Genomic DNA, 144,179 nt, shown 5'->3' on the forward strand with positions numbered 1-144,179 from the left:
TTCATAAAAATTTTTCACTGAACACTTGTGAATGGTGTTGTGGCCTGATACTGAACATATTCTTTGGAAGGTTGGTCTAAGGAATTAAAATTCTGTAAATTATGAGAGAAATACTTCCGAGTGAGAAGGGATGCATGTGGTAGCAGCCTTCAGTTTTTGTATTTCCATTCAGGCAATTGTTTTCATTTGATCCCTTCCACCCTTTGATCCTTTTTCTTTTCAGTAGACTCTGTGGTAAGGATGAAGAGAAAAATGTCATGTACTACCCTAGAAGAGCTATTTATTCTACTGTAGATAACTACAGCAGAGGCTGATAAAGGTGTGTTGATAATAAGACATATTATTAGGTTCTCTTGGTAGCAAATAAAAACTAAATCAAGTTAGATGTATAAAACCCAAGGACAGAAATACAGCCAGGCTCAGGAAAGGTCTCAGAAGCAGCTATATCATTTCCAGTAATGTAATCACCTAACTGCTTTTCAACAAAGGGCATCTTCTTAAGCATACATTCAGAATCGAGTCTAGAGATTTAAAATGAACTCTGCTGCTGGCTGGAAAAAAATGTATATACAGATATATACACACAGAGACATGCATACATATATATGTATGATACAAAGAAAAGAAGACATACATAAGTGGAAGTTTAGTTATTGCAACATGCATGCTAGGCACTGCTGACCATGGGAAGTCACCCCCATGTTAATGGGCAAGCCAGCTTTAACACTCATTTTTCCATAATCACTGTTGCCAAGAGTGAACTTGTCAAAGAGATTCTCTACCATTCAGACGCCCAAGTCATCCTCTCAACCCTCAATCTTGCTATTCGTGTGTGTGTGGATAGTGCTCAGTCATGTCTGACTCTTTGCAACTCCATGGACCCATTAGACTCCTCTGTCCATGGAACTTTCCAGGCAAGAATACTGGAGTGGGTTGCCATTTCCTTTTCCAGGGCTTACTAGTCATTCTTAAGCAATAATATTTGTTTACTTTAATGAATATAAACAATTCAGATGAAACTGAAGACTCCCTTTATTTTAACCCCTGCCCAATCCCATTCCCTTTGGTTCTTCACCAGAGGCAACTGCAATCATGATTTTCAGGCTATGCTTCTATACTTTTACTATGCATATGCACCCACATTCACCAGGGCCCTACCTCACCCCCACCCCATCCCACCCCACCCCAGTCTACCCCATATACCCACATTATTTATAAGGGGAAGACTGATTATGTGTTTTCCAAGGGCCTATGTAAGGCCTTCCCTCTGTGGAGGTCCTAAGCTGCACACAGATGGGGCATGGGTGGATGGAGAGGCTCCTGGATAACTGTTTAAAATTTAAAAGGAGAGATTTGCACACACGAATCAGAGACCTTTTTTATGCATCAATAACTTTATTTGAAGAACCAATAACTTTATTTGAAGACCTGGTAAAACTGGAAGAACAAAAGGTCCAGTTCAAGCTCAGTCCTCCTTGTCACCATCACCTAGGGTGAGCTTGTCAAAGAGGTATTCTGCCATGCTGACTTCTGGCGCCCCCCCCGCCCCTTATGCAGGTTGCTGACATGGTCCCCCAGCTCCTTAATGAACTCGACCTGCTGGTCAAGGTGGCAGGTCTTCAGGAAGTGGCACAGGTAAGGGTCATTCTTGTCAGTGGCCAGCTGGTGCAGGTAGAGCAGGCTCTGGTTGACGCTCTTCTCTAGGTGCAGGGCGCACTACATGGCCTGAAATCCACTCTCCCAGTTAGTGCGGTCAGGCTTTCTGAGATCTCGGAGACAGAAGCGGCCCCCATGACGGTTCTGCAGGTGCATCAGGCTCTCGATCTGCTCCTTATGCTTGTGAGAGCAGTGCAGGAAGAAGTGGGAGAAGCGCTTCAAGTAGTAGAAGGCCATGGACAGGTACACATAGGAGGCATAGATCTGCAGGTTGACTTGACCGTTGATGCCGGCCTCACAGTCTGGGTGGTAGTTCTGGCGCTCCTGCAAGGGAGCGGGCATCATCGCTGGTGGCTTGTGTGCGGTGGGCGCAAAGGCCACAGTGAAAGCGGAGGGGAAGCTGCAGCCACGGGTCTGGCAGCGGCAGGTACAGAGGCAGCCGCCACCTCAGAGCATTCCCAGAGGGTGTGGAGACGGGATCTTCGAGGAGTTCCCAGGGTGGGCTCTGGGGTTAGGCAGTGGGCTCCACCATGGGACTGGAAGGAGAGTCCGTTTTTGAGGGGTCGGAAGCCGGAGAGAATCCGTTGGGGTCAGAGAAGGGCGCGAGCGCAGTGTTCCAGGTTCCATCCAGGCCTGGGTGAGGCAGGGAGACTACGCTGAGCATCTGGCTTGTATAATTTTAAAATGTTATTCACGAATATAAGTGCAACCAGTTGAAGTTAATCAGGTGCATGATTTCTGTGCACACTTATTTGAATAGGGCTCTAATGTGACTGTTTCATTAAACAGTGCTCTTTGGTATCATGGTTATATTTACTATTACAGAGCTGTTTTTGAAGGCAGCTCTCCTCAGTGACTTCAACACCCGTACTAATGACACTTCTGATAGGTTCTTCATGGGGTTCCTGGACCTCATTAACCCCAGTGATCTCCACTTTTCTGTTTCTGGGCAAGTTCACACTTGTCTGACAGCGGAGCGCCACCTCCAGAGTCTCAGTGAATCTTTGCACCTCTGCAGCTTTCACTCTTTTTGAACTTCATGTTGGCTCCCTTTGTTCTCTCTCATCTCCTAATCTTTCAGCACAGTCCTAGGAACCCAGCCCTTTCACCTGACTTACCAATTTCCTTCCTCTTGGGTAAGTGCAAACTTCTCTTTTCTCTGTCAGAAAGCAAAAGACTTAGACGCATTCTTAGAGAAAGCACATGTGGATATATTCATCCCCTCCAGCCTCGTTTGTCCTTTCACTGCCATTCAGCAAGCATTTTTTTAACCCCTCAATTATGCTGTATGGAATGAGCCACAGTGGTAGGAAATACCATTGATCTCAAATTGTCTTTCATTCATTCCTTCAACAAATATTTATTGATTACCTAATGTGGTCCCTGGCACTAATCTGGGATTTGGGCATATATTAGTAACAGAGTCTGTTCCTATGGGATTTGTATTCCAGTGAAGCAAACCAAAACAAAACAAACTACTGTTTTTCTTTCTTTATTGTCTCAAGTAAATACATATAAGATATTATGCATGTATATTAAATTAAAAGGTCAATATATTTTCTTAGAAGTTATGGATATTATAGTAGGAGACATAGACCCATTTAGGTATTTGTAATTAATTTATCTGTGCATCACATTAATTCAACAGCCATTTATATATTCCAATTATGTGTCAGACACTGTTTGACTCTGGAGATACAAAGAAGAATCAAACATGATCTCTGTTCTCAAGGTACAAGATCAAGTGATGGACTGTTTTAAGTGCTCTCAGATGGCTTTAGTTTGGATAATAAGGCTATTTTCACTTAAGGTTTTATTACGATGGCTTTGATTAACTTACCTATTGAGAGGATCTCTATTTCTCTTAGAAAGCTCATGCTATCCTATAATCGTTTATGAAGGAAGCAAAGGATCAAATATCCAATGTCACACTGCAAACCTATTTAAGCAGTTATAGAGGCATTTAATTGTTGAGTCTGTAAAGAAATAGAATAATAACAATGTCTTTTTGATAAGTTGATTTTAATGTTAGAATCATACATTAAACATGGAAGAGAACTACATGATCAATTTCTCAGTGAAATTGTACTCTTATGTTTGTTTATCATGAGCTCCTTATTGCAAAATTCAGTCTTAAAATGAAGAAAGTAAAGAAAACAACTAGGCCATTCAGGTATTACTTAAGTCAAATCCCTTATGATTATGCAGTGGAAGTGACAAGTAGATTCAAGGGATTAGATCTGATAGAGTGCTTGAAGAACTATGGATGGAGGTTTATAACATTGTACAGAAGGTGGTCACCAAAGCCATCCTCAGAAAAAGAAATGCAAGAAGGCAAAATGGTGGTCTGAGGAGGCCTTAAAATAGCTGAGAAAAGAAGAGAAGTGAAAGGCAAAGGAGAAAAGGAAAGATATATACCCTTCTGAATGCAGAGTTCCAAAGAATAACAAGGAGAGATAAGAAAGTGAACAATGCAAAGAAATAGAGGAAAACAATAGAATGGGAAAGACTAGAGATCTCTTCAAGAAAATTAGAGATACCAGATAATTTCATGTGTACATGGCTTGAACTACTTTATAAAATAGAGCTGCCTCTGTTAGATTATAATATTCAGGAAATAGTCAATCTGAACTGGAGCCATGGATCAGATGATAAAATATGCATACACTATTTGCACTGAGTGATAGGAACACCACTTGTATTTTTTCTGGAAATTTCTATTTAAGAAAATAAAAGGTATTTTCTAGAAATGTGAAAAAAAATATTAGCCTGATATTGTTTATTCTTAACCTTTTTGGTAATTTGAATAAGTGATTTGTTTTCCCTTAATCTTAAGCCTTTTATTTTAAAAAGATTATCTTGGACTATATCCTCTTGCAGATACTGTGGTCAAATGATTATACGCCCAAGGATTGCAACTCTTTGCTATGAATCAAAATCATCTGAAGAAATTCTCAATTTCTCAGCAGGTCCAGGGTTAAACCCTGGCATATGTACAATTGACCCTTGAATAACTTTAGAGTTATGAGTGTGAACCCCAACACAGCCTAAAATTCAGGTATGATTTTACAGTCAGCCTTTTGTACCTATGGTTCCACATCTTCATATTCAGTCAACCCCAGATTGAGTAGTACTGTATGATAAGTGAATCCATACCCATGTGTTCAATGATCAGCTGTACTTTTAAGAAATGCCACAAGTGATTCTGATACTCAGCCAGGATATAGATTAGTGATTCTATGCTATTTGTTTCAAAGGACAAAAATGGAAATCTCTAGGTCTATATATTTATTGTAACTTATCTAAATTTCATACCTCCTAAAAAAGATGTCATTGGGTGCTCAGTTCAGTTCAGTCTCTCAGTCGTGCCCGACTCTTTGCGACCCCATGGACCGCAGCACTCCAGGCCTCCCTGTCCATCACCAACCCCCAGAGTTTACTCAAACTCATGTCCGTTGAGTCAGTGATGCCATCCAACCATCTCATCCTCTGTCATCCCCTTCTCCTCCTACCTTCAGTCTTTCCCTGCATCAGGGTCTTTTCAAATGAGTCAGCTCTTCACGTCAGGTGACCAAAGTATTGGAGTTTCAGCTTCAACATCAGTCCTTCCAATGAACACTCAAGACTGCTTTCCTTTAGGATGGACTGGTTGGATCTCCTTGCAGTCCAAGGGACTCTCAAGAGTCTTCTCCAACACCACAGTTCAAAAGCATCAATTCTTCAGTGCTCAGCCTTCTTCACAGTCCAACTCTCACATCCATACATGACTAATGGAAAAACCATAGCCTTGACTAGACGTACCTTTGTTGGCAAAGTAATATCTCTGCTTTCTAATATGCTTTCTAGGTTGGTCATAACTTTTCTTCCAAGGAGTAAGCGTCTTTTAGTTTCATGGCTGCAGTCACCATCTGCAGTGATTTTGGAGCCCAAAAAACTAAAGTCTGACACTGTTTCCACTGTTTCCCCATCTATTTCCCATGAAGTGATGGGACTGGATGCCATGATCTTCGTTTTCTGAATTTTGAGCTTTAAACCAACTTTTTCACTCTCCTCTTTCACTTTCATCAAGAGGCTTTTTAGTTCCTCTTCACTTTCTGCCATAAAAGTGGTGTCATCTGCATATCTGAGGTTATTGATATTCCTTCTGGCAATCTTGATTCCAGCTTGTGCTTCTTCCAGCCCAGCATTTCTCATGATGTACTCTGCATATAAGTTAAATAAGCATGGTCCATCTTGGGTGGCCCTACACGGCATGGCTCATAGTTTCATTGAAATAGACAAAGCTGTGGTCCATGTGATTAGATTGGTTAGTTTTCTTAGTTACCAGAAGCACATACCTGGTGTCTAAACCTCATTCACATTCACTTAGAGGTCATTATGAGAAACTGGAACGTTTGCTGAGAAGGTTCCAGGACAGTAAGTTTTAGGACAGTAAGTGTAATGCAGGGCCCTCACCATGAGAGTGGGTAGATATCACACACATCCATTTTGTTTCTTGATAGGCAACTCCAATTGGGAAATGGAAATATAAAATTGAAATTCTAATTTCTATTTCTAAATAAATGGCTCTGGGAATGATGACTTGATATCTCTCCAGCACATCTATTAAAGTCATGAGAAAGTCCAAGGCTACCAAGTAGCGTATATTCTTCACCTCCCTCTACCTATGTATTCATCTCGCCAGCAGCAGAATTATTCCTTTATTTTCTAAACTATATAGGCCAATTTTGGTCAATAATACATTTTTTGGTCAAAATAAGTCTGTGCCTGCATCTGAAAATAAGATGATGGTTCCTCTCACCAAAGCCTGCTGACATTTCCCAGAATTCAGACATTTAAGCATAAGAAAGAAAAAAATAATAATAAGGCATACATGCTACAAAGCATTTTATTAATAAATTCCAGGATTGTTAAATAAATATATAATGAGCACCGTGCTTAATATGTAGCATTTTTCCCCCAATAGAGATGATCAACATTATCCACATCATTGTTTGATTTTTGAATGAGCATCTTATTGCAATGCATTCTCTTCAGGTTCAATAGAGGACTTATCAAGTTTCTCTCCAGTACTAAAATACATGATACAATTTTATAAATTGAAACTGCAATATTCCCAAATAATAGTGGGCATGAGACAATATCAAAAATATTGCATATATTTTTATTTAAATGTGTTCCCACAACTACTCTCAAGTATCAATTTTCATGACACCTCCAATGAATTTGATAAGGTGTCTATTTTATTCCCTGGCAGATTCAACATAATACAAAGCCATTGTTTTCTCAATATGAAAAATATTCTATCACTTTAATAGATGATTATATTCAGTTCAGTTCAGTTCAGTTCAGTCGTTCAGTCATGTCTGACTCTTTGTGGCCCCATGGACTGCAGCATGCCAGGCCTCCCTGTCCATCACCAACTCCCAGTGTTTACTCAAACTCATGTCTGTTGAGTCGGTGATGCCATCCAACCATCTGTGGAGATACCCCACGTCCAAAGTCAGAGAAATCCCAGTAAGACGGTAGGCACTGGAGCAGCTGTGAGGAGACACCCCGCATCTATGGGCAAAGGAGAAGCCCCAGCAAGACCGTAGGAGGGGCAAATTCACATTTAGAATCAAACCCCATTCCTGCCAGAGACGCTCAGAGGGCTCAAACAAACCTTGTGTGCACCAGGACCCAGGGACTCCACAGAGACTGAGACAGAACTGTGTTTGAGCATCTCCTGTGGAGGTATGGTTCGGCAGTGGTCTGCCACAGGGCCAGGGACTCAGGGTGTGGGTATGGCATAAATCCTCTTGGAGGAGGTCACCATTAACCCCACCATAGAGCTGTCAGAACTTACACAGAACTGGGAAATAGACTTCTGGAGGGCACACAGAATCTTGTGCATCAAGACCCAGGAGAAAGGAACAGTGATCCCACAGGAGACTGTCCGGGACTTGCCTGTGGGTGTCCAGGAGTCGGCGAAGGTCGGTGGTGGCCTGCTGCAGGGTTGGGGGCATGGACTATAGCAGTACATACATGAGATCTTTTGAAGGAGGTCACCATTATCTTCATTACCTCCACCATAGTTTAAAGAAAGAAAAAGTGAAGTCGCTCAGTTGTGTCCAACTCTTTGCGATCTCATGGACTGTAGTTTACCAAGCTTCTCTGTCCACGGAATTTTCCAAGCAAGAGTACTGGAGTGGGTTGCCATTTCCTTCTCCAGGGGATCTTCCTGACCCAGGGATTGAACCCAGGTTTCCTGCATTGCAGGCAGATGCTTTACCCTCTGAGCCACCAGAGAAGCCCACCATAGTTTAAAGTGAAGTCGCGCAGTCGTGTCTGACTCTTTGTGACCCCATGGACTGTAGTCTGTAGAATGTAACCAGGCTCCTCCTTCCATGGGATTTTCCAGGTAAGAACACTGGAGTGGGTTGCAATCAGTTCAGTTAAGTTCAGTTCAGTCACTCAGTCGTGTCCGACTCTTTGTGGCCCCATGAATCGCAGCATGCCAGGCCTCCCTGTCCATCACCAACTCCCGGAGTTCACTCAGACTCCCGTCCATCAAGTCAGTGATGCTATCTAGCCATCTCATCCTCTGTCGTCCCCTTCTTCTCCTGCCCCCAATCGCTCCCAGCATCAAAGTCTTCCAATGAGTCAACTCTTCGCATGAGGTGGCCAAAGTACTGGAGTTTCAGCTTTAGCATTATTCCTTCCAAAGAAATACTAGGGTTGATCTCCTTTAGAATGGACTGGTTGGATCTCAGTCCAAGGGACTCTCAAGAGTCTTCTCCAACACCACAGTTCAAAAACATCAATTCTTCGGTGCTCAGCCTTCTTCACAGTCCAACTTTTGCATCCATACATGACCACTGGAAAAACCATAGCCTTGATTAGTCGGAAAAGTAATGTATCTGCTTTTGAATATACTATCTAGGTTGGTCATAACTTTTCTTCCAAGGAGTAAGCGTCTTTTAGTTTCATGGCTGCAGTCACCATCTGCAGTGATTTTGGAGCCCAAAAAACTAAAGTCTGACACTGTTTCCACTGTTTCCCCATCTATTTCCCATGAAGTGATGGGACTGGATGCCATGATCTTCGTTTTCTGAATGTTGAGTTTAAGCCAACTTTTTCACTCTCCTCTTTCACTTTCATCAAGAGGCTTTTTAGTTCCTCTTCACTTTCTGCCATAAGAGTGGTGTCATCTGCATATCTGCGGTTATTGATATTTCTCCTGGCAATCTTGATTCCAGCTTGTGTTTCTTCCAGTCCAGCGTTTCTCATGATGTACTCTGCATAGAAGTTAAATAAGCAGGGTGACAATATACAGACTTGATGTACTCCTTTTCCTATGTGGAAACAGTCTGTTGTTCCATGTCCAGTTCTAACTGTTGCTTCCTGGCCTGCATACAGATTTCTAAAGAGGCAGATCAGGTGGTCTGGTATTCTCATCTGTTTCAGAATTTTCCACAGTTTATTGTGATCCACACAGTCAAAGGTTTTGCATAGCCAATACAGCAGAAATAGATGTTTTTCTGGAACTCTCTTGCTTTTTCCATGATCCAGCGGAGGTTGGCAATTTGATCTCTGGTTCCTCTGCCTTTTCTCCACCTTGAACATCAGAAAGTTCATGGTTCACATATTGTTGAAGCCTGGCTTGGAGAATTTTGAGCATTACTTTACTAGTGTGTGAGATGAGTGCAATTGTGTGGTAGTTTCAGCATTCTTTGGCATTGCCTTTCTTTGGGATTGGAATGAAAACTGACCTTTTCCAGTCCTGTGGCCACTGCTGAGTTTTTCAAATTTGCTGGCATATTGAGTGCAACACTTTCACAACATCATCTTTCAGGATTTGAAAGAGCTCAACTGGAATTCCATCACTTCCACTAGCTTTGCTCGTAGTGATGCTTTCTAAGACCTACTTCACTTCACATTCCAGGATGTCTGGCTCTAGGTGAGTGATCACACCATCATGATTATCTTGGTCATGAAGATCTTTTTTGTACAGTTCTTCTGTGTATTCTTGCCACCTCTTCTTAATATCTTCTGCTTCTGTTAGGTCCATACCATTTCTGTCCTTTATCGAGCCCATCTTTGCATGAAATGTTCCCTTGGTACATCTAATTTTCTTGAAGATATTTCTAGCCTTTCCATTATGTTGTTTTCCTCTATTTGTTTGCACTGATCACTGAGGAAGGCTTTCTTATCTCTTCTTGCTATTCTTTGGAACTCTGCATTCAGATGCTTATATCTTTCCTTTTCTCCTTTGCTTTTCGCTTCTCTTCTTTTCACAGCTATTTGTAAGGCCTCCGCAGACAGCCATTTTACTTTCTTGCATTTCTTTTTTATGGGGATAGTCTTTGTCCCTGTCTCCTATACAATGTCATGAACCTCATTCCATAGTTCATCAGGCACTCTATCTATCAGATCTAGGCCCTTAAATCTATTCCTCACTTCCACTGTATAATCATAAGGGATTTGATTTAGGTCATGCTTCCCTGGTGGCTCAGAGGTTAAAGCGTCTGCCTCCAATGCAGGAGACCCCGGTTTGATCCCTGGGTTGGGAAGATCCCCTGGAGAAGGAAATGGCAACCCACTTCAGTATTCTTGCCTGGAGAATCGCATGGACTGAGGAGCCTGGTGGGTGCAGTTCACGGGTTCACAAAGAGTCGGACACGACTGAGTGACTTTACTTACTTACTTACTTACTTACTTTTGAATGGTCTAGCAGTTTTCCCTGCTTTCTTCAATTTGAGTTTGAATTTGGTAATAAGGAATTCATGATCTGAGCCACAGTCAGCTCCTGGTCTTGTTTTTGTTGACTGTATAGAGCTTCTCCATCTTTTGCTGCAAAGAATATAATCAATCTGATTTCGGTGTTGACCATCGGCTGATGTCCATGTGTAGAGTCTTCTCTTGTGTTGTTGGAAGACGGTGTTTGCTATGACCAGTGCATTTTCTTGGCAGAACTCTATTAGTCTTTGCCCTGCTTCATTCTGCATTCCAAGGCCAAATTTTCCTGTTACTCCCAGTGTTTCTTGACTTCCTACTTTTGCATTCCAGTCCCCTATAATGAAAAGGACATCTTTTTTGGGTGTTAGTTCTACAAGGTCTTGTAGGTCTTCATAGAATCATTCAACTTCAGCTTCTTCAGTGTTACTGGTTGGGGTATAGACTTGGATTACTGTGATATTGACTGGTTTGCCTTGGAAACGAAGAGAGATCCTTCTGTTGTTTTTGAGATTGCACCCAACCAAGTACTGCATTTCGGACTCTTTTGCTGACCATGATGGCTACTCCATTTCTTCTGAGGGCTTCCTGCCCACAGTAGTAGATGTAATGGTCATCTGAGTTAAAATCACCCATTCCAGTCCATTTTAGTTCGCTGATTCCTAGAATGTCGACGTTCACTCTTGCCATCTCTTGTTTGACCACTTCCAGTTTGCCTTGATTCATGGACCTAACATTCCAGGTTGCTATGCAATATTGCTCTTTTTACAGCATCGGACCTTGATTCTATCACCAGTCACATCCACAGCTGGGCATTGTTTTTGCTTTGGCTCCATCCCTTCATTCTTTCTGGAGTTATTTCTCCACTGACCTCCAGTAGCATATTGGGCACCTACTGACCTAGGGAGTACCTCTTTCAGTATCCTACCTTTTTGCCTTTTCATACTGTTCATGGGGTTCTCAAAGCAAGAATACTGAAGTGGTTTGCCATTCCCTTCTCCAGTGGACCACATTCTGCCCCAGGTAAATAGCAAGGAGGGAACATAGCTCCACCTATCAACCGAAAATTGGACTAAAGATTTACTGAGCATGGCCCCATCAGAACAAGACCCAGTATCCCCCCTCAGTCAGTCTATCCCATCAGGAAGCTTTCATAAGCCTCTTATCCTTCTCCATCGGGGGCAGACAGACTGAAAACCACAATCACAGAAAACTAACCAATCTAATCACATGGACCACAGCTTTGTCTAACTCAATGAAACTATGAGCCATGCCATGTAGGGCCACCCAAGACAGACGAGTCATGGTGGACAGTTATGACAAAACGTGGTCCACTGGAGAAGGGAATGGCACACCACTTCAGTAGTCTTGCCTTGAGAACCCCATGAACAGTATGAAAAGGCAAAAAGATAGGACACTGAAGATGAACTCCCAGGTCGGTAGGTACCCAATATGCTACTGGAGATGATTATATTAGGTTGGAAAATAACAAGGTGATTAAAATGAGCTTCTCAGAAAGAATATTTCAGTCTGGTCCATCTTGCTAACCACAGCTTTTACTTGTCTACTGTTTGGCAGCTTAATTCAAGTTAACAAACCTCTATTATTAATAAATGAGTTTGTGTTAGGAAATCAAAGTTAAATAAGACATGTACTTGTCCAGTTAAACTAAATATATTAGCATTTTGCCAATTTTCCAAGAGCAAAATGCAAGTATAATGTGAGATTATTTTAATAACCAGTTAAACTAAGACTATAGCTAGGGAGTGTTTTTGCTTATTAGTCTCCATTTTATCTTTATAAAAAGGCATGCTACCCAGATGTTCAACAAACTCACAAATGGGAATGCAGCAATTCTTAATAAGTATGAGGAATAATGCATCTCTTCTTCCTCTCAGAATGATGGACTTTAAACGAATCTAAAGCATCATCATAATGACAATCATCTGGTTAAATTATGCTGTTGAAATAATATGTTAAGGAACTTCTTCTTAATAATGAGGAATGTTACCTGATAGAGAGAATTTGAGGAAGAGCAATAATACAAAATTATTAACAGATTAAATTTTAGCAAATAAGGTCACTCATTTGTTTACATATTTTACACTGCTGTTGCCTTAAAACAGAGGAGTACCTGAAGGTATGTTTTACTAGTGTGGATCACTTTGGAGTCTTCTAAGGACTGGTTTTAAAACATCTTTCCAGAGCTAATTAAAAAGAAAAAAAAACAGTAATTTTCACTGTAGATTTGAATCTGTGAGTGGTCTACAGGTAAAGGTAATCTTTAAAAAAAAATTTAGGGCAGCCTTAATGGCAGGTTTGTTTTATATAAGAAAAAAATACACATACTTGCTGAAAGCTTTTATAGCATCAGTAGCTTGCATCTGCTAATAAAAACAGCCTACACTTCCTGAGAGCTCATCATATATTAGGCATCAGGTTAAGATATTTACATGAATTACCTCTTTTCTGTCTCATAACAACATGATGCAATGCTATTATTACCTGCATTTTACAGATAATCACAGGGAACCCAAAGACATGCATTAATTGCGTGATGCCCCACAGCTTAATAAGTGACAGAACTTTAAACACAAGGACCTGTGCATTTAAACATTAGTCTATATGGTAATGAGTAAAAGAGTTTACAAGCCCTTAGAATTATGATAATGTGACAAAATCTGCTGTGAGAATGTAGGAGGGGAGAGATCCTACAAACCTGGTTTAACAGTAATCTCACTTCAGTAAAGCACATCTATAACAAGATCAATCAGTTAAGTATCAGTAACACGAATTGACATGGTCTCAAAAGTCAAAGAGATTTCTGAAATTATTCTAATAATGACAACAAATATGATGACAGAGCATTCTGCTTTGTATTCATGTGACTGCACAGGTACAAAAGATGAACCATAGCTTGACTGGGCAGAATGCAGCTTCTGGGATCTTTTGAAGAAAATCATTAGAGACAGGAGATAAAAATAGAAACATGAAATGTAAATAGGAAGAATTTTAAATGGCTAGTCGAGTGAGCACATATAACCAATCAATATAATGTTTAATAAGAAATAAAATTACATGAATGAGCATTGATTTTCCAACCCAACATTCTGTGATTAGTAACAATGTATGATTTCTTTGTTGCTACCAATCTGAACTTCATATTTTAAGTAAAACTATCCAATCCCTTTTACTTCTCTAGAGGCCTCTAATAAAGTTCTAGGATATAGAATCTGTTTTTCTATATTCTCCCAAAGTTTGCTTTTTTTGTTTCTAAATGTAGAAAGTGTGGGAGTGGCAGGCCCCAGTAGTCATTGTCATCCAATGAATTAGAAAAGGATGAATTTATTATAGAACATATTCACACATTTAAGTGTTTTCTCTAAGAATTCACCTAAATCTTTTTGTTTTCTGTTATAGAAAGCAGAAGCTTAAACTGAAAAGAAGGAAATTGGCAAGCCGGGTTAAGGAGGTAAGGAGATTACTGAAACTGTCCATTTTGGCACCCAGATAGGGCAAAAAGAATGTGTTCCTAGGATTGTGCTTAAAGATTAAGAGACTATAGACAATAAAGAAAGTAAAGAACAAAATGAAAAAAGAAGGAAAGATGGAGAGCTGGAAAGACTAAGACTTTGAAACGGCATTCTGCTGTCAGAGAAGTATGAACTGAATCATGAGCAGAAGGAGAAAGTAGAATTCACTGCAATAATAATGGTCTAGGAACTGAATGAGGAGATTATCAGAAGTATCATTAGCATCAACATAGTCTCTTCCCTGTATACCTAGGTGATTTGCTTTGTTTTATGGATTCCACACGTGCAGTATGCCAAGACCTTTAAATAATATAAAACAAAATCTACATTTCCATAACACCTTAAATATAATATCCCATGGTAGTCAGTTTTTCTTATTTTCACTTCACATAGAGCCCTTCTTATTATAACTACAAAATTCATTCAGACATTTCCCCTCTTATGCCAAAACATCTTAAGACTATGAAAGATAAAGAGGTCAAGGTGTTAGGTGTTAAGGTGTTAAGACATTTTAGAATTGGAAGATTTGACTATGATCATGTCCCTTAGGTTTAAGAAAAGCCAGTCTGAAGTGTGTTTGTTAAAAACACACAGAATTTAGCTGATTTGAGGCCTAAGGGCAGTCAGAAAGAACAAAGGGGACATAAAATATATATTCAGGTTATTTAAAATATATATACAAGAGTTCAGGGATTGGGCCTCACTTGCCTTCATATGGCTGCCATGAAGTCATTTGGAGAACAAATATATACATTTGTCTTGGGTGGTTAAGTTCATTAAGCTATGGAAGGTCAGGTGTCAGTATGGGAAATAATTGAACTTCCATGGTCAAGCAACAGCAATTCAGTGGCTCTGAAAGGTGAAAGGGAAATGACATGTATGTGTGCCAGTAGGGATCTAGTGCCACATGCTCAAAGCTAGCTATGTCAACATATCTTTCCCTAGCTGTACAAAATACTCTACTACTGCTGATTTTTCTTTTTTTTTTTAAAGGCACGTAAAATTCTGTATTGGTTGAAGTTTAAAAAATCCATTGATGCTTATCAAACTATGAGTTGTTTTATGTCCTAAAGTTATAAAATGAGCAAGTTTATATTTTTGCTCCTACTTTATAATAATATATTTGCTATCTCATTTTTGTTGGAAGAGACTAATATATTTAATATAAAATAAATTAGAATCTAAAGTGCTTAATGGGACCTGAAATTATTAGAGTTTGAAGAATGGGGTGATATTTGTGAAATTACAGCTATTTATCACTGGACTTCATGTTCAAAAATATCTCTTCTGATGGTGATTATAATTTTTGTGTGTGGATGTGATTGAGAAGCAAATATGTGATCAGAATTTTAAGGTGATCATTTAACTTTTTTTATCAACATATTATTTCCAAAGTTCTATTAGCAAGTGTCCTTAACTAGAGAATTAATTAGATATTTCTAAAATATCTCATATTTTTTTAATTTATTGTTTAGAAAGGAATGATTGAAAGACCCAAGGAATTCTCAAATCTAGATAGTGAATAAATCAAAAGTAAATGTAAAATCTCCTTTCCTCCAGCCAAGTTCTTGAATATAAAGTTGACAAATGTTTCCTTAAAGCAGCAAAATATCAGGCTGATCAAATCACTACTGCTCTATGAGTTGGAGTGTTTTTCTTTTAAGGGTGTTTCAGTGTGACCTTTTGGATCTTCTCATACTCTCCACCTTTATAGTTCCAGTTTGGTCTGTTGAGGTGTAACTCTACCTATGTTTCACTTCTATCATATATGTGTTGCTAATAGTGAAAATGATTGCTAAAACAAACTCAACTAAAACCAAAGTGAATTAAATTCTTGTTGCCTTAAATACCAGTCCTAAAATGAAAACTTACTCTAATCTCTCAGGTTTACTATACCCAAAAGATTTTTTTTTTACTGTCTGACTAACACCGACATGTAGGCCCTGCCTTAGTTTTAGAAAGATTTGAGCCTTTTAAAAGAAGGAATCCATAATTGCTATCTATATTCAAGTTAATCTGTCTGCCCCTATAGATCTATTTTATGCCCCAGTTCTAGTAGCTTGACTTCTTGAGATCAACTCTCACCTTATGATTCATGATTCAGAGTCCTATTGGACTCTGTTATTAGCCATGATAGGACTGGGATTCTAATTCTCTCATGCCTGCATCCTTGCCTCTTGAGATGTGATTCCAAACTTCAAACCCCATGTTTTAGGTCTGGCTTCCTGTTTCCAAATTCTTAACATGTCTGCTTACCACATACCTCAATATATCACTTCCTTGTAGGCCCCTCTTTTCTCTGCCCTGTATACTAGGTAGCTCCTCAGGCTGACCAGTTGCCTTTCAGTTTCTCTCAAGATAACTGAATATCCTGTCTGAATGGACTTCTTCACCTGATCAGCAATTTTTTTCTCTAGTAAGTACATCTAGTTCCAAGTCTAAGCTCTCTAGGACTGGCCCCATGTCTTGTAACCAAAACTTCTGTGGTGAGCCATTCAACAGAGAAAATTGAATTTTTCCATATACTAGGAATTTGTTCAGAACTTTCCACAAATCTTTTATTCTCTCAGAAACTTACAAGATTCCTATCTCCAACATTCACTAGACATAAGAGCTATAAAGATTTAGATAAAATATGCATGTTCTTCAAAAAATATCTCATTTTACCCCATGTAAAATATATCAGAAAAGATACAGTAACATTTCTGCTTAATCTATTACAACATCACTATTTAAATGAGTTATCACAAGCTTGTCATGTAAAAGATATTAATTTAAACACTACAAAAGAAAATGAGCAATTCCATTAACATGACATTCAAATGAGTAGATGAACTACAGAGACCAAAAAAAAAAACCATCAGAACTGCAGAGAAGAAAAAGTATGACCTTGTTCTTGCTTCTTTTAACATCAATAGATTTTTTTTAATGGTGTTAAGTTGAACATATTCATATATTCAACTTGTGCCTGAAAATATTTCATCTAGAAAAATGAAGCCTTTTTTCACATTAAATCCCTTAACCTGTGTCAGCTTCACTTATAATCTAGCCTGATGAAGACATATTACTTCCTTAAATACACCTCATGTTATCTACTCAAAGTTTATCCATTAACATCATTTGATATAAGACTTGGGAAGTAAACACATAATAATGTGGTTAAGATGCACATTTCTATTTCTGAAACAGTAGTTTTTATAATGATGCAAAGAAAATAGTAGCAAGCAAAACATAAATCTTCAACAGAAGCCACCCAATTTCTAAGAATGCACTCAAAATCAATAACTCTTTTTGAGAGGCACTAGATCAAGGATTTTAAGAATGTGAGTCAGACAGAAATGGGTAAAAAAAAAATGGTTCTACATTATATTTGCTGTATGACCTTTGATAAGTGTTTCCTCCATTTCACCATCTGTCTACATAACCCTATTTTTAAAATATTAAATGAGTTAATTTATATAAACTGCTTAGCAGCGCCTAGCATGCAGAATATATTTAATGAATAATAGCTAATATTGCTATCATCTTATTATCACTAATTACTAAATTCCTATAGCTTTTTACCTTTATTTTCATTTACCTTATTCTGAAATGCCTTTGATGACATTCACTTATAACACTTTTATCACAGACTATATGTGTGGGAATTTTTAATATTTCATCGGGCTGTGGTATTTTGCTTTTTTAAAAGGGTGTGTTGAGATATGTAGAAAAGACAAATGAGAACATTAAAAAGGTGCATTTTAAGTAGTTTGTTTCTTGACAATACATTCAAAGCACAGGAAAATCTATTCTTTCATATGCATTCTTTTGAAACTGCTTGCCCAGAGAGACTGCAGGATCATCCATCATTTCCTACTGTTTCTACATCCATCACATCTTTTTCCTCTGCTTTCCATATAACCTCTTTAGCTTTTCTGATTGTAGCAGCAAGCAGAACTAATCATGAATAAATTCAGATTTGGGACAAAGGAGAAGCACAGTGACCAAATTTGACCTTGGGTCTCTGCAGCTCATGGCCCTCAGGGTATTCTTATGTATCAAGAGAAAGAGCTTATTACATCCCAGCTGTGTACAGGCTAGGGTGAACATTAGAGAGAGCAAGTTAAATGGGCATGATCTGCTAGCTCTGACAGGCATCTTTAGGTGTTGATTATGTAGCATTTATCAAATGTCTCCTTTGCTGTCTCTGTCAAAACAAACCAAGGGTTCTGCTTTGAAAAACCTTGTGTCTTAATAAGATCAAAAAGAAAATAGCCAGAGTAGATATATACAGGAGACACTGGAGATATATATATATATCTATATATATATGTATATATATATATATATATATATATATCCAGTGTATATATATATATATATATATCCAGTGTATATATATATATATGTATATGTGTGTGTATATATATATATATATATATATATATATACAGTATATATATCTATATACTGTAAGGAAAGTAAACTAATAGAACATGATGCTCTTTCTCTGATGTAATACTATGGCACTGGTATCGCTGAGTTAAAATGTTGACAGTAGAGAGAAATTCATGATAATATGGTGGTAGAAACTATTGCAAAAACATCCCCATTTCACCTTTTATACAGAAGTCCCCTTTTTAGATTTCATTTTCTCTGCAAGTCAGAAAACGTGCATTAAACATATGTAATATTTCCAGAATTGTGCTCTTTGGGAGTGAGGTTCAAAATAAAGTAGAATTCCTCTTCAAAAATCTAGGAATTCTTCACCCGTAGGGACAGGAGACATATGTACTTAAAACAACCAGCAAACAGTCTTAATAAAATATTAAATTCTACATGTTATCAAACAGACAACAGGGAAAGAATGAGGCTGGAAAAGAAATTAGAGAAAACACAAATAGCTTAAAAATTATGGATTCAATTAAATTGTAACTGAAGTTTTAGTGTCAAATTTAAAACATTGTTTATATAGAGTTGTTATCTTTATTCTTAATTTTTTCTTTAAACTAAAGAATTATGAGATAATACTCAAGATTCACAAATGTTATTTAAATCCAAAAAACAAAGTCCATTCCTTCATAAAGTAATGAAAAAGAAAAGAAAAAAGGGGGGATGGCTTTTGCATAGATTGATGCACTGTCTTATTCTAGGTGACAAAATTATAAAGGCAGTGATTTATTGGTGATCTCTGGAAAAACTCCAAAATTAAGGCTCAGACAGAGGAAGGGAATCCAGAAGACAAGCCAGAGGCAGAGTGTTTGCAATGGTCAGAGGAGAGACAGGAATATAGAGGCCCAAGATACTAATTTTCTATTGCTTTTTTGGAAATGTTGTCATTGTTGTAAGAGCACTTAACAGAAGATTTACCCTTTTGATAAAACTTTAAGCATTCAAATACTGTGTAACAAACTACAACAAATTCAGCAGCTTAAAACAACATCCATTTATCCCATCACAGTTATATTGGTCAGAAGTCCAGTCAGGGACAAGATCTCACAGCCAAAAATCAAAGTGTCAGCCAGCTTTATCTATTATCTGGAGACTCTGGGGAAGAATCTGTGTACAAACCTATTCAAGTTGGCAAAATTCAGTTCTCTATAACGGTAGGCCTGAGGTTCTCATCTTCTTGCTCACCATCATCCAGAGGCCAACTTAAGGGTGACCACATTCTTTCACACATGCTCCCCAAATGTCCACAGATTAAGCTTTGGTGAGTTGATTCCTTCTCACACTTTGAATCTCTCTGACTTCCTTTTCTTCAACCAGATGGATAAAACTCTATTTTGAAGGGCCCACATGAATAATTTACATATTTTAAGGTCAACTGACTTGAGACTTTAATTATATATGTAAGATTCCTTCACAACAATTCCTAGATTGTTGTTTGATTGAAGAGTCAAAGGAGAGGAATCTAGGGATGGAGACATCTTTAGAATTTTGCCTACCACATCAGTAAACAAAGAAAAAAGATTGTAAGCACAGATGGGGGTAGGGGATTAAGAGAAACAAACTACTAGTTATAAAATAAGCTACAAGGATATATTGTACAACATGGGGAATATAGCCAATATTCATAAAAACTAGATGAATATAACTTTGAAAAATTATGAATCACTATATTATACACCAGTAATTTATATAGTATTATACTTCAATTTTAAAAAAGAAAAAATAACAAATGGATAAACAAAGTATAAGTAGCTGTGGCAGGTTAAAGAAGGTCAAGTACTAAGAAAAAAGACACTGTATTGTTAATCTGGTGGATCATGTTCACTTTTGAGTGAGCTAATCTGGCAGAGTGATGAGGTTGAATAGACTATCAGAAGAGTGATGAAATTATAAGGAAATGAAGATTGAATAGGTGGTTAAAAGCATAGACACTAAATATAGCATAGTAAAGAAGAAATACAAATTGATTCCTAGATACATTTAAAATAACATTGAAGAACCACAAAGATGAATAGAAAAATTTTTAAAGCACTTACAAAAGACAGATTACCTGACAGAAATGAGAATTAAACTAATAAAAACAAAACAAATTAAAAACTCAATAGCAATAATGAAAGCTAAATAGAGGAATATTATTTTCAAAGTGGTGAAGAAAAAAGCTATCAACCTTATAGTGTGTGCCTTGCAAAGTTGTCTTTCAACAAGGAAAACGAAAATATATTAACATATATGAAAAGAGATTTTACCATAAATAATCCTGCATTGAAGGAACTTCTAAAGGATCTGATGAAAATGCTTAACACTGAGGAAAATGAAAGATTAAAATGTAGGCATGTCTAACAAGTACTTTCCATATAAAATAAGAATAATAACAAAATAGCAACAAAAAGTCTAATATGTGTAGCTCAAAAAAGGGCAGATACTTAACACAATAAGACATTGTCAAAACTGGGATGATAAAAGTTAAAGAGTTAAGGTTTTTGCATTGGTCAGTAGGTGTTTGAATCATTAACTTTAGACTGTGTTAAATATTCAGGATAAAATATCCACTATAATCAGTAAAAGAAAACTGCTGTAATATTCTTTCAAAACTAACAGAAGGAAAAATAGGTGAAAGAAACCAAACATAGCTCAATCAATCCCCACATAAACAAACCAAAAAAAAAAAAAAAACAAGAAAGGAGAAAAAAAGCACCTCAGAGAAAATGAAACAAATACAAAAGGAAAAGTAAATTTATAGAAAGAAATCCAGGCAGTACCCGTATTTATTATCCTTGCTGTCATGTATAAATAAAATCTATATGGCTAAAAGCCCACACACTGCACATGCTTGTAGTATTTATTGAGGAAACCCCATGGAAATAGAAGCAATAACACGTGTGCAAGTACTCTGTTGCCCACTGAATTCTTAGGCAATGAAGAATATTCACATTAGCCCACAGACTCTGGAAGAAGATCCTCAACACGTGAGCTATGCATTTTTAAAGCATCATTAATCCATGGGAAGCATTAGTACCTCCCATGGTTAGATCAGCAACCAGGCTACAATAGCAATTTGACAAGGTAGAATCTTGACTCCAGCCCTGCCTTGAAATCTCAGCATTCATGGCAGGTGGGTAGCATTATCTGTCCCTTCTACTTCAAGCCATGTGGGTACAGCCATGCAATATATCAATACAGCAGCAAGATTTGAAGTGTTCTCTTCATATGATCAGGAGCTGAGGTTCAAACCTTATTATGTGCCAGAAATGATCTTCTTAGTCAGCAGGCCATAATTCTTCTCCACAGAGCTTTAAAGAAATATGTGAACTCAACTTTTGTTTCAGGGGAACAACCTGCAGGAGACCAGTCTGGGGAAAGCTAACCTTAACCTTTCAAGAACATATGAAGTAAACTTATTAATTAAGATGTACATTTTCAGGTTAAACAAAAATATCAAATTTCAGCTATATTCTTTTTATAATACATGCACCTAAAACCCAAAGCTAAGTGAAGTCGCTCAGTCGGGTCCAACTCTTTGTGACCCCATGGACTGTAGCCTTCCAGGCTCCTCCATCCATGGGATTCTCCAGGCAAGAATACTGGAGTGGGTTGCCATTTCCTTCTCCAGGGGATCTTCCCGACCCAGGGATTGAACCCAGGTCTCCTGCATTGCAGGCAGACGCTTTAACCTCTGAGCCACCAGGGAATACCTAAAGCTAAGTAAAGATTAAAATTAAAGTAGTTAATAAATATATATCAGTTAAACACTAATGAAATTACAGTTGAGACAGTTATACTAATATCAGAAAAAATAAACCTAAACAGTATGGATTTAGTGGTCCACTGGAAAAGGGAATGGCAAACCACTTCAGTATTCCTGCCTTGAGAACCCTATGAACAGTATGAAAAGGCAAAATGATAGGATACTGAAAGAGGAACTCCTGGGTCGGTAGGTGCCCAATGTGCTACTGGAGATCAGTGGAGAAATAACTCCAGAAAGAATGAAGGGATAGAGTCAATGCAAAAACAATACCCAGTTGTGGATGTGACTAGTGGCTAGAAGCAAGGTCCAGTGCTGTAAAGAGAAATATTGTATAGGAACCAAGAATGTCAGGTCCATGAATCAAGGCATGTTGGAAGTGGTCAATCAGGAGATGGCAAGAGTGAATGTTGACATGCTAGGAATCAGCTAACTAAAATGGACTGGAATGGGTGAATTTAACTCAGATGACCATTATATCTACTACTGTGGGCAGGAATCCCTTAGAAGAAATGGAGTAGCCATCATGGTCAACAAAGAGTCCAAAATGCAGTACTTGGATGCAATCTCAAAAATGACAGAATGATCTCTGTTCGTTTCCAAGGCAAACCATTCAATATCACAATAAACTAAATCTATGCCCCGACCAGTAATGCTGAAGAAGCTGAAGCTGAAGGGTTCTATGAAGACCTATAAGATCTTCTAGAATTAACACCCCCAAAAAAATGTCCTTTTCACTACAGGGAACTGGAATGCAAAAGTAGGAAGTCAAGAAACACCTGGAATAACAGGCAAATTTGGCTTGGAGAACAGAATGAAGCAGGGCGAAGGCTGATAGAGTTCTGCCAAGAGAATGCACTGGTCATAGCAAACACCCTCTTCCAACAACACAGGAGAAGACTCTACAAATGGACATAACCAGATGGTCAACACCAAAATCAGATTGATTATACTCTTTGCAGCCAAAGATGGAGGAGCTCTATACAGTCAGCAAAAACAAGACCAGGAGCTGACCGTGGCTCAGATTATGAACTCCTTATTGCCAAATTCAGACTGAAATTAAAGAAAGTAGGGAATACCGCTAGACCAATCAGGTATGACCAAAATCAAATTCCTAACAATTATACAGTGGAAGAGACAAATAGATTTAAGGGACTAGATCTGATAGAGTGCCTGATGAACTATGGAGGGAGGTTAATGACATTGTACAGGAGACAGGGAGCAAGACCATCCCCATAAAAAAGAAATCCAAAAAGCAAAATGGCTGTCTGAGGAGGCCTTACAAATAGCTGTGAAAAGAAGAGAAGTGAAAAGCAAAGGAGAAAAGAAAAGATATAAGCATCTGAATGCAGAGTTCCAAAGAATAGCAAGAAGAGACAAGAAAGCCTTCCTCAGTGATCAGTGCAAACAAATAGAGGAAAACAACACAATGGAAAGGCTAGAGATCTCTTCAAGAAAATTAGAGATACCAAGGGAACATTTCATGCAAAGGTGGCTCGATAAAGGACAGAAATGGTATGGACCTAACAGAAGCAGAAGATATTAAGAAGAGGTGGCAAGAATACACAGAAGAACTGTACAAAAAAGATCTTCACGACCAAGATAATCACGATGGTGTGATCACTCACCTAGAGCCAGACATCCTGGAATGTGAAGTGAAGTAGGCCTTAGAAAGCATCACTACGAGCAAAGCTAGTGGAGGTGATGGAAGTCCAGTGGAGCTCTTTCAAATCCTAAAAGATGATGCTATGAAGGTGCTACACTCAATATGCCAGCAAATTTGGAGAACTCAACAGTGGCCACAGGACTGGAAAAGGTCAGTTTTCATTCCAATCCCAAAGAAAGGCAATGCCAAAGAATGCTCAAACTACCACACAATTGCACTCATCTCACACACTAAAGTAATGCTCAAAGTTCTCCAAACCAGGCTTCAGCAATATATGAACCGTGAACATTCTGATGTTCAAGCTGGTTTTAGAAAAGGCAGAGGAACCAGAGATCAAATTGCCAACATCTGCTGGATCATGGAAAAAGCAAGGGAGTTCCAGAAAAACATCTATTTCTGCTGTATTGACTATGCCAAAGCCTTTGACTGTGTGGATCACAATAAACTGTGGAAAGAGATGGGAATACCACCAGACCACCTAACCAGCCTCTTGAGAAACCTATATGCAGATCAGGAAGCAACAGTTAGAACTGGTCATGGAACAACAGACTGGTTCCAAATAGGAAAAGGAGTACGTTAAGTCTGTATATTGTCACCCCGCTTATTTAACTTATATGCAAAGTACATCATGAGAAACGCTGGGCTGGAAGAAGCACAAGCTGGAATCAAGATTGCCGGGAGAAATATCAATAACCTCAGATATGCAGATGACACCACCCTTATGGCAGAAATTGAAAAGGAACTAAAAAGCCTCTTGATGAAAGTGAAAGAGGAAAGTGAAAAAGTTGGCTTAAAGCTCAACATTCAGAAAACTAAGATCGTGGCATCTGGTCCCATCACTTCATGGGAAATAGATGGGGAAACAGTGGAAACAGTGTCAGACTTTATTTTGGGGGGGCTCCAAAATCACTGCAGATGGTGATTGCAACCCTGAAATTAAAAGACGCTTACTCCTTGGAAGAAAAGTTATGACCAACCTAGATAGCATAATTCAAAAGCAGAGACATTACTTTGTCCACAAAGGTCTGTCTAGTCAAGGTTATGGTTTTTCCAGTAGTCATGTATGGATGTGAGAGTTGGACTATAAAGAAAGGTGAGCACTGAAGTATTGATGTTTTTTAACTACGGTGTTAGAGAAGACTCTTGAGAGTCCCGTGGACTGCAAGGTGATCCAACCAGTCCATGCTAAAGGAGATCAGACCTGAGTGTTCACTGGAAGGACTGATGTTGAAGCTAAAACTCCAATACTTTGGTGCCTGATGTGAAGAGCTGACTCACTTGAAAAGACCCTGATGCTGGGAAAGATTGAGGGCAGGAAGAGAAGGGGACGACAGAGGATGAGATGGCTGGATGGCATCACCATCTCAATGGACATGGGTTTGGGTGGACTCCGGAGTCGGTGATGGACAGGAAGGCCTGGTGTATTGCAGTTCATGGGGTCGCAAAGAATCGGACACGACTGAGCAACTGAACTGAACTGAAATACATATTTATATGAAGAAAAGCATCAGTTCTCTAACAAGATGCTGGGCTCTGCTGTGCCTAGTCACTCAGTCATGTCCAACTCTGTGTGACTCCATGGACTGTAGCCTACCAGGCTCTTCTGTCCATGGGATTCTCCAGGCAAGAATACTGGAGTGGGTTGCCTTGCCCTCCTCCAGGGGAACATCCCACCCCAGGGGTCGATCTCAGGTCTCCCACATTGCAGGTGGATTCTTTTCCAGTTGTGCTACCAGGGATGCCCCCTCCAAGAAGATAGTTAAATGCTAATTCCTGTACATGGTAATACATTATTACAATATGTAAAGTAAAAGTGTCCAGAACTACAGGTTGAAGTGGACAAACTCAACAACATAGAAGATTTCAACATAACTCTGTTCCCGGCAAGTCAAGCAGACAAAATAATAAGATACAGAAAATGTGAACTACAAAATGTGAACATACTTTACACAGTGGCCATAAGCAGAAATCTACGAGAAACAAATGGAGAATAACTTAGGCATATATTATACATTTAGAAAAATGGACACCTAATCCATAAAGCAAGACCCAGAAAATACCAAAGAAGCAGTATGATCCAAACTACCTTAAGTAACTCATTGATCAAAGGAGAAATAGTAGAGTTTTTTTTTTAATTGGAACTAACCAATAATAAAGTTCTGTATATTAAACACACTGTTGACCATGAAAATTTTTTAAAATATCAGATATCTAAAGGTTAAAATAAAATTGTACAAGCATTAAAATATGAGTGAATTCCTTTATTATCTATAAAATGATTTTTAATGCCTTACTGTGATCCAAAATTTAGAAGCAATAAGGAAAATTCTTGATAAATGTTATGACATTAAAAATGTTGCTGTTGAGTTGTTAAGTCATCTCTGACTCTCTGTGACCCCATGAACTGTAGTCCAGCAGGCTCTTCTGTTCATGGGGTTCTCCAGGCAGAACACTGCAATGGGTTGTCATTTCCTTCTCCTCCGAGGATTTTCCTTACCCAGGGATCAAACCCACGTCTCCTGCATTGCAGGCAAATTCTTTACCACTGAGCCTCCAGGGAAGCTCATTAAAAATGTGTATGGTATAAATAAAGAAGAAGGGGGAATTCCCTAGTAGTTCAGTGTTAGGACTCCATGTTTCCATTGCAAAGGGCACGGTGTCAGTTCCTGGTGGAGGAACTAAGATCCTGAAAGTTGTGTGGCATGGCAAAAAAATAAAATACAAAGAAGGAAGAAAGGAAAGAAGGAAGTGACAGAGGGAGGGATAAGAACAAATGACGAAGCTGGCTGAAATATTTTCATCTTGTATCACATATAGAGGGCAAACATTGTTATTATATAAAGAATCTCTAAAAAAGAAAAAGTCCCAACACCTTAAAGAAGAAAAAAAATAGGCAAGTGATATGGGAAGCAGTCCACAGAAAAAGAACCAACAATGGCCCTTAGTTATCTGAGGTGATCAGATGTATAATAGAAATACAACTTGTAACTGCACTGAGGTGTGATTTCTAACCTTGACAAAAACAGAAAACTTTGACAACATACTCCGTTGTTAAGGTTGTGAGAAACAATCACTTTTGTACATTGCTAGTGAAACTCCAGAAAGAAAGAAGGGATGGAACCGAAGCAAAAACAATACCCAGCTGTGGATGTGACCGGTGATAGAAACAAAGTCCAATGCTGTAAAGAGCAGTATTGCATAGGAAGCTGGAATGTCAGATCCATGAATCAAGGCAAATTGGAAGTGATCAAACAAGAGATGGCAAGAGTGAACGTCGACATTCTAGGAATCAGCAAACTAAAATGGACTGGAATGGGTGAATTTAACTCAGATGACCATTATATCTACTACTATGGGCAGGAAGCCCTCAGAAGAAATGGAGTAGCCATCATGGTCAGCAAAAGAGTCCGAAATATAGTACTTGGATGCAATCTCAAAAACGACAGAAGGATCTCTCTTCGTTTCCAAGGCAAACCAGTCAATATCACTGTAATCCAATTCTATGCCCCAACCAGTAACGCTGAAAAAGCTGAAGTTGAACGGTTCTATGAAGACCTATAAGACCTTGCAGAACTAACACCCAAAAAAGATGTCCTTTTCATTATAGGGGACTGGAATGCAACAGTAGGAAGTCAAGAAACACCTGGAATAACAGGCAAATTTGGCCTTGGAATGTGGAATGAAGCAGGGCAAAGACTAATAGAGTTCTGCCAAGAAAATGCACTGGTCATAGCAAACACCATCTTCCAACAACACAAGAGAAGACTCTGCACATGGACATCACCAGATGGTCAACACCGAAATCAGACTGATTATATTCTTTGCAGCCAAAGATGGAGAAGCTCTATACAGTCAGCAAAAACAAGACTGGGAGCTGACTGTGGCTCAGATCATGAATTCCTTATTGCCAAATTCAGACTTAAATTGAAGAAAGTAGGGAAAACCGCTAGACCATTTAGGTATGCCCTAAATCAAATCCCTAACAATTATACAGGGGAAGTGAGAAATAGATTTAAGGGCCTAGATCTGATAGAGTGCCTGATGAATTATGGAATGAGGTTCGTGACATTGTACAGGAGACAGGGATCAAGATCATCCCCATGGAAAAGAAATGCAAAAAAGCAAAATGCCTGTCTGGGGAGGCCTTACAAATAGCTGTGAAAAGAAGAGAAGTTAAAAGCAAAGGAGAAAAGGAAAGATATAAGCATCTGAATGCAGAGTTCCAGAGAATAGCAAGAAGAGATAAGAAAGCCTTCTTCAGCAATCAATGCAAAGAAATAGAGGAAAAGAACAGAATGGGAAAGACTAGAGATCTCTTCAAGAAAATTAGAGATACCAAGGGAACATTTCATGCAAAGATGGGCTCGATAAAGGACAGAAATGATAGGGACCTAACAGAAGCAAAAGATATTAAGAAGAGGTGGCAAGAATACACAGAAGAACTGTACAAAAAAGATCTTCACAACCCAGATAAACACGATGTTGTCATCACTCATCTAGAGTCAGACATCCTGGAATGTGAAGTCAAGTGGGCCTTAGAAAGCAGCACTACATACAAATCTAGTGGAGGTGATGGAATTCCAGAGGAGCTCTTTCAAATCCTGAAAGATGATGCTGTGAAAGTGCTGCACTCAATATGCCAGCAAATTGGGAAAACTCAGCAGTGGCCACAGGACTGGAAAAGGTCAGTTTTCATTCCAATCCCAAAGAAAGGCAATGCCAAAGAATGCTCAAACTACCACACAATTGCACTCATCTCACATGCTAGTAAAGTAATGCTCAAAATTCTCCAAGCCAGGCTTCAACAATTTGTGAACCGTGAACTTTCTGATGTTCAAGCTGGTTTTAGAAAAGGCAGAGGAACCAGAGGTCAAATTGCCAACATCCACTGGATCATGGAAAAAGCAAGAGAGTTCCAGAAAAACATCTATTTCTGCTTTATTGACTATGCCAAAGCCTTTGACTGTGTGGATCACAGTAAACTGTGGAAAATTCTGAGAGAGATGGGAACACCAGACCACCTGACCTGCCTCTTGAGAAATCTGTATGCAGGTCAGGAAGCAACAGTTAGAACTAGACATGGAACAACAGACTGGTTCCAAATAGGAAAAGGAGTGCGTCAAGGCTGTATATTGTCACCCTGCTTATTTAACTTATATGCAGAGTACATCATGAGAAACGTTGGACTGGAAGAAACACAAGCTGGAATTAAGATTGCCGGGAGAAATATCAATAACCTCAGATATGCAGATGACACCATCCTTATGGCAGAAAGTGAAGAGGAACTAAAAAGCCTCTTGATGAAAGTGAAAGAGGAGAGTGAAAAAGTTGGCTTAAAGTTCAACAATCAGCAAACGAAGATCATGGCATCCGGTCCCATCACTTCATGGGAAATAGATGGGGGAACAGTGGAAACAGTGTCAGACTTTATTTTGGGGGGCTCCAAAATCACTGCAGATGGTGATTGCAGCCATGAAATTAAAAGATGCTTACTCCTTGGAAGAAAAGTTATGACCAACCTAGGTAGCATATTCAAAATCAGAGACATTACTTTGCAGACTAAGGTCTGTCTAGTCAAGGCTATGGTTTTTCTGATAGTCATGTATGGATGTGAGAGTTGGACTGTGAAGAAGGCTGAGTGCTAAAGAATTGATGCTTTTGGACTGTGGTGTTGGAGAAGACTCTTGAGAGTCCCTTGGACTGCAAGGAGGTCCAACCAGTCCCTTCTGAAGGAGATCAACCCTGGGATTTCTTTGGAAGGAATGATGCTAGAGCTGAAACTCCAGTACTTTGGCCACCTCATGCGAACAGTTGACTCATTGGAAAAGACTCTGATGCTGGGAGGGATTGAGGGCAGGAAGAGAAGGGGACGACAGAGGATGAGATGGCTGGATGGCATCACTGACTCAATGGACGTGAATCTGAGTGAACTCCGGGAGTTGGTGATGGACAGGAAGGCCTGGCGTGCTGTGATTCATGGGGTCGCAAAGAGTCGGACACGACTGAGTGACAGAACTGAACTGAGTGAAAGTTGCTCAGTTCTGTCCAACTCTTTGCAACCCCATGAACCATATAGTACATGGAATTCTCCAGTCCAGAATACTAAAGTGAGTAGCTTTTCCTTCTCCAGAGGATCTTCCCAACCCAGGGATTGAACCAAGGTCTCCCACACTGCAGGTAGATTCTTTACCAACTGAGCTTCAGGGAAGCCCTCATACATTGCTAATGGAAAAGCAAAACCATACTGGCTCTAAGAATTTGAATTAGCAAAATTACACATGCATTTTCTCTGAGACCCAGAAATCCCACTTCTAGGATTCTATTTCCAAGATACACTCAGAAACATGCATAAAGCTACTTCTCCACTAATTGCAAAAGCAAAACAGTTGCAAAAAAAAGAAAAAGAATGAAAGAAATATCTTACACTTTTTTGGGAACCTTTTGGGTAACAAGTGTGGGAATTTATATGCACACTCATACACATGAACATACATGGTTGCTAATATTTTCCAAAAGACAATAGAAGGATAAACCAAAATAGTAAATTTGGGAAAGAAGACAAAAGAGAGGTAGTGGGAAGAACAAAGATAAAAACTAGGTATTTTTCAATGTGATTTGTGTGATTTGACCTTAGCACAGTCTTCATCTATTTATACATGTGAAAAATAACATTAAATAAAATAGAAAAAAGTGAAGCAATCCCTAACATAAAAAATAAATTGAAACTCATTAATTTGCCAACAAAGGTCCGTCTAGTCAAAGCTATGGTTTTTCCAGTAGTCATGTATGGCTGTGAGAATTGGACTATATAGAAAGCTGAGTGTTCAAGAATTGATACTTTTGAACTGTGGTGTTGGAGAAGACTCTTGAGAGTCCCTTGGACAGCAAGGACATCCAACCAGTCCATCCTAAAGGAAATCAATCTTGAATATTTATTGGAAGGACTGAACACTAAAGCTGAAACTCCAGTACTTTGGCCACCTGATGTGAAGAACTGACTCACTAGAAACGACCCTGATGCTGGGAGAGATTGATGGTGGGAGGAGAAGGGGATGACAGAGGATGAGATGGCTGGATGGCATCACCGACTCGATGGACATGAGTTTGAGCAAGCTCTGGGAGTTGGTGACGGACAGGGAAGCCTGGCATGCCGCAGTCCATGGGTTCACAAAGAGTTGTACATGACTGAGTGACTGAACTGACTGACTGACTGATTATTACTTTATATCAAATTTGTGGCCTAATGGCAAAGATATTTACCTCAAACATTTTAAAATAGAATGTTGACTTTATATACCTGCTGTTGCTAAGTCACTTCAGTCATGTCCGACTCTGTGTGATCCCATAGACGGCAGCCCACCACGCTCCCCCATCCCTGGGATTTATATACCTAAGCATATAAAAATGAAAATCACAGAATCTTAGGTTGCGCTATTGGGATCATTCTAAAACTCTTGTAAAGATATATACATACTCCACCATACGCACAGTAGAATAAACCATATATGCAATTACACTTATATCACTAAGAATCAAGATCTTCAGCATAAAAGACAACATCAAGGTACAAATCAAATGTGAAACAGAATCCTATAATGTCCATTTTTTTAATATAAATTTACTGATTTTAATTGGAGGCTAATTACTTTACAATATTGTATTGGTTTTTCCATACACCAACATGAATCCAGCACGGGTGTACATGTGTTCCCCTTCCTGAACCCCCATCCCACCTCCCTCCCCATACCATCCCTCTGGGTCATCCCAGTGCACCAGCCCCAAGCATCCTGTATCATGCATTGAACCTGGACTGGCGATTCATTTCATATATGATAGTATATGTGTTTCAATGCCATTTTCCCAAATCATCCCACCCTCTCCCTCTCCCACAGAGTCCAAAAGACTGTTCTATACATCTGTGTCTCTTTTGCTGTCTCGCATACATGGTTATCGTTACCATCATTCTAAATTCCATATATATGAGTTAGAATACTGTATTGGTGTTTTTCTTTCTGGCTTACTTCAGTCTGTATAATAGGCTCCAGTTTCATCACCTCATTAGGACTGATTCAAATGTATTCACTTTAATGTCTGAGTAATACTCCATTGTGTATATGTACTGCAGCTTTCTTATCTATTCATCTGCTGATGGGCATCTAGGTTGCTTCCATGTCCTGGCTATTATAAATAGTGCTGCAATGAACATTGGGGTACACATGTCTCTTTCAATTCTGGTTTCCTCAGTGTATATGCCCAGCAGTGGGATTGCTGGGTCGTATGGCAGTTCTATTTCCAGTTTTTTAAGGAATTGCCACACTGTTCTCCATAGTGGCTGTACTAGTTTGCATTCCCACCAACAGTGTAAGAGGGTTCCCTTTTCTCCACACCTTCTTCAGCATTTATTGCTTATAGAATTTTGGATAGCAGACATTCTGACTGGCAAGGGGGCTGGTCCTCTACTATAATGTCCATTTAAATGTGGAAAATTAGTAATATGAAATTAGAATATATAGATTTACTTACTTTTGTAGAAATGTTCTTTTCCATCAACTTTATATTTCCGTTTTCTGTTTAAGAGCTTGGGAGGGAGCAGCTTGAGACCAGTCAGTTATCATATTCAGCATGGAAACTCTGAATGGGCACAGAGGGCACTGCCTGCCCTCAGACTAATCTGCAACCTTGACTTTAGTAGTAGTAAACTCTGGAACTCGATAGGTCCATTCACCCTGAAGTTCCTCCTCAGTCACAGCCTTTCCAGCAGCAGCCCACTCTTTGTTTTCAATCTCCTTAGGATCTCTGTGGAAGTAGAGGTTAGGCACAACCTCCTGTGAGTTCACGCGAGGAAACGTGTTGTGCATGCTCAGAATCTCCGGGTCCAGCAGCCACTGCGTCTGCCGCAACTGAAGGTGCTCCCTTGTTGCTGAATGGGGAGGCAATGTCTACATAGCCTAGAGGAGAATCTGTGTTACACAGAACAATAGTAGACAAGTTAACTCAAGACGCCTCTGGGAGAGGCAGATGGTCAGTCCTCGGATCTGTAACCACGAGAAGTCGAGGCTCCTGGAACGCTGCCTGGATCTGGTTAGTGAAGTTTCCAACTGAAGTGGCCAGCAATAGAGGTGGCCTGAGTATTAGTACAGATTTCAGTGCGTCCCACTGGCCAGTATTCCTGAAGGAGATGATGCCAATATCAGATGGATTTTCAGTGGCAACCATGGCGTGAGCTGCTGGCAGAAACTTCTCCCAGGGTCTCTTCATACTTACGATGTAGATGCCACCACTTTCCTTTTTGTAGATATAATGTTCCATTTGAAAGTCAAGGTTGGTGCCACCTGAGTAGGTTCCTGTGGCAAGGAATTTAGGTACAGTCTCATCCTTCTTGTGCACTACCGCCAGGCAAGGACTTCAAACATTGTGAATGCTCGCCTTTCTGACAGAAACTGAAGATGATAACATTTGAACTCCTCTTTGAATAGTGTGGAAAGGTAGAATTTATTTTTCTCCTTGTAAGATAAACAAAATACATGTGTTTTTAGCTCTTCACTGAAATGGCCTAAAAGCTGTGACAATCCAGTAGAAAATGCAAACCTACTACCCAGATATAGTTTCCAAATATTATTTTTCACTTACAAAAATTACCAGGGTTTCTTAAAATATATCTGTTATCAGAAAGACTTTTGGACTGTGTGGGAGAGGGAGAGGGTGGGCTGATTTGGGAGAATGGCATTGAAACGTGTATACTATCATGTAAGAAACGAATTGCTGGTCTAGGTTTGATACAGGATACAGGATGCTTGATGCTGGGGATGACCCAGAGAGATGATTTGGGGAGGGTGGTGGGAGGGGGGTTCAGGGTTGGGAACTCATGTACACCTGTGGTGGATCCATGTCAATGTATGGCAAAACCAATATAGTATTGTAAAGTAAAAAAAATAAAATTTAAATTAAAAAAATCCCCGCCCAAAAAAAGAAATATTCAAGGTGAGCCTGATCATCTTGTCACTTCTGAAATCCTGTACCTAGACTTCCTCATAGACCATGAAAGGACACTTGAAGGGGCAACTTGAAGGGACTCTCATTAGCCAAACATAGGATCATTTGAGCTTCAAATAGAATGAATACTGAAATACAGCAAATCTAATGAGTTGGCCAAAAAATGTGTTCAGGCTTTTCCAAACGATGGTACGAAAAAACCCAAGTGAACTTTTTGGCCAACCCAACATTAAAATTGATAATTACACTTAATATCCTACTTATTCTTAATCCCTCATCTGTTGAGATCCTACTTAAGCAACCAGCTCATTATTCAAGGAAATTCATACATATGATAAAATAATCAATAGGGATTGCATAGCACTACTTATAAAATATTCACACTGAATCAATTGGACATCTAGATTAACTGTTATGTGAAATTTTGAAAAAGGGGGCATAAATGAAAATTTCAAAGTCAATATAAACAGAATAGTATATGAACAATAGGATAAACCAAATATAGAAGTTAGGAGATAATAAATGTAAGATCTGGAAATTTATGCAATTCAAGACAAATGCAAAATAAAGAGAATAAGCAAGACAAAAGTTGATTATTTTAACAAGATAACACAAAAATGTTGGCAAAATTAATCAAGAAGAACAGCAGTACATATAAACAATATGAGGGAAGAAAAAGGAGAAAAGACATAAGTAGAGATAATATTCAGATTACCTAGAGAGAACAAGACAAACTTTATGATAAGAACCTTGAATATTTAAACAAAATGTTCAATTTCCTAGAAACTGAGTTTCAATAATTGACTCAAAAACATTGTCTTTTAACAAATACATTGAATCAGTATTTTAAAAAGTAAAATAACAAATACCAGGCCTAAGGTTTTCAGGAAAATTCTGTCAATTACAAAGAGAAGATAAATATAATCTTAAAAGCACATTTCCAGAGAAGAGAAGGGAAAAAAATTAATTACTCCACAATTCACTTAATGATGCAAATATAACCTCAATAGTAAAATTTGACCATAGCAGGCTAACAAAAAGAAATTAGAGACAAAAGCACTTATTAACATAAAGATCTTAGATAAAATGTTAACATATTTATCCCAGCAGTATGTAAGAAGCATAATCTCGGACTCTTTTGTTGACTATGATAGCTACTCCATTTCTTCTAAGGGATTCTTGCTCACAGTAGTAGATATAATGGTCATCTGAGTTAAATTCACCCATTTCAGTCCATTTTTTAGTTTGCTGATTCCTAAAATGTCGATGTTCACTCTTGCCATCTCCTGTTAGACCACTTCCAATTTGCCCTGATTCATGGACCTAACATTCCAGGTTCCTATGCAATATTGCTCTTTACAGCATCAGACTTTACTTCCATCACCAGTCACATCCACAATTGGGTGTTATTTTTTCTTTGGCTCCATCTCTTCATTCTTTCTGGAGTTATTTCTCCACTGATCTCCAATAGCATATTGGGCACCTACCGACCTGGAGAGTTCATCTTTTAGTGTCCTATCGTTTTGCCTTTTCATACTGCTCATGGGATACTCAAGACAAGAATACTGAAGTGGTTTGACATTCCTTTCTCCAGTGGACGACGTTTTGTCAGAACTCTCCACCATGTCCTGTCTGTCTTGGGTGGCCCTACACGGCATGGCTCATAGTTTCATTGAGTTAGACAAGGCTGTGGTCCAAGTGATTAGATTGGTTAGTTTTCTGTGATTATGGTTTTCATTCTGTCTTCCCTCTGATGGAGGAGGATAAGAGGCTTCCTGATGGGAGAGACTGACTGAAGGGGATATTGGGTCTTGTTCTGATGGGCAGGGCCATGCTCAGTAAATCTTCAATCCAATTTTCTGTTGATGGACTCATTTGAAAAGACCCTGATGCTGAGAAAGATTGAAGGAGGGAGGAGAAAGGGATGACAGAGGATGAGATTGTTGGCTGGAATCACTGACTCAAAGGACATGAGTTTGAGTAAACTCCGGGAGTTGGTGTTGAACAGCGAGGCCTGGCGTGCTACAGTCCATGGGGTCACAAACAGTCAGAAACAACTGAGCAACTGAACTGAACTAAATAAGCATAATACAATGTGACCAGTGGGCTGTTTAAAACTTTTCAAGATCGAGTTGTGTTTGCCTAACAGTACTCTTAACTGTCATGTTGAGAAGAGACTGACATGTGAGAAGAGGCAGAAGGTGGGAAATAGTTAGGAGCAGTGTTGCCAGATAAAATTTTGATTGACTAAATCTGGCAACTCTAGCTAAGAGGTTATTGAAGTAATTGAAATGAGATATGTTGTTGGCTTGTACCAGGATGGTGGCAAGGCAGATGGTGAGCAGTGATCAGATTCTGGAAAAATTTTAATGTCAAGTTCAATAGGCTTTGATAGTCTGGATATGGATTATTTTCCATCTTTCTATCATCACTTGCCCAGCACTGTGCTAGGCCATTATCGTCCTTTACTGCTGTTCTGAAACAGCCTCCTAATTGCTCTGTTGCCCCAGTCCTGTCCTTCTACAGTTCCAATTTCAAATTTAAATACTATTTTGAAAAATAGAAATCTGATTATTCACTAAGTCCCTTCAATGACTAACTTTTGCCTTTTGGATAATGTCTGACTCCTAGAAATCAATAACTATCACTCCAAAAGGCTATCACTTCCACTATGCAACCTCTACCTTCTGTCTGGCTGAGTCCTATTCATTCTCCAGTTCTTAACCTAAATGCAGCGTTCTCAAGAAGACCATCACTCAGACAGGTTTTATTCCATTGCCACTGGTTCCTATACAATTCTGGTTTCTCCTACCTTCAGGATGAATGCTACCATTCATCAAACTACATTATAATCATTTATTTAACTGGATGTTTTATCAACTGTTTTGTAATTGGGAAAGGAGGGAATTATAAGTATTTTACTTATTATTGTATCCCTAAAACTTGAAGAATGTTTGACACAGAGTACATAGTAAATAAATATTTCAGATGAATTGTTAATAAATTAGCTAATTAAGTATTTGCATTTCATATTTGCACAAGGATTATTAAGATCTCCAAGAAAACAAATGTTATGCTTCATAACAGCACACCAAATGGTGTTCATTACTATATTTTCTAAAAATAACTTCATATAATGAATTTTTCTTTAACTTAAAGCATGAATTTATATATATGTCTTGCTGTTGCTAAGTTGTGTTTGATTCCTTACGACCCCATATACCGTAGTCCACCAAGTTCCTCTGTCCATGGAATTTCCCAGGCAAGACCCATGTCTCCAGCACTGGCAGGCAGATTCTTTACCACTGAGCCACCAGAGAAGCCCAAATATATATATATACACACACACACACATACATTTTATATATATATATATGTACATATATATATATATACACACACACATATCAGTTCAGTTCAGTTCAGTTCAGTCGCTCATTCGTGTATGACTCTTTGTGACCCCATGAATCACAGCACGCCAGTCCTCCCTGTCCATCACCAACTCCCAGAGTTCACTCAGATTCACATCCATCTAATCAGTGATGCCATCCAGCCATCTCATCCTCTGTCGTCACTTTCTCCTCCTACCCCCAATCCCTCCCAGCATCAGAGTCTTTTCCAATGAGTCAACTGTTCGCATGAGGTGGCTAAAGTACTGGAGTTTCAGCTTTAGCATCATTCCTTCCAAAGAAATCCCAGGGCTGATCTCCTTCAGAAGGGACTGGTTGGATCTCCTTGCAGTCCAAGGGACTCTCAAGAGTCTTCTCCAACACCACAGTTCAAAAGCATCAATTCTTCGGCACTCAGCTTTCTTCACAGTCCAGCTCTCACATCCATACATGACCACTGGAAAAACCATAGCCTTGACTGGATGGACCTTTGTTGGCAAAGTAATGTCTCTGCTTTTGAATATGCTATCTAGGTTGGTCATAACTTTTCTTCCAAGGAGTAAGCGTCTTTTTATTTCATGGCTGCAGTCACCGTCTGCAGTGATTTTGGAGCCCAAGAAAATTAATTCTGTCACTGTTTCCATTGTTTCCCCATCTATTTGCCATGAAGTGATGGAACCGGATGCCATGATTTTAGTTTTCTGAATGTTGAGCTTTAAGCCAACTTTTTCACTCTCCTCTTTCACTTTCATCAAGAGGCTCTTTAGTTCTTCTTCACTTTCTGCCACGAGTGTGGTGTCATCTGCCTATCTGAGGTTATTGATATTTTTCCCAGCTGTCTTTATTCCAGCTTGTGCTTCTTCCAGCCTGGCATTTCTCATGATGTACTCTGCATATAAGTTAAATAAGCAGGGTGACAATATACAGTCTTGATGTACTCCTTTCGTATTTGGAACCAGTCTGTTGTTCCATGCCCAGTTCTAACTGTTGCTTCTTGACCTGCATACGGATTTCTCAGGAGGCAGGTCAAGTGGTCTGGTATTCCCATCTCTTGAAGAATTTTCCTCAGTTTATTGTGATCCACACAGTCAAAGAATTTGGCATAGTCAATAAAGCAAAAGTAGATGTTTTTCTAGAACTCTCTTGCTTTTTCCATGATCCAGTGGATGTTGGCAATTTGATCTCTGGTTCCTCTGTCTTTTCTAAAACCAGCTTGAACATCTGGAAGTTCATGGTTCATGTACTGTTGAAGCCTGGCTTGGAGAATTTTGAGCATTACTTTGGTAGCATTTGAGATGAGTACAATTGTGCAGTAATTTAAACATGCTTTGGCATTGCCTTTCTTTGGATTGGAATGAAAACTGACCATTTCCAGCCCTGTGGCCACTGCTGAGTTTTCCAGATTTGCTGGCATATTGAGTGCACCACTTTGATAGCATCATCTTTTAGGAATTGATTGCTGATATCAATAAATTTTAGTTAATTGGTTAATTTTAATGATAAAGGAAAGTAATGTGTATAACATCCATTTACTGTTAAAAAATTATCTTTTTATGAAGAAAAAGTTGTACCTTTTCAATATTTGTTATTTTTAGGACAATTAAGACCCTACAGAAACAAATTAATTATAATTGGTATTTTCCCACCCTATGTAGGAAGGAAGAAAGAAATTTCAAATGGTTTTTGCAAGATGAATGAGCTAAATATCATATTCTTCATTGACTAAATTCTGAACTCTCTGAATGATGAAACTAAATATAATTAGATGATAATGTCTTACTTATCCACAATTTTGATTACAAATCAGATCAGTATACAATATTTAGTAGGCAGAAAACTATAGAGCATTGGACAAGTGAGAATTTTAAAAACTGGTTACTTTGGGAAAGGTCAGCAGCATATAGGATATCAAAATTTAAGAGAAAAGTCTCAAGTTTAACATTACTTAATCCTTATTATTAAAATAAAGGGATTAGGAGCTACAACTTGAAGTACCTTAAAGGGCACAACTGTATCCCATACCCCATTCAAGAAGTAATTAGTTGATATCCAGAACCTACAACTTTGATTGGTTTTCTTGACGTTTGGATTGCTTCCAATCTACGTACCAAGATGACCACAGCAGTGAACTTCTGAAGTCTGCTTGGTGAGACAGAATTACTCTGTTTCATTAGAACAACTTCCTTAAAGTAAAAAAGCGCCATCAAAAGTATATAAAGATTTTAAATATTTTAAACCAATACAGTATTTTAAAGTAAAATAAAGTTAAAATAAAAATTTAATTAAAGAAGATTTTAAATATTTTAATATAATTTGCAAAATTTCATTCAGAAAGTCTGTAATAATATATACCTTAAAAAGTAGTGTATGAGAGTAATTTTCCCATGTATATTTATATCCAAGACAACTGGGTGTCTCCCCAGTGTCTATTCTCTCATTCTTTACTAACAGAAAGCACATTTTATTCTAGATTTCAATGTGCCAAGACGGAAACTAAATTTCCTAGTGCCCCTGTATCCAAAAGTGAACAACAAGGTGAAGCATAGATTAGGTAAGTCTTCTGGATATCCTCTATCCTTAAGAAGACATGATGTTAGGGATATAGCAGCAATCTTGGAACCAGAGAACTTGATAACCAAAATCACTTGCTAACGATGATGATAATCTTGAGAATGAATCCTGTTTTATTTCCTCTTTGGATCCTATCTCCCAGTTATGCATTCTAGAAATGCGTTAAGTTCAAGCACCATACAACCTTTGGCCCACCTTTTTATCCTCAATGCCTAGCATACTGTCTTTCTGTAATAATGGTACTACAGAGAGCAATCACTAAATATTTGATGAATAAATTAATGAATATAATAATTCATATTTTTACTCGCTAGAATATATCTTCCAGTGTTTCTTGTGAAAGGACATGGTGGTTCACTTTCTCTGCCCTACATGCCACCTGTGTATATTGACAGACTATCTGGAATATAAATTTTTTTTTTACTTCTTTCTTCTCTCAATATATTGTAGATTTTACTCTATTTTCTTCTTCATTTATTATTGCAAATGTTCCAAAGTCTATTTTTTCTAATTCCCTGAAGTAAAATTTTCATTTTCTGCTTCCTTGATTATAGAATTATTAATTTTTCATGAAATGTCTCACAAATTCACTAGAATGAGATATTTTTCTTGGTAAACACTTCATCTTATAAGTCAAACCTTTCTTCAGTTGTGTGATATTTTACTAAATTAAATCTTATATTGCTTTTCTTTCACTATCTTTTGGTTTTGATCTCCTCCTTAGGAAGATAAACTTTCTCATTCTATCTTCCCCATGTCTTATCCTATAGTTTTAATTGCCATACTCTCTTTTCTGTTTTTTTGCATTCAGAGAAAGTATCCTTGATTTGCCTTCCATATGATGGATTCAGCTTCCCCACACCATCACTACAGTTCACTGTTTCTAAGACTGGATCTCAATCTGCAATATTAAACCCTTTGCATGTTTTCTTGTCTCACTGCACTCTATTCATTTCTTTCTGACTTTAAAATCAACTCAAATTTTGATTATGGGTTCTTGTATTTTCATCATAGACAAGAGCATATCAGTGTCTTAAAATTAATTTCACTTCATGTGGTACATTTTTATCCAAAAAAAAAGAATTTTCATTTCATTTTTGTGGTTGTTGCTGCAACTTGTGATATGCATGGAATAGAAGATATAAAACTTTGGTGTTATGTCAGTATCAAGTCTAAATCAGTGAATTCTCCTTTCTCATAATAATCTTGCTATTGAAATTATTTTCTTAATTTGCAAAACAAAGAGATAGCTAATTAGCCCATTCTATAGCTGGTACATAATATTTATTATTATTGTTAGTATTTTGTAATTATATCTGTTTTATGTAAGTTTTCCGGTCTAAAGGAAGGATATCCTGGTTTCACTACCTGGTTATATGCCCACTAGAAATTTTCTGGATATCGTCAGAAACTTTTCTTTCACTAGCAGAGATGGTAAATAAAGAACTATTATGTATTTTCCAAAGGACACCATTCTCACAGCTCTCTCAGCTCAGACAAGGCTAATTATGGAACGAGAAACATGGATTAGGCAGATTGGGAGGACAGATGATACAATCCTCCCTTTTTTTTCCAGTGGGAAAGTGAAGGTATTTAATAAACACATGAGTGAAAATTTTGTGGTCCCTTCTTCCAGCCGTATCTCTGTTGTCCACACCAACATTCTGCCTTTTGACCTCACTTACACTTCAGTAAATAGAAATACTTCTTTAAGCTTTGCAGACTGAAGATTCCTACTTTCCAATGCTGTTAAAAGTTTGAAACTTTTGGGAGGATTTTGATGTGTATTCCAATGGTCAAAACCAAATAGTAGTTATAATATAACTTGCCATCATAGCCTGAATATCCCTACATAATATCTACAATGTTCTTAAGGATAAAATTATTACCGGTTCCAAAGACTAACTGACCAAGACTCTTCTGGTACACAAATAAATGGAATGTTTAGATCATCTATCAGTATTCTAATTGTTTTGTACTTCCAATTAAATTTTAAGCTTCAATAATATATTGTGTTTATATTTATAGTCCAAAATATCCACTAGATGTTAACATATATTATAGATTAAAAATATATATTCATAGGCAATGTCAGATATTTTTGTTTCCTTTCTTCAACTGTACACTGAACAGTTTAGTTAGCATTTATGGGAAAATAAATATGTTTGATCAATCTGAATAGTTGGTAGTGAAGTAATACTACCTAATAACTTATTTTCACACTGGTAATTTTCTATTTGAATTCACTACATAAAAGGCAAAACCTTCCAGAAGTTAGAATTTAGTTTTTGCAGGTATTTAATTATTCTTGAATACTAACAACCTTTGATTGTATCTTTCTCAATAGGAGAAAATGTTGTCATTCTCCTACTAAAGTAGTCGCAGTACATGTCCTAAAATGAAACTATTATCGCTTGAATAATTAACATAAGTGTATGTAACAAGTCTTTGGGAATTATTTAATGTCACCCTTCATACTTGTTCACTGATTTAAAGTAGAAAAAGTATTTTTTGTTCCAACATATTTTGTTTTCTGAAGGGTTTTGGTAGAATAGGTACATGAATAATATTTTAACAACCTTTTCAGAGTTTTTAAAACAATTATTAGTTAAATATAGATTATATTTATTTTAATGTTTTTTTAATTTTTATTTTTACTTTATTTTACTTTACAATACTGTATTGGTTTTGCCATACATTGACATGAATCCACCACGGGTGTACATGCGATCCAAAACATGAACCCCCCTCCCACCTCCCTCCCCACAACATCCCTCTGGGTCATCCCCATGCACCAGCCCCAAGCATGCTGTATCCTGCATCGGACATAGGCTTGTGATTCGATTCTTACATGATAGTATACATGTTTCAATGCCATTCACCCAAATCATCCCATCCTCTCCCTCTCCCTCTGTGTCCAAAAGTCTGCTATACACATCTGTGTCTTTTTTGCTGTCTTGCATACAGGGTCGTCATTGCCATTTTTCTAAATTCCATATATATGTGTTAGTATACTGTATTGATGTTTTTCTTTCTGGCTTACTTCACTCTGTATAATCGGCTCCAGTTTCATCCATCTCAACAGAACTGATTCAAATGTGTTCTTTTTAATGGCTGAGTAATACTCTATTGTGTATATGTACCACAGCTTTCTTATCCATTCATCTGCTGATGGACATCTAGGTTGTTTCCATGTCCTGGCAATTATAAACAGTGCTGCGATGAACATTGGGGTACATGTGTCTCTTTCAATTCTGGTTTCCTCAGTGTGTATGCCCAGCAGTGGGATTATTTTAATGTATACTTTCTATGATTAATAACAGAATTTAAGAGAACCTATAAAATATATAAGGAAAATACTAAAATGGAAAGAAAAATCTTTATAAATTATTGAATTTATAAGAAGTAATGCAATAGTGACCTGGAGTAACAGTTTCTGTCATTTACTAGACATTAAATTTTGCTAAAGCAAAATAAGAGGAAAAAAATATATGAATTTTATTATCCAATAGAAGAAAAATTCAAGTGAAAGTTGCTTTGACCTGTTTTAAAATATTCTTATATTATCATAGTGTTAAATGAACTTAGAGAAGGTCCATTCACTTGTTCCCTTAATTTAATTCATTTAACATATATTTATTGAGCACTGACTATGCACCAGGCATATATAATAACTGGCAGGTTATAGCAGGAAAAAATTATAGACAGAAATCTCTGACTTTATGAAACTTATGCTTCAGTAAGAGAAAGAGAAAATTAACAATAAAAGGTAAGATATATAACATGTTATATGTTGATAATTGCTAAGAAGGAAAGTAAAAGGACTGTAGGTTGGGATGGGAGGAGTGTGATTATTCAAATTAAGATAGCAAATGACCTTATTCTCACCCACAAAAAATAACAAAATATCCTCTCACATCCATTTAATTTTGTCTGCAGACAAGGTCAGCATGTTTCTTATGAACAACTTTGAATTAGTTCATGAGCCTTAGCAAAAAATTGATGAGGACCTCAGAGTCCCATATTATAGAATATGGTATATATACTTTGTAAAAGAAATTTATAAGTACAAGTGTATTTAGTGATATACCCTGCCCAGAAGATAATTTCAGTATTGCTGTTGTAGGGGAAAAAAAAAATTCTGATTATGTGCAGCACCATTTCCAAGCGGCCTTCCAGGTTTGAGTCAGCTGCTAAATGCACATTGAAATAACTAAACAAATTGCCACACTGGCATCATTAGTGTTTGCCATATAACTTTCAAAAATATCTACCAACAACAATTTTGGTTTGGGCAGACTTACTATTATTCTGCCATTTCTGAAAGTAATTGGAACATAGGGTCAGTTATTTCTAGAGACAATTGCTGGTTCACAACATTAAAACCATTTAATCTGTGTTGAGATTACTTGCTTCCTTTTTCCCAACACAGAAGGATACATACCTAATTAATCTAAAGTCTGCACCAGAAAACTTAAATCTGTCAAACTAAAACGAGGATAAAATCTAGCCTTATTTTCTATTCTATGATGAAACTTTATATGATTCAGTTCAGTTCAGTCGCTCAGTCATGTCCGACTCTTTGCAACCCCATGAATCGCAGCACGCCAGGCCTCCCTGTCCATCACCAACTCCTGGAGTTCACTCAGACTCGCATCCATCTAGTCAGTGATGCCATTCAGCCATCTCATCCTCTGTCATCCCCTTCTTCTCCTGCCCCCAATCCCTCCTGGCATCAAAGTCTTTTCCAATGAGTCAACTCTTCGCATGAGGTGGCTAAAGTACTGGAGTTTCAGCTTTAGCACCATTCCTTCCAAAGAAATCCCAGGGCTGATCTCCTTCAGAATGGACTGGTTGGATCTCCTTGCAGTCCAAGGGACTCTCAAGAGCCTTCTCCAACACCACAGTTCAAAAACATCAATTCTTTGGCACTCAGCCTTCTTCACAGTCCAACTCTCACATCCATACATGACTACTGGAAAAAACATAGCCTTGACTAGACGGACCTTAGTCGGCAAAGTAATGTTTCTGCTTTTGAATATGCTATCTAGGTTGCTCATAACTATTCTTTCAAGGAGTAAACGTCTTTTAATTTCATGGCTGCAATCACCATCTGCAGTGATTTTGGAGACCAGAAAAATAAAGTCTGACACTGTTTCCACTGTTTCCCCATTTATTTCCCATGAAGTGATGAGTCCGGATACCATGATCTTCATTTTCTGAATGTTGAGCTTTAAGCCAACTTTTTCACTCTCCTCTTTCACTTTCATCAGGCTTTTTAGTTCCTCTTCACTTTCTGCCATAAGGGTGGTGTCATCTGCATTCTGAGGTTATTGATATTTCTTCCGGCAATCTTGATCCCAGCTTGTGTTTCTTCCAGTCCAGCGTTTCTCATGATGTACTCTGCATATAAGTTAAATAAGCAGGGTGACAATATACAGCCTTGATGTACTCCTTTTCCTATTTGGAACCAGTCTGTTGTTCCATGTCCAGTTCTCACTGTTGCTTCCTGACCTGCATTCAGATTTCTCAAGAGGCAGGTCAAGTGGTCTGGTATTCCCATCTCTTTCAGAATTTTCCACAGATTATTGTGATCCACACAGTCAAAGGCTTTGGCATAGCCAATACAGCAGAAATAGATGTTTTTCTGGAACTCTCTTGCTTTTTCCATGATCCAGTGGATGTTGGCAATTTGACCTCTGGTTCCTCTGCCTTTTCTAAAACCAGCTTGAACATCAGGAAGTTCACAGTTTGACCACTTCCAATTTGCCTTGATTCATGGACCTGACATTCCAGGTTCCTATGCAATATTGCTCTTTACAGCATCGGACCTTGCTTCTGTCACCAGTCACTTCCACAGCGGGGTATTGTTTTTCCTTTGGCTCCATCCCTTCATTCTTTCTGGAGTTATTTCTCCACTGACCTCCAGTAGCATATTGGGCACCTACTGACCTGGGGAGTATCTCTTTCAGTATCCTACCATTTTGCCTTTTCATACTGTTCATGGGATTCTCAAGGCAAGAATACTGAAGTGGTTTGCCATTGCCTTCTCCAGTGGACCACATTCTGTCAGCTCTCTCCACCATGACCCGCCTTATATGATTACCGGTATGAATTCTTATATTAAAATGCAGGCTTTTGTAAACATGAATAACTTATAAGGGTCAAATTATTAAATATGAAAAGTTTTAATTGACTTATACCATTCAGGTATGATCTAAATTAAATCCCTTATGACTATACAGTGGAACTGAGGAATAGATTTAAAGGACTAGATCTGATAGACAGAGTGCATGATGAACTATGGATGGAGGTTCGTGACATTGTATAGGAGACAAGGAGGAAGACCATCCCCAAGAAAAAGAAATGCAAAAAAGCAAAATGGCTGTCTGAGGAGGCCTTACAAATAGCTGTGAAAAGAAGAAAAGTGAAAAGCAAAAGAGAAAAGGAAAGATATAGCCATTTGAATGTAGAGTTCCAAATAATAGCAATGAGACATAAGAAAGCCTTCCTCAGCGATCAATGCAAAGAAATGGAGGAAAACAATATAATGGGAAAGACTAGAGATCTCTTCAAAAAAATTAGAGATACCAAGGGAACATTTCATGCAAAGATGGGCTCAATAAACGACAGAAATTGTATGGACCTAACAGAAGCAGAAGAGATTAAGAAGAGGTGACAAGAATACACAGAAGGACTGTACAAGAAATATCTTCACAACCCAGATAATCACAAAGGTGTGATCACTCATACTCACCTATAGCCAGACATCCTGGAATGTGAAGTCAGGTGGGCCTTAGGAAGTATCACTACAAACAAAGCTAGTGGAGGTGACGGAATTCCAGTTGAGCTATTTCAAATTCTAAAAGATGATGCTGTGAAAGTGCTACACTTCATATGTCAGCAAATTTGGAGAACTCAACAGTGGCCACAGGACTGGAAAAGGTCAGTTTTCATTCCAATGCCAAAGAAAGGCAATGCCAAAGAATGCTCAAACTACTGCACAATTGCACTCATATCACATGGTAGCAAAGTAATGCTCAAAATTCTCCAAGTCAGGCTTCAGCAATATGTGAACCATGAACTTCCAGATGTTCAACCTGGTTTTAGAAAAGGCAGAGTAACCAGAGATCAAATTGCCAACATCCACTGGATCATGGAAAAAGCAAGAGAGTTCCAGAAAGACATCTATTTCTGCTTTATTGACTATGCCAAAGCCTTTGACTGTGTGGATCACAATAATCTGTGGAAAATTCTGAAAGAGATGGGAACACCAGACCACCTGACCTGCCTCTTGAGAAATCTGTATGCAAGTCAGGAAGCAACAGTTAGAATTGGACATGGAACAACAGACTGTTTCCAAATAGGAAAAGGAGTACATCAAGTCTGTGTATTGTCACCCTGCTTATTTAACTTATATGCAGAGCACATCATGAGAAATGTTAGTCTGGAAGAAGCACAAGCTGGAATCAAGATTGCCAGAAGGAATATCAATAACCTCAGAATGCAGATGACACCACCCTTATGGCAGAAAGTGAAGAGGAACTAAAAAGCATCTTGATGAAAGTGAAAGAGGAGAGTGAAAAAGTTGGCTTAAAGCTCAACATTCAGAAAACTAAGATCATGGCATCTGGTCCCATCACTTCATGGGAAATAGATGGGGAAACAGTGGAAACAGTGTCAGACTTTATTTTTCTGGGCTCCAAAATCACTGCAGATGGTGATTGCAGCCATGAAATTAAAAGACGTTAACTCCTTGGAAGAAAAGTTATGAACAACCTAGACAGCATATTAAAAAAAAACAGAGATATTACTTTGTCAACAAAGATCCATCTAGTCAAGGCTATGGTTTTTCCAGTGGTCTTGTATGGATGTGAATGTTGGACTATAAAGAAAGCTGAGTGATGAAGAATTGATGCTTTTGAACTGTGATATTGGAAAAGACTCTTGAGAGTTCCCTGGACTGCAAGGAGGTCCAACCAGTCCATTCTATGGAGATCAGTCCTGGATGTTCATGGAGGGCCTAAAGTTGAAGCTGAAACTCCAATACTTTGGCCACCTGATGTGAAGAACTGACTCATTTGAAAAGATCTTGAATTGGGAAAGATTGAGGGCAGGAGGAGAAGGGGATGACAGGATGAAATGGTTAGATGACATCACTGACACAATGGACATGTATTTATGTGGATTCCGGGAGTCAGTGATGGACAGGGAGGCCTGGCATGCTGTGGTTCATGGGGTCGCAAAGAGTCAGACACGATTGAGCGACTGAACTGAACTGAACTGAAATGACTTACAGAAACATAAAATAAACATATCTCAGAGATTTTATTCATTAATTGAAATGGAAACTACTAAGATGGTAAAATGGCTATAAAAGCATTTGATGAAACAGAGTTTTATGAAGTCTATCAAGAAAACCATCTAAAAAATTTTAGAGTAGGATTGTTAGATCAGCTATAAAACTCACTGTTGTCCTATGAATCAATTAAGCCATAATCATCAGGGTTATCTTTTCTATCAAATAGAATTTAGATATTAGCAAGCAACTTTATATTGTCTGAGTTCTGATAAAGTAGTAAATAGCAAAGTCAAACATAGGTACATTCCCCTAGAGAATTATATAACCCTGGGGGAAGTTATTAAACAATGTCTCAACATAATATTGAAAAGACATGTTAACCACCTTTTCCTCCATTTTTCCAGTTTTAATTATTTTCTTAACAATTTCTTTGTCTTAGTTCAAGCTGGTGACCGGGTGGCTTAAACAACAAACATTTATTTCTCACAGTTTTGGAGGTTGTGGAGTGCAAGAGCAGGGTGCCAAGCATGGTCAGATTCTGGTGAGGACTTCATGGTTTGCAGATGGCCATCTTCTTGCTGTGTCCTCATATGGCAGAGAGAAAAAGATCATCTGTCTCATGTCTCTTCTTATAAAGGCAGTAATCCCATTCATTAAGGTTCTACCTTCATGACCTAATTATATTCCAAAGGCTTCATCTCCAAATAGCATCACACTGGGGATTGGGAGTTCAACTTTTGAATTTGGGGGGAACCCAAATTTTAGTTCATAGCATTCTATGTTTTGGTCATAAATAAGTTTCAAATACTGATCAGCAAAAAAGGCTGGCTTCATTGTAGTCTAGACATAATTTTTTACAAATGCATTAAGTGGTATTAAATAACCATATAAGCTTCTTGATCATATAACATTTAACAGATACTGAGGCAAAACTATCAGCTTTTCTAAAATTTAAGTATAGTTGCTGTATAATACTATACAAGTTTCAAGTGTACAAAAGAGTGATTCATAATTTTTAAAGGTTATACTTAATTTATAGTTATTATAAAATATTGGTTATATCCCCTGTGCTATACAATATACCCTTGTAGCTTATTCTATACCTAGTAATTTGTACCTCTTAATCTCCTACCCCTATGTTGCCCTTCCTCTTCCCCTCTCCCCATTGTTAACCACTAGCTTGTTCTCTATATCTGTGAATCTACTTAAAACAATAAGCTTTTGTTTGTGAATTTTATTAAAAAATCCAAGATTGGACGATTTAAAAGACTCTATAATGTCTAGGCTAGGAAGTCTAGGTTCAGAAAATCTCTCCCCTGGATTTTACTGTAGTATCCAGAGAATTAGTAAATTCTTCTCTCTTCAAGGTCCCCCAAATATGCTAAGGTTCCTGACCTTCCAGAAAGTGATTTTGTCACTTGTGAGGCTGGAGCCCTATAAACCAAGTACCCCAACAGTTTCCTATGATGGTTTTGTAGGCATTTGTACCTTTGTACAGTGGGCTTGCTGTATCCAACTAAAAGTGATTCATTCTCAAATATAACACTGTAGTATGTCTTTGGTTGAATGATCGTTTCTAACTCAAGGTAAAATGGAGACTGATTCCTATTAAAATAATGAAACTAACTATTGGCCTGAAATCAATAGATTGCCACATATTTCTCCAGTAAAGATGGGTTTGTTAGGTAGTTAGAATAGAGAAAAGGAGTCCAAAATGGCGGTAGCTAAAAGACAAGGAAGGGAAAAGCCTGCAAAAATAGAACAAAGGAAGGTCTGAAGACCGGAGGACCTCAGGTAAAAGAAACAGCACTCCTGGCTGGCCCAATTTACATAGGACAGGCCCAGGGAGAGAAAAACATATAAAAAAGAGGAGCCAGAGCTCTCGCTCGCTCGCTCTCCCTCTCTCGCGTGCTGGGGTGCTCTTCTTTTCAGGTCTTTGTGTCAACATGCCCTCATGCCTCAAGGATGGATTTTCCTGTTATTATCTAAATAAAATAGAGCTCTAACACGGAGCTGTAACACTGATTTGTCTAAGAGCTATAACACGGTCCTTTCAAGACCTGAGAGCTGTAACACCGTCTGTCCAAGACCAGAGAGCTGTGACACGCCTAGGGCTTTAATATCCATCACTCCAAATCTTTGTTGTAACGAGACAGAACCGAGGAGTATAACTCACCTGACAGGTTTATTTAGGACCAGCAAAGAATTGCATTTTGGGGGTCTACAACCAAGTCCTCCCACATGGTAAGGGAAGGAGAATGCTTTTACAGAGATGAAAAGAAAGTTGGAAGATGTTACTAAGTAAATAAAGAGTCCAGGGCTTTTCATTGGCTGAGTCCTTGCCAGGGAAGAAGAGGACTCTTTCTTCTTGTTGTTGGGCTCTGCTGTTCTTATAGGTTGTGAGAAATTCTCCTTCTGATCTCCCAACTCTATTCATTAAGGCTACTGTTTTAAATTTTTTTACATTTCCCTGTGTTGAACAAGATCTTTGTCTGAAAACATTGCTGATCAAGAGTCAGGTTTTCTAGTTTCCGTGGCTTTTTGTCCCTCAATTCCAGGAAAAATCTTTCCTGGCTGTAGTGTCTCATATTGGAGGAAAAGTACATAAATTGGAAACCTATTAAGGTTACATTTGAGTCACACAAAGTGAGACGGAGAACTCTCGGCACTTTTTATGTAAAATTCATATGTTACCAAGATCATAAACATTGGAGATCATCTGAAGTGTTATGTCAGCATCAAAGGTTTGGTGACAAACTTCCAACAGGCCTGGTCCAGATATCTTGAGAAAGCTGTTTCATCAGATGTCATCTACTTCAATTCTGGGAGACTGTTACTTTCAGTTCACCAGATGACATGCTGGTCCAGTCAGTCAGGGTCCAGAACTTTAGATGTGCCACATGAATACAAGAGTCTGTTCTTTGGAATTATGTGGCATACGGGTTTGTTAAGCAGTACCTAGTAGAAGCCTTTCCATTGAGGTTAAAGAGAGTTCTTTTGGAACATTTCTCAGGCAGCCACTTTACCTCCTATGAAGTCCTTTTAACTACCCCTCCATAACTCTTTTATTTATTTTTTAATTAAATTTTTATGTTTACTTTATTTTACTTTACAATACTGTATTGGTTTTGCCATACATTGACATGAATCCACCATGGGTGTACATGAGTTCCCAAACATGAACCCCGCTCCCAGCTCCCACCCCATATCATCTCTCTGAATCATCCCCATGCACACACCACTGAAATCCCTTACAATTGCTTGATGCTGACAGACCACCTCCTGACTCCTCATAATGATCTACAGAAAATTCTACTGGGTAATATTTACTTCCATGGGTCAGTGATAGTTCTTATTTAAAAGGTAACAATGGCAAATATTGTGCTAGGTATGCTATTGCAACTTCTTTTGAGATTGTTGAGGCAGCATCTTTACCTAAGTTGCTTTGGCCCAAGAGGCTGAATTATATGCTCTTATAGGCTCTTGTACTTTAGCTGAGGATGAAGCTACCAATATTTATACTCACAGTAAGATATGCTTTTGGAGCCGTTCATGATTTTGGAATATTGTGGAAATAATGTGGCTTCCTTACTTCCAGTGGAAATAAAACTAAAAATGATCCCTATGCTCAGGACTAGACTGAAGCTTCCCCTTGCAGATAGGCTACTGCCTTTTTACTGCTGACGTTCTTTTGGGAAGGATTAACCCTATTGAAAGAACTCTTCTTGAAATTTAAGGAACCCATTTTATTGGCCATGTGCTTTAGCAAGTTTGTTTTGGCCAGTATTGGTGCTTAAGGTGTCTATCACCTGAGGGTGCACTGTGAAACAATTACTCTAACCAAAGCATGGTTATTTTTAATAGAAGCAGTTAAGCCATTGCAATATTGGAGTATCTCTCCTTCTATCAGTTGTGGGTCAAAAGTAGGAACCAAGTGTACTGGGTTTCCTGTGACTCTCTCTAAGGGTAAAAGTTTGAGTTCCAAAAGTGGTGGATCTGAGATTTAGAAAGACTAATGGCAATGCTTTTGGCCAAGGTATCTGGGGCCTTCTGCAAATTTTGCCAACTGAGTCTTAATAATGCTGTTAATGCATTCCATTAACAAGAAGATTGAGAGTAGTAAGCACAGTGAAAGTTTTATAAAACTGGCCAAAACAAACTTGTTGAAGCACGTGGCCAGTAAAATGGGTTCCTTAAATTTCAAGAAAATTTCTTCCAATAGGGTTGAAAGTGAAAGTGAAAGAAAGTGAAGCCGCTCAGTGTCCGACTCTTTGCAACCCCATGGACTGTAGCCCACCAGGCCCCTCTGTCCATGGGATTCTCCAGGCAAGAATACTGGAGTGGGTTACCATTTCCTTCTCCAGGGGATCTTTGTGACCCAGGGATTGAACCCAGGTCTCCTGCATTGCAGGCAGACGCTTTAACCTCTGAGCCACCAGGGAAGCCCAATATCCAATAGGGTTAATCCTTCCCAAAAGGACGTCAGCAGTAGAAAGGCAGTAGCCTATCTGCAAGGGGAAGCTTCAGTCTAGTCCTGAGCATAGGGATCATTTTTAGTTTTATTTCCACTGGAAGTAAGGAAGCCACATTATTTCCACAATATTCCAAAATCATGAACAGCTCCAAAAGCATATCTTACTGTGAGTATAAATATTGGTAGCTTCATCCTCAGCTAAAGTACAAGAGCCTATAAGAGCATATAATTCAGCCTCTTGGGCCAAAGCAATTTAGGCAAAGATGCTGCCTCAACAATCTCAAAAGAAGTTGCAACAGCATACCTAGCACAATATTTGCCATTGTTACCTTTTAAATAAGAACCATCACTGACCCATGAGAAGTAAATGTTACCCGGTAGAATTTTCTGTAGATCATTACAAGGAATCAGAAGGTAATCTGTCAGCATCAAGCAATTGTGAGGGATTTCATTGGTGATGTAATGTTTTTGCAATGCAAAAGAGTTATGAAGGGGTAGTTAAAAGGACTTCATAGGAGGTGAAGTGGCTGCCTGAGAAATGTTGAAAGTGATGAGAATTCAAAAGACTTTCAAATGTATGAGGTACAAAAATGATTAAAGGAGAGCCCACAACAATTTTATCAGTGGCCTTAACCAAAGAAAAGTGGCAATAATGACTCTAAGGCAAGGGGCATATCCATGTGCCACAGGGTCCAATGACTGGCCATATTACCCTATGGGTCCCTGTGGTCTTTAGGGAGAACCCCAAAGAAAAGGGAATCTGATCATTGAGATGCCCAAGGACAAATGAGTTCATCAGACTCTCCTTTAAGGCCTTAAAGGCTAAGTTATCCAGTCTATCCCATAAGATTGGGTTTGGCTTGTCATTACTGACTAAAGAATACAGGGGTTTGGGCATAAAAGAAAAATTTAGAATCCAGTTTTGGCAATAACCAACTAGTCTGAGAAAACTTCACAGTTGGCATTTACTTTCAGGTTTGGGGAGACTTAGGACATAATGAAGTCTATTTGGATCTTGGTGTAGTCTTTGTTCTGATATTCAGTTCAGTTCGGTTCCTTTGAGTTGCTCAATCATGTCTGACTCTATGCGACCCCATGAGTCGCAGCACGCCAGGTCTCCCTATCCATCAACAACTCCTGGAGTTCACTCAGACTCACGTTCATTGAGTCAGTGATGCCATCCAGCCATCTCATCCTCTGTCATCCCCTTCTCCTCTTGTCCCCAATCCCTCCCAGCATCAGGGTCTTTTCCAATGACTCAACTCTTTGCATGAGGTGGCCAAAGTATTGGAGTTTCAGCCTCAGCATCAGTCCTTCCAAAGAACACCCAAAACTGTACTCCTTTAGGATGGACTTGTTGGATCTCTTTGCAGTCCAAGGGACTCGTAAGAGTCTTCTCCCACACCACAGTTCAAAAGCATCAATTCTTTGGTGCTCAGCTTTCTTCACAGTCCAACTTTTGCATCCATACATGACCACTGGAAAAACCATAGCCTTGACTAGACGGACCTTTGTTGGCAAAGTAATATCTCTGCTTTTTAATATGCTGTCTAGATTGATCATAACTTTCCTCCCAAGGAGTAAGTGTCTTTTAATTTCATGGCTGCAATCACCATCTGCAGTCATTTTGGAGCCCCCCGGTAAATAAAGTCTGACACTGTTTCCACTGTTTCCCCATCCATTCCCCATGAAGTGATGGGACCAGATGCCATGATCTTAGTTTTCTGAATGTTGAGCTTTAAGCCAACTTTTTCACTCTTCTCTTTCATTTTCATCAAGAGACTTTGTAGTTCCTCTTCACTTTCTGCCATAAGGGTGGTGTCATCTGCATATCTGAGGTTATTGATATTTCTCCCGGCAATCTTGATTCCAGCTTGTGCTTCTTCCAGCCCAGTGTTTCTCATGATGTACTCTGCATAGAAGTTAAATAAGCAGGGTGACAATACACAGACTTGATGTACTCCTTTTCCTATTTGGAACCAGTCTGTTGTTCCATGTCCAGTTCTAACTGTTGCTTCCTGACCTGCATACAGATTTCTCAAGAGGCAGGTCAGGTGGTCTGGTATTCCCATCTCTTTCAGAATTTTCCACAGATTATTGTGATCCACACAGTCAAAGGCTTTGACATAGTCAGTAAAGCAGAAATAGATGATTTTCTGGAACTCTCTTCCTTTTTCCATGATCCAGTGGATGTTGGCAATTTAAACTCTGATTCCTCTGCCTTTTCTAAAACCAGCTTGAACATCTGGAAGTTCATGGTTCACATATTGCTGAAGCCTGGTTTGGAGAATTTTGAGCATTACTTTACTAGCGTGTGAGATGAGTGCAATTGTGTGGTAGTTTGAGCATTCTTTGGCATTGCCTTTCTTTGGGACTGGAATAAAAACTGACCTTTTCCAGTCCTGTGGCCACTGCTGAGTTTTCCAAATTTGCTGGCATATTGAGTGCAGCACTTTCACAGCATCATCTTTCAAGATTTGAAAGAGCTCCACTGGAATTCCATCACCTCCACTAGCTTTGTTCAGATTGATGCTTTCTAAGGCCCACTTGACTTCACATTCCAGGATGTCTGGCTCTACATGAGTGATCACACCATCATGATTATCTGGGTTGTGAAGATCTTTTTGGTACAGTTCTTCTGTGTATTCTTGCCACCTCTTCTTAATATCTTTTGCTTCTGTTGGGTCCATACCATTTCTGTCCTTTATCGAACCCATCTTTGCATGAAATGTTCCCTTGGTATCTCTAATTTTCTTGAGGAGACCTCTAGTCTTTCCCATTCTGTTGTTTTCCTCTATTTCTTTGCATTGGTCGCTGAGGAAGTCTTTCTTATCTCTTCTTACTATTCTTGGAACTCTGCATTCAGATGCTTATATCTTTCCTTTTCTCCTTTGCTTTTCACTTCTCTTCTTTTCACAGCTATTTGTAAGACCTCCTCAGACAACCATTTTGCTTTTTTGCATTTCTTTTCCATGGGGATGGTCTTGATCCCTGTCTCCTATACAATGTCATGAACCTCCATCCATAGTTCTTCAGGCACTCTATCAGATCTAGTCCCTTAAATCTATTTCCCACTTCCACTGTATAATCATAAGGGATTTGATTTAGGTCATAACTGAATGGTCTAGTGGTTTTCCCTATTTTCTTCAATTTAAGCCTGAATTTGTCAATATTAGATACCCTAAATAACGAAGCAGATTTTGGGCAAACTGCATTTTTTCTTTGATGACCTTATGTCCTTTTAAGGCTAATATCCTTAGCAACTGGATCCTGTCTTCCTGTGGAGAGGTTTAAGAAGGTGAGCAAGAAAGCAAATCATCCATACATGGCAACAAAGTAGAGATTCTAGGGAAATTTATGTTATCCAGATCAGCCTTCAGTATTTGCTAGAAATAAAGACTCTCAGTAAAACCCTGAGGCATTACTGTCAGGTGAATTGTTTTTCTTCTGACATGAAGGCAAAAAGGTATTGACTAGTTTCATCTACTGGGATAGTAAAGAATGCACTGCATAAATAGATTATAGTAAAGAATTTATTTCTGGTGTAAAAACAAAGTTAATAACAACAGGATTAGAAGCAATAGAATGTCAAGTGATAACAGTGTTTATTGCTTGGAAGCCGATTGAACCTACACCCTGTATGGACACTGATACTCTTAAGTTCCCTTTGGTTGGGCCAGTCCATTTAGTTAGAAATGCACATGAAAAAGGGCCATGGTTTTTAAACATAAAAGCTAGAGTTGGGGAGAAGGTTTCAAGATATTTAGATAACTAGGGTTCCCTTCTCAGTTATTTTTCCTCTAGAGTAAAGATCAATCTTCAAACAGCTCAATTTACACAGCTTTCAAGCTGATCCCAGCCAGTCTTAAGGAAACAGCCTTGTTCTGGAGAACATGGCATTTTTTAGCCACTCTCCAGAGGACAGCCCGTCCAAAGAAACAGGCCAAAGGGCTGAAAAGCTGGCACAGTGTTATTCAAAGCAGCCTCTTCCCAAAGGAATTGGGGCAAAGGCATTTTCAGCCAGCTTTGATTGGAATGGTCTGATCTTAAGATAAGAGCAAATTATCAAACAAGTACTCGAATACAGAACAAAGCCTTAACCAGAAATGTTTAAATAGATCACAAATAAAGCCTAGAGAACATGAAACACAAAGAGAACATGAGCTATGACCCAGGAGAAAGACATACATTCAAACTCCAGGGTCAGTGAGAAAATCAATGAGTGACATTGGACTCAGTTTTAGGTACTGCACCTTGTGCTCACCAGGCCCACAACCACTAGCTGTCTTCTCTGGTCCCCATACGGGCCATTAAAATGTTGACCTGAAATCAATAAGTTGCCAGATATTTCTCCAGTGAAGATGTAACTATTCAGTATCAGCAGAGAATTGCAATTTGGTGTCTACAACAATGATGAGCCATAGTAAAGTCACCCTGCAGGGTAAAGAAGAAGAACACTTTTACAGAGAGGAAAAGGAAGTTGGGAGAGGGCTGTAGTAAATGAAGGGTCCAGAGCTTTTCATTGGTTGAGTCCTTGCCAGGAAAACGAGGACTCTCTTTTTCCTATTGGTCTCTGCTATCCATGCAGTGTGTGAAAGCTCCCTCTCTGGTCACCCTACTCTATTCAACTGAGGTTTCTCTGTATTAATTTTTTTATATAACTATTACTAAAAAAATAAATGAATAAGAAAACTCATTTAAAATAGTTGGTTCTGAACTATGAGACTTCATTGGAAATTAGATTCCATTTTTAAATGTTTCATTTCCATTATAAAAGCATAATATTCTAAATTGAGGGTCAGAGATCTGAAATAAAAAGTGAATTCTTAAATATTCATCAGTCAGTAGAACATTAAAACTACATAAGCAATATTCCAAACAAATAACTACTATTAAGATTTTCCCACCAGTTTGTTTAGTCCAATATAATTAATTTTGGTTCCCTTGGATCTAAAATCAGCAGTTGGTTTTTAAGAAGGCATCTCATTATGAAATAAAAATGTCCTGGAAAGCTTGAGTCAGTCCTCTAGTATAGATGGAAAGGATTCTAAGTGACATATGCTTAATAATCTTCAGATATCTTTTCTGTCTTCTTTGAGGTACCAGTTAAGATAGCTGGTAGAGACATGAAAACTGACTTTGTTGAAAACATGAGTTCCAACCATTGAGTATTTAAGTAAAAACTAGGGGAAAACAAAGTTCACCTGTCTATGAGAGTAAATGGCTGTTGTTAATTTATTACAGTAATCATTAATACCAAAATGGAAAAGAGCCATTGGAGTGTACAGCACGTAACTATTTCATAAAATTTTCAACTCTCTTCCCTTGGGGGTAAGAATAAGTTATGAATAATGAGCATACTGACAAATACTCCTACATTTTAATATTAAAAGCATTTTACATCTGCAAAATTAACCTAGGTAAGAATGAGCTCCTCCCATTTTATCATTATTATTCTTATTTATCTCTTATAATAATATTGAGCTAATTAACAAATATGGAGAGGATCAAATAACCCTAAATATTTATTTTCTCTTAATAAGAAGAAATCTTTGTGATTTGCTTGGATGCACTGGGAAATCTCAAAGATACTTCCAGGTGCAAAGATATTTTAATTTTTTTTAATTAAGAATCTGATCCTGAGAAGACAAAATCAAAATAATTATCAGAGGAGATCTGAGTACTTGATTAAGATGGAATGATGGGCACCTGTGAAACAATATTTGCCTATCTATTTAATCAAAGTGACAATATTACATTTTAAAATAAGTATAGGAAAAGGTTATGTGGTTGTAAGAAATTTTAGCTCTTTCAAAAATGTCCTGTTATTTTTTTTAACCTATCATAGACAGTAGCAAACCATGACTGATCAATCTAGCCATGAATTCATGGGTATAGTTTATAAGCTGATAATAATTTTTATATATTTTAATGTTTAAAAAATTAAAATAGGAATAACATTTTGTGACATGTGAAAGTTATATGACATTCCAGTGTTCATTAATGACATGTTATTGAACATGGCCACACTTAATCATTTATATGCTTATTTATGGCTGCTTTCCCACTACAGTGATAGAGTAGTGTGACAAATCTTACAGTCCTTCTAATCTGCCAAACCTAAAATATTTATCATCTGGCCCTTTACAGAAAAAAAAAATTGCTTATTCCTGTTATAGAGATCAATAACTTCAACACAGAGCAGTGAAATTTTTTCTGGTTGAGATACTGAATCTATTGCTTTCTGAGTAGATTACATAAAGAGTAACCTTTTTACTACTCCTTGTTAAGACTAAAAATTTCAAGATCAATTTTCATTTTAACAAAGAGAAAACCAAATAAGATTCAGGAGCTCCTTTCTTAACAAATCATCTTGCTAGTAAGCCCATCAACATTTAGCAAAATTTGTCAAAATGTTAATACATTTCAATGCCTCTTTTCACTTTATTATCTGCAGTTATTATAAGTGAGGACTAGATTTTTTTCCCTGCAAAAATCTGCAACTTTCTATGTCTATCCAGGTTATGTCTTTTACTAATCATTCACTTTTTGAAACAGACACTTTATTTTACAAACTACTCTCATTTTTTTAAATAAAACACCTCCCATTCATTACCTTGTACATGCAGTTGTGCTTTTCTGCTACTGTTAATTTAGTACAGCCTCAGTTACCCACAGTAACTATATCCTTTAATCAACATGACTAACTTCTTTTTTCACAAAGAAAATATCTATCATCAAACAAGTAGCAGATGAACAAAGCTCATGAGTCTATGTAAGAATCTTGGAAATCATGGTCAGATGTGTGTACTACTTTGTATATAACGACCTTGTGTGCATGCTCAGACACGAAGTCATGTCTGATTCTCTATAACCCCGTGGACTGCAGCCCACCAGGCTCCTCGGTCCATGGAATTTTCCAGGCAAGAATACTGGAGTGGGTTGCCATTTCCTCCTCTAGGGGATCTTCCCGATCCAGGGATCAAACCCACATCTCCAATGCCTCCTGCATTGGCAGGTGGATTCTTTACCTCTGAGCCACCTGGGAATCCCAAATTATGAACACACAGTTTTCACTTTTTCACAATCCTATTCAGTGTATAGAACTAAATTTATTTATCTGATCAATAAGCCAGTATAAAAAGTTTATGAAGCTCAGAATCACTATTCATGAAAAAACAAACCTAAATATAATAAAAAATAAAATTCATTGATTGTGTTATATTTAACACATAAAAATTAGAAAAAAAGTCATATAAGTGTTCTGAAACTAACCTAAGTTGTAAAAAAGATTCACCTTGAATATATGAACTTGAGTTTCTGTATAAATATGCTCAAAATTTCTGTAAGAAGTTTTTCTTTTTCTCTTAAAAGGCTAGCACATGATAAGTTTTATTTTCTTTTTTTTTCTTTGTAGATGTTTAGAACTGCTAGATATAGAGAAGCACTTATAAATCTCTATGAATTCATTAAAATAAAGGCCAATAATTTTTAAGACTATATAATTGAATCATTAATACATTCCAGAGATAGGAAAAGATGTCAAATCACAAAAAGCTTTCTCAGTTATACACTCCAGCACTGTGAGAGCTTACAGTTTCATTTACCTCAACAATAAGTCAAAAATAAACATAGAAACATTAAAAAGTACCTCTTTAGATATTAGAAGACTTTTTTGTGCTATGCTAAGTTGCCACATGGTGGCTTTTGTGATAGCAAGACTCAGAAAGCAATTATTGAAACTTCTTTTATAAATTCCTTGGAGTAGAACAAGCAGATGTAAAGAGGCCCCCATTCCTGGGTCTTGCAGGACTAGGGGCTGAAGAGCCAAAACACTGGTTTCATGCAGCTCAAAAAGAATCAGAGAACATCCTTTGAGAAACATCCTTACATTGGGCATTGAAGGCTGACTAAGAAGCAGCACCTATATATAATCTTTTATTCTGTAATTACTGTGGAATTCCCATTGGTTTCCATTTTCATTCCACTGATCCTTCCTTAGCTTCTCTGAGAGGTTACTTATGCCTTGCTTCTGGTATACCAGTTATTAAAAATGAAAGTCATAGTAAGTATGGCTGAAATGGAGAAGCACAATGGACTTCTCTACCAGAAAAGACTGCAGACCTAAAAGAGAAGATAGTGCTCACACATACTTGCTTATACGCGCTAATGAGGATTGTGAAAAGGATGACTCTTGATCAATCCAAGACTAATCCAGAATCAAGACTTTTAATCAAATGCTGCCTTTCTTATGATATTCAAAGACAGGTGATGCCAGATTATTTCTCAAGAATGATTGCCTTCAAGAATAAGGGAAAAGGCAGTTTATTAAACTTATCTCTAGACTGATTTTCCAAGTCATTTGTGATGCTGTTAACTAAAAGGCAAGAAACTAAGAAATCTTTGTTTAGATTTCATAGCTACTTTGTCTTAGGAAATTATTTACCTTCTCATCAATTTCATAATATTTATTGATAAAAATCTTTGATTACAAATTTAAGAATTATGACACAATATTTTATGTGTACTCTGAAGCAAAGATTCATGGTTGGTCTGGATTAGAACTTAAGGTTTACTACTATTAACTCTATACAGAGCAGCTGTTACATAAATGAACTTTTTTTTCCTTATGCAGAATATAGGTACATACATATTCTATAGGTAATAGTCAATAAGTTGATTGGATGGTGTACAGTTTATCTCTTTTCAGTAGTAAATAACTAACAGGATAATAATGAAAGAAATGATAAAGCATATTAAACACATTGAAATGTTTTCTCATATTTTGCCTTACATAATACTTTTGTTGATCTCCTCTAATTTAGCCTACATAATTTCATTATAGAACCTTTACCATCATATTTGGCAACATATGGGGAATGTCATATATTACATTATTTTAAGGTCACCTAAAAAAAGAAGTATGAGCCAGAAATATTTAGCATTGAATAAGTGAATATTTTTTGCTCATCATTAGGATCTGGTTGCAAAAGTCAGTTTGAGTTCTAGTATTAGAAATGATTTTTTTTAATGTAAGGTCTGAATAAGCTGAACAATAGTAAGAAGAAAAATAAGTTATTTTGTTTTCCTAAAAAAAATTAAAATGATCATTTTGTTCCTACCTCTGGGATGAATAAGGCAATGAAAATCTGGAACTACACATGTTTCAATGCCATTCTCCCAAATCATCCCACCCTCTCCCTCTCCCACAGAGTCCAAAAGGATTCATGTTGATGTATGGCAAAACCAATACAATATTGTAAAGTAATTAACCTCCAATTAAAATAAATAAATTTATATTAAAAAAAGAAAATCTGGAATTAAAATTTAATGAAATAAGCTAATGAAGAGCAACTTCTATGGCTATGTATGGTGTCTAATTATAAATCCAACAAAAGATGTGTGAAACATGTGTGAGGAATGTTATAAACAGTTACTGAAAGACCTAGGCAAATGAAGTTAATGGTCAAGAAGATTCAATGCCAAATATTCAATTGTCCAAAATACAATCCAGATGAGTATCCCAAAAGTGTCTTTCATAGATCCCAAGATCTTGACCCTGGGGTAATCAAAAATAAAATGTATAGGAAATGGCAAAGGGAATAGCCTAGCCAGTCCTGTAAAAGAAACAAAAAAGTTGGATGAGGGCACATATTCTGCCATAAAACATGCAGTACTAATCAATACTAATTTAAAAGTGCTGTACTAACATATATGATATTGTCCTATTTTACAAATTTTGGGAAGGGTAGTATCACTGTTGTTTATTACCATGTTTTATAATAATATATATGATGTTGCTGCTGCTGCTGCTGCTGCTAAGTCGCTTCAGTCGTGTCCGACTCTGTGCGACCCCATAGACGGCAGCCCACCAGGCTCCCCTGTCCCTGGGATTCTCCAGGCAAGAGCACTGGAGTGGGTTGCCATTTCCTTCTCCAATGCATGAAACTGAAAAGTGAAAGTGAAGTCGCTCAGTCATGTCCCACCCTTAGTGACCCCATGGACTGCAGTCTACCAGTCTCCTCCATACATGGGATTTTCCAGGCAAGAGTACTAGAGTGGGGTGCCATTGCCTTCTCCAATATATATGATGTTACATATAATCTTTTCTATGGTGTAATATTTATCTACTGCTGTACATTATCCTAAACCTGGTTGGGCGGAAATTTAGGAGCAGCTTAGTAGTATGGATCTGTCTTAGGGTCTCTCATGAGGTTCAGTCAGATGTCAGCCAAGGCTTCCTTCATCTTCAGAATATACTGAATTGAGAATTCCCTGGTTATCCAGTGATTAGAACTTGGCACTTTCACTGCCATGACCTGGGTTCAATCCCTTGTCTGGAAACTAAGATCCTGCAAGTAAGCCGAACAGGCACAAAAAAAAAAAAAAAATCACTGAATGATGCTAGAGAATCTGTTTTCACTTTCATGGCTAGTGCTGGCTATTGCCAAGAGAATTCAGTTCTTCTACAGTGTACCTATTCATGGACTGCCGGAGTTTTCTCATCATGTATTAGCTGGCTTCTCCCAGAAGTGATCCAAACAAAAGCAAGGTAGAAACTGCAATGCATTTTATGACCTAGCTTTGGAAGTTACATACCATCAGGTACCTATTAAATATGTGAGGAAACTATTCAAGGGCATAAATATCCAAGATGTGGGTCACAGTTTATCTCATACATTACATTTTAAAAATTTATAGAGAAAAAATATCTTTCCTGAGAAATATAAGGAAGACCAACTAATGTTTCATATACATTATGTCCCCAATTATATTATGAACACCCTGAAAGAATGCAACTTGTACAATTACTATAGAGCCATAACCTCAGTGGAGTGGGTTGCCATTTCCTCCACTAGGAGTCTTCCTGACCAGGGATCTCATCCACATCTCCTGCAGCTCCTGCATTGGCAGGCAGATTCTTTAACACTGAGCCAACTGGGAAGTCCAATATCATAATTCAAAAATGTGTTTAATATTCCTAGCCTACCAAACATCATAGCTTAACCTAGCCTAACTTCAACATGCTCAGAATACTACTCAAAGGAGTATAACAAAAATCAATCAGTCAAAAATATCATAAATAAATTTAACAAAATGTCTCTTCTGTCTATAAAATTCAGTGAATCCAGAGAGGCTTTGAATTACAGTTCAAAACTAAGCCAGTATGTGAAAGTTGAGGTGATGTGGGTTGCAATAACTGCTGTTCAATGCATTCAAATGGGCCCTTAGTGGGTAAGAAATAGTTAATTCTATTTTGAAAATGAGTCAATAGTTAGCGGAGTATAGTTTACATGCAGTGAGACAATCTAGCTTTGGGAGTATAGCAGGTCTGAAGAATTCCAACTTACTGAAATAGCTATGTGAGGGGAAACTAATACCAATACCTTCCATGCTGAATTTTTTAAAGGAATTATTTTTATAGTATTCAGGTGAGGATTACTTTGTAAAGCTGTATTTTTTAAAGGTAAGATCTGGGAGAATCTCTAAGGAAGATGAAGTGTTAGGATATGTATCCATTCCTTCTATATATGATTAGCTCACTTCTGAAGTGATTTAATTTCTTGTATGTAATATGCCTTTAAGCAACATTTCCAGTGCTTACTTTCCTGCTCATAGACTAAACTCAGCATCAGCCATTTGATTTTATAGAGATCCAATTTTTTTAATTGAAATATATTATGTAAAAAGTTAATAATCCATTGAAGTTGCAATTTACTAAATGGTACCCTGGTGACTTGACAAGTCAACATAGCTTCCCAAAGTATCTAATATACCACAAGGGAGTATTTTATTACCCTGATGAAATCAGTTGAGTAGGTGTATACAATTCTAGATACTGTTTACTTATGTAGTCTAATCAGTTTCTTGTAAAACTTTCCTTAATAAAGAAGTGAATTAAAATTCATGACATTAAAGTAAAATGAGACATTTCTACCAATTTTTAAAATGGGAAATCAATATACATATATATGCAAATATAATATATATATATATAATGTATTATAAAGAAGAAAAATATTTCGTCTTTGTCTCCATTTCCTGGCAGAGCTCCCACAACCCTTAGTTTTCTAACTGATAAGAGTGATAGGAATATATTTTGTTCTAGTCAGGTGATTCCTGGCAGTCCCCTAAATAGTTTTAGGGTGGAAATGGTCCCAGAAAGATCGAGCCCTGGTTAAAAACTTGGAATTTTCATTCCTACTCCCCAACTTCCAGAGAGTGGAGAAGGGCTAGATATTGAGCTAATCACTGATGCTTATGTAGTGAATCCTCCATAAACCCCCAAAATAACAGAGTTCTGAGAACTTAGGAAATGAAGAACACATCCACATGCTGTGTTAGGAAATGGCACACTCCAACTCCATGGAGCAGAGGTTCCTGTACTCAGGACTCTTCCTGCCCTTGCCCTATGTACCTCTCATCTGACTGTTATTTATATCCTTTATAACAAACTATAATAGTAAGTATACTTTTTCTTGAGTTATGTGAGACATTCTACCAAATTTTCAAACTTGAGGGGGTTGTAAAAAAAAACCCCAGCTTAGGAGCCAAGTTGGACAGTGTGGATAACTTGGATACTTATGACTGGAATCTTAAGTAAGGGCATTCTTGTGGGACTGAGTCCTTACCTATGGAGTTTGATACTAACACCAGTTAGTGTCAGAATTGAATTCTCATCATCTGGTTGTTCTATATCTATATCGTTCTATATCTATATCTACCTATATCTATAAAAGCATTAAAAGATTTTAAACTATGTAGACCTATAACTTAAAACTCAAAAGTTTGGATTTGAGATTTAATATTCCTAAAACTGCGCTTCCCTTATGGCTCAGCTGGTAAAGAATCCACTCACAATATGGGAGACCTGGGTTTGATCCCTGAGTTGAGAAGATCCCCTGGAAAAGGGAAAGACTACCCACTCCAGTATTCTGGCCTAGAGAATTCCATGGACTATATAGTCTATGGGGTTGCAAAGAGTCAGACACGACTGAGCAAATTTCATAGACAGGTTCCTAGAATTTATACTAAAATCATCAAATTGTTCTGTTCTCAAATAGCTAATCAAGATGCCTTGTCTTGGGATGAAACAGAATCAGAACATTAGCACTGGAAGGTTCCTAGAAGGGTGTACAAAGTAACATGACTGTTTCACAGATGAGGTACTGAAATTGAAATGGTTAAGTAACTTGTTTAACTTCATATAGCTAGAATCATCAAAACTAGAACTAGAACTGAATTAATCTAAATCTAGAGTTATTTTTTTCACCATTCTATATTACTTTCCATTAAAATGTACAATATATTTTAGGATAGTAGAAGTTTCTTTACTTAATAATCAGTTAAAATAAACAGAATATCCCAATTGATATGTAAAATTAACAAAACATCTTTCAGTCAAGATGATAGACCGAGTATACATTCTTTCCTCCTTTCCTTCCTAAACCCAATAAAATGACAGCAAAGGAATGAAACACTATTTTAAAAACCAAATCAACAGAGCAAATGGAATAAAAGGGACTTCTATGAGTTTCCTTCAAGATAGAATGCTTTCTATCTTGGACTAATGAAGCAAGGTAGAAGGAGCAAAAGTCTATAACATTGCATGGAAGATGGTGTGGCCAAAAAGAAATTTGATCTCCCAATCAAAACTTGAAATAATAAACTTCAAAAAGTGAAAGTTTTTTTTTAACCTATGCATGATATAGTATCAACATTTGAAATGCCAAAATTATCAGTCAACAGAAAGATGAAAAAATTCAGTCTTCTTTTACTGCTTTCGACCTCTGATATGGAGTATGGAAAAATAAGTTAGGCAGATATACACATACAAAAGCTCTTGAGTACCAAAAATAGTGAATTGAAATTGATATAGAGTATTGACTACCTCAGAAAAGGAGTAATTGCTCTCTCAGTCCATTCAGTTACATTCAAAAAGGCATAGAGTAGACATAGAAAGAATTAACTAAGAATAATACAACTGAGGAGAGTAATTTCTTTGCAATGAGGTAGAGGCAACAATCTCATTAAGATAATTTTTGTCATTAGGTGGTTCTGTAAAGATTTACTTACTCTTCATCTCATTTTTAATTAACTAAAACCAATATTAGTTCTTGCCCTTGTGTTAAACAATACTGAAACCAGGCATACTTTCTTGCCCTAAGTAAAATTGTACTGATACCAAGGAAAAGCACCTTAGCTCTTGCACCAAGAAATATCCACTCCTCAAAGGTAAAGCTATGACTCAACTAAAAACCTTTTTTTTAAATCAAGACTAAGCTTACTTATCAAGAGAATTTCAAGCCCTTGCTTCACTGTACCTATCAATTGAAAGCTATTATATTGTAAATGCTGCCCACTCTGAGCCAATTCTCCACATTACAAAGCCTACCTTAAAGTCATCCATCCCAAGCCATAAAACCCTATGAGCTATATTTTCCTAATTTCCCCCATTTTGAGACATCACTAACCCTCTGACAAGATGTTCTCCTTCACTGCATTAAATGTAATAAATTTAGACTTGCTTGAACAACAGGTATTTCTGGTGGTTTTTAGAGTTGATCCTTGATGCTCAACCAAAATCTTCTGACTTATACCAGTCACTGAAGAAATGTTTGTTGCTAGGGATGCTAGTGGGATTTGAAAATCTTGATCATACATATGATCTCTCAGTCTCATATGAGGTACATCCTAGAATCAATCATTTCCAAAAATGGGAATCTTATTAATAAAGTGTTATTCTGCTTTATTATTATTATTATTATGAACATGACTCTGACTTAGAGGTATAATTTAGAACTTAGAAATAACCGACCAGATATCAGAGGAAGTATGGGAAATTTGGTCAGCTTGAAGTTTATCAGTTTGTATTCAAAATCCATTTGCTTTTCTCCGTAGCAAAACATAATGATACTAATTTAGACCAGTAGGGCATATAATTTTCGTAGTCATGGAGATTTATTTCTGCTGATTCATCCAGTTCAGTCTGGCTTACCATGCTGAGATGACTAGCTAAATTTCAAATGTAGCCTGAGACCATACAACAGAACATATTTCATTCTTCCATAACAGATAATTTAAACTCATTACTAATAAGTTTCAACCAACTAGTCAAATCTCTCTAGGGTAAGCTTACATTTGAAGCCTGAGTCCATGAATTTTCACTGTAGTTTCAGAAATAGTCTAGCCTCACAAGAATACTTCAAAACACAGCTAATATGATCAGAGTGATTAAAAAAAAAAAAGAAATGATAACCTTCTCCCCTATACTGATAATAATTTGCCCCAACACTAGAAAGGATAACCAGACCTCAAATTTAGTTTTGAAATTATTCCAGTGGCTTATCCTACACAGAATAAGTAAACTAAATAGCTGCTTTAAAAGTACAACTAAGAGTGGCTCTAACGGGTGTGATAGTATTCTAAAGAAATTAATGTTTGTTTTAAAGCATTGAAGCCCCTTGAGGCTGTTTTTGTCCGTCTCCTTGCCAAAAAAAAGAGAAATATCTGGCTAAAGGGGAAGATGGTGTGATCACTCACCTAGAGCCAGAGATCCTGGAATGTGAAGTCAAGTGGGCCTTAGAAAGCATCACTACGAACAAAGCTAGTGGAGGTGATGGAATTCCAGTGGAGCTCTTTCAAATCCTAAAAGATGATGCTGTGAAAGTGCTGCACTCAATATGCCAGCAAATTTGGAAAACTCAGCAGTGGCCACAGGACTGGAAAAGGTCAGTTTTCATTTCATCCCAAAGAAAGGCTATGCCAAAGAATGCTCAAACTACTGCACAATTGCACTCATCTCACACGCTAGTAAAGTAATGCTCAAAATTTTCCAAGCCAGGCTTCAACAATATGTGAACCATGAACTTCCTGATGTTCAAGGTGGAGAAAAGGCAGAGGAACCAGAGATCAAATTGCCAACATTGGCTGGATCATGAAAGAAGCAAAAGAGTTCCAGAAAACTTCTATTTCTGCTTTGTGACTATGCCAAAGCCTTTGACTGTGTGGATCACAATAAGCTGTGGAAAATTCTGAAAGAGATGGGAATACCAGACCACCTGACCTGCCTCTTGAGAAACCTATATGCAGATCAGGAAGCAACAGTTAGAACTGGACATGGAACAACAGACTGGTTCCAAATAGGAAAAGGCATACATCAAAGCTGTATATTGTCACCCTGCTTATTTAACTTGTATGCAGAATACATCATGAGAAACGCTGGTCTGGAAGAAGCACAAGCTGGAATCAAGATTGCCGGGAGAAATATCAATAACCTCAGATATGCAGATGAATCACCCTTATGGCAGAAAGTGAAGAGGAACTAAAAAGCCTCTTGATGAAAGTGAAAGTGGAGAGTGAAAAAGTGGGTTTAAAGCTCAACATTCAGAAAACGAAGATCATGGCATCCGGTCCCATCACTTCATGGGAAATAGATGGGGAAACAGTGGAAACAGTGTCAGACTTTATTTTTTTGGGCTCCAAAATCACTGCAGATGGTGATTGTAGCCATGAAATTAAAAGACGCTTACTCCTTGGAAGAAAAGTTATGACCAACCTAGATAGTATATTCAAAAGCAGAGACATTACTTTGCCGACTAAGGTCTGTCTAGTCAAGGCTATGGTTTTTCCTGTGGTCATGTATGGATGTGAAATTTGGACTGTGAAGAAGGCTGAGTGCTGAAGAATTGATGCTTTTAAGCTGTGGTGTTGGAGAAGACTCTTGAGAGTCCCTTGGACTGCAAGGAGATCCAACCAGTCCATTCTGAAAGATATCAGTCCTGGGTATTCATTGGAAGGACTGATGCTAAAGCTGAAACTCCAATACTTTGGCCACCTCATGCAAAGAGTTGATTCACTGGAAAAGACTCTGATGCTGGGAAGGATTGGGGGCAGGAGGAGAAGGGGAGGACAGAGGATGGGATGGCTGGATGGCATCACTGACTCAATGGACATGAGTTTTGGTGAACTCTGGGAGTTGGTGATGGACAAGTAGGCCTGGCATTCTGCAATTCATGGGGTCGCAAAGAGTCGGACATGACTGAGTGAGTGAACTGAGCTGAACTGAACTGAACTGAACTGAAAGGAGAAGAGGGCAGCTGAGGATGAGATGGTTGGGTAGCATCTCCAACTCAATGGCCGTGAACTGAGCAAACTCTGCAATATAGTGGAGGACAGGGAGCCTGGCTTATTGCAATCTATGGGGTTGCAAAGAGTTGGGCACAACTTAGCAGACTGAACAACAACAAAACATATGAGATAGGAGATGGAGTAGGAAGAGAGGTTACTTGAATAAATCTCCTTTGGAAACTCCCATATCATTCTCTGAAGAAGGCTATGTAAATATCCTGGATGAGTTCAATATTTGTGTAATTAAATTATAACTTGAGGTGTCTTACATCTTGTAAATTGTATTTATATTCATAACTCATGATCTCAGTTCACTTCATTACAATTATAAAGTATTATTCTGATACTGTAAATGAGAATGATTTAGAAAAGTTAATTCAGGTCAGTTCAGTCTCTCAGTCATGCCTGACTCTTTGTGATTCTGCAGCCAAGCCTCCCTGTCCATCACCAGCTCCCGGAGTTTACTCAAACGCATGTCCATTGAGTCGGTGATGCCATCCAACCATCTCATCCTCTGTTATCCCCTTCTCCTCCTGCCACCTTCAATCTTTCACAGCACTGGGGTCTATTCCAGTGAGTCAGTTGTTTACATCAGGTGGCCAAAATACTGGAGTTTCAGCTCAGGATCAGTCCTTCCAATGGATACTTAGGACTGATTTCCTTTATGATTGACTGGTTGGATCTTCGAGCAGTCTGAGGGACTCTCAAGAGTCTTCTCCAACATCACAGTTTAAAAGCATCAATTCTTCAGCGCTCAGCTTTCTTCACAGTCCAACTCTCACATCCATACATGACAACTGGAAAAACCATAGCCTTGACTAGACGGACCTTTGTTGGCAAAGTAATGTCTCTGCTTTTGAATATGCTGTCTATGTTGGTCATAACTTTCCTTCCAAGGAGTAAGCATCTTTTAATTTCATGGCTGCTGTCACCATCTACAGTGATTTTGGAGCCCCCCCCCCAAATTAAAATCTGTCAGTATTTCCACTGTTTCCCCATCTATTTCCCATGAAATGATGGACCAGATGCCATAATCTTAGTTTTCTGAATATTGAGCTTTAAGCCAAACTTTCACTCTCCTCTTTCACTTTCATCAAGAGGTTCTTTAGTTCTTCTTCACTTTCTGCCATAAGGGTGATTCATCTGCATATCTGAGGTAATTGTTATTTCTCCTGGCAATCTTGATTCCAGCTTGGGCTTCATCCAACCCAGCGTTTCTCATGATGTACTCTGTATAAGTTAAATAAGCAGGGTGACAATATACAGCCTTGATGTACTCCTTTTCCTATTTGGAACCAGTCTGTTGTTCCATGTCAGTTCTAACTCTTGCTTCCTGACCTACATACAGATTTCTCAAGAGGCAGGTCAGGTGGTCTGGTATATGAAAAGGCAAAAAGATAGGACACTGAAAGATGAATTCTCCAGGTCAGTAAGTGCCCAAAATCCTACTGGAGATCAGTGGGGAATTAATTCCAGAATGAATGAAGAAACGGAGCCAAAGCAAAAACAACACCCAGTTGTGGATGTGACTGGGGATAGAGGCAAAGTTCAATGCTGTAAAGAGCAATACTGCATCAGAATCTGGAATGTTAGGTCCATGAATCAAGGCAAATTGGAAGTGGTCAAACAGGAGATGGTAAGAGTGAACGTTGACATTTTAGGAATCAGTGAACTAAAATGGACTGGAATGGGTGAATTTAACTCAGATGACCATTATATCTACTGCTGTGGGCAAGAATCCCTTAGAAGAAATGGAGTAGCCATCATAGTCAACAAAAGAGTCCAAAATGCAGTACTTGGATACAATCTCAAAAACGACAGAAGGATCTCTGTTCGTCTCCAAGGCAAACCATTTAATATCATTTAATATCACAATAATTCAAGTCTATGCCCCAAACAATAATGCTGAAGAAGCTGAAGTTGAACGGTTCAATGAAGACCTCCAAGACCTTCTAGAACTAACAGCCCAAAAAGATGTCCTTTCATTACAGGGGACTGGAGTGGAAAAGTAGGAAGTCAAGAAACACCTGGAGGAACAGGCAAATTTGTCCTTGGGGTACAAAATGAAGCAGGTCAAAGGCTAACAGTTTTGCCAAGAGAACATGCTGGTCATAGCAAACATCCTCTTCCAGCAACACAGAAGACTCTACACATGGACATCACAAGATGGTCAATACCAAAATCAGATTGATTATATTCTTTGCAGCCAAAGATGGAGACGCTCTATACAGTCAGCAAAAAGAAAGCCAGGAGTGGTCTGTGGCTTAGATCTTGAACTCCTTATTGCCAAATTTAGACTTAAATTGAAAAAAGTAGGGAAAACTACTAGACCATTCAGGTATGACCTAAGTCAAATCCCTTACGATTATACAGTGGAAGTGAGAAATAGATTCAAGGGATTAGATCTAATAGACAGAGTGCCTGATGAACTATGGATGGAGGTTCATGACACTGTACAGGAGACAGGGATCAAGACCATCCCCAAGAAAAAGAAATGAAAAAAAGCAAAATGGTTGTCTGAGGAGGCCTTACAAATAGCTGTGAAAAGAAGAGAAGTGAAAAACAAAGGAGAAAAGGAAAGATATACCCATTTGGATGCAGATTTCCAAAAAATAGCAAGGAGAGAGAAGAAAGCCTTCCTCAGTGATCAGTGCAAAGAAACAGAGGGAAACAATAGAACGGGAAAGACTAGAGATCTCTTCAAGAAAAGCAGAGATACGAAGGAAAAATGTCATGCAAAGATGGGTTCAATAAAGGACAGAAATGGTATGGACCTAGCAGAAGAAGAAGATATTAAGAAGAGGTGGCAAGAATACACAGAATAACTATACAAAAAAAGATCTTCACGACCCAGATAACCCGAGTGGTGTGATCACTCACCTAGAGCCAGACATCCTGAAATGTGAAGTCAAGTGGGCCTTAGAAAGCATCACTATGAGCAAAGCTAAGGAGGTGATGGAATTTCAGTTGAGCGATTTCAAATTCTAAAAGATGATGCTGTGAAAGTGGTGTACTCAATATGTCAGCAAATTTGGAAAACTCAGCAGTGGCCACAGGACTGGAAAAGGTCATTTTTCTTTCTAATCACAAAGAAAGGCAATGCCCAAGCATGCTCAAACTACTGAACAATTGCACTCATCTCACACGTTAGTAAAGTAATGCTCAAAATTCTCCAAGCCAGGCTTTAACAGTAAGTGAACCGTGAACTTCCAAATGTTCAAGCTGGATTTAGAAAAAGCAGAGGAACCAGAGATCAAATTGCCAACATCTTCTGGATTATGGAAGAAGAAACAGAATTCCAGAAAAACATCTATTTCTGCTTTATTGACTATGCCAAAGCCTTTGACTGTGTGGATCACCACAAGAGAAATTAATTGTCTTAAATTTACATCACAGGACTGTTTTGAGAGGCAGCCATTTCTGAAACAGATATTTTAACTCCAAATTCAGTGTTCTTTATTCATGTCTAAAAGTGGGAAATGATTTCTTGAGTATATATTAAAAAATAATGTGGCAATGTCTAAGTGTCTAAAATTCAAATTAGAGGAAGTTGATTACAAAAGAGCATTCATTTATTGACATATGTCTTACTACCATACTAGTGTAGAAGACTTTTGTAATGTTCATTTTCTGTAGGAAATTTCCAAATACCACCTAATTTAGTCTTCGTTGAAAATCTTTATATGTAGGTATGTCCATTACCTGTTTTTCATTGGCTTCAGTCCTGGATCCTTGTGCTCATCCTGCTTTTCTTCCTGGTACTCTCCTGCTTGTGGGCAAAACCAAAGGGTCATTGGTAGTAGCCTGAACCTTGAAAATGATGAAAAGGCAAAGGAAAATTTAAAAAACTGAAAATTATTGATGATACTTGAGCAGAAATGAAAGTAGATTAACCACAAATTTAGGATAACAAAGTAAACAATATATACTTGATGAACCCAAACTCTCCTCATATACAAAGAGAATTACCATGACTATTATAAAGAAGATTTAATATCAAACAGATAGTATGATAGCCTTGTCAGTCAAGGATATAGAAGTCTTTGGTGCTGAACCCCAATATACTTCATTCCATCATTTAAAAATTAAAATATTTATGCCCATTATTTCAGTTTTTCCTTCAAGTACAGTAGCACATGCATGCGTGCTAAGTTGCTGCAGTTGTGTCTAACTCTTTGCAACCCTATGGACCCTGGCCAGCCAGGCTCCTCTGTCCATGGGATTTCCCAGGCAAGAATACTGGAGTGGGTTGCCATGCTCTCCTCCAGGAAATGCAGTAGTGCTACCTTATAAAAGGCAAATTTTAGATTTTTTTGTCATCACTGCAGATCACATAAGCATGCTAACATTTACTCTAAATACAAATATTTCATATGCTCTCATATAATATCTAAAATACAAATATTTGAATGCCCTTTGTTTTCAGGATAGTATTTTCAGCCAAAGGATTACAATTATTGAAATAAATGGTGAACTAGAATGAGAAACTATCCTCATATATATTTTCCTTACAGATCCTGATCAACTATTTGTTCAAAACTTATAGATTTAATCTGCTCTTCAAATCTAGGAAACAAAAAAGACTGGCAGAGAAAAATGAAATATGTCCATCAAGTCAGAATGGTGTTGCTATGAGTTGATCACATCAAGAAATGTTGAATCTGATCAATAAAACTTCTGAACTATATTATTTCAAAAACAGGCACAGAAGACATCAGTGGAAGCAGATGAGTAAAATATTTCTCTGTACAATAAATTTAGTTTTCACTATATCTGTCCTAATGTTTTCCAGCCTTTTGCATAGAGAATATGTCCCCCAGAGAGGAAAATAGGTCTTATGTATGGATTAAGCTATAAAAGCCTATGGTAATAATATTGCTAAAAATGTACTACATTTATAAAGAAAGAAATCCAGGGTTCTCAAACACATCTGTGTGTACCCATAGAGAGAGACAGAGTAAGAGAGAGAGAAGCCAGGAAAGAAGGAAAAGAGAAAGAAAAAATGTAGGGAAAAAAAGAGAAATATTTTTAAAATATTTAAATTTTTAAAGTTAAAAATTAACTTAGAAAAGTTTAGAAAGTGTTTATACTTTGCCTAAGTCTCCCAACTTGTCAGTGGTAGAGTCAAAATCTGAATTCAGGTCTGATGCCAAAGTTAATAAACCATCCTGCCTCTAGAATTTCTTTTTATATATATAAATTTATTTCTTTTAATTGGATTTTATTTCTTTTAATTACAATATTGTATTGGTTTTGCCATACATCAACATGAATCTGCCACAGGTATACACGTGCTCTCCATCCTGAACCCGCCTCCCTCATCCCTCCCTGTACCATCCCTCTGGGTCGTCTCAGTGTCTATCACCAGTATAATTTCCACAGCAAATTATTCCTTCTCTTGCACCCTCTCCCTCGAGTTACAATTTCCCTTAGGTTTCTGCAAGTCTATACTTCCTACAAAATTATTATTATAATCAAATACTTATCTACATGTTAGATTAGTAGACTCCATTTGTTTTACATGAGTTCCATGTCCTTAAATTTTGAATATCTTTTTTAAGAGATTCCTAAGATGTTATACTTCTGACATTTTTTTTTGCTATTTACATTCTTTGGTATTAATGTGTCATATTCTATAAGACTTCCAATCACTCATTACTCAGACTTAAAATCATTGACGATCTACTAAATGCTTATTGAAATCCAATTAGTAATTTAAATAATGGATTCATCACATTGCAGAGATTAATTATATCCATTATGGTGCTATTAAAATGTGTTTTACATTGTAATTAGCATCAATAAAGTGAGTGAGGTTTTCAGCTATTATGAGCAATATAAAATGAATTTTAATATCAATGAAATACAGATATTAATATCTTAAGTTTATGGTATTTATTAAGTGTTCCCAACACTCAATTTTTTGTATATGTTCAATTTTGTTGATAATTCCCAGATGGACTTTACACGTAACACATTATTCACAAAATGATCATCTGTACTTAAGAGATATGTACATTCATGTATTCACTCATCCATTAATTGGTCACCTACTTAGTATACTTCTTTGTGCTAGGATCTCTTCTTGGATTTGTGGTGATTAATCAAACAGAATAAGATTGTGTCCTTTTGACAATGAACAAATAAATAAACAAATACTTATCTTTTGGTTAAGTGCCATAAAGAAAACACAAGAAATGCATGGGAATCTGGGTGTCATTCAATATCTTCAACTAACTGAAAAATCAGATTAGACAAATGGACAACTGATTTGGTTTTAAAGCAGCATCTCTGATATGACCTGCTGGGCAGTTTCTTGATCGTGGATTGGTTTGAGTGTCCCAGACATGAAGTTGAAGAGTCTGGGCAGCAGAGGTCCATTCAGGGAACTTAAAACAGAGACTCTTTGCTAACCTAGTAGGATACCCTTAAAACTCCACTAGAGCATGCTATGCAATATCCAAGAATTTAATCACATAAAATGTGGTATCACAGTATCCAAAATTTAAAAATATATATGTTTTTCAAACAGCCTAAATTGTCAAAAGAACTAAAGTAAAGAGAAGAAAGTCATACTTAACATAACTGACTGTATGCTGAACTCAGAAATTCCCCCCAAAATCAGATAACTATCACTTGTTAATCCTCTCACTCCCCCAATTCCCAATACAAGAAGATTTAAGAACAGGCTATTAACAAAAGAGAGAGGTTGGAAGCAGCAATCATTAATCATGCTATATCTAAAACATATCATTGACTTTAATCTCTTTCAATGTTTTAATTTCTGATATATACTTTAACAAATGACATATACTCATGTTGAAGCAAAGATTACCTTCTGTGACTTCTCTTTGTTCCTAACATTATTTTCAGGAGCAACACATTATAAAGACACTTATAATGTGGTTTTTTAGTCTTCAGTCCAAGTTAACTGCTCTCTGTTCTTTCAAAAATTTTTCTCTGTAACCTGAATTTTGTATCTCAGCCATCTGCTCTTCTAATATATTCTCCTTAGTATTAATCATGTCAAGTGTTTGTATAAAATTCCCTATCCAGATACTGTTCTAAGAAGTTTATGTATGTTAACTGATTTAATCTCACAAAAATCCTAGAAAGCAGATTATATTGTTAGATGAATAGCTTGATAGATGGAAAAACTGAGGCATAGGCTTGTTGTTGTTCAGTGGCTAAGTCCTGTCTGACTCTTTGAGACCCCATGGACTGCAACGGGTCAGACTTCCCTGTCCTTCAGTATCTCCCAGAGTTTGCTCAGATTCAGGTTCATTGAGTTGGTGATGCTATCTAATCATCTCATCCTCTGTCACACTCTTCTCCTTTTGCCTTTCATCTTTCCCAGCATCAAGGGTTTGTTTTTTTTTTTTTTTCCAATGTGTTGGCTCTTTGCAACAGGTGGCTAAAGGTTTGAAGCTTCAGCTTCAGCATCAGTCCTTCCAATGAATATTCAGGTTTGATTTCCTTGACTGGCTTGCACAATGAGGTACAATCTCACACTGGTCAGAATGGCTGCTGTCAAAAAGTTTACAAGCAATAAATGCTGGAGAGGGTGTGGATAAAAGGGAAACCTCTTACACTGTTGGTGGGAATGCAAACTAGTACAGCCACTGTGGAGGACAGTGTGGAGATTCCTTTAAAAAAACTGGAAATAGAACTGCCATTTGACCCAGCAATCCCACTGCAGGGCATACACACCGAAGAAACCAGAATTGAAAGAGACATGTGTACTCCAATATTCATCGCAGCACTGTTTACAAGAGCCAAGACATGGAAGCAACCTAGATGTCTGTCAGCAGACAAATGGATAAGAAAGTTGTGGTACATATACACAATGGAAGATTCAGTTCAGTTCAGTTCAGTTCAGTCACCCAGTCATGTCCGACTGTTTGTGACCCCCATGAATTGCAGCACACCAGGCCTCCCTGTCTATCGTCAACTCCCAGAGTTCACCCAAACTCATGTCCATTGAGTCAGTGATGCCATCCAGCCATGTCATCCTCTGTCGTCCCCTTCTCCTCCTGCCCCCAATCTCTCCCATCATCAGTCTTTTCCAATGAGTCAACTCTTCGCATGAGGTGGCCAAAGTACTGGAGTTTCAGCTTTAGCATCAGTCCTTCCAGTGAATACCCAGGACTGATCTCCTTTAGAATGGACTGGTTGGACCTCCTTGCAGTCCAAGGGACTCTCAAAAGTCTTCTCCAACATCAAGCATCAATTCTTCGGCACTCAGCCTTCTTCACATTCCAACTCTCACATCCATACATGACCACTGGAAAAACCATAGCCTTGACTAGACGGACCTTTGTTGGCAAAGTAATGTCTCTGTTTTTGAATATGCTATCTAGGTTGGTCATAACTTTCCTTCCAAGGAGTAAGCGTCTTTTAACTTCATGGCTGCAATTACCATCTGCAGTGATTTTGAAGCCCCAAAATATAAAGTCTGACACTTTCCACTGTTTCTCCATCTATTTCCCATGAAGAGATGGGACCAGATGCCACGATCTTAGTTTTCTGAATGTTGAGCTTTAAGCCAACTTTTTCACTCTCCACGTTCACTCTCATCAAGAAGCTCTTTAGTTCTTCTTCACTTTCTGCCATAAGGGTGGTGTCATCTGCATATCTGAGGTTATTAACATTTCTCCCGGCAATCTTGATTCCAGCTTGTGCTTCTTCCAGCCCAGCGTTTCTCATGATGTACTCTACATATAAGTTAACTAAGCAGGGTAACAATATACAGCTTTGACATACTTCTTTTCCTATTTGGAACCAATCTGTTGTTCCATGTCCAGTTCTAACTGTTGCTTCCTGACCTGCATACAGATTTCTCAAGAGGCAGGTCAGGTGGTCTGGTATTCCCATCTCTTTCAGAATTTTCCACAGTTTATTGTGGTCCACACAGTCAAAGGCTTTGGCATAGTCAATAAAGCAGAAATAGATGTTTTTCTGGAACTATCTTCCTTTTTCCATGATCCAGCAGATGTTTACTCAGCTATTAAAAAGAACACATTTGAGTCAGTTCTAATGAGGTGGATGAAACTGGAGCTTATTATACAGGGTGAAGTAAGTCAGAGAGAAAAACACAAATACAGTATATTAATGCATATAAATGGAATTTAAAAAGACAGTAACAATGACCCAATCTGTGAGACAGCAAAAGAGACACAGATATAAAGACTGTGGGAGACTGTGGGAGAAGTCTTTTGGGCTCTGTGGGAGAAGGTGAGGGTGGGGTGATTTGAGAGAATAGCATTTAAACATGTATATTACCATATGTGAACTAGATGACCAGTCCAAATTCAATGCATGAAACAGGGTACTCAAAGCTGGTATACTGGGACAACCCAGAGGGATGGGATGGGAAGGGAGGTGGAAGGGGGGGTTGGGATGGGGAGACACTCATGGCTGATTCCATTTGCCATGTCAATGTATGGCAAAAACCACCACAATATTGTAAAGTAACTTGCCTCCAATTTAAATAAATAAATTTTTTTAAGTTAAAAAAAAAAAAAAAAGATTGACTGGTTTGATCTCCTTGCCATCCAAGGGACTCTCAAGAGTCTTCTCCAACACCACAGTTCAAAAGCATCAATTCTTCTGCACTCAGCTTTTCTTTATGGTCCAACTCTAACATCCATACATGACTTACTGGAAAGACCATAACTTTGACTAGACAGACATTTGTCGGCAAAGTAATGTCTCTGCTTTTTAATATGCTGTCTAGGTTGGTCTTAGCTTTCCTTCCAGGGAACAAGCCTCTTGTAATTTCATGGCTGCAGTTACCATCTGCAGTGATTTTGGAACCCAAGAATATAAAGTCTGTCACTGTTTCCACTGTTTCCCCATCTATTTGTCATGAAGGCCTTTTGCCTGCTGAAATGGCCCACACTCTGTGGGGTATGTTTCTTCCGGGGCCTCTCTCACTTTCTGAGATGACTCCATATTCTGGGGCAGTTCTCGCCTTTCGAGGAAGACCACATTTTGTCTATGGAATGTGTATCTCTCTAAATCAATCCACTTCTTATCTATTACTTTGCCTCTCACTGAACTCTTTCTGTGCTGAAACATAAAGAAGCTGAGCTTCATTAAGTCCTGGGACCCAAGTATGTGATTGGACTTGAACCCACAATCCTGGACTCAAGGTCCACTGGAAGTCGAATCTTCCACATGTTGTACGTAGTTGGTTCTGATCAATGATATCAATAATGATATCATTCTTTTAAAGGTTGTGCTCTGCCCCCATTCCTTCCTGTTTCACTATGTCTGTCATGAATCAAGTGGCCATGCACATGAGTTATTTTTGGGGTTTTGTATTCTATTCTTTTTGTCTGTTATTCTATCATTGTGTCCAAAAAGCTTAATAACCATATAGTAACAATACTTAACTATATTTCGAAAACTACTTATCTATATGTGTTCCTTTTTATTCCAAAACCAGTGGAGAAACAGCTTATCAAATTTCATAAAAATCTATAGTGCTTTTGACTGGAATTACTTTGAATCTATAATTAAATTGAGGAATAATTGGTATCTCTACATTACTGAATATTCCAATTCATAAACAGTATATGCCTCCATTTCTGTATATTTCTTTAAGGAGTTTTTAAATTGTATAGTTTTACATGTAGACTTATATTTTATTTAGATTTATTCTTATACAAATGCAAGTTTTATGTTTAAATGAAAATTTTACTATATTTTTTTCAAATTTTTTGGCATTACTTGCCACCCCAAAATGTGTCTCTTTGGCTTGCAGTTCATTTTAGTTTGTTTATTTTGAAGAAACATAAAATTCAGGAAGTTTTTCTTTTTCAGTTCAGTTCAATCGTGTCCGACTCTTTGCGGCCCCATGGACTGCAGTATGCCAGGCCTCCCTGTCCATCACCAACTCCCAGAACTTGCTCAAACGCGTGTCATTTTCTTTTTACCTCCTCCTTAATTGTTTAAAATAATTTGGATATGGATTCTGCACCAAAAAGAGAGCTATCACCAAAGGTAACTTTGCCTTATATAAGAAAGATTCCCCTAAAGGCATGGCAAACCTTTGTTTACCAAATATTTGCATCTGTGTCTCCATGTGAATTGCCTTCCTCCCCTTTGAAGAACTAGACCTTGCTCCTTCTCCTTATTAGTTTCAGTGAATTTTTTCGGTTGTATTAGTTATTCCAAAGACTCAACTTTTGGCTTTTCAAGATCGCTGTTGTTGTTATTCAGTCACAATATCCATCTCCTTGTGACCCCATGGACTGCAGCATGCTTGATGTGGAAAATGTGCCAACGTTTGTGCTAAAATTCTATTGGCTTTGTATTAGCTAAAACTTCATACACTGTTAATTCAAAAGAAGGAAAAACCACTAAAATCCACAGCTTGTTATACATATACTCTTTAGAAGAGGTAGAGGAGGAGCAGGAAGAGGACAGGAAAAAAGAAGGAGAAATAAATTAACAACCTAAAACCAAACCAAAAAAATGAAATAAAACCCTAAAGAACATTTGGTATAAATTTCTTCCCTTTTTCCACCTTGCAGATAAATAAACAACTTAATAATATTCCTCATGATATAACAGATAGTAGAAGAGCACAGGCACAACTAAAATCAGAAGAGGAAAGAATTTATGTCTTTACCTATCTATAGCTCACTGAATTAGCAAGTATTGACATGTTAGCTGAAACATGCTAAATAATAGATAAGCAAAGCATTTCTGAGAATATAACACGTCTGCATGTTCTTTGCTTTTCTGAAGCTGTATATGTGCATTTTCAGAACTCTCTTCTAAGCATTTTTTTTAGAACAGTCAAATCTTGCTGTGAAGCACTTTTTATTAAAGTATCAGTTTACCTATTTGGAGACTTAAAGCCTGTACCCCACATCCTTGGTAATATATAGTGAACTCTCACTATAACTGACAAAGTATTTGCCCTTATTTTCCAATATCTGAATTAGGTCAAAGTTTTCAGAACAGTGCTTGTTTAGTGAGTGCTATTATCTCTAAGTAGGTAACTTCAGTTCAGTTAAGTCGCTCAGTTGTGTCCAACTCTTTTCGACCCCATGGACTGCAACATGCCAGACCTCCCTGTCCATCACGCCAGACCTCCCTGTCCATCACCAACTCCTGAAGCCTACTCAAACTCATGTCCATCACATCGGTGAAGCCATCCAACCATCTCATCCTCTGTCATCCCCTTCTCCCACCTTCAATCTTTCCCAGCATCAGGGTCTTTTCCAATGAGTTAGTTCTTCGCATCAGGTGGCCAAAGTATTGGAGTTTCAGCTTCAGCATCAGTCCTTCCAATGAATATTCAGGACTGATCTCCTTTAGGATGGACTGATTGGATCTCCTTGCTGTCCAAGGGACTCTCAAGAGTCTTCTCTAACACCATAGTTCAAAAGCATCAATTCTTTGGCGCTCAGCTTTCTTTATAGTCCAACTGTTACATCCATACACGATTACTGGAAAAACCATAGTTTTGACTAGAGAGATCTTTTTGTTGGCAAAGTGATGTTTCTGCTTATGCTGTCTAGGTTGGTCATAGCTTTTCTTCCAAGGAGCAAGTATCTTTTAATTTCATGGCTGCAATCACCATCTGCAGTGATTTTGGAGCTCCTCAAAATAAAGTTTGTCACTGCTCCCCCTGTTTCCCCATCTATTTGCCATGAAGTGATGGGACTGAATGCCATGATCTTAGTTTTTTGAATGCTGAGTTTTAAGCCAACTTATTCACTCTCCTCTTTCTCTTTCATCAAGAGGCTCTTTAGTTCTTCATTTTCTGCCATAAGGCTGGTGTCATCTGCATATATGAGGTTATTGATATTTCTCCTGACAATCTTGATTCCAGCTTGTGCTTCATCCAGCCTGGCATTTTGCATGGTGTACTCTGCATAGAAGTTAAATAAGCAGGGTGACAATATACAGCCTTGACGTACTCCTTTCCCGATATAGGTAACTTAGTAGGTAATATTAACCATGTCATTGTTTTGCCCCTATTTTAAAATGAACATTTGTTGCTTACAACTGAGTATGACCTAAATAAGAATCAGTTATTAATAGACTGCATATATAAAACAGCTTGTAGTAATAGAAAATTTTAGAATTATGAATGTTTATTAACATTTCAAATATTAAAGCTTGTAATAATAGAAAATTGTAGAGTTCTTCTAGTCAAAGGATGAGCGTACCATTCAAAAAGAAGGAAAAAGAAAGAAAAGTTATAAAGTGAGGTGTTACTAAAATATTAAAAATAAAAATTCAATCCAATAGTTACTTTTCTCAACATTGGTAATAAAATAGTAAAATTTTGAACACAAACATTTTTGTGAATAGTTGGAAAAAGTCCTGCATTATGACTTTACAAAAGGAAAAATGATCACTATTTATAGTGTGTGCCAATATTTTTAAACTGATTTTAATATGACATGTATTTATCCTGATTATCTCTTGCTTTCCCTTATTCATCTTACCAATGAATTTAAAAATAAAGTTTTCAGTGTAAATGTGCACCATTTTCAAGCTTGATATTGGTCATGGTTTCACATTAAATTCTAACCTAAAAATGTGAATCAATTTATGAAAATATAATTAGTTAAATATCTCTAGAAAAATTCAAGTCTTTGTACACAAGTCCAAATGAAACATGACTTTAATTTTCTAAGTACAAATATTTATTTGAGACCTACAGTTTATTCAAAATAAAAGTGAAAATGATCCCTACACCATCTACTCTGGAGACGTGTCAGAATGAAAATATGCATTGCTATAACTGGAATGTGAAGTAGATTTTTTCTGTCTCCCATCATGATTGTGTATGGGCTGAGAGAATGGAGTGGGGGTAAAAAAGAAGTTACTTTAAGGGAAAATAGGTTATGTTTCATATCACCAAAACATCCAACAGCCTGAATGTCTTATAATATACTGACATTTTCCATCTGAGAACACTGCATATGTACCCTCTATAGTAACACTTTACCTGATGTAATTTGCTAGGGCTACATGCTTAGATGAGGCAATAAAAAAAACTTTAATTTTAAATTCTTTGGAGATAGCTACCTGAAATTAAACATAAAAATTGTCAGGAACAAAAGCATAGCTGTACAAACCATTCAAAAGAGAGACAGAGGGAAAGAAAGAGAGCAAGAGATTCACTTGTGAAGAAGCATCTGGATGAAAGTTATTATAGGAAATTTCATGGCTTTTAAAAATTCATTTAACCACTACCTATGCTAAATGCTCAGTAATCCTCTCTGTTTTCTATGTATTATTATTAAAGTCTAGGCCAATGTATAAAAGTCACTTTGAATCAATAGTAGAATACAGTCAATCGATTACTTACATATTGTTTTACAACTAACCATTGATTTGAGCAATTTAATTCATGCTTGATTTTCCAACAATTGTTTATGAGTAGACACAGCCAAAAAAGAACTTAAATGTGTTATGTTCTGATGTCAGAATTTATTTTGATTGCATTCTGTTCGATTTTAATAGCCTGCAGCTGTGTGAATTTAAGAGCTGCCTTCTCCTTTCCCAAAACACAAACTCTACATGGTAGAAGATAGTTTCCTTTAGTCTCACTCAGAACCACCAAGTAAGAGTATAAAATCATAGCATTTAGCCCCAATGCTTCCCCTCCACTCTCAGTTCTATAGGAACAATAAATTCACCAGAGGAACAGTATGAAAAAAAAAAATTCATGTGATCCTCAAAAAGCAGATTACTAAGGTTACTGTGGCAACGAGTGTTTTTTAAAGCATTGCAATACAATTTAACCTAAAAGAAGATACTGGAGGTGCTAAAGCCTATTGATTGCTTTGGAGCTGTAATACTTTAGTTACCCTTTCTGGGCTATTTCTTATGATTGTGAAGACACATCTAAGAAAAGAGCAGCAACCTTGGAGGGACAGTTAGGCTAAACATCCAGCAGTTTAATAGTATATGTGTTGTGAGGAAAAAAGAATAGAAACGAAATTTAAGTTTTAAAACTGACAACTTTGATATAACTTATATTAACTAGTTCTTTTTGGCTCACTATTACCAAATTCTCTTGGCTATTAGAAAAATATTTTTTGATGCTAAGCATCTCTTCCTGCTTTACTTTCCTTGTCAGGTTAGGAAAATCACTTCTCTAATAATTAACTTCCAAGATAATAAATTAATGAGTAGGCTGGCCAAAAATGACCCTTGACTAAGGGTCTATTTTTTTTTCTTTTGCATTGTTAACAGTATTATCTTTGGTAAAAGATTTAATCTCTCTTCTTTATTTTCCTATTTACTGATGGGAGCAGTTCAGGGAACAAGTTTGAAAATAGAACATACTTTAAGACTTCTGCTTGAATATAATAAAGTAGAATTTTTGATACACATCCTCTCTCAAATCTCTCCATACAGTAAATGTAAAGAATAAAATGGACAAAAAGCAATAAAACAAATAATTTCCTCAGCCCCATGTGACCAGGAATGAGAACTCCAAACTGAAACAGCGCTGCCAGTGCCACCTGTTAAAATTAAGGACCAAAATTCTAAGAGGTATGATCAAATAATCCTTAGAACACATTGAGATCTAGGGTCGAGTCACAGGAAAGGTTGAGGAAGTCCTTGCAGAAGCCATGGTATGAGACTACAGAACCACAGGGGAGCAAAGTTAACAGATCATAAGGCATTTCTCTTTGAGCGAGAGTAGAATTTGCCACCCTAAAATATATCTCTGGCATAAGGATTTTCTTGAGCTAGTACATTTTAAGAAACAGCAGACACAGAAAAAGCTCAAAACACCAAGTAGACATAACTCTCTTTAAGGGACATTGACGTTTATAAGAGAAATCTCCAATTGTAAAGGTGTATCAATACAGGAAGAGAAGGACGACTCTAAATGTCTAGGAACTCTTATCAGTGGAAAGAATAATGATGTAAATCTGCAGGACAACCTTACTCTCATTTAGTATTACTTATACTAGGCCAAGAAATACCTAAATTTAGAGCTTAACAGTGCCACACACACACACAAATATATATATACACATATATATATACACACACACATATATGTTATTGATTTTGTTCAAGCTAAATAATTCCAGTATAAATAAGATTTTAAAACTATATGTAACAGTAGTATAATTAAATTCATAAAAGCCTTATATATTGTTCACTAAATATTTGTTCCTTTCCTTTTCGTACAGATGGTACTATTAGGTCAAGCTTACAGCTATCTCTTTCTGTACCACAATCATATCCAGTTGACTGGGCAGAGCCTCCAATAGGCCATTCCATGGTGAAGTAGTTTTACACTATTCATCAAGGAGTTTCCTTAAAAGAGCCGTTAATCTGCAGCAGTAACTAATCAAGATTTTCCTGCTAATCAAAAATATTTCCTCACTTCACAAAATGAGCTATTACAAAATTAGCCAACACCAAATATCTGGTTTATACAATCACTTCCCCCTCTTTCCATTTTCCCTCAAAGATAAAGGAAGAGAAACATCAGTAACTACCCAGGCATAACTGATATTTATGCCTTCAATGAGAATTTAAAATAGGAGTGCAACAAATAAAGCTTAGAGAACATTGACTAAATTGAAATATTGACAAGTCCCACACACTATACTCTAATGTTTAGAAAAATGTGGTTCCAGATTAGGAGAATCAACATGACCTGGAAATTTGTTAGGCATAAAAATGGGGGCCCAATCTCAGACATCAGAAATTTTCATGTATAAAGTTTAATAGTGAGCCTTCTAGGTGATTCTGATGACTCTTTAACTTTGAGTATCCCTGCTCTAGTCTTTAACCAACTCTGTTCCCAAAACCTTTTCTTATCTTTTTCTTTCTCCTCATATGTCTTATTCTAACCATTGGATCCAGAGGGAGTATTAATTTTCCTCATGATAGTACTTATCACAAAGGCTTCATTTTTAACACTATGGTTATGAGGTATACTACTTTGTAATTTTACACATCTAGGAAAAAAGAAACCAAGAGCTTTCATCAAGATAATAACATTTATTTACGTTGAAGTCCAGACCTCTAAATGTTCACAGTCTGTTTTGGCCTCTAAAAGAACACAATTGTGGAGATGACACTTCATTTTCACATTTTTATTCACTGCTCTCCTTTCATCTAAAAAGGGGTCCAGAGAGTGTGTGGGTAAGGAGAGAGGATATTTTTAAAAATCAAAGAAAAATTGATAGTTCTCTCAGATGGACATACCTATGTTTGTAAACTTGGAATTTTCTTCTATGCTTTATGTGTTTCTTAGTGATGAAAAAACCTATTTGAAAACTATTTGAATTTTAAAAGATATTTGAAATCCTTTCAATTTGACCACCACCATCACTGGATTAAAGTTGTTTTCCTCACACTGTTTCTAATTAAACAGGAATGGTTGTGCTCTCTTTGCAGCCACACATATTTGTTGGCTCATTATTATAATTTTTTTGCTTTCACTTTATGTTTTCATATGCATTTTCCCCTCAAACTGTTTTTTGAAAAAGGATATATCTTGGCTTCTCTGTGAAAAATCAGTTTATAAATTATCATGTAAAAATTTATTCCAAAATTTACCAGCTAAAAACAGCACATTATAATCTTACAATTTCTGTGGGTCAGGGAACGTGGAAGGAGTTCAGCTTGTTGCCTCCAGTTGAAGGTCTCTTGTGAGACTACAGTTAAGCTTTTGTCCCTGTGGCTGGGGCTGCCCATCCCCAGTGTTAATGATGTGAGGATGGAGATCTACACTCCTGTGGATGTTGGTAGGCCTCAGTCCCTTTGCAGATAGGTTTCTCCATAGGACTTCCTCACAACGTTGTAGCTTAGCTTCCTCCAAGATAAGCAATGCAAGAGAAAGTAAGATAAAGCACCCAAATCAGAAGCCATTATCTTTTTATAACTTAACCTTAGAGTCATATCTCATCACTTCTTCCATACTCTCTTTATTAGGAGCCAATACATCCAGCACAGTCTCAAGGGGAGATGATTACATAGAGTATACTTACCAGGAGGCAGGGATTATTGAGTACCAATTTAAAGACTGCTCACCACACTAGCATGCAAGCAAAATTATGCCGTGCTTTCCTCCCTAGATTTACAAAATTTCCTAATGAACTAGGGATAGTAAATTCTTCTTCATAAACTCTAAATTTGAATTTGCTTTGTTGGGAAATTGCTATGTACATAATTTGATATAATTGAGCTGTAACTAAGAAAAAGGTGCTACAAAATACCATGTACTTGTTTAAAGTATGAAGACTGGAAATTTAGGAAGAGATAGAGATAAAGACAGTAGAGGTAGAGATGGTGAAAGACAGAGGTAGAGCTATATAGTTACCAACATAGATATATAGTTATCAAGATAGATAATTTATTATGCATCATAAGTGTATATCAGGAAACAGATTATACACTCAAAAGTGTTTAACTGGAAAATAGCTTTTAAAAGGGTCTGTTTTCAGAGATGTGAACAGAGTTAAGGGATCTAACTAGGGACTAGTGACAGTAGAAAGCCATTATGGCCCTTGGGACAGAAGAATCAAGAGGAAGAAAAGGTGTTAACTTGGTGAAAGCTGGAGCTTTGGAAGAGGGAGTGCCTATTAAAGGTAACATGCATATGAGATACCTAAGGATCCTATTTAAATGCAGATTCTGATTCTGAAAACCTGGAGTGAGCCAGAAATTCTGTTTCTAACAAGTTCCCAAGTGATGCCTATGCTTCTGGTTCAGGGATCACACTTGGAATGACAATCATCCCAGAATCTCAAGGAGGCAGGGAAGAAATGGAAAGAATGAACATATCTGTCTCTCCTCTCTGCCCACCTTTCAAAAGTGGCTCATTGTCTAAATGTAACCAAAAGACAAAGACAAAGAAGACTAGGTGATTTAGCCTTAGAGGATGTCAACAACAAACTGGTGCTTGCCCAGGGCATTTGCCATCTGTCTCTTTGGTGACTGAATCCTGTGCAGCTGCAGCTGTTGACCTTTGACACATTCTGAAGGAAGTTCAGGATGCATAACAAGAATGAGGCACTTGGTCCTCCAAGAAAACTGATGGAACAGGTGTTAAGTTAGTTAGATATTTTCAGGAACTGACCTTCTGAACCCCATCCTTGCATCTTTTCATATCTAGAAAAGCATTAAACCCCTTCATGGTGACATCGGCTCCCTGTGACTAGCAGAAAACATTTTTGTAAGATTAGTGCTTGATTGCATGAACTCCACCTTCACCAAAATCACATGTATATTGACTTCCCCCTCCCCACCCCTTTTTGGAGCTGTTTCTCAGAGCCATCTGAAGTGCTGTCTCCCAGGCTGCAGTTCTCATTTTGCCCCCAATAAAACTTAACTTACAACTCTCACATTGTACTTTTCTTCTTCTTTTTTAAGTCAACAAGAAGAACCTTCCAGGGGCTCAGAGCAGACAAAGAGAGCCACGGAACATGTAGGGCCTTGTATGGTTTCCTCATGTTTGCACATTAGTACTCAGATAAATACTTAAAAGAAAGTCATTCTGTGGAACTTTAGACTTTTCTCTCTGTCTTTCTCTAGTCTCACATAATCTGTCCTATGAACTCTAGTTGCTTTGGTTTCCCCAGATTCATTTGTGTCCTCAATTCAGAAATTCTGCTGGGCTCCACCTAGGTTCCTTTCCCTGCTCTGTTTCTGTTATTTCCAGTTTTTCTATTATTTCCAAGATTTTCTATTATTGGATTCTTCCAACATAGTCGTTATTTCCAACAGATTACCTGATATTTCATTATTTCAGGTAAGCCCAGTCTGTTACTCTGGACGTTGAAGTCCCTCACATGAGATATTGTTACTGATTTATTGTCTAATCAGAGGCACTATTAAGTTCCAGAGTCATATTTTTGATGTACATATTGGGTCTAATGGTACATCTCTTTTTAGGAGAATGAAGGCAGAATGTTGGATAAAATGTCTTTTAAAATTTTAAAGGCAAGATTATATTAATATTTCAGTTTTATTATTTAAATTCAGAAGTGTATCAGTAATTGTATGCTTCCTGGGTGGCTCAGCTAGTAAAGAATCCACCTGCAATATGGGAGACCTGGGTTCGATCCCTGAGTTGGGAAGATCCCCTGGAGAAGGGAACAGCTATCCTCTCCAGTATTCTCACCTGGAGAATTCCACAGACTGCATAGTCCATGAGGTCACAAAGAGTTGGACACGACTGAGCGACTTTCACTTCACTTCACTTCAACTTCCTACATTCCCATTCAAGTCTCACTTCCTTAGTAATTTTGGAAATTATTCAACACTTGTACAAGAATATTTTATGGCCTATCTTGGTCCAAGTTAAGACTACAAGATGTCCTATACACATAAATAAAATAAATCAAGAACATGCAATTTAGAGGTAGGTAAAGAAAAATAAAGTCAAAACATAAACAAGAATAATTCATATAGTATGACAAGTCCCATACAAAATTTCACGGTATATAGTGGTCAGAGTAGTAATCTTTTGTTGGGTACTGATAGGAAAAGCATGTGGAAACGACATTCTGGGGTGCTGCAAACAGTCTCTGTTTTGAACTGGGTAGTGAATTTGTGGGCATAAAAGCTCACATAATACAAAAATTCATCCATCTGTACACAAAATTTGCATACTTTCTTGTATGGAAGTCATATATCACTAAAAAGCAATTAAAAGTTATTTGATTCCTGTGTATTTACCACAGATGAAACTGAGATATACCTTTGAGCTTCCCAGCAGTCAATAAATTTTAAATAGACATTTATTTAATTTCACAAATCATCATTTAGAAAAGATAGAAGGAAACATTAAATCATAATTAACTGCAATCTATTTCTTCAAAATATTCAGAATTCGGTGAACAGTTGCACAGAAATATCTGCTTTTGGTATCTGCGTTCTGGGGGAGAGAGGAAGGAAGGAGGTTATTCAGTATAGATTGAGTTGTATAAATAATGCATAAAGTTAATTAAGCAAACTTGCTTAATATTATTTCTTATACCTTTCTTAAGCACACTCTAAAACCGTGTCCTAATTATATTTTAGGAAATAAAGGGTCATAGCTGTCCTGGGAGCCAACAGGAAATGATTCATTCAGCTATTGTGGAATGAGCATTCCACAGAAATTCTTTTCTCCTTTCTGAGAGCAATATTTTGAATCATAGGGCTCATGAACAGCTGTTTAAGGCTTCCTTCAATTTCCTGTAAGATTATATACCACGTTACACATTCATGAAAACTCTCTTTATTTGTAACCTAATAAGGTTAAGTGTTCTTAAGTAACCAAAAATGTCTTGGCCTCTGTTGCATCACCTATCCAGACAGGCAGAAGAAATGGCTCAAAAATTGGAAAACATAATTGAAATATGTTTTAGAGGGTTTATATAGCTATAAAAAAGTATGATCTCTGGAATTAAATATGAAGATTTGTGTGTGTTTGTTAGCATTAAAATCACAATCCTCAAAGCAATACTAATCTGGCACTAAGGAAAATGTCAAAACTTTTCCTTTCTCATTCATTTTCTCCTCAGAGTTAAGATGATAAAATAAATTTGTTTTAAATTAAGCCATTTAACTAGTTTTAGGGAATTCCCTGGCAGTCCAGTGGTTAAGATTCCACACACTTTCAGCTGAGGGCCTGGGTTTGATCCCTGGTTGGGGAACTAAAATCCCACAAGCCATGCAATGTGGCAAAAAAAAAAAAAAAAAAAAAATGTTTAGACAATGGTCAGAGCAACAAGGAGCTGGTTACCCAAAAACAAATACTGTGGGCTCAGGTAGGGATAAGCAGGCGAACACCAGAAGGAAATTAGATTACTTCTAGCACTTTCCCTTTTCCTAAAATAATTTTTGCTGTTCCTTGACCTCCTGAACTGAAGTTTTATTAATTTGCAGTAAGTTCAGCATCGCACAGAGTCAGAAACGACTGAAGCGACTTAGCAGCAGCAGCAGCAGAAAGCAGAACTTTCAACTTTGTTCCTAAAATAATAGGTAACAATAATAATTATTTTTATTTCAAAATTATAAAGTAATTTTTAAATTATCATATTCTTAATAATAATTAACAGCAAATGGAATCTGCTTTCATTTTAGTAAAAAAAAAAACAAAACACTGCTTTTAATATATTATAGTAACATTATTGTCAGTATGAAATTTTTCCTTTTCCTTCCAAAAAAGAATTTTCGCAAACTACTCAAAATAATTGTGATCATGGGGATGTTTTACCTTGGAGCAAAATTGATGACAAGCAGTGATGCACCATGTAATAATAAAAGGCACTGGAGTACATTGCTTCAGGCTAAATTGCAATGTCCTTGCTGTGGAATTACAAGCTCTACCTCAAGCAGTGAATCATCCTTTTGTTCCATTGGCATTTAGTATCATACCATAACCAGGCTGAATTAGTCTATGGTTTGCAATGTAACATAACCTCAATTTCTGCAAAAATTACAACTTAAGTAATACCTTTAGATTCATGGGCCCAATTTTAATATAAATTAAGAGTATTTGGGATAATTTTTTCCTCCTTAATGAAATACATTATTTCATATCATCAATTATAACCAAAAGGTATCTTAGAATGAATGGATCCTAATGAGCCCTTTCACTTGTCCTCTTATTATATTTCGGTTTTTTGCTCTGACAGAGGTTAAATGCTTCTTTTTCCTTTTCTTCCTCTTTTTTTCTTTGGAGACAATCTAATTGTTTGTAAGTTATAGCATCTGAGGTTTTCTTTTTCTTTAAAAGAGGATGATAGTGGTCATGAATGTATATAGGTTTATTCACTCTTTGGAAATAATTTTCCCTTTGCTCTTCACATATAATCCCAATTAACTCTACTTGGAGTTTTGCACAGGTATCATACAGAGAATTTACCCTTTTCCCTTTTAAAGGTAGGAACAAGAGCATTTGTTCTAAACCAGCTAAGCAGATGGTTAATGCTTACCAGGCCTTTGAAAAAAAAAGTGCTTCTAACCAGAAACATATAAACAAAACTTTTATTTCTAATAAATGATGTGGTTGCTCTGATATCCTCACTTGCTTCTTAAGATAAACATGTATATAATTCTGGGTAATTTATAGGATATAATAGTTTGGAAATATCTAAATGTTTGGGGAGAATAACTTTTTCCTATACCCTTCTGAATTCTCTGGCCTGTCCAATAATCAAATTGCCATAAGACAGATTAACAGGAAAAAAAAAAGCAAATTTAATTATGAATGAAGAGAGATTCTGCAAAGACAATGAAACCCAAGAATAAGCCAGGCAATTAAGTGTTGCATGCCATCTTGAGCTAAGGAATGGGCTAGGGTCCTGGGACTTTAAAGGGGAGGAGGGTCATTCACAGGACATAAGAAGAGCAGATGTTTGGTAATTAGATGTTTGTCCTGCCACACAGATGGGTCATTCAGAAAAAAATTGTCTGTTGGTAATAGCTCTCTTTCTGGACCAGGCCTTTTATTTAAACTTTTTAAAAGCAGTTAAGAGAGATACAGTTTTTCTTGAGTATTCTAGGTCTTGTTTACATTCAACTCAAAATAATCCACATGCCAAAGTGGCACATTTGGGGTGGGGTGAGGAGGGTGGGATAGGTGTCATTCTGAACCTCTTCACAAACATGTGATTTACTGAGAAAAAGCAAATGATACATCCTTGCCCTGAGTACAGCAGATCAATTATCATCTTTGTGTCACAAGTCAGAAAATATTTTAGGGATGTGATTTTGATTGGAAAAATGTGTGTTTTACCTCAACACTTGCCTTTAAGTTTCCACTGGAAACATTTGCTACTTTCTTCATTACTGGTCTACTATCTCATTTTCCTTCCTTCAGTTTCTACTCTTGTATTTATGTGTGCCGTTTTGATTATCTCTAAAATATCATATTTATATTTTCCCAGCCTTTCTTGATCTCCCAACAGTCATTACCAGAGGACAAAGCTAAAATAATTTAGTAATGAGCTTGATGTCCTTTATTCAAGGGGAAAAAAATATCCATGGGTTGAGGGAGTACAGTGTCTTAGTAGAGCACTGTTTGAGGGATCTGGGGCAAGAGTGAGGTTTATACAGCATTAGAAGTGGCAATGTGAAAATGGGGCATGATTGCCTAGGAGGTCAGAGATTTCCTTAGAAGAAGAGCAAGTTCTAGGATGAGGTGAGCTAGCTGGAGCTGAGTTGAACGTATTATAACTGGTGAATGTTAGCTTCCTTTGATAGGCATTTACCATAAATGCAGGTTGATTTAGGTTTAGATTTGTGAAGTGGGCCGAACAATTGGGGCAGCCTCCATTTTGTGGGTCCTGATATACAGATTAACTTTATTAGTCCAGATATCTAAAACTGGACTTCGAGTTCCTGGCAACCTAATTTTTAGCCTTTCTTCTTACTGCTTACCTGCAGTGACAACCCTCAGCTGCACCTATGCAAATGTTCCCCTAATACTTTTCCTATTCCTGTGTGAGATTCATTACCTTTAAAATACTTGACCTCTGCCTCTTATATTGGAGAAGGCAATGGCACCCCACTCCAGTACTCTTGCCTGGAAAATCCCATGGACGGCCGAGCCTGGTGGGCTGCAGTCCATGGGGTCACTAAGAGTCAGATATGACTGAAGTGACTTAGCAGCAGCAGCCTCTTATATGAAACCCTTTCTGGCTTCTTCAACCTACATTGCTTTTGTTAACACTTCTAAGAATATATCCTAAATATTTCTTAATATCTGTCATCTAATCTCATACTATTTTTAATAGCTTAATGTCAACAAATTTGAGTGCCTAGCATGTATCAATTTCCTTACTTTTATATTGCCTTGATCTGCTATTTGAATTCTTATATTTTCATTTCCTCATATTTTTCTTCCATATAGAGAATAAATCTCTAGATTCCTTGAGAGTAAGCAATAGAAGAACTTTTGTGATTTCCAAACCATTTAGCTCAGATGCAATGAACAAGAAAGATATAATTCATGCCCCATGGATTTTATATTACAGTGTGAAAGTGGATAAATGTATACAGAATTAACTCTACATTTATTATTTAATTGTAATTGTAATGAACACTCTAAGCATAAATTACAATATGACTATTCTTTCAATTAACATGCTTTTACTACAGGGGAGGAAAAGTAATTTTTTAGTTTCTTAACTGAGATGCTTTCTCCCCCAATAAGAAAAAAAGACAGATTAACGAGAGAAAAACAAAACTTTAATAATATGTGAACCTCTCATGAGTAACTCCCCAAAATAGCCCAAGCCAACAGCTTAAATACCATTTCCAGCTATAACAAAAGAAGATGTTGGTGGGGGAGGTTAGTTATGGGAAAGGCACAGTAAACAGGGTAAGATTATTATGCAGGTTTAAGTCTCTGCTTTCTCCATTAATAAGTTTCTAGAGATTTAGGGACATCTTTCTCTTCCTGGTACACCAAGGGAGACATTCTTACAAATGGAGATTTCCCTTATAAATGTAATGTCCCCTAAAAAAGAGTAGTTTCTACTAGGTTTTCAGAGCTTTTCCTGTATCTGATGTTTCTTAAAATTAACCAGATCAAGATAATTCTTATGCCAAAGTGTATATTTTGGAGTGGCAAATTCTATTCCCCTTCATTATTGAATTCCTACTATGTGCCACACACTTCTAGACACTGGGGACACAACCAAAAAAGAAAAAGATGCTTTCATGGAGTCGACACTCTAGTAAGGAACTCTTAAAATAATTAACAAGTAAACAACACCCTTTTAGGAAGTGACAAATTATATTAAGGAAATTAACAGGAAAAGATTGCAAGTGGGACAAAATAAAGTTTTAGGTCTTTTTGATAGGGAATTCAATCAAGGCCTTTCTGAGAAGATGATATTTGATTAAGAACCCAAGTGATGAGAAGGAAGGATAAAACACTAAGGTTGGGGAAAAACACTCTAGAAAGAGGAACCAGCAGTAGTCTGTACAGTGACAAGTATATTTTCTTATGCATATTAGGCAGGCAATAAGCATCAATTGCTACACAGATATACATTTCTTTAAGAGGATGAATCTGTGAAAATTCTCAGACAATGACTGAAAAAAATTCACAAGCTCTCCAGAAATAAGTTTTGCGAGTGACTGAACAATCCTTGAAGAAAACTGGGAAATATTCAATGCTCAGTGAATCTAAAATATTAGGTCAAATTCAACAGCATGCATACGTATTATAAGTTTCATTTCCTTCATCTGTCAAGCTCGGGAAACAGCATATGAAGGAAAATTAGCCAAGGAAAATAACTTCTTATCCCAATGCTGCAACTTACTAATTGTGTAACTTTGCATCAATCATTTCCCCTTTCAGTTTCTCAGTTTCCTGTTATGTGAGAAAATGAACATTAATCCCTACTCTACCAAACTTACCAGGTAGTTGTAAAGATTAAATGAGATAATAGATGTGCAATATATTTATTCAACAAAAGGCAGTATCCAAAGAGAAGACAGCTTTATTTGAAACAAAATGACATTTCATTAAATTTGCAAATATGGTTGGGCAAAAAATTTCATTCAGGTTTTGCATAACAGTGGGAAAACCTGAACGAAAATTTTGGCCAACCCAGTAATTGCATGAACAACAATAATATTTATCGAGCCTCTACTAAGCATAAAGCTGTGGATACAACAACACAAATTTTTGCCTTTGTGGGACTTATCTTCTAGTGGTACGTCAAATAAGAAATAAGTAAGTAGAAGGAAAAGGAGGAGAAGAAGAAGGAGAGGGATAAATGCTATATGTGTGTGCTAAGTCACTCCAGTCGTGTCCGACTCTTTGAGACCCTATGGACTATAGCCCGCCAGGCTTGTCTGTCCATGGGATTCTCCAGGCAAGAATACTGGAGTGGGTTCCCATGCCCTCCTCAAGGGGATCTACTCAACCCAGGGATCAAACCCCGATCTCTTGAGTCTCCTGCATTGGGAGGCGGGTTCTTTACCACTAGTGCCACCTGGGAAGCCCAATAAATGCTATAGAGAAAATTAAAACAGAATAAAGGGATAAAATGCACTCAAGCAGGGGTGAGGTTTTCAGTTCTAAACACATTGGCCTGGGAATGATTCAGAAAAGGAGGATGAGGGAGGAGCTCTGTGGACAGCTGGACTAAGATAGTCAAGCAGATAAGTAAAGAATTTTCCTGGCACACTTAGAAAACATTGATTAGGCCAATTCACTAAATTAGAGTGAATTCTGGGGAGTAAGTAAGAGATGAGGTCAAATCTAACAACAAGCCAGAAATTAGAGGACAGTATAAGCTCAGATCATGAACCCCTTTTTGCCAAATTCAGACTTAAATTGAAGAAAGTAGGAAAAACCACTAGACCATTCAGGTACGACCTAAATCAAATCACTTACTGTACAAAAAAATCTTCACGACCAAGATAATCACAATGGTGTGATCATTCACCTAGAGCCAGACATCCTGGAATGTGAAGTCAAGTTGGCCTTAGAAATCATCACTACGAACAAAGCTAGTGGAGGTGATGGAATTCCAATTGAACTATCTGTGAAAGTGCTGCACGCAATATGTCAGCAAATTTGGAAAACTCAGCAGTGGCCACAGGACTGGAAAAGGTCAGTTTTCATTCCAATCCCAAAGAAAGGCAATGCCAAAGAATGCTCAAACTACCACACAATTGCACTCATCTCACACGTTAGTAAAGAAATGCTCGACAGTCTCCAAGCCAAGCTTCAGCAATATGTGAAGCATGAACTTCCTGATGTTCAAGCTGGGTTTAGAAAAGGTAGAGGAACCAGAGATCAAATTGCCAATATCCACTGGATAATGGAAAAAGGAAGAGAGTTCCAGAAAAACATCTATTTCTGCTGTATTGATTATGCCAAGCCTTTGACTGTGTGGATCACAATAAACTGTGGAAAATTCTGAAAGAGATGGGAACACCAGACCACCTGACCTGCCTCTTGAGAAACCTGTATGCACATCAGGAAGCAACAGTTAGAACTGGAAATGGAACAACAGACTGGTTCCAAACACGAAAAGGAGTACGTCAAGGCTGTATAATGTCACCCTCCTTATTTAACTTATATGCAGAGTACATCATGAGAAACGCTGGGCTGGAAGAAGCACAAGCTGGATCAAGATTGTCAGGAGAAATATCAATAACCTCAGATAGGCAGATGACACCACCCTTATGGCAGAAAGTGAAGAGGAACTAAAAAGCCTCTTGATGGAAGTGAAAGTGGATAGTGGGAAAGTTGGCTTAAAGCTCAACATTCAGAAAACTAAGATCATGGCATCTGGTCCCATCACTTCATGGGAAATAGATGGAGAAACAGTGAAAACAGTGTCAAACTTTATTTTGGGGGGCTCCAAATCACTGCAGATGTCGATTGCAGCCATGAAATTAAAAGATGCTTACTCTTTGGAAGAAAAGTTATGACCAACCTAGATAGCATATTGAAAAGCAGAGACATTACTTTGCCGACTAAGGTCCGTCTAGTCAAGGCTATGATTTTTCCAGTGGTCATGTATGAATGTGAGAGTTGGACTATAAAGAAAGCTGAGTACCAAAGAATTGATGCTTTTGAACTGTGGTGTTGGAGAAGACTCTTGAGAGTCCCTTGGACTGCAAGGAGATCCAACCAGTCCAATCTGAAGGAGCTCAGCCCTGGGATTTCTTTGGAAGCACTGATGCTAAAGCTGAAACTCCAGTACTTTGGCCACCTCATGCGAAGAGTTGACTCATTGGAAAAGACTCTGATGCTGGGAGGGATTGGGGGCAAAAGGAGAAGGGGACGACAGAGGATGAGGTGGCTGGATGGCATCACTGACTCGATGGACGTGAGTCTGAGTGAACTCCAGGAGTTGGTGATAGCCAGGGAGGCCTGGCGTGCTGTGATTCATGGGGTCGCAAAGAGTCGGACACGACTGAGCAACTGAACTGACCTGATAGGCTAGTATAAAATAAAGGATTTGGTTTTTACTCTGATTAAGATGGAAATTCATTGAAGGGTTTAAGCAGATGAACTGAAATCATCTGACTTAATTTTAAAGGAATAATTCCAGTTATATATTATCTTATTCTATATATTATTGTTGCTATTTCAAATCCTTTGTGAAATAGAGCAGAATACATAAAAATAGAACATGATAAATAATGATAATAGGCCATATATTATGGATATGTACTGTGGTTCTACAGAGTACATGTCTACATTTTGCAAAGAATGTACTGACTTTATAGATGAAGAAACTGAGATCCATAACTTCCCAAGATCAGTTCAGTTCAGTTCAGTTCAGTCACTCAGTCATGTCCAACTCTATGTTACCCCATGACTGCAGCATGCCAGGCCTTCCCTGTCCATCACCAACCCCCAGAGTTTACTCAAATTCGTGTCCATTGAGCCCATGATGCCATCCAACTATCTCATCCTCTGTCTTCCCTTTCTCCTCTCATCTTCAATCTTTCCTAGCATCAGGGTCTTTTCTAATAAGTCAGTTCTTCACATCAGGTGGCCAAAGTATTGGAGTTTCAACTTCAGCATCAATGCTTCCAGTGAATATTCAGGACTGATTTCCTTTAAGATGGACTGGTTGGATCTCTTTGCAGTCCAAGGGACTCTCAAGAGTCTTCTCCAACACCACAGTTCAAAAGCATCAGTTCTTCGGCACTCAGCTTTCTTCACAGTCCAACTCTCACATCTATACATGATCACTGGAAAAACCATAGCTTTGACTAGACAGACCTTTGTTGGCAAAGTAATTTCTCTGCTTTTTAATATGCTGTCTAGGTTGGTCATAACTTTTCTTCCAAGGAGTAAGCATCTTTTAATTTCATGGCTGCAGTCACCCTCTGCAGTGATTTTAGAGCTCCCCCAAAAATTAAAACCTGTCACTGTTTCGACTGTTTCCCCATCGATTTGCCGTGAAGTGATGGGACCAGATGCCATTATCTTAGTTTTCTGAATGTTGAGTTTTAAGCCAACTTTTTCACTCTCCTCTTTTACTTTCATCACGAGGCTCTTTTGCTCTTTGCTTTCTGCCATAAGGGTGGTGTCATCTGCATATATGAGGTTATTGATATTTCTTCCAGCAATCTTGATTCCAGCTTGTGCTTCATGTCTGCATATAAGTTAAGTGAACAGGGTGACAATATACAGTCTTGATGTACTCCTTTTCCTGTTTGGAACCAATCTGTTTTTCCATGTCCAGTTCTAACTGTTACTTGACCTGCATACTGATTTCTCAGGAGGCAGGTCAGGTGGTCTGGCATTCCCTTCTCTTGAAGAATTTTCCACAGTTTGTTGTGATCCACACAGTCAAAGGCTTTGTCATAGTCACAGAGATCACATATCTGCTAAACTACAGAGCCAGGATTTAAATTAAGATCTAACTCCACAGAGAACTGTTCGACCACTAAAATATAGTCTGATATAACAAAACAGATACAATTTACAAATGGTTCATCTGCATTTTTACAATGTTTATTAAAAGTCTATACATACATTCAGTTTTCAAAAGAATTTTTTTCCTGTATATATACTGCTTATTAGTTTAGGAGAGGAAAAATAATTTTCCTTCTACCATTCTAGGTTTTTGCTGAGACCCACCTCCTCATAATAAAAGACAAATGAACAGAGGACAAAAAAACAGAAGTTTAATATCATGCATACCTCCTCTCTATATAGAAGATACCCAGGAAAACTGAATACCTCTGTGAAATAGCCCAAGCACACAGCCTAAATGCCATCTTCAGCTAAAGACAAAAGATGTGTTAGCACAGGCAAGAAGGGAGGCCAATTATGGGAGATTATCAGGAAAAGTACAACGAACAAAAATAAGGTTATTATGCAAATTTATGTCTTGCCTTCTCCATTGATAAAAGGTTCCTAGAGATTTAGTCATCCCCCTATTCCTTGTACAGTGAGGGATAAACTTACAAATGGAGGTTCCTCTTATAAATGTTAAATGTCTCTTGATTTTCAGAGCTTCTCCTTTGTCTGCTGTTTCTTATAAATAGCCAGGTCAAGATAATCCTTATGCCAAGGGGTACATTTTGATGTGCAAAATTCTCCCCTTCTCTAATAATCTAATATTTTTTCTAAAGATGAAAAAGACGTTTTCTTATAAACAAAAATGCAAGGATTATGGTAATAGTCTCTCTCCATTCATGCTTAAATTCTAGTTATTCTTCAAATTCAGTGTGATCCTCAACTGCCCCTTGAGACTTCTCCATAAATATGAGCCTTTAATGATCTTCCTCTTCTATAAACTATTAAGCTTGCAGTAGTGCCATACAGATTTACACCTAAAACTTCTCTAATATAATTATTTCTACTCAATGTATGTCCCCAAATAAAAACTAATGTTACTGAACTTGAGTCCATTTGCACACCATATAGCAAATACACCATTGCACCACATTGCACACTGACACTGGGTTGTGGTGCAGGAAAATACAGCATTTATGTGCAAGGCACCAAGCAAGGAGAAGGACAACTTGTGTTTAAAAGACCCAAACTTCCCACTGGCTCTCAGGGAAGAGTTTTTAAATGCAACATTTGGGATGAGGGTTGCAGCTTGTGGACTTTCTTCTGATTGGCTGGTGGTAAGCTAACAGGATGATGCTTTGGGAATCTTAATCATCAACCTTCCTTTTCCAACCAGTGTGAGGTCTATAGGCATGGAGTCACTATCATTACCTGAGTGGGGGGGGGGGTCTTAGTTTCTGCAGAACTCAAATATATGCATCAGATTGTTATGTATATTCCTTGAGAAGCAACTAGCACTCTGTTTTATTGCTGAACTATTGCTTTCCCTTTGTTTTTGTGTTCTCTCACTTCCCTAATTAGTAACTGATTGAGTCTGCTCTTTGGAGCTCAGGGAAGGCCTAGGAGACTAAAGCCTTTTTTCTACAAACAAGAAATGGAGAGGCTTTTGTACCTAGGAGGACCCTATAAGATGCTGCGTGGTTCTGATCTTCCATTTTCTTTGATACTCCTCAATCCTGAGGTGAACAGGACGAAACAAGACAGAGAATAAAGTTTTGAGCAGAGAGGTTAATCATAAACTCTGCAGGGGTAATCAATTTCACTGTTTACTAAAAGTAAAAATTGTATTTTCTATATGTTGCACTATATATAACACTTAGGGAAATTCTGAATTCAATAAAATATCTGTTGATAAGAGTGCTTGATAGTATAAGAAATTATTCAGAAGAGTTATAAAAATTGATGGCTCTTGAAGACACAATTCAATGAAATACCTAAGCATTGCAGTATAATTTCACATAATGCTTTCCCAAGTATTCCAAAAGTAATCTGTGTGATACTTTAACTTTGCTAAAAGTATTATTTGAACTACAAAGCCTTTTCAATGTGCAAAGAATATTTTAGAGCCTTTCAATGTGAATTAGAAACTCATGAACTTTTGATGTTCATAATCCAGATTTTGCCATTCTACTTGCAAAAAGGAATAATTTTCACAATAGCAAGGAAAGCTATCACTGCTGGGACCAAATGAAAAAAATATTGATTTGAAGACCCTCAAGTTTTCAAAATAGTGTGTGAACAGTATTGGAAACTTGTCAGAGCCATTTTTCAAGCCTATACCAAAAAACAAACACTATTTCCTGGACCACAGTGAGGAGCTGAATAAAAGGGGTATACATTGCATATCATTTTTATTTTAAAAGAGCTAAGTGTATAAAAGTACTATAAAATATCAAACCTGATTTTTAATTATATTCTTTCAACTGTAAACAAAAGGAATAAGTTGAGACAAATTAAACTCCCAGGTTTAATAACCATTCTTTTGATGCCTTTATTATGTCTGAAGTATAGGTATCAAGGAGTGTATGATATTTCATACTTAAGTATTTATCCAGGTTTTATTTAACCAAGCAATGAAAAATGACAGGCCTTACTGAACTTGATATTCAAATTATCTTTTAAATATCCCCAGTGTCTTCTCCCAGTTATTATGTGCAGAAAATTGTACTGAAGCGGTTGGCAAGTGACTGGTGTCACTTAGTCCATATATTTAATACTGAAGTCTTAGATAAATAATTATTATTCAGTTCAGTTCAGTCACTCAGTTGTGTCCGACTCTTTGCGACTCCATGAATTGTAGCACGCCAGGCCTCCCTGTCCATTACCAACTCCCAGAGTTCACTCAGACTCACGTCCCTCGAGTCAGTGATGCCATCCAGCCATCTCTGTCATCCCCTTCTCCTCCTGCCCCCAATCCCTCCCAGCATCAGAGTCTTTTCCAATAAGTCAACTCTTTGCATGAGGTGGCCTAAGTACTGGAGTTTCAGCTTTAGCATCAGTCCTTCCAAAGAAATCCCAGGGCTGAGCTCCTCCAGAATGGACTGGTTGGATCTCCTAGCAGTCCAAGGGACTCTCAAGAGTCTTCTCCAACACCACAGTTCAAAAGCATCAATTCTTTGGTGCTCAGCCTTCTTCACAGTCCAAATCCCACAGCCATACATGGCCACTGGAAAAACCACAGCCTTGACCAGATGGACCTTAGTCAGCAAAATAATGTCTCTGTTTTTGAATATGCTATGTAGGTTGGTCATAACTTTTCTTCCAAAGAGTAAGCATCTTTTAATTTCATGGCCGCAGTCACCATCTGCAGTGATTTGAGGGCCCCAAAAACTAAAGTCTGCCACTGTTTCCACTGTTTCCCCATCTATTTCCCATGAAGTGATGGGACCGGATGCCATGATCTTCATTTTCTGAACGTTGAGCTTGAAGCCAACTTTTTCACTCTCCTCTTTAACTTTCACCAAGAGGCTTTTTAGTTCCTCTTCACTCTCTGCCATAAGGGTGGTGTCATCTGCATATCTGAGGTTATTGATATTTCTCCCAGCAATCTTGATTCCAGCTTGTGTTTCTTGAGTCCAGCGTTTCTCATGATGTACTCTGCATAGAAGTTAAATAAGCAGGGTGACAATATACAGTCTTGACATACTCCTTTTCCTATTTGGAACCAGTCTGTTCCATGTCCAGTTCTAACTGTTGCTTCCTGACCTGCATGCAGATTTCTTAAGAGGCAGGTCAGGTAGTCTGGTATTCCCATCTCTTTCAGAATTTTCCACGGTTTCTTGTGATCCACACAGTCAAAGGCTTTGGCATAGTCAATAAAGCAGAAATAGATGATTTTCTGGAACTCTCTTGCTTTTTCCATGATCTAGCGGATCTCTGGTTCCTCTGCCTTTTCTAAAACAAGCTTGAACATCAGGGAGTTCACAGTTCACATATTGCTGAAGCTTGGCTTGGAGGATTCAGGAAAATTAGAGATACCAAGGGAACATTTCATACAAAGAGGGGCTCAATAAAGGACAGGAATGGTATGGACCTAACAGAAGCAGAAGATATTTAGAAGAGGTGGTAAGAATACACAGAAGAACTGTACAAAAAAGATCTTCATGACCCAGATAATCACGATGGTGTGATCACTCATCTAGAGCCAGACATCCTGGAATGTAAAGTCAAGTGGGCCTTAGAAAGCATCACTACGAACAAAGCTAGTGGAGGTGATGCAATTCCAGTTGAGCTGTTTCAAATCCTGAAAGATGATGCTGTGAAAGTGCTGAGTTCAATATGCCAGCAAATTTGGAAAACTCAGCAGTGGCCACAGGACTGGAAAAGGTCAGTTTTCATTCCAATCCCACAGAAAGGCAAGGCAAAGAATGCTCAAACTACTGCACAATAATTATTATTATGAGACCCTAATTTCCATTTATAAAATTAGACATTTTAATCAGAAAATAATTGAAACACATTAAGTGAGGAGTTATATTTCTTTCAGAAAATTTACCAATGAGACAGCCATAACTGATTTCTCATTTCAAATACAAGAAGCTGAGTGATGATTTTTAGCATTAACGGAACAGAATTACATGGGCAAAATGTACATGTTCTAATTTTAAGACTAAAAGCATCGGATCCTTTGTAATTGGCTTACAATGGATGGTGCAATGTCTAAGTATTTATTAAGTGTTTAACTGAATATCTTTAAAGTTGCTTTTCTACAGTGTAAAAGGCATTTGTTTTTCCTTGTTTGCTAGAGGAGAAGTTTCAGCACACAATAGTACTCTTGGTTACACTGAAAATCTAGTTATTCACTAAACGGAAGCCAACCTTATATATATGAATTTGTCTTGCCAAGATGTAGTTAATTGTTTGCTTTTGAGACAAATGACAGAACTAAGAATTCTGTAGATGATTGGCATGTCAAGGTTTCTGTAAATGTATGCTGTAGTCATTCATCCTTCCTAACCTTTCAGAAGAATGGAACAAAATAACTTTGACTGTACAGCAAAAAAGTCACAGAACCTGTGCAAATCTTGTGTATGACAGAATAACAAAAACAACCCCAGCCATAACACCAACACTAGTGATGACGGACCTGCCTCTTGAGAAATCTATATGCAGGTCAGGAAGCAACAGTTAGAACTGGACATGGAACAGACTGGTTCCAAATAGGAAAAGGAGTACGTCAAGGCTGTATAATGTCACCCTGCTTATTTAACTTATATGCAGAGTACATCATGAGAAATGCTGGGCTGGAAGAAACAAAAGCTGGAATCAAGATTGCTGGGAGAAATATCAATAACCTCAAATATGCAGATGACACCACCCTTATGCCAGAAAGTGAAGAGGAACTAAAAAGCCTCTTGATGAAAGTGAAAGAAGAGAGTGAAAAAGTTGGCTTAAAGCTCAACATTCAGAAAACTAAGATCATGGCATCCGGTCCCATCACTTCATGGGAAATAGATGGGGAAACAGTGGAAACAGTGTCAGACTTTAGTTTTTTGGGCTCCAAAATCACTGCAGATGGTGATTGCAGCCATGAAATTAAAAGATGCTTACTCTTTGGGAGAAAAGTTATGACCAACCTAGATAGTATATTCAAAAGCAGAGACATTACTTTGCCGACTAAGGCCCGTCTAGTCAAGGCTATGGTTTTTCCAGTGGTCATATATGGATGTGAGAGTTGAACTATAAAGAAAGCTGAGTGCCGAAGAATTGATGCTTTTAAACTGTGGTGTTGGAGAAGACTCTTGAGAGTCCCTTAGACTGAAAGAAGTTCCAACTAGTCCATCCTAAAAGAGATCAGTCCTGGGTGTTCATTGGAAGGACTGATGTTGAAGCTGAAACTCCAATACTTTGGCCACCTCATGCGAAAAGTTGACTCATTGGAAAAGACCCTGATGTTGGGAGGGATTGGGGGCAGGAGAAGGGGACAACAGAGGATGAGATGGCTGGATGACATCACCGACTCGATGGACATGAGTTTGAGTGAACTCCGGGAGTTGGTGATGGACAGGGAGGCCTGTCGTGCTGCAATTCATGGGGTCACAAAGAGTAGGACACGACTGAGGGACTGAACTAACTGACTCATTGACTGACTACTATATTCCAGGCACTGTGATTTGAATTTCCCACACTTTAACTCATATACTCTTCTTAGTACTCTGTAAGATAGGTACAGTGTTTATTTTCATGGTGGTAAATTATTTGCTCAAAGCCACATATTGAATACTAGCAGCTTGAATGTGTATTCAAACCCAAATTCTCAATTGTAAATTCCTACTATCTATGACTCACAATCAAAACATTGCAGAATGTCTGAAACATGTTGGAGACTAGAATATTGAGATTAACTGCTACTTTTATGAATTAGTACATTAAAAAAGAAAGAGCATCTTAGTCTGTTGAGTATTTTCCTATTACATCTGACCCTTGGACAACAGGGGAATAGAGGTGCTGACCCTTTGTGTAGTCTAAAATCCCTATATGATTTATAATCAGCCTCTGTATCTGTGGTTCTTTATCCACAGATTTAACCAACCTCAAATCATGTAGCAGTGTACTGAAAAAATTCCACATATATGTGGATCTGTGCAGTTCAAACTCACGTTGCTCATGGGCCAACTGTATATACAGATGGTCTAGGTAGTGATTTAAATTCTTGAAATATAAATGAATGCATAGGTATCAACTAGGATGAAAAGAAATGAAGGGCATTTTAAGCAAAGGAAACAGATTTTGCTTTGATAACAGTTTACTGGGAAAGAGATTTTGTAGACTTTATTTTGTATCAAATAAAAATATTTAAAATCAAGAATTTAAATCACTCCCATGATTACTTTTGTGGTTTAAGGCTTTCCTTGAAATTATTTTCAAACTTGGTGAAAATAAAGAAAGATCAAAACTCATCCTGAAAATGGATTCACTTGTCAAAAAATATTTAAGCACTGTCTTAAGCCCCGTATTAGACACTATTGATATAATACAATACAATACCTGTATAATACAAAAAGGGTCCTTTCATTCTCAGAGTATATTGTATTAAATATTTGATTTTAAATATTTATAAATTTGTTTAAATGTTACTTTCTTTGAAGAGACTTACTCCCTGGGTCGGGAAGATCGAGGAGGAAATGGCAACCCACTCCAGTACTCTTGCCTGGAGAATCCCATGGAGGGAGGAGCCTGTTAGGCCACAGTCCATGGGGTCACAAAGGGTTGGACACGACTGAGTGACTTCACTTCACTTCACTAATGATAACCACTCCCTTTTCAGTATTATCATTTCATAATATATCTCAGCAGTGTTATATATATATATATATATATATATATAGATAGATAGATAGATAGATAGATAGATAGATATAGCAAGTCATTGTTATTGCTTAACATCATGATTTAGATTTAGTAGGTATTTACTTTAGATTTAGAAACAGATTTTGAGACAAGGAATCCTGTGTAAGTGATTTATTAAGGTAGGAGTTTCAACCGCCTGAGCTATGAGGAAAGCCCACTTTAGGTTGTGTAGTAATATCAAATCTTGTTTTAATCACATAAATTTCTATTTTACTTATCCCATTCTAAATAACCATCCAAAGAATTTTTTTTTAATTCATTGTGGTAGCTCCTTTCTTTAAAATTAAAAAAAAAAATTTACTTCATTGAAATAATAGCTATGCATTGTAAACAACTGTTTTGTTGGGACCTATAAAGCAAAAGTCAAATTAACCTAACAACGTTTTTGAATGAGAAAAATCGGTTTAGGAAGCTTCACTGAAGCCTTCACAATGGGCCTTACAGATGCTAAAAAAGAACAATTAAGAATATCAACTAAAAAATTGGAAAGAAAACAAAAAAGGTCTAGCTATTATTTCCCACCAGATTCCCTGGGCACAGAGTGCCTCACTCCACCTGGAACTCCCTCAGGGGTTGTTGAAGGTCAACATCTATAGCAGGATGGGGTTGTCCATAGAGGCAAATCACAAATGCCTTTGTTGTTCAGTCATTGGCAATGCTCTTGGTAAGTGCCAGTTTGTAGTTGACAAGCTATTTTGGGACAGTCAGGCTAAGGGCCTGACTTCCTTGGCATTACCCAACTCTGGGGATCCCAGAGCCTTTTATTAACAAGTAGGTAAAATAGACAGGGAACAAAAAGAAAAAGCCTTCTAATCTCTCCACTAAGACCAAAGCCTGTTGATTGAAACCTTATGAAAACTAAAGCTATAAAATTTGGTGGAATCTAGATAAAGATATATTTAAATGGACTTTATGTAAGGTGGTCATCTGAATTAAATTTGCCCATTCCAGTCCATTTTAGTTCACTAATTCCTGAAATGTCAGTGTTCACTCTTGCCATCTCCTGTTTGACCACTTCTAATTTCCCTTGATTCATGGACCTAATATTCCAGGTTCCTATGCAATATTGTTTCTTAAAGAATCAGACTTTACTTCCATCACCAGTCACATTCACAACTGGGCATTGTTTTCACTTTGGCTCTGTCAGGGGAGTGTGTAATTTCCTCAGTTCTGTCTCATCACAACAAAAATTTGAAGCGATGGACGTTAAAGCCCCCTGTGCATCACAGCTCTTGGACAGTGTTACAGCTCCATGTTACAGTTCCGTTTCATTTAGAAAATAAAGAAAAATACATCCTCAAGGTGTGAGAAGATGCTGACCCAAAAGATGCGAAGAGGAGAGAAGGAGAGAGAGAGACTCCTGGCCTTTTGGCCCCTCTTTTTGTATGTTTTTTCCTCCCCCTGGGCCCGCTGTATGTAAATTGGGCTACCCAGGAGTGCTGTTTGTTCTACCTGAGGTCCTCACTCCAGTCCTCAGACCCTCCTTTGTTCTATTTTGGTGGGCTTTTCCCTTGCTTGTCTTTTAGCCACCCCCTTTCCGGACTTCTTTTTCCTTTTCTGACTACCTAATAGCTCCATCTCTTCATTCTTTCTGGAATTATTTCTCCAATAGCATATTGGGCACCTACTAACCTGGGGAGTTCATATTTCAGTGTCATATCTTTTTGTCTTTTCATACTGTTCATGGGGTTCTCAAGGCAAGAATACTGAAGTGGTTTGCCATTGCCTTCTCCAGTGGACCACATTTGCCAGAACTCTCCACAAAGACCCGTACGTCTTGGGTCACCCTACATGGCATGGCTCATAGTTTCATTGAGTTACACATGGCCATGGCTCATGTGATCACTTTGGTTAGTTTTCTGTGATTGTGGTTTACATTCTGTCTGCCCTCTGATGAATAGGATAAGAGGCTTATGGAAGCTTCCTGATGGGAGAGACTGCCTGTGGGGCAAAGTGGGTCTTGTTCTGATGGTCATGCTCAGCAAAACTTTAGTCCAATTTTCTGTTGATGGATAGGGCTGTGTTCCCTCCCTGTTGTTTGGCCTAAGGCCAAATTATAGGTAGAGGTAATGACAACCTCCTTCAAAAGGACTTGTGCACACACTGTTGTATTCAGTACCCCTAACCCTGCAGCAGGCCACTGTCAACTCATGCCTCCACTGGAGACTCCTGGACACTCACGGGCAAGTCTGGCTCAATCTCTTATGGGGACACTGTTCTTTTCTTCTGGCTCCTGGTATGCACAAGTTTTTGTTTGTGCCCTCCAAGAGTCTGTTTCCCCAGTCCTGTGGAAGTTCTACAGAACTTTGATTACAATCAAATCCCACTGGCCTCCAAAGTCAAATTCCCTGGGAGTTCTCAGTCTCTTTTCTGGATCCTCAGATTGGGAAATCGGTTGTCAGTCCTAGAACTTTCTTAACAATGTGAGAATTTCTTTGCTATAATTGTTATGCAGTTTGTGTATAATCTGCTCAGCAGCTTTATGGTGGGGCTAATGGTGGCCTCCTCCAAGTGGGCTTATGCCACATGCTGGGTGACCCAGACCTGCTGCAGCCAGAGCCCTTGTCCCTACAGCAGGCCACTTCTGACCTGTACCTCTGCAGGAGACACTCAAACACTCAAAGGCAGGTCTGGCTCAGTCTCTGTGGGGTCTCTGGGTCCTGGTATGCACACACTTTTGCTTATACCTTCTGAGCATCTCTGGAAAGTATAGGATTTGATTCTAATTGAGATTTCACCCCTCCTACCATCTTATTGGGGCTTCTCCTTTGCTTTGGACGTGGAGTATCATTTTTTGGTGGGATCCAACATTCTCCTGTCGATAGTTGATCAGAAGTGAATTGCAATTTGGAGTTCTCAGAGGAGAAGATGAGCACACACCCTTCTACCATGTCATCTTGTCATTTCTACTGGAATAGGTGAATTTAATTCAGACGACCATTATATTTACCACTGTGGGCAAGAATCACTTAGAAGAAATGGAGTAGCCTTCAAAGTCAACAAAAGAGTTCTAAATGCAGTACTTGCATGCAATCTCAAAAATGACAGAATAATCTCTGTTTGTTTCCAAGGCAAACCAATCAATATCACAGCAATCCAAGTCTATGTTCCAACCATCAGTGCTGGAGAAGCTGAAGTTGAATGGTTCTATGAAGACATACAAGAACTTCTAGAACTAATAACAAGACCTTCTAGAACTAATACCAAAAACAGATGTCCTTTTCATCATAGGGGACTGGAATGCAAAAGTAGGAAGTCAAGCGATACCTGGAGTAACAAGCAACTTTGGCCTTGGAGTAGAAAATGAAGCATGGCAAAAGCTAACAGAGTTTTGCAAGGGAACACACTGGTCATTGCAAACACCCTCTTCCAACAACCCAAGAGATGACTCTACACATGGACATAACCAGATGGTCAATACTGAAATCAGATTGATTAGTTTATTTGCCACCAAAGAGGGAAATGCTCTATACAGTCAGTGAAAACAAGACTGGGAGCTGACTGTGGCTCAGATCATGAACTCCTTATTTCTTAATTCAGACTTAAACTGAAAAAAGTAGGGAAAACCACTAGAACATTCAGGTATGACCTAAATCAAATCCCTTATGAAAATACAGTGGAAATGATAGATTCAAGAGATTAGATCTGACAAACAGAGTGCCTGAAGACCTATGGATGGAGGTTTGTGACATTGTACAGGAGGCAGTGATCAAGACCATCCCCAAGAGAAAGAAATGGAAAAAGGCAAAAGGGTTGTCTGAGGAGGCCTTACAAATAGCTGAGAAAAGAAGAGAAGAAAAAGGCAAAGGAGAAAAGGAAAGAAACACCCATTTGAATGCAGAGTTCCAAAGAATAACAAGGAGAGATAATAAAGCCTTCTTCAGTGATCAATGCAAAGAAATAGAAGAAAACAATAGAATGGGAAAGAATAAAGATCTATTCAAGAAAATTAGAGATACCAAGGGAACATTTCATGCAAAGATGGGTTCGATAAAACCCAGAAGTGGTATGGATCTAACAGAAGCAGAAGATATTAAGAGGTGGCAAGAAAACACAGAAGAACTATACAAAGAAGATCTTCATGACCCAGATAACAATGATGGTGTAATCACTCACCTAGAGCCAGACATCCTGGAATGTGAAGTCAAGTGGGCCTTAGGAAGCATCACTATGAACAAAGCTAGTAGAGGTGATGGAATTCCAGCTAATTTATTTCAAATCCTAAAAGATAAGTGCTGCATTCAATATGCCAGCAAATTTGGAAAACTCAGCAGTGGCCACAGGACTGGAAAATGTCAGTTTTCATTCCAATCCCTAAGAAAGACAATGCCAAAGAATGTTCAAACTACCACACAATTGTACTCCTCTCACATGTTAGCAAAGTAATGCTCAAAATTCTCCAAGCCAGGCTTCAACAGTACTTGAACTGAGACCTTATAGATGTCCAAGCTGGTTTTAGAAAAGGCAGAGGAACCAGAGATCTAATTGCCAACACTTACTGTCTCATTGAAAAAGCAAGAGAGTTCCAGAAAAACATCTACTTCTGCATCATTGACTACACTAAAGCCTTTGACTGTGTGGATCACAAGAAACTGGAAAATTCTTGAAGAGATGGTAATACCAGACCACCTGACCTGCTTCCTGAGAAATCTGTATGCAGGTCAAGAAACAACAGAATCGGACATGAAACAATGGACTGGTTCAAAATTGGGGAAGGAGTACATCAAGGCTGTATATTGTCACCTTGCTCACTTAACTTATATGCAGAGTACATCATTTGAAATGCCCGACTAAATGAAGCACAAGCTGGAATCAAGATTGCAGGGAGAAATAATAATCTCAGACATGCAGATGTCATCACCCTTATGGTAGAAAGGGAAGAGAAACTAAAGAGCCTCTTGATGGAAGTAAAAGAGAAGATTGAAAAAGCTGGCTTAAAACCCAACATTCAAAAAACGAAGATCATGGAATTTGGTCCCATTACTTCATGGCAAATAGATGGGGAAATAAAGGAAACAGTGACAGACTTTTTATTTTGGGGGGCCCCAAAATCACTGCAGATGGTGACTGCAGCCACAAAATTAAAAGACACTTGCTCCTTGGAAGAAAAGCTATGACAGCATATTATAAAGCAGAGACTTGACTTTACTGACAAAGATCCGTCTGGTGAAAGCTATGGTTTTTCCAAGTCATGTATGGATGTGAGAGTTGGACCATAAAGAAAGCTGAGCACTGAAGAGTTGATGTTTTGGACTGTGGTGTTGGAGAAAACTCTTGAGAGTCCCTTGGACTCCAAGGAGATCAAACCAGTCAATCCTAAAGGAAATCAGTGCTGAATCTTTACTGAAGGACTGATGCTGAAGCTGAAACTCCAATGCTTTGGCCACCTGATGTGAAGAACTGACTCACTGGAAAAGACCCTGATGCTGGGAAAGATTGAAGGCAGGAGGAGAAGGGGATGACAGAGGATGAGATGGTTGGATGGCATCACCGACTTGATGGACATGACTTTGAACAAGCTCTGGGAGTTGGTGATGGACAGGGAAACCTGACATCCATGGGGTTGCAGAGTCAGACAGGACTGAGAGACTGAACTGTGTAAGGTGGGTACAGCTCTTATTTAATTACATTTTGGGGTAAACATCCCCTGTTGCTCAGCTGGTAAAGAATCTGCCTGCAATGCAGATTCTGGCTTCAATCCCTGGGTTGGGAAGATCCCCTGTAGAAGGGAAGGGTTACCCACTCTAGTATTCTGACTTGGAGAATTCATGTACTCTGTCTTCCATGGGGTTGCAAAGGGTTGGACACGACTAAGGAACTTTCATTTTCAAGCCAGAGTAAACTGGTAAGACAGTGAGGCAGTGGGGCAAGCACCAGAAGTAAAGAGAGGGAGTCAAGCAAGGATCTGATTTCAGGGAACTTCCTGTGAAAAGATAATACTTCACTCTGATCTACTAGAATAACTGTGGAGTGAGAACTAAGCTTCAGGGTTATCTCAACCCAGGAAAAGGAAACTGGGTTTTCATGCCCTGGCAGTCAAAGAGACTATAAATCCACAGACATTCAATCTCTGTGTGTGAACTAAAGCAAAGAGACACCAGTAGCCCAAGGGCAATCCTGTAGAAAAGACTCATAGTTTCTGGCAGCTGGATGCAAAAGTACATCAAAGGGTACACATGTAGATGGTAGAAAGGAATCTGAGAGATCAGGGCACAGCAATGATATTATCAACTGTGCACAATACTTATTTCATGAATTAAAGAATGAATGACCCAGTCTTGTCTCAGGCCAAGGCTTTCTACCTGGAATAGTTTGCATGAAGAATCAGTGGTCTAAGAGCCAAGGTTAAGGTATGGATGAGAAACCAAGCAATGACAGTTAGACTCATGACATTGATCTCTCTCAACCTGCTGCTACCTTATTCAATTTCTATCATATAATTACCAACTCACTACTGTCCACTGCCAGCTACAATAAGTGCTGTGAAAGAGCAGTTACAGAAATATAAATAGTGTCTGCCACAAGCAGTTCCTGATCTAGAGAACTGAGAGTCAATATGGGTCCATGGTCAGGTATTCTCAGATTCTTTTTATCCAAAAGAAATAAAAATTTCTTAGGCTATAAGTTGAATTTAGAACTATATATTTTCTCTTCTTTCTATTTTTCTGTACAGTCTTCAGATTTATGATAACCATGGAACTCCCTATCCAAGGAGATGTATACTCAAATTTGTGACTATCCATTTTAGCCTGTTTTAGCCCAACAAGTTTTATTCTCCAGGGACTTGACATAACAGTGGGAACAGTATGCATAAAATGTACTCACAATGTAATACTCACAAAGCTTCTTGGATCTCTCAGTTCCTTCCTACCATAAAGCAGACTCCAAATATAATACCTCTTTCCCCATACTCAGCAAATCTGCGTAACAGTCATTTATCAGCTAACATTTTGACTGAAAGTAAATAGTGATAGTTTAGAATATGATAGATCTGGTCCTGAATCTTACCCCTGCTATGTATTGGAAGGGTCATCTTCCACAAGGCATTTTACCTAAACATTTTTTCTTCATGTATAAAATAAAAATAATTAGAATATATAATTGGCAACATTACATGAAAATGAAATGAGACAATCCATGTAAACTCCAACCTGCAGTGCTTAACAAACTGAAAACAACCCATAGATGGCAGTACATTATCAGCACTCTAGCCTCTATTTTTTTTTTTTTAAATGGGAGAAACTTTATCCTTCAAGCTCTAGTAATCTAGCCATAAAAATCTGCATGTTTTGCTACAGAAAAGGATATTGATCAGATTTCCCAGTTTACCTTGTATGTCAATTCAGGGTCTCCAAGAAGTAGGTGCCAAGATGGAGTAAGAAGTATTTATTTCTTACTGGGATGTGATGAAGACTCTTTTTGACCAACCTTTAGATAGGCTGTCCTCTGAGCCCTATTTAGAGGTGGCCCTTGTCCCTGGGTCTTGTCTTTGGCCTGCCTAGCAGAGTTTTAGTAAGAATCCTGCTAAGTCAGCTTGGTGAGAATCCCCTACCCTTGGATATCTAATCATCCTGGCCTGCCTTCAGCAAAAATCCTATTAAGTCAGTTTACCAAGAAACCATCTATTCTTAATGTCTCCTTTTAGCAATTTCCCATCCACTGACCCCTTTCATCTTGTTCATTGGCACTAAATCCTCAGCTGTCTTTGCTTTATTCAAAGTTAAGCCTGATCTCTCTCGCCTTTCGTGATAGTGTTAACATGTATCACAAAGGTCCTAAATAAAGTGTTTTTTCAACATTTTAACATGTATCAGGATAATTTTTGTTTCATATATGAAGTCTATGTAAGATAAAAGGTATGGGAGCAGGAGTAGGTAGAGAAAGCCTTTAGACCTTAATACAGGACTTAGCAACTAAACAACAACGACTGGTCTGACACCTGTGAAGGGAGAGGAAGAAGGTAGAAGGAGGGGACCACAGACCACAGTGCAGCTCTGAGAAAAATCTCAGCTTTCCAACAGGGTGCTCCAGAAGAAAGATTATGCATAGAAGAGCCACTGCATTGGGAAGAAATGACTAGACCCAAATACCCTATCATGCTTAGTCATGGCAGTGATAGGGGAAGAGGAGACTTCCTGGGGAGAATGTATCTTTTGGCTCTAATGCCTGCAGCACCTCCAGAATCTTGCCCAATGCAGCTGGAGGCTATAAGCTAACTGCACTCTCCACAGCAGATTCTCTTTTTAAGGGCTACCTGAGCAGCTGCCACACCTAGCCAGGTGCTCACATTCTATGTTCAGGTGACAGTGTAATTGAAGGCAACACATTTTGAGCCTGTCCCTTACTAGCTGTGTGTCCCTTACTAGCTGTGTGTTAAAGAGCAACTAAAACTCTCTAACCTAGGGAAAATGTGTGATAGTGGAGGTTCCAGTTTAATCATGAGAGCTATGATGCTTCAATGTAGTTCCAGGCCATGGATTCCAACGGAGTGGGGGGTGGTTATTACCAAGGTTTTCTCTCCTCTTTCACCATTTCCAAGACCTGGGTTTTTTATCTGCTTATAAAACCTTAATATAACCATTATGAAAGAAATTGCTTTTTAAAAAATTCTTCTTACTCTGTTTTCCCACATTTAGCTTATGCTGACACTAAAGGCTAAAAACTTGCATCAGTTGAGATGGTTTAGGTAATACTGAAGTGACAAACACCATGAATATCTCAGTGGTTCAGTCATTCCACATCCCCGTCAAAGGTTAGATGAGACTCTGCTCTACACTGAGGGAGCAGCCTCAGCCTGGAATAGTACTAGGCATTGTGGCAGAGGAAAGAACATATGGCAAACCACATATTCAATATTAAAATTTGGGCTAAAAAGTGACACGTATCATTTGGTTAAAACATATCATATGACTAAGCCTTATGTCAGCAGAGCAGAATACATAATCTTCTTATAGGATTATTCAATAATAAAATCTACTACATAGCCCCAGTTTCACACCTTCAACCTGGAATCTTAATGTCATTTTTTTCCTCTTACAACAAGTTATTCTGATATTAGTATTTCAGTTTGTATAGTCAACAGAAACTTTAGAAATTAACTACATGTGTCCCTATTAAGAACTCATTCTGAAACTCCTTACTTGAGCTATATCATTTGTTTGCCTTCTTTTCACTGCAGCACCTTAGCAAACATATTCTGAGGATATCGTGGGCGTTGTATGAAATGAATTAATAATTCATGCCATTTTGATTGACTTCTCTTCTTTTTGCAGTATATAGCAGCCAAACAAGGTCATAATATAAGATTCATTACAAAGTATCTTACTGACAAATTATTTTTCTCCTAAATTCTTACTGTGACACATTAGCCTATGAGTTTTTACCACTCACTTTTTAGGAGGGAAAAAAGTACTCTATCTGTCCTAATTCTGTGACAATTGGCCATTGTAAAAGGAAACTCATAGGGGATGAATTTTTATGTTCTAATATCTCCCTAACCATAAATGTGAGGTATGTTGGTAAGGCCAGTGGGTTAGTTCAGAACATTGACTGGGCCCAGCAGTTGTTATCATTAGTACTGGTAATGTTTCAGGTAGAAATGTACTAAAATTTCAAATCTACAGTAACGTGAAGTTGTTACTTATTCCTAGACTAGCCTGTCCTCATTTTTCACTAGAATGTAAAAAATGTGATTTCAACATAATCTTGAGTATAGAATACTAAATTATTGAAGTAGTAGAGGGTTTTATTCATGTCTGACTCTTTGTGACCCCGTGGACTGCAACCTACTAGGCTTCTCTGTCCATGGGATTCTCCAAGCAAGAATACTGGAGTGGATTGCCATTTCCTTCTCCAGGGGATCTTCCCAACCCAGGGACTGAACCCAGGTCTCCTGCATTGGAGGCAGACACTTTAACCTCTAAGCCACCAGGGAAGCCCTATAAATTCCAAAGATTAATTTATATAATGTACTTTTTTTCTTTTAATGTTTTTGGCAAAATAAAAGGGTACAAATAAGAATTTTGTTATACAAATCAAATGCTTCTTAAGATATTTGAAAGATGGATATGGTAATTTCCTTTTTAAAATACTAATTGTCATCTCCTGGTATTTTTCATTTACTTCTTTTATAACTGTAATCTCATCTCCCAAACTGTGCACCAAGGCAAACCAAGACACAAAGAAATGTGCCAAATTTTCAAAAGAAGTCCACCAACATCTGTAAGATGCAGTTCAAACTACTAGTCCAAAGTAGTTCAGTTTCATCATTAGATCACATGATATTCTCTTTGATTATATCATATCTTTATTAAGCTAAATTTTGTCAGTTACTATGATAAAAAGCAAGTATTGTACAAAAATCAGTGTGGGACAAGAAATGAGGGTGATAGTATCCAGAATGATTCCAAGATTAGGGGTATAAAGAGCCTAGCAGGCAAATATATCCTTAAATAATAAGCATGAAATAAAAATTCTTTTTTCTTCAAATTTATATGTATTATTTTTTCCAAATGGCTACTAAATTATTAGCACAAAAATACCTATTAAGTTGTCTGGATATAACAACTCAATAAATGAACTCTTACATATTACTATTTATTTTGACCTAAAATCCCACCAAAATTATTACTGAAATACTAAGAGCATCTTGATGGGAGAAAATTTAGACACTTTTGAACTATATGTTTTATCTCCAATGTAGTATTTGAATAGGACAAGGGATGTTGCAGTGGAAAAATTGTTTTCAACTTACTCAGAATTATAGATGATGCGGATATACAAATTTATATAGAATGCTTTTGTACTGGATGCCTTACATACTCTATGAATCTAAAAGGGAAAATATGTGTTGCATCTTAATCCCATCTAATAATAGAGATGTTGGAGAGCAGAAGTATTCATACCTGTTCATAAAGTCTGGCTTTTTAAAAATTGTTTGTTTAGCTATTTAAAATGTATCATTTTGATCAATGTAGTAGACATTGCTTTCCCTGGAATCTATCTGCTTACCATCACCCTACTGCTCCCAAAATTACAATCATAAACACTCAGGAGGCAACCATGTCATTTGGGTGGGGCTGGTCAACCAGACCCATTCCTCTTGACTCCAGTTCTGGGCCTACTCAAACCAATCAATATAACCCCATTCTTTTTGGACCAATTATTGGTTAAGAACAACCTTGTAATGTGACCTAGTTGGTCTAAGAGTGTTGCCCAGGACTTTATTTTGTGGTTGAAAGCAGAGAAGTTCTTATTGGCTCCTTGAATAAGAACTAGGAGGCCTGTGGCCCAGGTTGCCTTGACACCCATCTTGAAAGAGCTAGGGAAGGTAGCCCCAGAAATAAGCCAGCCACATGAAAGGCAGAGTGGAGATACAAAAAGAAATTTGCTTTTGGTGACATTTTTACTCTACTGAATCAACTCTAACTTGAAGCAATCCACACCAAACTGCAACATAAACACCTTTGGAATTTTCAGAAAATTGAGCCAATAAGTGTCATCTTTGTTATTTTAGTTTTTTGTTACTTGCAACCAAAAATAATATGATACAGATGTCTTACTCTTTTTGTAACTACAAATAAGAAAAGACTGCTAAAATTCAAATTAAGAATTTTTCTTTGTGGGAAACAATTGGTTGTCATTCAAATAAAAATAGAAAATGAGAATGATTTCATATATTCATGGGAAAAAAGTCATTTATTCAGTCTCATGTAACTATCATGTATATGTTTATGTGTGTTTGTGTGTGTGTATCTATAAATACATAGGCTTGTTGGAAAAAACTAAAAAGAAGCTAATATTTATTGAGTTTATATCATGTGCCAGACAAGGTGATCATACTTTAAATATGTTTTAGCATTGTATTGCTCTGTTAAATAAATACCCTTGAACTGTGCAAGTCTTCTTTAAGTAGAGAAAAATATTTAAAAATAACTAACTAAATATTATCAATTTAGAGACTTCCCTTGTGGTCCAGGGGTTAAAACTTTGCCTTACAATGCAGGAGATATGAGTTCAATCCCTGCTCAGGGAGCTAAGATCCCACATGCATCACAGTCAAAAAATGAAAATAAAAAGAATTTTTAAAAAGAAACAATGTTGCAACAAATTCATTAAAGACTTAAAAAATTATCAATTTAAAACTTCTGTATCACAAATACATGCTTAAAAACATGATTATTTAAATCAGTGATTCTCAACCATGGCTGTACATGCTGATGGCCATCCCTGAATCAGTTCAGTTCGGTCTCTTAGTGGTATCTGCCTGTTTGCAATCCCATGACTACAGCACACCAGGCTTCCCTGTTCATCACCAACTTCCAGAGCTTGCTCAAACTCATGTACATTGAGTCAGTGATGCTATCCAGCGCTCTCATCCTCTGTCATCCTCTTCTCCTCCTGCCTTCAATCTTGCCCAGCATCAGGGTCTTTTCCAATGAGTTAGTTCTTTGCATCAGGTGGCCAAAGTATTGGAGTTTCGGCTTCAGCATCAGTTCTTCCAATGAATATTCAGGACTGATTTCCTTTAGGAATGACTGGTTTGATTTCCTTGCTGTTCAAGGGACTCTCAAGAGTCTTCTCCAACACCACATTTTGAAAGCATCAATTCTTCTGTGCTCACTTTCTTTATGGTCCAACTCTCACATCCATACATAACTACTGGAAAAAACCATAACTTTGGCTATATAGACCTTTGTTAGTAAAGTAAGTCTCTGCTTTTTAATATACTGTCTAGGTTGGTCATAGCCTTTCTTCCAAGGAGCAAGTGTCTTAATTTTGGGGTTGCAGTCACCATCTGCAGTGATTTTGGATCCCAAGAAAATAAATTTTGTCACTGTTTCCATTGTTTCCCCATCTATTTGCCATAAAGTGATGGGACTGGATGCCATGATCTTCGTTTTTTGAATGTTGAGTTTTAAACCAGCTTTCTCACTCTCCTCTTTCACTTTCATCAAGCGGCTCTTTAGTTCCTCTTTGCTTTCTGCCATAAGGGTGGTGTCATCTGCATATCTGAGGTTATTGATATTTCTCCCTGCAATCTTGATTCCAGCTTGTGCTTCATCTAGTTGGGCATTTCACATGATGTACTCTGCATGTAAGTTAAATAAGCAGGGTGACAATATACAGTCTTGACATACTCCTTTCCCAATTTTACATGGGTTTATTTGCATCAAGGTTCAGGCATTATTAACAACTCTCTAGATGATTCTAAATGTGCAGTTAGGATTGAGTAATTCCATTCTATGTGATGTCACTCAGAGAGTTTAACTTTGTTCTCACTACCTATTTTTTCTTTAACCTTCACTGCCAGCTTTCTAATCTAAGAACAATCAGCCAGCTGCTGTTATCCTGTTTGAATTCAGTGTATAGAAAGTCAAAATGTAGCAATACGTTGGTCTCTGTCAAGAGCTAATGCTAAAATATCAACCCTATTTTTTTCTTACTAAATCTTCCTTCAATAATTCAGCAGCCACCAAACATCTCCTGTGGACATTGTAGCTTTTAAGAGTCAGTGCTTAACAAAATAGTACTTTACTTCCTTAACTGGTTTGAAGGGTCTCAGTAAGAAATCTGTTGGTAGGTGTGAGAAACGAACTTGGGCATAAACGTTAATTTAAGTGATTTTCCTGCTATGTCTATGAAGTAACAGGGATTGAGTGATTGCTTCCTCCCATGTTTCTCCCAGGCTTTTAAAATGCTAAGCATTACTAATCTAAAGCAGGTAAATTAGTTTCAGAGAAACTGCTGGTGTTTATTCTCAAACACATTACCACAGAAGGTCTGTTGTAAATGTAACATCTGTGTTTCACTAAAAAAGAAGGTAGGAAAACCATGACTGTTTATAGCTCAGATCATTGTCATGTTGTTTTGTTTTTGTCTTAATAATGCTTTCTCAGTAGCTTTCCCAAACTGCAGGAATCTCCAGAAGTGAAATAAATTTCTAAGTCTTAAGTATTATACTTCATTACAATAAGGAGAAACTAAAAGCTTTCAAAATAGTTTGATCCCTAATTTTGTGAGATTCAATAGAGATTTTCTGGATACGGTGGAAACAGGATATACTCTCATTTTCTTGTGATCTGAAGCATACACAATAGTACCAGCTGCTTCCGTTTTCTTACACTGAACAATGTCTTCACATAATGCCGATGGAGAACAGCGCTCTCGGGCATATTAAAGTCATTTGTAAATTGTTGAAGGCAAAGATCACACTTGACTGTACATTTCCCAGAATGTATTGTCATGAGGAGTTAGGCTAATTAAGTCACTTCCTGCTACGTCAATGAGATTCCTGGGTCTTATGTATAAGTGTTGTGAAAATGTAACAAAATACTGAACCATTTTCTTCCTGGCTTCTTCAATAATTGGCAGAACAAGACTTTATCCAGAATTGTGAAATGTAAATAAAATATAGACTTTTATAGCACCAGTATCTAGAATATTGGCTAAATTTATTTAGTTGTCAATGAAATCGTTTAAGATCCAGCTAAACCCCTACTTTCTATAACATAAAGTGCTACTAGATCCAATTTAGAGCTTTTCCCTATTATTTTGTGACATCAATGCAGCCATCTGATATAAGTAGAGATGGAAAAGGAAAAGCCTTCCCTCATCATTTCCTACCTTTGAAAAGTCCTTATCTGATTTAAAGAGAAAAACAAGTCTTGGAAAAAGAACTACAGACAAATGAAAAATCTGCACATGAAAGACTCAAAGTTAAAATGGCATCTGCAGCCAGCAAGCTTGCTCTTCTCATCTGACAGTCAGAATTTAGCTCTTTTCATCAACATTCGGTTTTAATGCATTTGCAGCAATGCAAACAATAAACAAATGGAAAAGCAAAGGATACACATCACTTAGAACCAGACGTCTGATTCAATTATCATGTAATCTGAAGAGTCAAAAGCCAATTTCACTAAATAAAGAAAAAGTGGATATGTAAATTTATAGCCTATGATTCTTTCACTGGAGAAGAGGTTGTTAATGTGATTATACATGTGAAGGTTACTACCGTCTCTAACACAAATTTGCAGTGTTTTCAATGTTCAGAGAAAACAAAGAAAAGACTGTTTTCTTTAATAAAATCAGTAGCACTTTAAATAAAGCAATAAACTGAAGATGATTATAAGTTACACTTTCTGTCAAGAATTTAGAAGTTCCTCTAAATTGATCTTCAAGTATTTATGTTGTTATTGGTTAAGGGAAAAACATATAATGCTCAAAAAGTACAAAAGATTTTGAATATGTGAAGGCATTAGCAATACTCATAAGATATACAATTAAGGAGATTCACATATTTTGTTCTTAAATTGGTACTAAAGGTATCATGAGGCCTGGCGTGCTGCGATTCATGGGGTTGCAAAGAGTCAGACACGACCGAGCGACTGAACTGAACTGAACTGAAAGGTATCATGAAATTCTGGGGTCCAAGGAGATCAACTCTCCTCATTTTATAGATATAGAAACTCAATTCAGAGAGATCACATGATCTTCACAAAACATACAGCAGTCTGCAGAATATTCAAAAGGAGAACTCAGGTCTCTTGTTTGAGTAATATGTTTGCCACTACAGTACCTCTCGGAAAAGAATCTGAAATGTCACACATTATTGTTATCTACAAAATAAAATACTGTGCCTTTAAACACAAACAAACTTATTTTAAAAACAGATTTTTCTCATTAGACAAAATATATTCAATGCAGGAAAAAATGAAAGTGAAAATAAGAACCACCAAATCACCACTGTGATTTTTTTTTGTCTTTTTTAAAATTTTTTTTAATTTTATTTTTTTTTAGTTTTTTATTTTTTAAATTTTAATATCTTTAATTCTTACATGCATTCCCAAACATGAAACCCCCTCCCACCTCCCTCCCCATAACATACCACTGTGATTTTGTTGTATTCTGTTTTAAAATTTTTTCCTCGAGTACATCTTCCCTTTACCTTTTAAAATAAACTTTATTGAGGTAAATTTTATTTATTTTTAACATATATTTATTCTATTTTTAGTATTTATTTGTTGTACTGGATCTTAGTTGCAGCCTGTGGGATCTTTGATCTTTGCTGTGGCATGTGGGATCCTTTTTTTTTTTTTTTCCCCAGTTGTGGCACACAGGATCTTTAGTTTCAGCATGTGAGATCTAGTTCCTTGACCAGGGATCACTCAGTCCCCCTGCTTTGAGAGCATGGAGCCTTAGACACTGGACCACTAGGGAACTCCCTTCTTGAGGCAAACTTTAGACACAATTTGTTGTTGTTCAGTTGCTCACTCGTGTCCTACTCTTTGCGACCCCATGTACTGCAGCACCCCAGACTTCCCTGTCCATCACCATCTCCCAGAGCTTGCTCAAATTCATGTCTATTGAGTGAGTGACACCATCCAACCATCTTGTCCTCTGTCATCCCCTTCTCCTCCTGCCTTCAATCCCTCCCAGCATCAGTGTCTTTTCCAATGAGTCAATTCTTCACATCAGGTGGCCAAAGTATTGGAACTTCAGCTTCGGCATCAGTCTTTCCAATGAATATTCAGGACTGATTTCCCTTAAGATTGACTGGTTGGATCTCTTTGCAGTCCAAGGAACTCTCAAGAGTCTTCTCCAACATCACAGTTCAAAAACATCAATTCTTCAGAGCTCAGGCTTCTTTATGGTCCAACTAACACATCAATACAGGACTACAGGAAAAACCATAGCTTTGACTATATGGACCTTTGTTGCATAATAATGTCTCTGCTTTTTAATATGCTGTCTCAGTTTGTCATAGCTTTTCTTCCAAGGAGCAAGTGTCCTTTAATTTCATGGCTGCAGTCACCATCTGCAGTGATTTTGGAGCCCAAGAAAATAAATTCTGTCACTGTTTCTATTGTTTCCCCATCTATTTGCCATAAAGTGATGAGACCGGATGCCATGATTTTCATTTTTTGAATGTTGAGTTTTAAGCCAGCTTTTTCACTCTCCTCTTTCACCTTCATCAAGAGGCTCTTTAGTTACTGTTTGCTTTCTGCCATGACAGTGGTGTCATCTGCATATCTGAGGTTATTGATATTTCTCCCTGTAACCTTGATTCCAGCTTGTGCTTCATCCAGCCCAGCATTTCACATGATGTACTCTGCATAGAAGTTAAATAAGCAGGGTGACAATATATACATATTAGACACAATAGAATATACCAATTTTATGTGAAAGTGAAGTCCTGTCTGACTCTATGCAATCCATTGGACGGTAGCCTACCAGGCTCCTCTGTCCATGGGATTTTGTAAGCAAGAGTAGTGAAGTGGGTTGCCGTTTCCTTCTGCACATGATCTTCCCAACCCAGGGATCAAACCCAGGTCTCCCACATTGTAGGCAGACGCTTTACCATATGGGCCACCAGGGAAGAACAATTTTATGCAAACAATGACATACATTTGGAAAAAATATATATGCATGTAACCACCACTCATTCAGGATATAGAATATTTCCATTATATCAGAACAGTTCCTTTACACTTTGCAGTCAATTCTCACTATTTCTGCCCCAGGCAATACTCATCTGCTTCCCATCTCCATATACTAGTTTTACCTATTCTCAAATTTCATTTCAATTAAATCATCCAATGTGAACTCTTTTGTGTCTGAATTCTTTCACTCAGCAAAATGCTTTTGAGATTCATCCATATTGTTTGAATATTTCAGAAGATTTTTCCCATTAATCACTGAGTAGTAAAGTAGTATACTGTAGGAGTGTCCCACACTCTATGCATTCACTGTTGATGAGCATTTCAGTTATATCCAGCTAAGGGTTATTATAAACAAGATTATAAACATCCATATGCATGCATCTTTTTGTATGAACTGTTCCTCATCTGGGGTTTGTCTAATATTTCCTCATGGTTAGATTCCAGTTTGCAGCCTTCACAAGATATCACACCTTACCCATCTGTCTTATACTGATAATGTTAATTTTGATCACTCTGTCAAATATTTTCCAATTTCTTCAGTGAACAATTACTATTTTTTCTTCCTTTGAAACTCATATGTAAGCTTCAAGGAGATACTTCAAGGTTATGAAGTTATCCTGCTCCTCACCATATTTCCCCCTAGATTTAACATTTATTAGGAGAAAGCAATGGCACCCCACTCCAGTACTCTTGCCTGGAAAATCCCATGGACGGAGGAGCCTGGTGGGCCGCTAAGAGTCGCTAAGAGTCGGACATGACTGAGCGACTTCACTTTCACTTTTCACTTTCATGCATTGGAGAAGGAAATGGCAACCCACTCCAGTGTTCTTGCCTAGAGAATCCCAGGGACGGGGGAGCCTGGTGGGCTGCCGTCTATGGGGTTGCACAGAGTCGGACACGACTGAAGCAACTTAACAGCAGCAGCAGCAGTGATTCTTGACTGACCCAATTTTTATCATTATGGTTGCAAAATAATGACTTTCCAACTCTAGCATTCTCTTCACATTTACCAATCAGTCCTCAGAATTCTGTAAGCAAGGGCTCTCCTACCCAACCCTATATCCATTCATTTATTTATCTATTTATTATGATTGTGGGCTTGTGAATTTCTATGTTATCGCTGATTCATTATGGTTCTAATTTATTTTGATGCTCAAATTGTCCTGGATTTGGCCAGTAGGAGCCATGTCAAGTTAGTTCCTATACCCTGTGTACTGTCTCTTCAATTATTTACTTTACTCCTTCTCATTTCAGACATAACAAGGTCCTCCACGCTTATTTTGTATCCACTGTACCTCATACCTGGAATTAAACATTTCTCAATGAAGCCCTGACTCTTCTATGAGAAATGGTATTGGAGACCTAGATCTGGGTGCTATGTATGCTCATTGCTCCTGGAGTGACTTTGCTCTTTGACCTTCTTATTGGGTAGAACTAGGAAAATATGCCTATATATGCTGCTAAGTCACTTCAGTCGTGTCTGACTGTGTGACCCCATAGACGGCAGCCTACCAGGCTTCCCCATCCCTGGGATTCTCCAGGCAAGAACACTGGAGTGGGTTGCCATTTCCTTCTCCAATGCATGAAAGTGAAAAGTGAAAGTGAAGTCCCTCAGTCGTGTCTGACTCTTCGCGACCACATGGACTGCAGCCTGCCAGGCTACTCTGCCCATGGGAGTTTCCAGGCAAGAGTACTGGAGTGGGGTGCCATTGCCTTCTCCAATGCCTATATATACTCATATCTAAATATACATCCAAACATACATATGCCCCTGTGTACACATATGCATATAAAGAAGTACACACATATATGCATATTTTAGAAATCATAGTTAGGTACTGACACCTCCAGTTTTCATCCACTTCCATAGGGTCCTCTGTTCCCTTCTCCACGTTTCACATTTTTGTGCCCCTTCTTCCACAGTAACAACAGTGGTTCCCAAAACTATCATGAGTTTTACTCATTTGTGCTAATTTATAATACATGTGAAATAGTTTAAGAATTGGTTTCCTCTATGAGTGAGTGCTAAGTTGCTTCAGTCCTGTCCAACTCTTTGTGACCCCATGGACAGTAGCCCATCAGGGGCCTCTGTCCATGGGATTCTCCAGGCAAGAATACTGGAGTGGGTTACTATGCCTTCTTCTAGGCAATCTTCCCAGCCCAAAGATTGAACCCGTGTCTCTTACATCTCCTGCATTGGCAGGTGGGTTCTTTACCACTAGTGCCACCTGAAAAGCCTGGTTTCCTCTGTACCTCACTCAATAAATAAATCTTTTAAAGAGAAATCAACATTTGTTTGAAATCTCCACTCCTCACCACCCTGCCCAAGACTCAGAATATATAGTCAAATGCCTCATTCCTAAGCCAATTCAGTTCCTCCTTCCTTCCTTCCTTGTTTCCTTTCTTTTCACTGTGGGTATGGTATTCATTTGAAATAAAATTAATTCATTTATTTCCATTTGCTTTTACTTTTAGATTTTTTCTTCCTCATTCTTGGTGGTTTAATTTTTTTCTAATATGTAAAACATTTACATACATTCAAAAGTAAAAACTTTCAGAAAGATAACAGTCACAGTGTCATTCCCTACTATATCCTTTCCATCCTTTCCTCCACTATGTGTAATTAACTCATTGTTTACTGTATTTCTTTTTGGAAAGATAAGCAAACAAATTATTTTTTTTTTATTTCTCCATCCTTCACATGTACAAATGATAGCATATATTTATACTATTTTACACTTTACCTTTTTTACTTAATGTCATCCCACTGATAATCACTCAATATCAGTTTACAGAGATCTTCCTCATTCTGTTTTACATTTGCATAGTACTCACTTGGGCATGGCGAAGGAGCCTGGTGGGCAGCAGTTCATGGGGTCGCACGGAGTCAGACATGACAGAAGCAGCTTAGCAGCAGTAGCAGCACTTGGGCATATGTAACATAGTTAATTAAAGCTCTCTCTCAGCTTGGTCACTGAAGGTAGCTTCTAATATTTTACAACTACACATAATGGTCTAATAAATAACTTTGATCATATGTATTTTCACATTGCTGGAGCCATAATATCAGAATAAATTCTGAGAAGTGGGACTACTAAATCAAAAGGTAAAAGTGCCTATGTAGTGTTTTTAGACATCATCAAGTTCTCCACCATTTGATATTCAATCATTTTGGATTATCACCAGCCTTGTATGAAGATATATATTTCCCCCAGTTTCCACATGAAATTTATAAGAAAATTAAGATGAAGCTGTTTTTGAAAGTTAAGATGATGATGTTTTTGAAAACATTATTTTCCAGTTTTCAAAAATCATACCATATCACAGGCACTTTCACATGTTGTTAAAGCTCTTTGTAAGTATGACTGTATACAGCTGCATAATAGTCAATTAAACAATCAACTATACCATAATTTATTTGCTATGGGACATTTAGATTGTTTCTAAATATTAATATTTTACATTAAGTTACAATGAACATTTTAGTGTATAATTATTTGTGTGTATAAGACAATATTACTAGAAGACATTTCTAATTTTTCACGTAATATCCTCATTTTGCAAGATGAAGGACATTGAAGCTTGGACAGAGAGCAAAAAGCTTTGCTCACATATTTGAGAAGTTTATGCATTCTATGAGACAACTTTAGCAGAAATATTGTGGTAAAACTAAACTATTTACACAAATCTATGGGCAGTAAAGTCCTTGTCAAATATAGTCATTAATGCAATATAGAAGAGTGGAAAACGTCTAAAGAATCAACTGAAGCAATCCATGTGGCCTCCACAAATAATTCAAAATATCTTTTTTTTTAATCAAAAAGTGCTGGGTTTAGTGAGCTTTGAGATTTTAATAAAGAGCTTCAGAATTATTGCCAAGTACTTCAAGTGCTCTCTGAGTGCACTTGCTGTTTGCAAGGATTTTCATTTCACAGATTAATTTGTGCAGTAATTTGAGAAACTTAGTGCCTTCGTTTAAGCACCCAAAGCTATGATGCAATCTGCATTGAAAATTTGTGGCCTTGTATTCCCTTCCTACTTAAGCATAGGTCACTCTTCTGAGAAGTAAGTTGAATTTTATTTTAATAGAATTTGCCTTTTCTCTAGAAACAGCAAGCTTTGAGAGTGGAATGCCTGCTTCCATGAAAACTGCAACGTATCTGTGGCCTTTTGAGGTTTTCCCTGTAGACACAATCATCTTATAAGCTACAAAATACTGGCATTTACACTGACAATATTGTGTCAGTCCTGTTCAACAACATGACTGTCCATCTCTTTGCTGCTGACACATCAGGCCTCTAGCCTGCGTTAGTGTCGTGCTCAATAAGGCAGCCCTCATTTAAAAACTGCTGGTATTTTTGGCCTCAAAACTTGCACTGCTGCCCAGCTACCACCTTTTCCTGGGATCTTTCTGGTCTTCAGCCCAGGTTTGTTTGACAAAGCACCTGCCAACTTTAGTTCAAGCTGCTTTACCAATTTCAGTCCAAATTGCATATTCCTTGGTATATGGCACTATCCACATCACATCATTGAACTATTTACATCTGGCCACGTCTGGGCCAGGTCAGCAATATACATCAATTGCTCACTTCCATGAGATAGAGGAGCTCACATGTCGAAATGCAGATTTCATCCAGCTGGCAAAGAGATTCATAACCTTTGGCTCTAGAACATCAGAGCAGCTGTCCCAATAAATTCATAGGCTCAAATGCTTACTTGAAGAGGTTTTCTCAAGGTTTGATGCCCAAACCACATATTTTTAAGCCAAAGGGCCAGTTCAGTTCAGTCTCTCAGTCGTGTCTCGCTCTGCAACCCCATGAATTGCAGCACGCCAGGTCTCCCTGTACATCACTAACTCCCGGAGTTTACCCAGACTCATGTCCATGGAGTCAATGATGCCATCCAGCCATCTCGTCCTCTGTCAGGCCCCCAATCCCTCCCAGCATCAGGGTCTTTTCCAATGAGTCAGCTCTTCACATCAGGTGGCCAAAGTATTAGAGTTTCAGCTTCAGCATCAGTCCTTCCAATGAACACCCAGGGCTGATCTCCTTTAGGATGGACTGGTTGGATCCCCTTGCAGTCCAAGGACTCTCAAGAGTCTTCCCCAACACCATAGTTCAAAAGCATCAATTCTTTGGTGCTCAGCTTTCTTCACAGTCCAACTCTTGCATCCATACATGACTACTAGAAAAACCATAGCCTTGACTAGACCGACCTTTGTTGGCAAAGTAGTGTCTCTGCTTTTCAATATGCTATCTATGACCAACCTAGATATTGAAAAGCAGAGACATTACTTTGCCAACAAAGGTCTATCTAGTCAAGGCTATGGTTATTCCAGTGGTCATGTATGGATGCAAAAGTTGGACTGTGAAGAAAGCTGAGCACCAAAGAATTGATGCTTTTGAACTGTGGTGTTGGAGAAGACTCTTGAGAGTCCCTTGGACTGCAAAGAAATCCAACCAGTTCATTCTAAAGGAGATTAGCCCTGGGTGTTCTTTAGAAGGAATGATGCTGAGTACTTTGGCCACCTCATGCAAAGAGTTGACTCATTAGAAAAGACTCTGATGCTGGGCGGGATTGGGAGCAGGAAGAAAAGGGGATGACAGAGGATGAGATGGCTGGATGGCATACCGACTTCATGGATGTGAGTTTGAGTGAACTCCAGGAGATGGTGATGGACAGGGAGGCCTGGCGTGCTGAGATTCATGGGGTCACAAAGAGTCAGACATGACTGAGTGACTGAATTAACTAACTAACTAACTAGGTTGGTTATAACTTTCCTTCCAAGGAGTAAGCGTCTTTTAATTTCATGGCTGCAATCACCATCTGCAGTGATTTTGGAGCCCCCCAAAATAAAGTCTGACACTGTTTCCCCATCTATTTCCCATGAAGTGATGAGACTGGATGCCATAATCTTCATTTTCGGAATGTTGAGCTTTAAGCTCACTTTTTCACTCTCCTCTTTCACTCACTTTCATCAAGAGGCTTTTTAATTCCTCTTCACTTTCTGCCATAAGGGTGGTATCATCTGCATATCTGAGGTTATTGATATTTCTTCCAGCAATCTTGATTCCAGCTTGTGCTTCTTCCAGTCCAGCGTTTCTCATGATGTACTCTTCATATAAGTTAAATAAGCAGGATGACAGTATACAGCCTCGACGTACTCCTTTTCCTATTTGGAACCAGTCTATTGTTCCATGACCAGTTCTAACTGTGGCTTCCTGACCTGCATATAGGTTTCTGAAGAGGCAGGTCAGGTGGTCTGGTATGCCCATCTCTTTCAGAATTTTCCACAGTTCATTGTGATCCACACAGTCAAAGTCTTTGGCATAGTCAATAAAGCAGAAAGAGATGTTAGTGTGACTTTACCACCAAGACAGAGAACACGTTCCTATCTCCCCAGATCCCCAATCACCTTCCTCAATCACAGACACACAAGCACTTTCAGTTGTGCTATAATTTAATTACACTCACATAATTTGGTAATGGAGGCTTCCCAGGTGGTGCTAGTGGTAAAGAATCCACCTGCCAATGAAGGAGATATAAGAGACGTGGGTTTAATCCCTTGGTCAGGAAGATCTTCTAGAGGAGGAAATGGCAACCCACTCCTGAATTCTTGCCTGAAAAATTCCATGGACAGAGGAATCTGGCGGGCTATAGTCCATGGGGTTGAAAAAAGTCACACATGACTGAGAGTCTGAACAAAATTTGTTAATATGTCCTTCTCCCAGACTAAACTGTGAACTCCTCATAAATGAAAAATGAATCTTACGCATGTTTGTGCCCTGCCCCCTTGGTCTAGCACATGACCTAGAATAAAATAGTTTTCTAATTACTCTCTATAAATGATTAAAGTCACATTTGTGTTAATTCTTTTGAAACTTTTGTCACCAAAGTCAAACAAGTGTTCAATAATTATTTCCAAGGTAAAAGAGTTTTTCAAAGAGTAAAGCAGGAGGAAGACAAATATCAGCAAATCCTGATGCTCCATTCAGCAGGACTTCAACCTAATAGCAAATAATCACATCCCTTCTGGTGATGTTTATGAACTAGAGAATGGTCCCAATTGGTCAGTTTCACACAGGTCTGAATATACACATTTTGATTGAATTTGCTCAAAAGAAGATAGCTGCACTGTCAATCATATTTATTAGTTGATCTTAAGAATTCATGCATTTGATTGTTCTAGACTTAGAGATAAACCTTGGAAATATGACTGCGAGAAATGGCTAAGAGTTTCACTGGGGACGACAGAAGGCAATGCTGAGCAAGAAGGAGGTTTGTAATCCTGCATTAATTCTGGAGTTCATCAACCCATGACTATGGAAATCTTGATATATTTGAATTGCAACAACAATTTATAAAAACTCTTAAATATTTTTTGTCCTTCTGTTTTCTCCTTCAATGTAAGCCTACAAAATTATAAGGTACTTAAGGGTTGGGACCATGTCTCTGAATCTTTAATAATAAACACACTCCCATAGTAGGTGTCCAAAATTATATTATTGATTGTTTCATATGTGAGTTGGAGAAAGATGCATAAAAATGTTTAAGCATGCTAGATTCTATTTATTCATTTTTTGGCTGCACCACTCAGCTTCCAGGATCTTAGATCCCTGACCAGGGGTTGAGCCCAGGCCTTTGCCAGTGAACGTGGTGAAAGCACAGAGTCCTTGGGCCACCAGGGAACTATCTAGAATTCTTCATATAGCCATGATGGAGTAACTGGTATTAGACTTACCCTCTTATCATGAAGTACTATGAGTGAGTGTGTCACTCAGTCATGTCTTACTCTTTGTGACCCCATGGACTGTAGCCCACAAGGCTCCTTTGTCCATAGAATTCTCCAGGCAAGAAAACTGCAGTGGGTAGCTGTTCCCTTCTCCAGTGGATCTTTGCAACCCACGGATCAAACCCACCCAGGTCTCCCACATTGCAGATGGATTCTTTACTGTCTTAGTCACCAGGAAAGCCCAAGAATACTGGAGTGGGTAGCCTGTCCCTTCTCCAGGGGATCTTCCCAATCCAGAAATCAAACTGAGGTCTCCTGCATTGCAGGAAGATTCTTTACCAGCTGAGCTACCAGGGAAGCCCTGCATTGTAGAAGGATTCTCTACCATCTGAACAACCAGGGAAGCCTTTTGAAGTACTATAACATTTGGCAAATTATCTGTGGCATGTGTCCAAGCATTGAATAATAGGTAGCTCAAAATTTTGATACTTAAGAGAAGGAAAACACTTGGGGTGAACCACTTTTCAATGTGACTTTCTATATGGGGGCACTTTTCAAGATGCTGAACAGGGAAGTGGGGCCTGAGTGAACTAACAGGGGAGAAACAGTACAAAGCAATTGATTGATCTCTTACCAGAAACAATGAGTGCTATAACATTATAGAACATCTTTAAAATGCTGTAAGAAAAAGAGAAAGAAAAAAAATTTCAATTCAGAATTCTACATCCATTGAAAATATCCTTCAAAAAAGAGGGTGATAAAAGAAAACATAAGAAAAATATTTGTGATGATGGATTCAGTTCAGTTCAGTTCAGTTGCTCAGTCGTGTCTGACTCTTTGTGACCCCATGAATGCAGCACACCAGGCCTCCCTGTCCATCACCAACTCCTGGAGTTCACTCAGACTCGCATGCATCTAATCAGTGATGGCATCCAGCCATCTCATCCCCTGTCATCCCCTTCTCCTCTAGCCCCCAATCCCTCCCAGCATCAAAGTCTTTTCCAATGAGTCAACTCTTCGCATGAGGTGGCCAAAGTACTGGAGTTTCAGCTTTAGCATCATTCCTTCCAAAGAAATCCCAGGGTTGATCTCCTTCAGAATGGACTGGTTGGATCTCCTTGCAGTGCAAGGGACTCTCAAGAGTCTTCTCCAACACCACAGTTCAAATACATCAATTCTTCAGCGCTCAGCCTTCTTCACACAAAGATTTCTCAGATACAACACCAAAAGCATGACATAAAAAAGAGATAACTGATAAACTGAACTTCATTAAAATTAGGAATGTTTGCTCTTTAAAAAAAAAAAAAACACTGTTAAGAGAATAAAAAGACAAGCCAAAGACTAGGAAAAATATATGCAAGTCACATGCCTGAGAAAATCTTGTATCTAGAATGTATTAATGAAAATAAATAACATTAAAAAAAAGCTTTGAACAAGCACATCACCAAAGAAGATATACAGATGGCAAATTAGTAGATGAAATGATGCTTTATATCATTAATCATTAGGGACTAATCCAAATTAAAATCACAGTGAGATATCACTTCAGTTCAGTTCAGTTCAATTCAGTTCAGTTCAGTCACTCAGTGGTATCTGACTCTTTGTCACCCCATGAATCGCAGCACGCAGGGCCTCCCTGTCCACCACCAACTCCCGGATTTCACTCAGATTCACGTCCATTGAGTCAGTGATGCCATCCAGCCATCTCATCCTCGGTCGTCCCCTTCTCCTCCTGCCCCCAATCCCTCCTAGCATCAGAGTCTTTTCCAATGAGTCAACTCTTCGCATGAGGTGGCCAAAGTACTGGAGTTTCAGCTTTAGCATCATTCCTTCCAAAGAAATCCCAGGGCTGATCTCCTTCAGAATGGACTGGTTGGATCTCCTTGCAGTCCAAGGGACTCTCAAGAGTCTTCTCCAACACCACAGTTCAAACGCATCAATTCTTCGGCATTCTACTGACATATTATCAATACAATGACAAAAATACTCTAAGTTCTAGCAGTGATGTGAACCAACTGGAAATACATTGCTAGTATAAATGTTAAATGGTACAGCCATTTTGTAAAATAGTGTGATGGTTTCTTATAAAGTTAAATGTACAGATTTACACAAGTGAAATGAAAATGGATGTTCACGCAAAAATCCATTCATATTGTCTATAGTGGCTTTTATGCATGATCAACAAAATTTGAAACAAGACAAATGTTTCTCAAATGTGAAGTGGATAGACAAATTTTGGTATATTCACAGCATTAATAAATACTATGTAGCATAAAAAATAATGAATTATTTTTTAATTTAATTTTTATTTTGTATTGGAGTATAATTGGTTTACAATGCTGTGATTTGCAATGCTATGTTAGTTTCAGGTGTGCAGTGTAGTTAGTGATTCAGTTATACATGTACATATATCTATTCTTTTTCAGATTCTTTTCCCATACAAGTTATTACAGACTATTGAGTAGAGTTCCCTGTGATATGCAGTAGGTCCTTGTTGATTATCTATTTTATATGTTCAATAGTTATAGTTGGTGATTTCCTTACCCCTCTCTCAATAATTGATAAAGCAAGTAGACCAAAAATACATAAGACTGCAGAACATTTAATCAACATTAGCAACCAATTCAACCTTATTGATATTTTTACATCACCTCAATAATCACTTAAAGGCCTTAAGTTTCCTAATTCCAAGGTTTTCTATGCTATAGTAATTGAAATATTATGATATTATAAATAGGCATATACCTCAAATGAACAGAATACATCATCCAGAAAAAGATTCACACATAAAATCAATTGATTTTCAGGAAAGAATTCAATGCAGTTCAAAAGATAAAGGAAAGTATCTTCAGCAAAGTAGGCTTGATAAACTTAATAAACATGGAAAAAATTAACCTGACTTCTTGCTTAATGGTACACAAAAATTAATTGGAGATGATTATCTAAATATAAAAATTAAAACTATAAATTTTTTAAAAGAAAACATTGCAGAATCCTTGTAAATATGAAGTCAGCAAATATTTCTTAGTGCATCACAGAAAAAATATTGAACTTGAAGAAAAATGAGAAATTAGACTCCAAAATTTTTTAAATTCTCTTTTTTAATAATTGTCTTTATGAAATAAGAATGAAGTTCACAAAGAAGCTGAAAATATTAACAACACACATTCTTGACAGAGGACGTATGTCCATAATATATAAAAATATCTCTATAATGATACATATACTGCTATATTTAAAATAGAAAACCAACAAAGACCTACTCTAGAGCACAGGGGACTCTGTTCAGTATTCTGTAATGACCTAAATGAGAAAGGAATTTGAGAAAGAACAGGTGCATGTGAATCACTTTACTGTACACCTGAAACTAACACAACATTGTTAAACAATGTTGTGGTATATTCATGTAATGGAATAATGTCTACCAGTAATGTTAAAACACACACCAACATGTATGAATCTCATAGACATAATGTTGACTAAAAGATGACCAACACAAAACACTTCCTATTATATGATTCCATTTAGAGGAAGTTCTAGAATATACAAATTAAACCCATGGTGACAGAAGTCAGAACAGTGGTTGCTTATCTGGGGGTCAGATATGACTGGAAAAAGGCAATACCAGCATCTTTTGATTTCTTCCTGAGTGGCTATAGATTGCATTTACTTATATGTATGTGTGTGTATACAATCAAATATCATTGAATTGTACACTTAGAATAATGCTTATTTCACTGTATGTAAATTTAACTTCAGTAATTAAAAAAAGTTCCAAGTTAATTATTGCAGAAAAGATATATGTTGAATAATAGAAAGGGAAATTTGCCCAGCATGCAATATTGTTTTTCCTTTTCTGATCTAGTTTGTTTGACCTACAAATATTTTATGATATATACTTGTGAGACCTCAGTGAAAACAAACTTCTGTTCTGTTACTTTATTGTTGAAAGTTATTCAAGTTCACTGAAGCACATCTTTTGATTCCACAGTCAATGTTAGCTTTTAAATAATTGTACATAAACCATATAACTACTATTATTCCTGCAAATTGAAGTTACTGCTTTTGGGGGGCAGGGGAAGATTTTTTAATTTATTTTAATCAGGGAGAATAAACCATTCAGGTTATTGAATAATGCTTCCTAAGATACCTTGTAATCTGCAATGTTGAATAAAAATCAGAGAAAAATCCTTGAACTATGTTAGTGATTTGGGTAAAATGAATTCAAACTTTTAAGTTACTTGGAGAGGGAATTTTCTGGCGGTCCAGTGGTTAGGACTTGGTGCTTTCACTGCTATCACCTGGATTCAATTTCTGGACAGAAAACTAAGATCTCACAAGCCACATGGCACAGCCAAAATAATAATAATAATAATAATAAAACTACTTGTAGCATTAGCCCACACCTCTACATTTAACATCTCTTGAAGAAGATACGATCATTTGCAAATGTGCTATTTCTGGAGGAAACACCAACCATTAACAACTATTTGCAGTTCTTAGAGACAACTGATCAGAGGATTCTAACACAAATTATATGACTAGGCATGATATCAGTAACTCAGCATGGCAAGTTGCTGAAAAAGTAAAGGAGATACTCTTTTTTTGTCCTGATTAGAATGCCATCATTTATCTGTTCTAACTAATCTCAACAAGGAAAGGTATGGGGAAATTTAGATGTCTGCAGCTTTCAGAAATTGGTTCATCTGTTTCTAAGCTAAGTGAATTATTTATCAGTGACTCAGCACATCACTGGTGTTTGAAGGCATATTGTACAAATTTAAAAGTAGATTTTATTTATTTCTGCAGCCAAGAAACAAATCTAATTAAAATAAACAGTTTGGAAAGATTTTTATTTCTGAAAGTTAAAAATAATTTCTTCAGTATAAAAATTCAGTGTCTTCATTTTATGAACCACTTTGTACTCAGACTCCAATGCATTTTCAGTACTCATCTCTTCACGTGCTAAATGACATGAACTACTATTAAATGCCCATGTGGTGTAGATAAAAATCTCCAAGATATTATTATTATTTTAAATTTTGGCCGCACCATGCAGCTTTCAGAATCTTGCTGACCAGGGATTGAACTTAGGCCATGGCAGAGAAAGTGCTGAGGCCTAACCACCTAACCATTCAGGACCACCAGGGAACTCCCTTGAAAATAATAGAAAATAGAATGGAAAGCAGTTGAAGCCACACTTTCTCTTTCCTAACAGAACCTCAATTTTGTTTAGGCATCTACTCTATTTCTAGCTCTACAAGGAGTTCCTATTTGCCAATGGAATAAGAGCAAAGAATTTCTCTTGCTCCATATAGTGGCACAATGGTAAAAAAAAATCCACCTGCCAATGCAGGAGACACAAGAGAGGCAGGTTCAAACAGTGGGTCAGGAAGATCCCCTGGAGAAGGAAATGGGAACCCACTCCAGTATTCTTGCCTGGAAAACGCCATGGACAAAGGAATCTGGTGAGCTACAGTGCATGGAGTCGCAATGAGTCAGACATGACTAAGAGATTGAGTGCATACACATACACATATAGCCATGTGACCTAAGTGGAATTATCAGATTAAATTTTATTCCATGTTTCATGAAAAAATTACTTAATTTTAGAGAACAAGAAAGTAATCACCTTTAGTTGCCATTGGCATTCTCTTGAAAAGAGGTTGTTGTTAAGGAGAGCAAACTAGTGAGAGAGATATTTTACTGAATCATTAAATCACTGATGTTTCAGTATTTGACTCTGTACTACCTCTAGTCTTCCTGGTATGAAAGGAAATGCGTTTCCTTGTTGTTTAGGAAAGTTTAGTTTTTCTTACCTTCCCCCCCCCCAAAAAAAAAAAGTTTCTTCTAAGCAACTTGGAAGCATCTCATTATCTGTACTTAGGCCTTGACTCATAGTAAAATACTTAGTCATTCCACTGAGTTTCAGGCTAAAATAAGATATGCATAGTTCATGCTTCTTGTCTACATACAAGCAACAGAAAATAAGCGAATATGCTTTGTTTTATATGCTGTAATCCAACTCTGAAGTAGTTTATCAAACCATCTCCAAGAATATCAGAAAACAGCATTTTTGGTAGCTGAAAGACTCTAAAATCCTCTAAATTATGGAAAACTTCAGGACTTTAAAAAAGCCTCAAATATTAAAATCTCTCACAAGATACACAGAAGCAAGCAACTATGGATTGAATCCAAGAGGATTTGACTGAAGGATAACAATTTTAAAATGTTGAGATTCAAGGAGAAGTAATTTCTATTATATCTACCATGTGATTTTTGAATGGTCATAGAAAGCAATGGCTTTATTGAAGTTTTCTGTGCTGTTAGGAAATTGTGATTAAATTCCATTGTGGAGCATGAGATACTGATGAAAAACAGAATGGATATTATTTCTCTCAAATGTGAGAAGTAGGAAAAATATGACCTGTGCTTAAAATATTGTCAATACAGAGATAATTTTGCAATGCAAACTTAACCCTCCAAGTTAGGAAGATGAAAATCAGTCATTGCTAAATAGAAAGGGATGTAGACTACTATAATATGAACAGAAGAAAAGAAAATGGGAAAGAAATAAAATCCTGAAAAAAAAAGAATATTTATGATCCATGTAGCAGAATATCAAGATTATTAAAGCCATTAAAAGGGTTCCAGTACAAGATGGAGACATAGGAGTCTCCTGAACTCCCCTCCTCTCATGGACATCAGACATACTCATCCTATAGCTACACACCAAGGAATTCTCTCTGAAAGAGATCTTGAAACTAGCTGAGCAACACCTACACACTGATAAATGATAAAATACCCATATCACCCACACTGAAATGTATAGGAAAGGCTGAGACACTCTTGCACAATAAACCCCACCCCCTAGCACAAAGCCACATAATCTGGAAGGAACTTTCACCTTCCAGCATTTCCCTGGGGAGTGAAGAGTGTGGTTCCCACATCTAGTGCCCCAACTTCTGAGACTCCCAACTGTGCAACAGGCCCCCGAAACATCTAACCCTGAACCTGTAGGGCTTGCATCCACAAGACCCAAGAGACTATAGCCAAAAAGAAACATTTCTTGACAGGCTTTTGTGAACTTGCCATTGCTTTTTCCCAGGGTTCAGCACAGAGGGAGCAGGCAATTAAAAAAAAATAAAATCCATTTCCCAATCTTTCCCTGAGAGAAACCTATTTGTATACTTTAATAACTACCCCCTGAGGATCAGGCTTATAATTTAACACACATCTAGAGGCTGACTACAGTCCTCCCTGTTGATCAGGAAGGCCAGAGACATCACCTTTGCCTTCTCACTTGAGTTGATACCCCCTGGAAGGAGCTTGTATACAGATCTGGTGCACCAGCTTTTGTGGCTGCTACTGAAGACTCGGGCCCCTGGGTCACCTATCACTGATACCCATTAGGACTTGCATTCATGTCTCCCACAGAACTGTAGCAGACAAAAAATTAATGGGTGCAAGAGTACCCCCTCCCACAGCTCTACACCTGGGCCTGGCACAGAGGGAGTAGGCAAAAAAGGCTGTTTCCCAGTTTCTCCTTGGAGTTTATGATAGAGAAATCTGACAAACACTAGTTCAGGCAGGTGTGCAAAATTAACCTCAACAGTGATAAGTCTTGTTAATAGTATGTACCCTGGATATGAGGTGATGAAAGCTGGAACTTTATCTCTGTGGTCATCCTTTCAAAACTAAATAATCCTAGCCCTGTCATGAGAAAAACACAAGATAAACCCCAATTGAAAAAAATTCGATGAAATAACCCGATTTCTCCTCATACTGTCAGGATCATTGAAAACTAGGCAAATATGAGAAATTCTAACAGACACAAGGAGCCTAAGGAGACACGATGACTAAATGTAACATGGTACCCTGAATGTGCTCCCGAAACAGAAAAAGGACGTTAACAAAAGTCTGAGGGAATCTGAATAAATTATGGACATTAGTTAATAATACTGTATCAATATTAGATCATTAATTATAATAAATGTTTTATATTAATGTAAGATTTTAATAATAAGGGAAACTGTGGTATATGGAAGCTCTGCTATCTTTACAGATTTTTAGAGACCTAAACCTATTCTAAAATAAGTTTATTCAGAAATCAGTGAGAGTAGTAGAAAAAGAAAGAAGAAAATAAGACAGAAAGAAAATAGGACATGGGAGAAAGACTGTGTACTGACACCCCCACAAGAATGTCATTTAAGTACTACAAAAAGTGTGCTGTGCCCTTTTAAAAACATTTCGAACATTTGCATTTAAATAACTTTAGGTATCAAAAGCCAGGATACTTTTTTTTTTTTTTTTTAGTTCAACCTTGAAATCGTGGATTCATTCATTCATTAGCTATTTTCTTCACTTCTTTGGTCACATTTATCTCCCCCTTACACCCAAATTCTTAAAACCATTAAAAGTCCTACTGAAGAATTCCTTTGCTTTCTTCTGCCTTCCAGCTCTATTTTAAAACTCTTCATAGCACAATGATCATTCTCCCATTTTTTTCTGCATTCTTTGCCTTCACCCATAATCTTCTCTTCAATCCAGAAATAACCAACTATTTTCCTGCAGTCCAAGTCTGTCTTAAGACTTAGTCCTCATCGTGCTTCAAAATGAATTGAATATAATGCCACTAAGCAATTCCACTTGCGACCCCATGGACTATACAATCCATGGAATTTTCCAGGCCAGAATACTGGAGAGGGTAGCCTTTCCCTTCCCCAAGGGATCTTCCTAACCCAGGAACCGAACCCAGGTCTCCTGCTTTGCAGGTGGATTCTTTACCAGACGAGCTACCAAGGAAGCCCAGGAATATTGGAGTGGGTAACCTATCCCTTCTCCAGCAGATCTTCAAATCGGGGTCTCCTGCATTGTAGGTGGATTCTTTACCAACTGAGCTTTCATGGAAGTCCAAGACTTAGTCCTCATCGTGCTTCAAAAGGAATTGAATATAATACTACTAAGCAATTCAAAGTAGCAAACTAGTGACAAATGTAACAAAATGGATGAATCTCACCAACAGTATGTTGAGCAAAAAGAGCCAAATCCAAATGGGCTATGTCATTCCATTTATATTAAGTTCTTGAAAAGGCCAGTTTAAGTTATGGTGATTAGAATCAAAGCCGCTGTTCCCTCCAAGGGAGGGGAATTGACTGAAACTGCAAATAAGACAACTTTTTAGGGGGTAATGGAAATATTCTATAACTTGTTTGGGATAAAAGTTATATGAGTGTATATACTTATCAAAATTTATTGTTACATATTTTAAATATATATCATTTATGTAAATTTCATCTTATAAATTTGAGGGAATGAGGACTCAAAAACTAACAAAAGTTATTATAAATTAATGGTTAAGTGATTTTTCTAAAAATAGCAGCCCACATTTTCAATTTAGAAATCTGTGATTCTGACTTTTTATCGAAAATGGAAAAACCTAGAAACATTGTACCCACCTTTACACATAAGCCTAGACTCAATGGCTCTGGTCTTAATCCCTTTCATTCATTTATGGCTTTTTTGTTGTTGTTAGGTCCTTTGGTCTAAATTCTAGTCCTTACTCCCAATGTGACTATTGTCCTTGTATTCAGACAAACTGACAGTATCCTAAGATTACACATATGTACCAATAACATATTCACAGTCACATGGAAATGAGGGACCCCAAGGTTTACCTGACGAAATATGCCTTGGACCTAAGCAAAGTCATGTCCTAACCATTGACCCAGAGACACTGGAATTAGATGCCTTTTATAAAGGTACAAAGATATAATAAAATAATAAAAAATACACATGGCCTGTGCACAATGAAGACACTACTTTATGAATGATTAACTTTTCCTGATCATTTCTGAGTTTAAATTTATAAGGATATCAAAACCTAAAGTCTATATCATTAAAATCTCTGAGTGTATCTCATTCCACAGTGACATTATTCTCCAAAGGGCTTGTAATTAAACACAGAGCATGTAAGTGATTTTATTAATGAGATTTTCTGCTAATTTCGAGTTATTCCATTTTTAAGACTGCCTGAACTTTTATAGGTCACAAAATTTTTTTTCAAAGACTCCTTAATGGAAAAATTACTAAAATAGGTTAGATCAAGATAAACTTCACCTTCCATCAGAGACTAGGCATGAAATATTTTCATTCCAATGGAGTATTTGGGGGGGGCTTAGGTTGACCTGATGAATGAGATATGAAAGGCAGATTTCTACCTTTGCTGGGAAATTTTATTTAAGCGACCATATTCCTCTCATTTCTATTTAGTAGTATACCCAGTGAAAACAGAAACACTACAATTAAGTAATCATCAAGCTTCCCCATAAAACACACTGTGTTTCAGATAATATCAAGAGAACATGATAAACAATCCCCAGGACATAGTCCCCAGGACTACCAGCAGAATGTTTTGAAACCCACTGTCAACAATATTTACTAGGCATGACTTAAGAAGATGGAGGAGAAGGAAAGCAGTAATGACTAAAAAGGTCTTTAGGCAAACACCTGTAGATTGCAATTTGAAAAGGAATTTTCTTAGAATCAAAAAGAAATTTTAAGTAAGTATGTTATTTTCCTCCCTGTAAACATCTCCACTGATCTACTTCTCTAGGTTGCTAGCCAACAGGGTCCCAGTTGCATTGTGCTTTGTAGCATCTACAATGCAGAAGATAATAATTTGCATTGCTAAATTAAGAGAAAATACAAATTAAATTAAGCTAAATTTCTGCTTCTCACACTAGTAATAAACAGATGGAGGTATGGTTTGAAATATGAGTTTTGATTTTGGTCAAGTATCCTAAGCCCACAGGGAGGTAAAGGTCTGAGAATGATACAATTTTCTTAGACACACTTGGAAGGTTCAGATACATTTAAACTTTGATGCCTGTTAGGGAAATGAAGTAGGGTGAATAGGGAAAAAAGAGAATGAACAAAGTAACATTGCAATCAGTTGTGCACTGGTGTTTACAAATGTTGGCCTGGATTTTTAGAGCTTTCAGGAACAGAGTTAAATTATACTAGGCCAGGGCCCTGAAAGGTTTTGTGCAGTCAGGCACTTGTCAATTTCCAGAATGATGCTTCCAAAGCATTCATGGCCTTTCTCACCAAACTAAACCAATGGTGTTTGGACATTAAGTTTGTTTTTTTCGTAGATATTAAACATCCCAAAATAATCTTTTCTCTCTACATGAAATAGTAAAGGGACAAATAAATTTAAGAATCTGAATTGTCCAGATCATTATCTAAATTTTCCGAATTTGATATAATGCAGTCAAATATGTTTTTCAAACTTTTATCTCTAATGCAATTAAAGATAGTGATTTAAAACCCTTAAATAATGAGCATATAGTGTACTTTGTGCTTTGTATTAATTATCTGATATAATCTTCACTATGTCTCTATGAAATAATGCTTATTTCTATTATAATTCCCATTTTACATATGAGGAAACTGGGATTTTAATTTGTTCACAGTCTCTATGCAAGTAAATGCATGATTTAGGGTTTAAATTTAGATCTGTTTTACTTCAAAGTATTTTAAAGCCAATGTTGTGACACATTGTTGCTGGGATACTGATTAAACTTTTTAAAAAGTAAAATAATTACAATAGAACAAAGCAGAGTAGAAAATACTAGGCAGCAACAGAGGTAGCAATAGTTCATGAAACTTTTATTTCAGGTGTGTGTGTATGTGTGCAGCACGTGTATTAATATGAGCTAAAATTAAAATGAATTTATCACAGTAAAAAT

At 37.7% G+C, this 144,179-nt stretch overlaps 2 pseudogenes; both read right to left on the minus strand.

Annotated features, from left to right (window-relative positions):
- Positions 1-1,465: 1,465 nt before the first annotated feature.
- LOC138930075 (ferritin heavy chain-like) lies at positions 1,466-1,998 on the minus strand (annotated as a pseudogene).
- A 30,303-nt stretch (positions 1,999-32,301) lies between these two features.
- Positions 32,302-85,886, minus strand: LOC138930076 (small ribosomal subunit protein uS2-like; annotated as a pseudogene).
- Positions 85,887-144,179: the final 58,293 nt, after the last annotated feature.

Source organism: Ovis canadensis, chromosome X (assembly GCF_042477335.2).
Source record: "Ovis canadensis isolate MfBH-ARS-UI-01 breed Bighorn chromosome X, ARS-UI_OviCan_v2, whole genome shotgun sequence".
NCBI classification, from domain to species: domain Eukaryota; kingdom Metazoa; phylum Chordata; class Mammalia; order Artiodactyla; family Bovidae; genus Ovis; species Ovis canadensis.